The following is a 144,179-nucleotide window of genomic DNA, read 5'->3' on the forward strand; positions in this document are numbered from 1 at the left end:
ATTTCATTAAATCTGCAAACTCAACAGTCATGTTAGTACATGTTGATCCATAAATAATATCATCAACATAGATTTGAACCATTAAGATATCATCATTATGTTTCTTAACAAAGAGTGCCTTATCGACACTACCCATTTTAAAATTATGACTTAGTAAAAACTTAGTCAATTTTTCGTACCATGCCCTGGGAGCTTGTTTTAAACTGTAGAGAGCCTTTTCAAGGCGATACACATGATCAGTGTTCTTAGGGTCTTCAAAATTCATTGGTTGTTCCACATACACTTCTTCATGTAGATTACCATTTAAGAAGGCACTCTTTACATCCATTTGATAAATTTTAAATTTCTTAAAGCATGTAATGGATATAAAAAGTCTGATTGACTCAAGACGAGCTACTGGGGTGAAGGTTTCATCATAATCAATGCCTTCTATTTAAGTGTACCCTTGTACAACCAGTCTAGCCTTGTTTCGAATAATATTACCAAGTTCATCAGACTTATTTTTGAAAATCCACTTAGTTCCTATAATGTGTTTGTCTTTAGGTCTAGGAACTAGATACCAAACATCATTTCTCACAAATTGGTTAAACTCTTCTTGCATCACAACTATCCAATTTTCATCAGAAAGAGCTTCTTTTACATTAGCTAGTTCTATCTGGGATGTGAAGCATACGTAATTACACATGTCTTCTAGTTGTCTATGAGTGCGCACACCAGTGAGAGGGTTTCCAAGAATCTAAGTAGTTGGATGATCTTTAACAGACATCTGTTCAGTATTAGTTTAATTTGATGAAGTATCTGGTTTGTCAATTAAAAGAACTTCATCATTATCTGAACTTGGGGCAGGTGTATTCAAATGATCGTCTATGACCATATTTATAGATTCTTGAATCACACTAATCCTTTTGTTCAGTACGCGATATGCACAATTGTTTAAAGAATATCTTAAAAAGATTCCTTCATCACTTTTTCTGTCAAATTTTTCCAGATTTTCATGGTCACACAAAATATATCACTTACTGCCAAAAACTCGAAAGTATTTGACAATAGACTTCTTATCAAACCAAAGTTCATAAGTAGTTTTATTATTAGATTTACATGTATAAACTCGGTTAATAATATAGCACGCAATATTTACGGCTTCAGCCCAAAGATTTCTAGGGAGCTTCATACTATTCAACATTATATTTCCCATTTCTTGAAGCACTCTATTTTTCCTCTCCACAATTCCATTTTTGTTGTGGTGTTTTGGGAGTAGAGAATTCATGCGATATTTCCTGATCGCTACAGAATTTCTCAAAACTGCTATTCTCAAATTCAAATCCATGATCACTATGGATTTTACTGACTTGAGAACCTTTTTCAGTTTGAATCTGCTTGAGCACTCTTTTTACTTCATCAAGGGTTTCTGATTTATCCCTTAAGAAGGCTACCCATGTGAATTTGGAATAATCATCCACGATCACTAGAATGTATTTCTTACCACCACGACTCTCTGACCTGGTTGGTCCTATAAGATCCATATGAAGACGTTCGGGTGGTCTTGATGTGGCATTGGAGTTCACTTTCTTGTGAGGGCTCCTTATTTATTTGCCAATTTGGCATTCGCCACATATTTTGTCTACTTTCTGTATTTTAGATAAACCTCTTATTAGTTCTCTTTTGCTCAATCTATATAGATTACGGTAGTGTACATGTCCAATGCATTTATGCCATAATTCTATTTCATTGGTATGGACCATGTAACACAATTGATTAGATGAGCTACCATCACATACAATATAGCAGTTTTCAGAAATCCTGTGACCAGTTAATATTATAAGACCCCTTTTGTTTAAGATTTCACAACCTTGATTTGAAAATTTCACACTATGATTGTTATCGCATATTTGAGATATGCTTAATAGGTTGTGTTTTAGTCCCTCAACATATAAAATATTCTTAAATAAGGGAAGATTATAGAGTTGAACCGTACCTTGGCCAATAATCTTGCAGTTGCTACCATCCCCAAATGTGACTAACCCATCAGTCGTATCTTTAAGATCGGTAAATAAAGCCTTGTCGCCTGTCATATGCCTGGAGCATCCACTATCTAGGTACCACTTTGCATGACTTATAGCTTTGAAAGTAGTGTGGGTAACCAAGCAAGTAACCTTAGGAACCCATTTCATAACAGTTTTGGGTTTAGGAGAATAGTTGGTCTTCTTTTGTCTGTTGTTGTAAGAATGACCTACTGAGTTAGATTTTAAAAGCTCCTTAAGCAAATCAACTATTTTTTTGGCTAAAGGATTTTGGTTCTGATTTTTATAGTTAACAAAGTTGCTTTTAGGTTTTTGAAAAGTTTTAGCATTTTTAGAAAAACCTTGAATAGTACTTTTCCCTTTTGAGTTAGAGGTTTCTCCTTTCACAAACTTAGGAGTATTCTTTTGTTTAGAGGGTATATTCTTATCATAGCCCAACCCGGATCTGTCGCCATATTTTCTAGATCTGGATAAGAGTTTTTTAAACTTTGAATCTCCTTGGGCATACCTCCATGTATCCTTTAAACTCAAAAGTGAAGAGTTTTCAAGTTTAACTTTGTCATTTTCAGATTTAAGATTTTCAATCAGGGAGGTTTTGAATTCTAAATTGCATCTAGTCTTTTCAAAACAATCTGAAATATGAGATTTTTCTAAAACAAGAGACTCATAATTTTCTTTAAGCTTTGAAAATTTTTCTTTTTGAAGTTTAAGTTTGACAGCAATTTTACAACTTTCCTTGTATGGGGCATTGTAAGCATCTTGAAGATCATCTTCATTTTCACAATCACTATTCAGATTTTCTTCACTTGTTAAATCATCATTATCTGAAAATGTGAATTTGGCTAGAGTCATAAGAGCTTTAACTTTACTACCCGACTCGGTTTCAGAATCTTCTGATTCAAAAGAGGCTTCAGAATCAGAGGATTCATCCCAAGTAGCCAACATACCCTTCTTTTTAGGTTTGTCCTTTTTAGGACACTTGTTTGCTAAATGCCCATATTCTTGGCAGTTGTAACACTAACTATCTTTTAATGATTTCCAAGATTTAGATTTAGGTTTAGATCTTTTCTTGTCGTTTGCTTTTTGAAAATCAACCTTCTTTTTACTTTTGAAAATTTTGTAAAACTTTTTCACCAAAAGGGCCATATCATCTTTAGAGTTTTCTAAATCAGAATTTTCTTAAAACCTATTTTTAGAAGATTTAAGAGCAATCAATTTTCCTTTTGGAGCTTTAAAAGTTAACTCATAAGTCTGTAAAGAGCCAACTAATTCCTCTACCCTCATATTGTCCATATCACGAAGTTCCTGGATCGCGGTTACCTTAGAATTGAGCCGTTCAGGAAATGAGCGCAGTATCTTTGCACACACTTTACTTTCTGGGATTTTATCGCCAAGACCCCACATAGAGTTCATAATGTCATTTAATCTAGTGTAGAAGTCCATAAATATTTTATTTTCCTCCATATGAATTTCTTGAAATTTGGTTGTGAGGATTTGGACTTTAGATTTCATGACGATTGATGTACCATCGTGTGTCATTTCTAATATATCCCAGGCTTGCTTTACAGAATCACAGGATATAATTCTTTTGAACTCATCCGGTGATAGTGCGCAAGTGATTGCATTTAGTGCTTTTGCATTGCACTACTCTCACTTTTCTGAAGTGTGGTCTAAGAAAAATAAGTTGTTATTCTCATTGTTTTTGAACCATCGATACCAGTCACTTCAAAGGTAGGAGGAGTCCATTCATTCACTGAGGCTAGCCACACACTTTCATCTATGGATTTAAGGAAAATCCTCATCCTGGCTTTCCAATAGGCATAATTGGAGCCATCAAATGGTGGAGGCCTAGTGACTGAAAGGCTATCAAAATTTGACATTTTATATATAGCTTAGATCGTTAGCTCAGGAAATGAATCCAAGAATAAAGAATTAAAAATGAGCTATTAGGCTTTGATACCACTTGGAAAGGCCAAGCTATATGTCCTAGAGAGGGGGTGAATAGGACTATACCAAATTAAACTTTTAACAGCGGAAACTAAAGAATATGATAGCCAATAAAAGAAATGAAGCAAATCACAATATAGGAATGTAAAGCAACCTCAAATTCAAGTCTTGAGAGGCTTATATAAATGTTGTTCTAAGGACAACCTTACACCATAAAAACCAAGGGTTTATGGCAGGATAACCTTACTAGAACGATATTTATCAATATCCCAAACTGAAGAGGAATAATAAAGGGAAATAGTGGAAAATAAAGTCTAAACTATTACAATATTCCTACAATGCTTGAAATGTAAATATTATAACATTCACATCCACACATACATCTCACAATTCTGAATGATAAAATATAGGAAATATTAAACGAACATTCAAACCACAAGACACAAAGAACTATAGTGGTTTGCCTGTATGTACACCAACTGTTAAACAACAGCCACACAGCTACTCCAATCCTAATATCCTCACACAAGGGATATCAGCGTTCACTCTCAAAATAGGTTTCATAGGTTCACCTAAAACCTTCACAATTGTGTCTTTTATATGGGCTTACATAATTCAAAAACCCCACTTTTTGAGTTTTCTAGCTCTCCTTGAATAAGCAACACAATGAGATTTTTCTGGCTTAACCTCAAACAAAACCAAAATAATTGAATTTACAATAAATGTAAAGTACCTGGATTTCTCCTTTTGTTGTAGCTCAAAAGAACCAATTGGAGTAGAAGTTCGAATGTGAAGTTCAATGTCCAATACTCACTTTGATATGGTTCTAAGTTCTAATTAATTTTAAATTAAACCAGTTGGGCTAGCTATATTTGATTTTGATTCCAAGAAGAAGGAATACAACAATTCCTCTTTTCAATTTAGATTGGAATATAGAAACAAAATCAAATTAAATAAGCTAACAAAAGAGAATATTAAATAAGCACAATGTAGCTTAAAAATAAACACAAACTTATCTCAGAGTGATGCCTCGATTTTACTTGAATTGAGTTATCAATCTCTGAAATTCGTCATCTATTTATAGATGCAAAAATCACGCCTACGACTGGTCCTGAGTATCCATGACTGGTCATAGATGAAACGGATTTTTGAACTTTCAAGCGGGGCTGAAACTGACGATTACACGACTGGTCGTAGGGTGTCTACGACTGGTCGTAGGACCTCTACGGCTGGTCGTAGGACTCAAGGATTCGTTGTTGTAGTTTGAGTTAAAGAACTAGGACTAGTCAGATGACTAGTCGATACTGTTCACACGACCGGTCGAACGGAGTCCAGGACTAGTCATAGATGAACAGAAAATTCTGAACAATTGTAACAAACTTAGGACTGGTCCTGAATTTTCTAGAACTGGTCAAACCAGTGCCAGGACTATTCGAACAAGGTCCAGGACTCGTCTTAGAACAGACCAAATATTTATAAAGTGATTCAATATGAATTATGTATTCAAAATGACGTACCCTAAGGTCAATCTAAGGTCTATCATACCTGAGACATGAAGTATGAACATTGAAACTTCATTTAATCAGATGAAGGTTGACCTTTAAACCTTATGAAGCTTGAATCTCTACTTGATGTAGCTTGATCTTGAGATCTTCTATAGCTTGGATTTGTCTTCCTAGAATGTACTTCATTTTTAAACATCATGAACAAGCGCTCTTCTGATTGACGTAGTTTTAAACATTGAAGCTTACAGAAGAGGATCAAGTACATGACCTTGCATTTCTTAAAGTAGATCACCGTACTTGACTTGAAGCATTGATGCAGTTCTTGAACATCCATACAACAACAAACTACACAAGACACATATAGAGGTTTTGGCACCACAAAATTTGACAAGCAAAGGAGCATGAGACCATATCACTTACAATTTAGCACATCAAGGTTAGTCCCACCCACACATGGGCCACCCCACACAGCATGGATAGAATGCATGAATCATGGTGGGCCACACGTAAAAAGGGAGAGAGAGAGAGAGAGAGAGAGGGAACAGTGGAGATGGCAGGGACCCCGCCATTATAGGTCCCTCTTTGATACAAGGCATACATCAAGATGGGTTCCATTATAAGTGGGCCCTCAAATCATCAAATCCAAGCAAAAACATATGAATATAGTCCTAGGAAAGCACGCACCTTTAATCTTCTCCTCCTCCTTTTACCAAAGCATCCTAGAGCTCTAAAGGATGAACTTCAACGGTTGAGATTGGTTTTGGAGGGTGGGGATGGGAGATAGGAAGTGGGCCACACAAAGCTCTTTCATGGAGCTTGCTTGGACGTGGGTTGGTTGGGAGGACATGAGAGAGAGAGGTGAGAGAGAGAGAGAGAGGGATGGGTGAGTGATAGGGTGTGATGGGTTTGTGAGTGATGGATGTGTACTTGTGTAAGAGAGAGTGTAGACTTTTGGGGAGGGTGGTTATACTTAGGGATGGGATGGAGTGATGGGTTGTACTTTGATTGATTGATGTGACGTATCATAGAGATTCTCTCAGAATTGCAACACGTGGTGTTTTTCTTGAACTGAACGCGGGCTCATATCTCCTAGTCCGGGTATCACCTCAGCGCACGAGATGCGACAACGACGCGGTCGCACTAGTACAAGTCTCAGGTCGAGTCGATTTAGATATGCAGCACTTAGCTTAGGATCCTGTGCAAATGTCGGTTACAGGTCGTGGGTCACTGAAATTTAACTAGGAGGACCGCGGAAGCCTATGGAAAGGTACGGGCTAGGAGACGAGTCTTACAGCTCTCCCCATCTAATAGAAATTTCATCCTTGAAATTTAAACCACAACACAACCATTACAGAGCTCACTAAGGGAGGGAAATATTATCTCTATAGATATATTCAGAACCACCATATACAACTAGGCATCGAAGAGATGGGGATAACGCTCCGAATCACAGCCTCGCGCTTCCAAGATGCATCATCAACACTAAGATGACCTCACTGATCCTCGGATCCCGGTCAGAAATGATCAAGACTGAACTACTATGCAGCCTCACAATCTCAATGGTAGGGAGCTATATCAAAAAATCTTTAAGTTATTCGAACTCGGGGGTCTAATCATTCTAAGTTATCAACAATCATAAAGTGTATGGTAGTTATTAGCAGATATGTGATGTTATCTTCAGGTATTCCCAAGTTATACTCTGATACCAACTTCTGTCACACCCCAAACTTGGAAACCGGGCTCACAAGATTCCCGATCGCTGAATCCGGTGCCAACAGCTTCCATAGTACCCCATTCTCGGCACCCACCGTTCATACGCCAGATTCCGATCCTGGGATCATATAAAGAGGATTGTCCAATGTACATTTAACTCATAATAAGCATAACCACAAGTATACCCAAATCATAACGGCAACATCATCATCACATATCCACTAATATAAACGTTTGAATACAATGCTGAAAGGGAAATACATAAATCGAAGTCAAAGCTCCAGAAGACTACTACATGCTCCATGCTCAACGCTGCTGCAACCTAACGCCACCTGCATGCATCTATCATGCATAAGCTTATAGAAAGCTTAGTGAGTGGTGAAAGTGTGTGCGTAAGATAAGTGCCAAGTATGCAATACAATGCCATAAATCATACAATATCGCAATAGGCAGAAATACTGAGAAGATCATGAATCATACGATATTAGAGTAAGCAAAAATATACTGAAAAGTCCATGAGTGCCATCAGTCGTACTAAGGCTATGCGATGCAAGGCATGAATGCTAACGGCCATATCAATGCAGAAATATAACAACCTAAAATGCTAAATGCTGCCAATGCAATGCATTATGTGGTGCGAATGAAATGAAGAAACTGGAGTGAATTCGGGATGATAATACGTAGTATCGTAGGCTATAGGGTCCATCACAAGGGACTTCTATCTAAACCAGTCTCATACCTAAATTTCGATAGTCAGACTCAATGTGGTAAAGTCCTGATCTCAGGTTAGTCACGCACCCCAACTAAAATTTGGGCCGTTGCGAAGGTACACGTAACAAATAGCTACGCACCACCAACCCAAGTGAATAGTGAATAAAAGAATGAGTATGTAACTCCTGCTTAATAAGTACAGATATCAGCACCGTATAACTCTGGGATCATCATCGGGGTCTAGTACACTCCAAGCTGGCTACCGTCCCAACCGGCCACGTAGCCTAGCGAGTGGAAAAGACCTCATTACTCGCCTCCCAATAGTATACCAATGCCTACCCAACTCGTCGATAACAGACCCATTTGGGGGTTGGTCAAACTCAGCTAGCTTATAGCCCCCTCACTCAGGCGGATAAGGCCAAACCTCCTCCCAACCAACCACGACACACTGGGAGACGCGGCCTACTGGTATTCGAAATTTGGGTACTCATGTATCCCTTCTGTCCAGAAATTGGGGTGTCTCCTGGCCTCGGAGGTTTAGGAACTTTCACCCACGGATATTTAAAGTGCCTAGATACTCGAACCAAACATTTTTGGTGTCCCATCTGGCCATCCACGACATTCCTGTGGAGGTCACATCCTTGATGTTACTAGGGTGTACAGTAATCACAATCACACAATGCAAGATGCATGAGTCATGTAGTCCAATAATACATCAATCTTGTGCATACCGTGCACTCATGTGGGATAACTTCCCCTATCAGGGAGTCTCATAAACCATCTATACTATGGCATATGTAAGGGTCAATCACTTCTCACAATAAACATGCAAATGATACGTATGGGCATGTATCATGATGTTATGTTGTCACATACTCATAATCAGTATCAATAACTAGCATCAACAGTTGTCCTCGACAATGTGGATGTTTAACCAACATTGCTCTCAAGGAATGGCCCACATAGAGCCTAACATATAGTGGACTCATGGCCTCACACAAGGACCTAATATACAATACCATGGGCCTCACTCAAGAGCTTAATATACATCACGATGGGCCTCTCACATGGGCCTAATATACATCACAATGAACTCCATCGCCTGGCCCTCAAATGCATCACAATGGGCCTCATCACATTGACCTCATATTCATCACATTAGGCCTTAAACACAGGCTGCATATACATCACATGGGTCTCGAAAATCAGCCTTGGCAATCAAAATCGGCCTCAATAATCAGATTCGACACTCGGAATCGGCCTCGATACTCGGCCTCGACAATCAGAATCGTCTGATATAATTGGCCTCGACAATCGGAATCAGCCTCGATACTCGGCCTTGACAATTAGAATCGGCCTCGACAATCGAAATCGGCCTCGATACTCGCCCTCGACAATCAGAATCGGCCTCGACAAATTAGAATCGACCTCAATACTCGGCCTCGACAATCGGATTCGACCTATACAATAAGCCTCGACAGATTGCAATCGGCCTCAATGCCCGGCCTCGACAATCGGAATCGGCCTCAAAAAATTACAATTGGCCTCAATACTTGGCCTCAACAATTAGAATCGGCCTCGATACTCGGCCTCTACAAATTGCAATTGGCCTCGATACTTGGCCTTGACAATCGGAATCGACCTCGATACTCGGTCTCGACAATCGGAATCGGCCTCGACAAATCAGAATCATCCTCGATACTCAGCCTCGATAATCAGAATCGGCCTCAACAAATTGGAATTGGCCTTTACAATCGGCCTTGTCAAATCAGAATCGGCCTCGACAATTGAAATCGGCCTCGACAAATTAAAATTGGCTTCAATACTTAGCCTCAACAATTGAAATCAGCCTTGATGCTTGGCCTTGACAAATTGGAATTGGCCTCCATACTTGGCCTCGACAATCAGAATCAGCCTATACAATCGGCCTCGAAAAATTGGAATCGGCCACGATACTCGGCCTCGACAGTCAGAATTGACCTATGAAATTGGCCTCAACAATCGGCCAAACAAGGCCTAAGGGAAGGTCCCAATGTGGATATTAAACCATTATTGTCCATCAATGTTGACATTTAACCAACATCGCTCCAAGCAGTGGCCCACATAGGACCAAACGTACAGTGGGGCCATGACCTCACACAAGGGCCTCATATATCTCATCGGGCCTTATCAAGTGGGTCCCAAGTACATCTCATCAGGCCTCATCAAATGGGCCCCCAAATACATCAAATTGGGCCTTATCAAGTGGGCCCCTATTACATCAAATGAGCTACATCAATGGGCCACACTAATATATCAAGGTGGGCCTCAGGGATAGGCGATAAATAATCAAGGTGGGCTATAAAAAAACATCATATTGGGCTCGACAAAGGCCACAAATATATAGCAGGTGTGCCCTGCTCATGGGCCCTTAAATACGCCACATGGGCCCTATAAAATCAAGTGGGCCACATTATATGGGCCTCATATACAACACATCGGGCCCAATGGCTGGGCTACAAATTCATCGAGGTGGGCCTCATTGATGGACCATAAATATATCAAGGTGGGCCTCATGGACAACCACAAATATATAAAGGTGGGCCTCACTCATATGGGCTACACCAAAAATCATTTCAATAGTTATAGGTGTAACCTGTGTATCACTACACACATGGCCCATGAATGATGATTAGCACTGGCCAAACATTGTCTAGGTAAATCAGTACTGTCTAAATATTGTCCATATAAATTCGGACCATCCAAACATTGTCCAACACTGTCCAATACAATCTGGACAGTGTGGATGAAATAAATACATCAAGGTGTGGTCCACCGTCCATATCACTGGACAGTGGAGATGGGACACAAATATCCCAATAGGTGACACCATCCCACACAATGGACAATGTGGATTAATCCCATACATTACATGGTAGGACCCACACATGTGGTCCTCACACGTGTGGATGGATGGATACAACACAGCTTGAGCAGAGACCCACAAAGCTTATTGTGTTAAAGCAGCAACTATAATTGCTAATATGGGGCCCACCGTTTGGACGGTGTTGATGAAGTACACATAGCATGGTGGAGTCCACACGTTTGTGGGTCCCACGACTATAATGCAGCAGATATATATCATATATACACTTATACAATATAATATAATATTATAATATATAACATGTGTGAGGTAGGCCACCGTCCCACCGTCTAGGAATTGGAAGGTGAGGATGTAACACATTCATCATGGTAGGCCCCACATCTAGGTAATAGACCATGTGGATGAAATAGATGGATGACTTATATATAAAATACATACATTAGAGAGGGTCCCACCCAACCACCGTCCAGATGGACGGATTGAATAAAACACATACCTCATCTTGGGGACTCACCCCACACGTGGCACTGAATAGATGGACGACTGAATGTAACCCATACATCACGGTGGTTCTCTCAGTAGTGGACGGTATGGATCTCACACCAGAGAGGTGGGTCCCACATTTGCTCACGTCATCAGCAACTGCTGCTGCAGCAACAGAGTAGATGCACGGCGTGGGTAAAATCCACATCTCAGGTGGGTCTCATCGACCAAATTTATTAGATGGTGTGGATCTCACATCAAGGTGGGCCACATCCCACACGAACTGCCAACACATCAGGGCCCACTGTCCCTATGGATGTATGGTGTGAATACAAAAAATACATTATGGTGGGGATCCACCGTCCCAACCAGGGACGGTGTGGATGATGCAGCACCGTCTAGACTTCTCTGGATGGTGGGAGATTTAACGCATCAAGGTGGGTCCCACCCACACGTGGGTTACCCCACACAGCGTGGATAGAATGCATGAATCATGGTTGGCCACATATAAAAAGGTAGAGAGAGAGAGAGAAAGAGGGAACGGTGGAGATGGGAGGGACCCCTCCAGTATGGGTTCCTCTTTGATACAAGGCATACATCAAAATTGGTCCCATTACAAGTGGGCCCTCAAATCATGAAATCCAAGCAAAAACATATGAATCTAATCCTGGGAAAGCACCCACCTTTGATCTTCTCCTCCTCTTTCTGCCAAAGCATCCTAAAGCTCCAAAGGACGGACTTCAACGGTTAAGATTGGTTTTGGAGGGTGGGGATGAGAGATAGGAAATGGGCCACACAAAGCTCTTTCATGAAGCTTGTTTGGACGTGGGTTTCTTGAGAGGAAATGTGAAGGAGAGGTGTGAGAGAGAGAGAGAGGGATGAGTGAGTGATGGGGTGTGATGGGTGAGTGAGTGATGGATGTATACTTGTGTAAGAGAGAGTGTTGATTTTTGGACAGGGTGGTTGTACTTGGGGATGGGATGGAGTGATGGGTTATACTTTGATTGATTGATGTGATGTGTTGTAGATACTCTCTCGAAATTGCAACACGCGGTGTTTTCCTCGAGCTGAACGCTGGCCCATATTTCCTCACCCGGGTATTGCCTCTGCATGCGAGATGTGGCGTCAGAACCGCGGCAACAGCACGGTCACACTGGTACAAGTCTTGGGTCGAGTCGACTCAGATATGCAGGACTTGACTTAGGCTCACCCGCAATGTCGGTTACGGGTCGTGGGTCGCTAAAATTCAAACGGGTCGACCGTGGAAGCTTACGAAATGGTATAGTCTAGAATACAGGTCTTGTAGGTAATTAGGTCTCTTATGCTCACTTGGACTACGCGCCTATGGGAGGGGCAATGCCATTTAGAGTATATTATACCTCGGTGATATTCTAGAGGGATGAACTATATTGATATGTGGATTTTAGCTGAGGACTGGTGTTCTTGCGTTGCATCTTACATATGGCATTTGACTGCCTTGCATCGTATAGCCTTGATATGGCCGTCAGCATTCGCGCCTTACATCGCATAGCCTTAATATGACTGTCAGCTTTCATGCCTTGCCTCGCGTAGCCTTGATATGGTCATCAGCATTCACGCCTTGCATCACATAGCCTTGATATAGTTGTTACCATTCATGCCTTGCATCGCATAGCCTTGATATAGCCGTCAGCATTCACACCTTGCATTGTATAGTCTTGGCATGATTGATAGTATTCATGGATTTACCAGCATGTTTCCACATTACTTTGATATTGCATTTTGAGCATGCTCATATTGTGCACACACTTACACCACTCTCTAAGCTTTTAATAAGCTTATGCATGATAGATGTGTGCAGGTGACGCCAGGATGCAGCCGTAGCTGAGCAGGAGCGTGCCACCGAGCTTCTAGAGTTTTGTTATTATTATCATTATATTTTCCTTATATGCATTGTACTTAAAGTTTTTTATCATAGTGGATTTTGTGATGGTGTTCTGGTTATTGTTCATGGGTTATGCTTGTGGTTATGCCTATTATGAAACAAAATTACATTAAAAATTCTGCTTGTAGGATCCCAGGATCGGAACCTGGTATATGGGTGCCGGGAGCCAAGAATGGGGTACTACGGAGGCTATCGGCCCCGGATTCGTCGATAGAGAATTTTGTGAGCCCGGTTTCTGAGTGTAGGGCGTGACAGCAATGGGTACTGGAACCCGTGACCTTTGTGTTGAAACTGAGTCCACTATTGAGCCATGAGTAGGGACCCACATGCTAAGTTGTCTGTTTTAGTTATTTTATTTTGTTTATTACATTTTAGTTATTTTATTTATTTTTTGTGCAATAACGGTTTTAAGTATGTTTAACTTTTTTAATTAGATAAAGATTGAGTTAAGTAAAGACTAGGTCTAGCTGCATGCAGCTTTTGGGTTTTAGGATTATGATGCAAACTGTCCAAATTATAGTTCAAAACCCCAAAACATGTAACTCTCTTTAAATGGGGGACACTGTCAGTAGCCCTTAGTGTAACATCCCAGATTTGCATGGCCAGAGTTTATATTTGTGCCCGAGAAAACTGGGTGTTAATAATGTATAAATTGGATGCTTTGGAAATGGCACATTTTTTTTTCATTTAGATCACATCCAGATACATTTATGAAGGTAAGATTGACAAGAATAAAATCGATTGTTTCATTATTTCATCAAAGTAAAAGAATTCAGTAAATAATCAAATGCTTTCTCAATGGGAGCTTATTACATTTATCGAGTTTGTAGTGAAAGTATAAGACTAAATCATGAATCTGTCTTCTTATTCATTCAATATAACCTTCCATAGGGAGATGGCCCTCTGGGTCTTCAATCTGTACATCACCTGCATCATCTGTACGGTTGGAGATGGTCAACGCCCTACTCATAGTGATGGTCATCCTTTAAGATTAACAATAATTCAAGAGATTCATAAAGGAAATGTAAGGGTTCTGATACGTCTCGTACTCCACTATTACGAGGGGTATCAGCATGCGCAAACAACCTACATAAAATGAATGCCTAGCAAAGTGTGTGTAGCTCATCATACATAGTGATCATCATAATGTGGAATATAATTCATAGAAAACCCGGATTGCCCCTCATTCTCACACTACGAAGATTCACTGGCATGTCGTACGCTACCGTAGATTTATGTGAACACCTCAAGGCGGCATAACAAATGAGTCGGATGAATTATGTGACACGATTTGTTTATGGACCGACTATTTACAACATCTAATCTCAGAAATGATGTAACATGCATTGCGAATTACTCACATCGATTTGTGCACCATTACCTAAAACCCATGAAATTACGCATCAACCAAGGGGGTCTCTACCCAGAGCTCATTACGTCCATGATATAATAATTGATTACTAGTTGTGATACCTTCAACACACCACTTGTGTAAAAGATAATGTAAATTGAATCATGGGAGTTTTGAAATGTCAAGACTCATGCCCAAGCCTTAAAGATAGATAACACAAGGCTAATACATAGAGAGGAAAGTAGCAATGGCTAACTCCACAAAGAGGAGAGTGGTAATGGCCAACTCAATAATAATGAGAGTAGTAATGACTAACTCAACAAAGAGGAGAGTGGCAATGGCCAACTCAATAAAGAGAAGAGTGGCAATGGCCAACTTAATAAAGAGAAGAGTAACAAGGGCTAACTCAACAAATTGGTAAAGGTAAGGGTAAGGCTTGTATCCATCGCCCCACATAAATTCATAAAGATCACTTGTAATCATCCTACCATAATCCCAAAGGGTAAATAATTGTAGATGATAAGTTAAACAATTGTAGAGAGAGAATCATAGTAACATGTGGATAGGTAAACAACAAGATAATTCATATCAACTTAAATCAAAGTAAGCTTAAAGGATAAAACTCTCACATAAATTCAAAAAGGTCATGTATAATTAACATCACACCTTAACCATTATTCCCAAGGGATAAAAATTGGTGGTGGTAAATTAAAAATTTGTTGGGATGATTCAAAGTATGTGAGGGAACAGAATAAATCATACCAACTTAAATTAATATAAGCTTAAAGGAAAAACCCTCATCTCTAGTGTTGTTCCTCCCTTGAAGGTGGTTATGGGTTGAAGGATTAGGTCATTAATCTAGTATTTAAGAATTTAGATAGTTAGATTTGATTTATACTGACTGGTCTTCTTAGCTTGAATTCGATATCGAAGCATTGGGAGAGGAAAGAGAAAAGAGTTCTAGGAGTGGAAATGAATCTACCGAGGAAGAACTGGATGTGGGCCTACCTCGAGTCTGGCTTGACTTGGAGACCTCCTGCCTTCTATGGACGTCTTCCTCCCTCTCTCTTTTCTCTTTCTTTCTTTCTCTTTCTCTCTCTTTCTTTTTCTTTTTCTTTTCTTTTCTTTTCCTTTCTTTTCCTTTCCTTCCTTTTCTTTTCTTTTCTTTCTTTCTCTCTCTTTCTCTCTCTTTCTCTTTCTTTTCTTTTCTTTTCTTTTCTTTCTCTTTCTCTATTTTTTCTCTCTTTCTCTTTCTTTTTCTTTTCTTTTCCTTTATTTTCTTTTCTTTTCTTTTCTTTCTTTCTCTCGTTTTCCTCCTTTCCTTCTCTTCTTGCACTACTCTCTTTTCTCTCTCACCGTCGGATGAAATAGGTCCCTTTTATAGGTGTAAGGGCTTCTAGGCCTTTCTTGTGTATCCTTATGCAGACTGGTTTATGCAATAAGAAATGGGACACGGTCGTGTGGATTAGTTACGCGGCGTAGCAGAAATCGGGTTAGGCTTGCATAATGACATGAAATTGAGTGACCTGTGATCCAATCTTTCCGATCTGTCTTCATGGTAGGAGGTAGAATCTTGTTTGGACGGTTGAACAGTTGAGATGGAATGATAGATCACATGGATGGATTCAGTGTGGCCAGTTTTCTCGGTCTATAGATTTAATGGAAGTCGGCTTTCCTTCTTGCACTCGTTGTTACACCCACATCTGTGTGCATGGGCCATCATGGGTCCCATGGTCTTCGCCGAGATCAAGTGTGGATTCGACAGACAATCTAGATCATTCATATTTGTTGGAGTAGCGATCCATCTTGGATTTAACCACAAGTTTCCATTTGCGGTCTGATTAGTTGTGCTCGAAACAGTACATGTGTGCAAGCTTGGATCACATGAGGGGAGTTTAGGGTCTGATCGGTTTTGTCCTACGGTCTTATTGGAAGGTTCAGATCCTTGAATGGGGTTGTGATGATGGGCCACTATCTGCCTAGAAGGACATTGTCCGTTTGGTCACGAGCGGTGTGCGAAATCGGAAGGGTTCGGTTTTTGTTTCTTAGTTGGGCTCGGGGTGAAAAGGAGCTAGGGTTTGGTCAAAATCATCCCATTATCACGATGGACAATTCAGATCATCCGTGCAGATGATGATGGTGATCTAAAGATCATGACAATGGATGGTTGTCTGTCGTGGATGGAAATGAGGGAAATTCTCCCTGTTTTGAATTTTCATCTGGTTAAACCTGGTTTGACCTGATTCTAGGTGCGGTGCATTGCAGGCGTGCATGCACCGGGTGCACCTTCATCCTCAAAGTGGAGTCCACAATGGCGTGTGATCAAATCCGCACCGTCTATCAAACTCTGATAGTCTTTTTGAGACGTTTGACCAAAGATGGGGTAAATCCCAAGCTTAGGTAGGCCATCTTAGGTGAATACTTATTTTAGTCATTGATCTTGCTGATCCAAGGGCCAAAATTTGACATGCATAGTTAATTTATGATAATTAGGCCTAGTATATAATTTTACATAAAACGGATCAGGCAAACCATATGATTTGGAATTCAAGAGTATAGGTTAATGGCATTTTCGTAATTATTATTGATCTAAGAGTTTTGTGAAATCTAATGGTTCTATATGGTTATATGCACCTTTTTAAACAATTCTTACAAAAGAACTTACATTTAAATCATTATGAATAAAGAGTTATTTACCAAATCATTTAAGGGAAGGTACATATGTCAAATCACATGATAGTTGGTCTTGTCTTAAAATCAACAGTCAGATGGCTTGATCTATGAATGGAGACTATTCCCAATGGTCAGATTCACGTTGGAGAATATATGTAAGGTTAGGTTAGCTAGATTGGTATCATACACATGTACATAATAGGTTAAATTCTACAATAACACTCGAGAACTTTCAATACTCGGGTATTAAAAAGTTCGGGATGTTACACATAGCTACCGGATAGTGTATGTGGGACCCACCTTGATTATGTGTTTTATCCACTTTTTTAGGTCATTTTATGACATGAGCAAAAAAATGATGCCAGTCAAAATCTCATGTGGACCACACCATAGGAAACAATGGTGATTAAGCTCCCACTATTAAAATCTATTTAAAGATTACAAAAGTTTTCGATGAAGCTGATATTTGTTCTTTTCCTTTGATCAAGTCCACATGACCTAATGTAACGGCCCAGTTTTCAGGACTCAAGTATACAACTCATTTCCTAAAAACTCTGATGTTAGCAAATAATCAAATGATAGTCAAATAAGATCAAAGTGCAATTAACGGAAATCAAGCGTAGTATAAATAAACTCGATGATAACAATATCCTAGGCCACTTAGTTGGGGCCCATATATAAAACTTAAGTTTCCAAATATACTAAAAATAAACATAAGTAAATTGTCTACTGATTTAATCCAAAGTAAGCAGCTGCCTCCTAGTATGGCTCACCCTCAAATGGCTCCTCCTCCACGATGACGGTAGCAGTCCCGAGATCCGCTACGTAGTCATCCATCCCTGTACATGTATCCTTTGTACTATTGAACATTGATGAATGAGTAGCCAGCTAAGTGTGATTTCCCCTCAAGATTACACACTGCCGCCCTAGACAAGAAATAACATAAAAACATTCAGGCAACCGAAACATAGTAGGATGCAGTCTTATTGTATGCATGGATGCGTAAACGTAGTCATTGACCCGGGGATGCTCATCCATTTGGAAGTTAGGCTCGTCACCCATGCAAAGACTGGTCAATAGTGAAGCACATCACGTGTGTACATCACGTACTGCATATTGACCACCAATCGTACATCACGTATGTTAGCGATAGACACTGGTCCGTGCCATGTATGCATGATTAATCAAACCATTATTAGTCCAATTATAATAAACCAATTTAAATAAACTCAAAGGTCACTATGGGGGCTTGTCACCAGCGTAGGCCGATGACTCGGGCATAGTATCCCATGACCACCATCCCCAGCACATGAGTCTACTACCTCATGTGGCCAATCAGCTTCCCTTATATGAGGACTACCATTGTATGCTGACTAGGAATGAAATATTGGAAACATTTAAAAATAGCGGCTAAGGTGAGATGGTATGTATGATTAAATTGCTAGTAAACAATGGTAATAACAATTGTTGAAAAAGTCATTCCATAGTCGGGTAGATGGTAGATAATGAGCCCCATAATCGAACTGCCACTAACCATAACCTCCATATTGAGGGTCTATACTTATTACAACTAGTCTAGTATGGACTCTCTCTAAATAGACGTTCCCATAGAGAGATTCCAAACAATATGTGACTTATAACCAAAGCAATCATGTGGAGACTCAAGCATGCTTCAATATTCAACGTAAAACTCACATAAGTGAATAATTCAAGAATCATGTGTTTATAACCTATCAATTCCCAAAGCATATATCTCCAAGAAGCAAATCAAGTGGTACCTATACTTGAATAATTTATTCATCAATTCCTAGAGCATGTGCTCAAGTAACTAATCGTGCGTCCTAATGAATCCAAGGCATGCTTTTAAGTCAAGCTCATCAAGTGTTTATGTTCAGCTAATCAAGTACACCAATTAATTCTAGGACATTTAGTTAAGTGAGTAAATCAAACATCCTACTAAGAGTTAAATAATCGATCAGATAGTTTATTTCTAAGACAGGTGATAAGCTGATTAATCGATTATTCTAATCAATTCTAATCAAGTCTAAGGAATGAGTTAAGCTATCCAAGTATTCAAATCAATTTTAAAGCATAAGTTTAAGTAAACTATCCAAGTATCAAACTATCTATAAAACATAAGCTCAAGCAACTAACCGAATGATTTACCATTTCTGGGCTATCATTCATAGTTGCCATAAAGGCTACCCTTAGCCTAACTTGGGGATGAAAAGCCCAAGGGGAGGAGAATCATCACCTGAGTTGTTGTAGTCCTGCCCTTTATAAATGCTATGATATCTAGCTCCTATGATTGTCAAATCATGTAGTACCAAAACATCTTGGAATCTGTGTCTAGTGTAGCGCATCTACATATACAAGACGGTGCATCTCATGAACAAGGACAAAGGTCTTTACTTCAAGAACTTCAAATGCAAGATTACATGTTCATGTTCAAGTACAACATCAAGTGTGAATTCAATCTTTCAAGCTTCAATAGTTGAAGTTTTCAAAGCTTCATCCAAGTCAAGACAAAGTTCCTATACTTTGAATCTCAAGCTCAAGCTTCAATGTTAGTCAAATTCAAGCTTCAGAAGTCTCAAGTTCAAGCTTCATGAACTTTAAAGATCAACTATTAACTGAAGCAGAAGAAGATTCAATGTTCATACATCATATATAAGGTATGAATGACCCTAGATTGACCATAGGGTAAGTCATTTTGATACATAATTTAAATTAGTTCACTTTATAAGTGCATAGACTATTTCTCAACTAGTCATAGACTAAGTTCGACTAGTCCTAGCACTGGTTCAACCAGTCCAAGAATTCCTCAACTAGTCTTAAGTTTGTTACTTATTTTCGAGAATTTTTGTTAAAGCATCGACCAGTCCTGAAGACTGCTCAACCGATCGTATGAACAGTACTCGACCAGTCCTGCAGGCTTGACTCAAAGTCCAGCAACTAAATTAGGTTCCACACGACCAGTCGTGGACAGGACTCGACCGGTCGTGGAGGCCACTTGACCGGTCGAACAGGTCCTTCGACCAGTGGTGGAATGGTCTTATCTTATCGTGCCCAAATTTTTAAAAGTTTGTTGGTCCTTCGACCAGTCGTGCCGACCTCAGGACTAGTCAAGAGTGTGATTTCTGTACTTATAAATAAAGCACGAATTTCAGAGTTTGGTATCCAATTTAAATAAAATCATTACACCACTCTAAGAGATAAGTTAATGATATTCTTAAGCTATTTATTGCTCATTTTATATTCTCTTTAATTAGCTTTCTTTGTATTTGATTTTGTATTCTACATTTCCAATTTTATTTGAAAGAGGGATTGAAGTATTCCCATTTCTTAGAATTAAAATCAAATCAAGCTAGCCCAAGGTGATTTAATTTAAAATCAATTTAGAACTTAGAGCCATTTCACAAGTGAGTGTGAACATTGAACTTCTAAGTTGAACTTCTACTCTGAATTGGTTCTTCCAGGCTGCATCAAAAGGAGAATATCCAGATAAGTATTTTACAGTTTTGCAAATTCATTCTTTTGGTTTCATTGAGATTGTGCTAGAAAAATCTCGTTGTATTGGTTTGTTAGAGGTGATCCAGAAAACTTAGAGTGTGGGGTTTTTGAATTGTGTAAGCCCACTTGAAAGACACAATTGTGAGGGTTTTAAGTGAACCTTAAAAAACCTATTTTCATAGTGAACGCTAATATCCACTATGTGAGGATATTAGGAGTAGAGTAGTTATGTGGCTGCTTTTCTAAACAGTTGGTGTACATACAAGTGAACCACTATAATTTCTGGTCTTGCAGTGATTGATCAAATATTTCATTTTGTGGATGTTGTAATTTTCTTTTATGCATTTGTGGAGAATGTTATAATTTCTTTTATACAAGTGTGGGAATGTTGTAATAGCTTAGTTATTTCCTTTGCTAATTATTTCTTTATTCCTTTGTATTGGTTTGAGATTTTAATACACAGACCGTTCTAGGAATCAGGTTGTCCTACCACATGCCATTGGTTTTTGGTGTAAGGTTGTCCTTAGAACAACATTTGTATCAACCTCTCAATACTTATACACTTGAGGTTGTTTTACATTTCTGCATTGTGGATTGTTTAATTGCTATCTTTATTTATATTTGTTTAAATTATGCATTTAATTTTTAATTTGTCATAGTCCTATTCACCCCCCCTCTAAGACTCCTAGCTCATCCTTTTCAAGTGGTATCAAAGCCTAATAGCTTGCTTTAATTATTTTCTTTAGATTTATTTCCTGAGCTAATTGATCTGAGCTTTTTAAGATGTCAAATTTTGATAACCTTTCAGTCACTAGGCCTCAACCATTTGATGGCTCCAATTATGCCATTGGAAAGCCAGGATAAGAATTTTCTTAAAATCCATGGATGAGAGTGTGTGGCAAGCCATAGTGACCAATTGGACCCCTCCTACCACTGAAGTAACTGGTACCAACGGATCCAAAACTATGAAAGTCACACCTTATTTCTCTTGGACCATTCTTCAGAAAAGTGAGAGTAGTGCCAATGCAAAGGCTCTAAATGCAATTACTTGCGCATTATCACTGGATGAATTCAAAAGAATTATATCCTGTGATACTACAAATCAAGCCTGGGATATTTTAGAAATGACACACAAAGGAACAACAATTGTCAAGAAATCTAAAGTCCAAATCCTCACAACCAAATTTGAGGAAATACGTATGGAAGAAAGTGAAACTTTCATGGACTTTTATTCAAGATTGAATGACATTGTCAACTCTATGTGGGGTCTCGGTGATAGAATCCCAGAAGTAAAGTCTGTGCAAAGATACTACGCTCACTACCTGAACAGTTCAATTCAAAGGTGACTGCGATCCATGAACTTCGTGATACAGATAATATGAGGGTAAAAGAATTAGTTGGCTCATTACAGACCTATGAGTTAAACTTTAAAGCTCCTAAAGCTAAATCCATCGCTCTTAAATCTTTTAAATGTATTTCTCAAGAAAATAGTACTAATTTTAATTTAGAAAATTCTGAAGATGATATGGCCCTTTTAACTAAAAAGTTTTATAAGATTTTCAAAAGTAAAATGAGGGTTAATTTACAAAAACGTAATGAAAAGAAAAGATCTAAATCTAAAACCTGAAAATCTTTAAAAGACAGTCAATGTTACAACTGCCATGAATATGGGCATTTAGCAAACAAGTGTCATAAAAAGGATAAACCGAAAAAGAAAGGTATGTTGGCTACTTGGGATGAATCTTCCGGATCTGAAGCCTCTTTTGAATCAGAAGATTTTGAAACCGAGTCGGGTAATGGTGTTAAAGCCCTTAACACTCTAGCCAAGTTCACTTTTTCAGACCATGATAATTCAACCAGTGAAGAAAATATGAATAGTGATCATGAAAATGAAGAAGATCTTCAAGATGCTTATAATGAGGAAAGTTGTAAAATTGCGGTAAAACTAAAACTTCAGAAAGAAAAGTTTTTAAAACTTAAAGAAAATTTTAATAATCTTGTCTTAGAAAAATCTCACATTTCAGATTGATTTGAAAAAACTAAGTGCGACTTAGATTTCAAAAACTCCCAAGTTGAAAACTTAAAATCTGAAAATGAAAAGCTAAAACCTGAAGCCTCTTCACTTTTGAGTTTAAAAGACACTTGGAGGTATGCCCAAGGTGATCCTAAGTTCGAGAAACTGTTATCTGAATCCAGAAAATGTGGCGATCGATCTGAATTGGGCTACGATAAAAGTATTCCTCCCAAACATAAGAATACTCCACCTATATTTGTGAAAGGGGAGTCTTCAAACTCAAAGGGGAAAAGTCTGAATCAAAATGCTAAGACTTTTCAAACCTTAAAAGCTAAAAGCAACCACATCAACGATAAAAATCAGAATCGTAATCCTTTAACTGAGAAAATTGTTGACTTACTTAAGGAGCTCTTAAAATCTAACTCAATGGGTCGATCTTATATCAACTACAAACATAAGAAGACCAACTATAGTCCTAAACCCAAGACTATTATGAAATGGGTTCCTATCGATGACTTATCGGCTGCCTTGCTTGAGGAATAGTTTCACGAAAATGGAGACGAACCGGAATAACGTCCGATCTTGTTTCTGGATTGAGTGGAAAAGGGATATATGAAGTTCGTTCTGCTCCTCTGTGCATCTCTGTGATGGGTAAATCCCCATGAAAAAGGGGAAACTTTCGTGTAGTTTGTGATTTGATGAAACTATTTAGATTTCTCTCGGATAAATCTTTCTCTTTTTAGATCTCTTCTTGTTCCTCAATCTTCGGAGAATACACTGCTTTCAAAGTTACAAGCCATTTAAAGTGGTACCTAGACAGTGAATGCTCTAGACACATGACTGGCAATAAAGGTCTGTTCACCAATCTTAAAGATATGACTGATGGTTCAGTCACATTCGATGATTGTAGCAACTGCAGAATTGTTGGCCAAGGTACGGTTCAACTCTTTAACCTCCCTCTATTTGAGAATGTTTTATATGTAGAAGGGTTAAAACACAACTTATTAAGCATCTCTCAAATATGCGATAATAATCATAGTGTAAAATTTGCTTACAAAGGGTGCAAAATTCTAAATAAAAATGGTTCTGTAATAATAACTGGTCATAGAGCGTCTGAAAACTGCTACATTATGAGTGATTCAAGCTCATCTAATATATCGTGCTACATGGTCCATACCGATGAAACCGAGTTATGGCATAAACGCCTTGGACATGTTCACTACCATAACTTGTATAGATTGATCAAAAGAGAGTTGGTAAGTGGCTTACCTAAAAGATAGAAAATAAATAAAATATGTGGTGAATAACAGATCGGCAAACAAACCAGGAGTACTCACAAAAAAGTGAACTCCAATGCCAAATCTAAACCGCTCAAACTTCTTCACATGGATCTTATTAGACCAACCAGAATGGAGAATCGAGGTGGCAAGAAGTGCATACTGGTAATTGTTGATGACTTTACCAGATATATGTGGGTAGTCTTCTTAAGGGATAAATCAGAAACTCTAGATGAAGTAAAAAATGGGTACTTAAACATATCTAAATGGAAAAAGGATCTCAAGTCTGTAAGATCCATAGTGAACATGGATCAAAATTTGAGAATAACAGTTTCAAGAAGTTTTGTAGTGATTCAGGGAATATCACATGAATTCTCTAGGCCCAAAACACCACAACAAAATGGTATAGTAGAAAGAAAAAATTGAGTGCTTCAAGAAATGGCTAATATAATGTTAAATAGTATGAAGCTCCCTAAAAATCTTCGAGCCGAAGCCTTAAATACTGCTTGTTATATAATTAACCACGTTTATACTAGAAAATTAAATGGGAAAATGGCCTATGAAATGTGGTCTGATAAGAAGCCTACTGTCAAATACTTTCAAGTTGTTTGCAGCAAGTGCTACATTTTACGTGACCGGGAAAATCTTGGTAATTTTAACACCAAAAGTGATGAAGGGATATTTTTAGGGTATGCTCTAAATAGTCGAGCATATCAAGTTCTTAACAAGAGGACTGGTGTAATTCTAGAGTCTATTAATGTGGTTATTGATGATCACTTAAATACACCTGTCTCAAGTTCAGAAAATGATGAAGTTCTTTTAATTGATAAACCAAATACTTCATCAAGTCAAAATAACTCTAAACTAAGGACTGTTAAAGACCATCTAACTAATTAGATTCTTGGAAACCCTCTCACTGGTGTACGCACTCATAAACAGTTAGAAGATATGTGTAATTACGTGTACTTTACATCTCAGATAGATCCGACTAACTTAAAAGAAGCTCTTACTGACAAAAACTGGATAGTTGTGATACAAGAAGAGCTCAATCAATTTGTTAGAAATAATGTTTAGTACTTAGTACCTAAATCAAAAGATAAACATATTACCAGAACAAAATGTATTTTAAAAAATAAGTCTGATAAACTTGGTAATATTATTAGAAACACGGCTAAGCTAGTTGTACAGGGGAACACTCAAATTGAAGGCATCGATTATGATGAAACCTTTGCTGCAGTAGCTCTTCTTGAATCAATCAGACTATTTATATCCATTGCATACTTTAGAAAGTTTAAAATATAACAAATGGATGTAAAGAGTGCTTTCTTAAATGGCGATTTGCATGAAGAAGTGTATGTTGAACAACCAATGGATTTTAAAGGCCCTAAGAATGCTTATCATGTATACCACCTAAAAAAGGCACTCTACGGTTTGAAATAAGCTCCCAGGGCATGGTACGAAAAGTTGACTAAGTTTTTACTAAGTTATAACTTTATAATGGGAAGTGTTAATAAGACATTGTTTGTAAAGAAACATAATGATCACATTTTAATAGTGTAAATTTATATTGATGATATTATTTATGGATCTACCTGTGCTAACATGACTGTTGAGTTTGCAGATCTTATGAAGTCTAAATTTGAAATGAGCATGGTCAGAGAATTGAATTATTTTCTGAAATAATGGGGAAGACCGCTTTAGTTGAAGTAGGACTATGTCAATATGTCCTAGAGGGGGGGTGAATAGGAATTTTAAAGTTTTTATGGTTTATTCAAAATCCTATTGCACCAATCCTAACAACAAGCTCATATTAGGATTACTCAAAAGTAACTCTACTAGCTTCCAAGCCCGGTAGAGGATCCAATCACAAACTATTTAATAAGTGACCAATAGGTAAATTAGTTTATGATGGATATGACTGTATATGCATGTGAGGTGTGATCTCAGATATTCAGATATTAAAATACTAAAGAAAATCACACAAACCAAAGAATAACAATCTCAAACACAGTCATTTCTATAGTGGTTTGACTACTTGTCTACTCCGCTCCCGGTAACCGCACTCAACCCTTGAGTGTACCAGATTTCACTAAGGAGGTTTCATAGTGGTTCACCTCAAACCTAAGGTTTTAAATTAGGTTCACCTTCAACCTTTACAACCTACACTGAGGCTGACTGTTTATGCTCTCACGAGCAAAGGTCAACACGACGCACCCACTTTTAGGCACACTGGCCAATGATCTTCCATAAGACCCTATCAAAGGTTTTACACATTTTACCTCAAACCCAAGGTTTTAAGTTCACCCCTAACCAGATGTTTATGCTCTCCACAGAGCAAGGGTCCACACAATACACCCACTATGTACACTCTCACCGGAGGCCTCCTAGAGGACTTACAAGGGTGAGAAACACCTTAGACCCAATCTATAGAGGAATGATCAAAGGGTCCTCTGGACTCTAGTTACTTACAGATAAGTACATGAGTCTCATTCAGCTCGTTGATGAAGATCTCCTTTGTTCATGAAGAGTCTTTTGCTTCCTTAATCAGTAACTCAAATGATGTACCAATATACGGTGACGAGTTGGGTCAAGGTTATGATGGAATCCTACTCTCTAAATATTTTCCTATTAGGAAGATAGAGCGATTCCAATCATCTATGCATTCAAGGCATCCCAGCTTAATGATTTACCATTAAGGTAGTAGCTGGAGGATCCTTGAATGCGGAAGTTCATTCCCCAATCCACTCTATTGAATATCAATGATGAGGGTGGATTGGAGGATGAACTCCCTTGAGAGAAAGGGCTTTAGGTATGTAAGCTAAGGTAAAACACTCAAAAGCACTCTCTTCTTTCTCTCTCCCAATAACAAAAGACAAGCTCTCTTTATATAGGCAAAAGGTTCCAATGGATATAAAACGGTCACATTTTTGACAGAGTTCGATATCATCGAGCATATACTCTCGATAGCATCGAGTGGCCGCTCGATGACACAAACTCAAATGTCATACGCTTTTGAAACCAATTGCCAGCTGGTCGAGGGAATTGAGACTCATATCAATGTCATCAGATTTTGAACTCTGATTTCATCGATGCAAGGTTCGACTCCTCGACATTTGAAAAATAAGAGAGACTTACTTTGAAATATTTCAGGTTTATAAGAATGATTAAGGGACCATCGAGATCATCGAAATTTGAATGTCAATGATATCGATAGAGTGTCGATGCATCGATAAATCCAGAGGATTTTCGTTTAAGCTTGGTAGACAGTTTCTGTCCTTATTCGATGCCATTGAAATAGTACTGATATCATTGGTATTTGAATATTGATTCTATCAAGGAACCCCTGATCCTAGATAAACAACCTGAAATATTTTGCTGGAAGACTAGTCGCCCATGACCGAGAGCCCTCCGATATCATCGAGATTTGAACTTCGATGGTATCGAGAAAGGCTTCGATATATCGATGCACATGTGATTTTCTTAAGTAAAAACAGGGGCGCTGAAGATCTATCTGTCGATATTATCAAGTCATTTTCGATAGACTTGAGATTTAAATATCGATGATATCGATGGGTAGATCGATATATCGATAAATCAATCTATAGATATATGTGGTTGCTGGACACTTTTATCCTTATTTCGATGATATCGTTTAAGCATCAAGGACATCGATAGAGCAGGTCGATTCTATTAAGACATGTATCGATAAAATCGACAAAGCAAGAAAAACTTAGCAATTTTCTGTTTTCGAAAAAGTTTTCTCACTTATAAACCCTATAAAGTTCTAACTTGTTTTTAAGGGTTTTATTTACCTGGTGTTTTGGGATATGGGATGTGAGGCTTAGATTTACCTGTGGCGAGCTTACACACATCCGGTTGAGGCAGACACTTTGAATTGATCTTCCTATGTAACTCTGCAGTCTGACTGACTCAACACTCATGCTAATTGACAAATCAAGGCACTTTCAATCTCCCCCTTTGTCAATTACGTGACAAAATACCAAAACACCCTAAAACAGTATCTAGACAAACACATCCTAAATTGTGTGTACATGCATTTTACACAATTTTACAATTTCTAGAGAATCCATGTACACAACCAGTATCTGCTCTCCCTTACTGCAGACTCCCCTTTTCTTAATGCAGCTGCTCCCCTTAGCACTTGCAACACCATTCAAGTAAATATACAATTTTTCGTTTGAGATGTTTGAACTATTCTCCCCCTTTTTGTCAGTCATTGACAAAGATAGCATTATAGCAGATATTGACTGACGTTTTAAAGACATGTAGGAGAACACCCAGATATAGATGTATAAAGATAAAATTAGTTTAAGCACACATCATTCTCAAAAGGTATGGATGCACATCAGAGCAATTAGAGCATTGATACAAACAGATAAAATAATCATGAAAAAAAACACATGCACTCCATATCAGAAACTAGATAAAACAAGGGGATCACATATATCAGAATGGCAGTAAAAATAGAATTATATTCAGCCATATTCATCAGCATCTAAAAAAAATACACTGCCCAAGGTTGGCAGTAGTAGAACAGAAAACCATCAAAAGACTAAGTCTTCCTTACTCAGAGGTTTTTTATACAAAAAGGATTTGAGCTATAGTAGTGCATCACACCTATGCATGAGCAAAGAGCATTAAAAAAGATATTAATGCCTTTAGCGTTTTAGTGAGAATCCAGGTCTGTGATGCTTTGGACATTCTATAGATAATCAACAACCTTTATATTGGTGGCAAGACATTCAGAATTTGTTGTGTACCATGTTACAGGGTTGTCAGCATGGTTTTGATCTCCAGTAGATGGACTTCACACTCATCCAGATGTTTCATCATGTAGGATTGTCTATCAAGCAGATCTTGTATAATGTCTCGATTGATGACAACCTAAATAATTTCGTCAGAGACGGGGCTGTGAACAGAATAGTCTTTATCTAAGCTTAAATTGATTCCACCACGAGGCACATTGGCAATTATATTGCAGATGTCTTCTTGATTAAACCAAATACGCAGGTGTGGGAGATCGTTAGTAGGAGGCAGCCCAAATTGTCGTGAGAGCTTGGTCACAGGACACGGGAATAGAAGAATAGTGATGGATTCATCTGAAGATACCCAAATCAATTGTTGTAGAATAAGAGTGGGTAGGTAGATGTGAATACCAAGATGAACATCATATAGAATATTTAGCATGTATGGAGAAAGCATGTTGCCAGAGACTTCACGGGGATAGACATTTGTGCTGAAAATGCTGTGAAGAATTTTGTATGCAAGATTGAGATATTTAACATGAGGTGTATTCTTTGCATTTCTTGGTATAGTAGCACTATCACACAGCACCCGAGTAACTTCACCCCATACACTAAGACCATTCATATTTCGTTCTGATACAGGTATCATTGTGACCTCTGCCCCAATCAATCGGCTTATCAGTCTAGGGGTGATGTGTTCGGATCGATTTATGACAGCAACTGAAATAATTGGAAGATTATTTTCAACCTTCTAGATTAAACTCAAGAACTGATGCACAAGATTATGCTGAAATCCTCCTCCAAGATTCATGACATTCCCCCCACCAATCAGTTCTAAGAGATTGATGATCCCAGAAGGTGTAATGCTCTTCCTCTGAACTGACCGTTCTGCCACAAGGTTTAAGTTGAAAAGAGAAGATGATTCAGTTGCTTCATTCTTTCCTTTCTTGCTCTTCATTGAAGGTTGTTGTGAAAGAACCAGATTTTTAGACATGTTTGTTTGAAAGAAAAACAGTTCTGAGAGGTGTAATCCCATTTTGAGATCAACTGGTGAGGCTCTTTTTCCGATTGTCCGTCTTTAATTCACCAGTAACCGTCAATATCATCGAACATCGTTTCGATGACATCAGGGTACCCTATTGCTCTTTTCAATGAAGATCAGAGGGAAGCCCAACCGACCCAACAATTCAGCTTTCGTGAGATCGTCGATGGTATCAATTAACGGTTGATGTAATCGAAACATTCACTCAATGTATCGAGGTATCTTACAGGTGGATGTTTTTAATTTTCAGCATTCAAACAATCTTTCATGTATACCTTTAATATTTTTATGACTCAATAGTATAGAGCAAAATGATGTACAATCATTGTACAAATCAGAATTATAAACATTAAGATGTTTATACAAAAAAAGTGAGGAGAGAGTCCTCATATGTATCATTAGAAGCTTATCAAAAGATGCATCATTTCATCAAATATCCAAATCTTTATGCATGATCTGGACTTGTTCTCTCTATGCCCAGTATTTCTAGGCATAGGAATCATCCTTTCTCATTCCTTTAATGACATAGCAGTGGTTATTTGTGTGATAACCCTTCATTACTGATTTTCCTGAGAGGTCCAGGATTTCGCATTTCTCCTTGTAGAATGCAACCACATACTTATCATCACAAATTTGAGAAATGCTTAAGAGATTATGTGCTAATCCTTTTATGTAAAAGGCATTCTCATTTTCGAGCAACTGGATTCCCTTAATGATTCCCTGTCCAATTACCTTAGTGGTGCTTCTGTCTCCATAGGTGACTATCTCATGATTAAGATTTGAATAGTTTGTAAGGAGGGATTTGTCACCTGTGACGTGTCTTGAACACCCACTATCCAGATACCACTTGGTTTCATTGCCTGACATATGGTTTGAATGAGTAACCAAACAATTCTTTTCTTTTAGAACCCATTTTGTGATAGGATTTTTAACAGTGGTAGATATTGTTTTCTTGTTTACCACTTGATTTAGTTTCTCTTCGTTAGTCATTTTAGGTGGTGGTGGGCGTGAATCTCTTTTAATCATATTTCTAGGTTGTTTTAAAACATTTTGCACTTCTCTAGTAGGTTTGAATTTTCCAATATAATTCTGACATAGCTATGTTGAGTCTTCCCAAGAGACAAGCATTCGATCTTATAATGACCCGAATCACCACATAAATGACACACTGGAGTAATTCTTTTATTACTACATGAAGCAGCAGTTCTTCCAGTTGTTAGAGCTGCAGTTCCAGTCTTTTTTTCATATCCTAAGCCATTCTTATCCTTCCCAGATTTTCCCATACCTAATAGTTTTTCTAACTTCTCACCACTTTGGGAAAACTTATAATGTAGCTTAGCAGTTTTTCTAGATTCCTCTAAATCAAATAGAAGTGTCTGATTTTCATTCTGTAGGAGCATATTTTTATCTTTTAATTACTTAACCTATTTGTTTAGTTTTTCAGATTCTGATTTAAGGAAGGTGTTAATTCTTTCAAGTCTATCATTATCTAAGTGATGTTGCTGTAAATCATTGATTAGGTGTGTATTAATTTCAAGAGTTTTATCCAAATCTTTTTGTAGCAATTTCTTTTTATTCTCAGATATTCCAAGTCTTTCAACAACTTTGATGTTATGAATGTATAGTTGATTGTAAGAATTTGTAGTTTATCCTGTTTCTCTTCTTCCTCCTCCTTTTCAGTTTCCTCACTATCTGACGGAGATGATTCAGTGCCTTGTTGTTCTATCTTGTTCTCAGATTCACCGAGGATGATTAGAGTAGTGAGGGCCATAAGGATTTTTAAGGATTTTTGGTCTCCATCGCTCTCTCAGTCACTAGATTTTGAGTTTGACTCTTCTGTATCATCCCATGTGGTAGCCATTACTTTGCCCTTAGTTTTTCTGTTTGGGCATTCGGTAGACAAATGTCCATACTTTTGACAAGTATAACATTGTGGTTCTTTGGTCTTTTTACCAAATTTCCATGTAGAAGGTTTGTTGTCTACCCACTTTCCTCTGGATGGTCGGCCACGATTCTTCTGAAAGAATTTCCTGAATCTTTGTGCCAGCAGAGCCACTTCCTCATCTTCATTTTCTTTTTCACTTCCACTGTCCTCATTTGCTATTTTCTTTGAAGTTTTTACGATAGTATTTTTAGATTTTTGGGTTTGTTTGAAGTGTAGTTCGAAAGTTTGTAGGGAACCTACCAGTTCTTCTACTTTCATTTCATCAATATTCCTACACTCTTCAATGGTTGTTACTTTGGGATTAAACCGTTCCGGTAGTGATCTCAGTATTTTCCTACAGATTTTAGGAACCGAAACGTTTTCTCCCAAACCACCCATGGAGTTGCAAATGATATTAAGCTTAGTGAAAAACTCCATAAAGGTCTCATGTTCTTCCATTCTGAGACTTTCGAACTGTGAAGTTAGGAGTTGCAGTTTAGATTTCTTCACAGTGTTTGTGCCTTCATGGGTTGTTTCCAATAGATCCCATGCTTCTTTGGATGTCCCACACATACTTATTTGATTGAATATATCTTGAGACATGACACAGTAGATGGCGTTCATGGCTTTAGCTTCAGCAGTCTATTTTTCTTTTTCGAATGTCGTCCAATTTCTTTCGGTTTGGGTTTTGTGATGGTTGTGCCACTGTCAAGTACAACTGATTCAGATGGTGACACATATCCACTTTCAACTATATCCCAAACATCATGATCCAAAGATCTCAGAAAGTAGTGCATCCTAGCCTTCCAGTATGCATAATTTGATCCATCAAACACTGGAGGTCTAGTGACCGATGAGCCCTCTCCTTTGGCCATATTCCCAACTTTAGTCAAGATCACTCTCTAGGCAGTGAAGCCCTTAAAGAGAGACCCGCTCTGATACCAATTGAAATAGCAGTGAAGACCGCTTTAATTAAAGTAGGAATATGTCAATATGTCCCAGAGGGAGGGGGGGTGAATAGGACTTTTAAAGTTTTTATGGTTTATTTAAAATCCTATTGCACTAATCCTAACAACAAGCTCATATTAGGATTACTCAAAAGTAACTCTACTAGCTTCCAACCGGTAGAGGATCCAATCACAAACTATTTAATAAGTGACCAATAGGCAAACTAGTTTATGATAGATATGACTGTGTATGTGTGTGAGGTGTGATCTCAGATATTCAGATATGAAATATTAAAGAAAATCACACAAACCAAAGAATAACAATCTCAAACACGGTCATTTTTATAGTGGTTCGACTACTTGTCTACTCCACTCCTGGTAACCGCACTCAACCCTTGAGTGTATAGGATTTCACTAAGGAGGTTTCACAGCGGTTCACCTCAAACTTAAGGTTTTAAATCAGGTTCACCTTCAACCTTTACAACCTACACTGAGGCTGACTGTTTATGCTCTCACGAGCAAGGGTTAATACGACGCACCCACTTTTAGGCACACTAGCCAAGGATCTTCCATAAGACCCTATCAGGGGTTTTACACGATTTTCCTCAAACCCAAGGTTTTAACTAGTTCACCCCTAACCAGATGTTTATGCTCTCCATAGAGCAAGGGTCCACACAACGCACCCACTATGTAGACTCTCACCAGAGGCCTCCTAGAGGACTTACAAGGGTGAGAAACACCTTAGACCCAATCCTATAGAGGAATGATCAAAGGGTCCTCTGGACTCTAGTTACCTACAGATAAGTGGATGAGTCCCATTCAGCTCGTTGATGAAGATCTCCTCTTTTGTTGATGAAGAGTCTTCTGCTTCCTTGATCGGCAACTCAAATGATGTACCAATATATGGCGACGGGTTGGGTTAAGGTTATGATGAAATTCTACTCTCTAAATATTTTCCTATGAGGATGATAGAGCGATTCTAATCATCTATGCATTCAAGGCATCCTAGCTTAATGATTTTCCATTAAGGTAGTGGCTGGAGAATCCTTGAATGCGGAAGTTCATTCCCCAATCCACTCTATTGAATATCAATGATGAGGGTGGATTGAAGGATGAACTCCCTTTAGAGAAAGGGCTTTGGGTATATGATCTAAGGTAAAACACTCAAAAGCACTCTCTTCTTTCTCTCTCCCAGCAACAAAAGACAAGCTCTCTTTATATAGGAAAAAGGTTCCAACGGATATAAAATGGTCACAATTATGACAGAGTTCGATATCATCGAGCAGGTTGATATTATCGAGCTTATACTCTCGATAGCATCGAGTGGCCGCTCGATGATACAAACTCAAATATCATACGCTTTTGAAACCAATTGCCAGCTGGTCGAGGGAATCGAGACTCGTATCGATGTCATCGAATTTCAAACTTCGAATCCATCGATGCAAGGTTCAATTCCTCGACATTTGAAAAATGAGAGAGAGACTTGCTTTGAAATCTTTCAGGTTTACAAGAATGATCGAGGGACCTTTGAGATCATTAGAATTTGAATGTCGATGATATCAATAGAGTGTCGATGCATCGATAAATCCAGAGGATTTTCGTTTAAGCTTGCTGGATAGTTTTCGTCCATGTTCGATGTCATCAAAACAGTACTGATATCATCGATATTTGAATACTGATTCTATCGAGGGACCCCCGATCATAGATAAACATCTTAAAATATTTTTCTGGAAGACTAGGCGCTCATGACCGATAATATCGAGAGCCCTCCGATATCATCGAGATTTGAACTTCGATGGTATCGAGAAAGGCTTCGATATATCGATACACATGTGATTTTCTTGAGTAAAAACAAGGGCGCTAAAGATCTTTCTATCAATATTAACGAGTCACTTTCGATAGACTCAAGATTTAAATATCGATGATATCGATGGGTAGATCGATATGTCGATAAATCATTCCAAAGATATATGTGGTTACTGGACACTTTTGTCCTCATTTCGATGATATTGTTTAAGCATCGAGGACATCGACAGAGCAGGTCGATTCTATTAAGACGTGTATCAATAAAATCGACAAAGCAAGAAAAACTTAGAGATTTTCTATTTTCAAAAAAGTTTTCTCACTTATAAACCCTATAAAGTTCTAACTTGTTTTTAAGGGTGTTATTTACCTGGTGTTTTGGGATATGGGATGTGAGGCTTAGATTTACCTGTGGCGAGCTTACACACATCTAGTTGAGGCAGACGCTTTGAATTGATCTTCCTAAGCGGCTCTGCAGTCTGACTGACTCAACACTCACGTTAATTGATAAATCAAGGCACTTTCATTTTCTAGGGTTGCAAGTTAAACAACAACCTGATGGTTTCTTTATCTCTCAAACCAAATATGCTCTGAACTTAGTTAAAAAGTTCAAATTTGAGAATGGGTAAAATTTTGATACTCCAATGAGTACTACTTTAAAACTCTCAAATGACTCTACAGGTAAGAGAGTGGATCCTAAATTGTATCGCAATATTATAGGTAGTTTGTTGTATTTAACTGTGAGCTGACCTAATATTGCATTTAGCGTAGGAATTTACGCTAGATATCATTCTGATCCTAAAGAGTCACATTTAACTGCTGTTAAGAGGATTGTGCGATATGTTGCAAGTTCATCAAATCTGGGTCTTTGGTATCCACATGATACTAGTGTTCAATTAGCTGGTTACATAAATGCTGATTAGGCTGGTAACATTGATGATTGAAAATCAACCAGTGGTGGTTATTTCTATGTAGGGAATTGTTTAGTTTCTTAGTAAAGTAAGAAATAAAGTTTCGTATCACTCTCAACTGCTGAGGCTGAATACATTGCGGTGGGTAATGCATGTACTCAACTTGTATGGATGAAAAGAATGTTAAGCGATTACGGAATTGCACAAGATTCTATGGTTCTATATTGTGATAATTCCAATGCTATTAATATATCTAAAAATCTAATTCAGCATTCATGAACCATATACATTAACATTCAATATCACTACATTAATGAATTAGTGGAAGAAAAGACAATTTCTTTGGAATATATTCCGACTAAGTCTTAACTTGCTGACATATTCACAAAACCGCTCAATAAAAGCAAGTTTGCTAAATTGAAATTTGATCTTAGTATATGCAATTTGAATTGATAAATTACATATTTCTGTATCATAAGGTATATATTTGTTAGTTTAAATATTTAAATTTTAAAATTTTATAAATGTTGCATATTTTGGGCTATGCACGACCAGTCGAGTGATACTCGACTAGTCGTGGCACGACTGGTCGAGCATGTACTCAACCATTCGTGTAGCGTGGGTTGGTTCTTTATTTGGGGGAAAAAATCCATTTTTTTTCATTTTGGATTTCTTCTCCACCGGGTCCTAGGTGGACCGGTCAAACCCATCTCCTAGTTCTTCAAGGTTAGTGCTTTATTTATGTTTTTCTTGTAGATTCAAGTTCTCAGCACTCCTTTTTCATCATTGGTGTGATTTATTTCTTGATTCATAGTGATTTTTGGGGTTTTCTTCTCAAAAATCTAATCTAGTGAAAACATACTCTACTTCTTTTGCAATCTCTTTGTTCTTTGATTTCTTTGCTGCAAATGAAAGGTAGAGCAAAAAAGAAAAGTACTCGTAGTCCTTCAACTTCTAGGTCGACTCCTATTACAGTGCGCCACCTTCGGTCACCCGAAGATGATCCATCTTATGTGCGGGATATTAGGTTGGGCAATGTTATAGTTGAATGACATGTTCATGTTGAACATCTAGCTCTGTTTGATATCCTTACTCTCCTCCAATCTGTAGGATGGGATAACATTCTACATTGGGGAAGGCCACAATACCGGTCCATTGCGAAGCTATGTATGCTTGTATTACTAATTTCTCTACTGATAATCTGATGTTATTATTGAGACTAGAGAAGGTCCAGTTGAAAATGACCGACATCTGATCTCTGGTCTAATGGACATACCTGTCAATGATGAAGGTATTCCCATTAGCACTCTAGTGGCTAAACCATCTGAATCTGAGGAGTGTATGCTTACTAAGCTTTATGCAATATAGATGCGGAATGGAATACATCTAGAAATACGCTTGCCTCAAAGTATTTGTTACCCAGATACAGAGTGCTTCATAGGATATTCATTTCGAATGTCTATCCTCGTTCTGGTAATAAAACCGAACTCACTACTTTCATGGTTTCGGATTCTTCATTCCATCATCTCTGGTACCTTTGTATGTCTTCCTTCCTTGATTTGTCATTGCATCATTCAGTTCCGTCTCTACCCAAGACACGGTGACATTCCCTTCGCCTATCTTATAACTATGTTAGCTACCCATATTTTAGTGGCTATACCTGTTGGAGAAGCTTCCATTCAACACTTAATCTTCAATAACTCCAATATAAACAAAACGAATCTGAGGTTAGCTGCAGGTCAAGTCAATGTGGGTGTTGGTGGAGCTGATACAGTAAATGAAGAGGAAGGTGATTTACCTCTAGATGACATTAACATGAATGATATTTTTAATGAGTTCAAATCCAATTCGGCAGATGATCCTGATTACCAGCCATCTGACTTTGATGTGCAGTTGTCGTCGCTTGAGGAGAAGGTAGAAAACATGAATGTGTCCCATGATTTGTAGTTCAAATATATGCGTAAATATCTTAAGTACCTTAACAAGGGACTTCATCAACTTAATCCTACCATACTTGCTCCTTCTTTGGGTTCTAATTAGTATTTTCTCATGCAGTTTGTAATAACTTTAATGATACTTGGATTTCTTTTGTTTTCTGGGTTGACCTTGGTTGATCATGCTTAACAATGCTTGCTCATGGATTTCATATCTTTCCTATCTTGATCATTTATTCCTTATTACTCTTCTTATTCTTCCTTGTTTATCTATGTCATGTTCCATTTATTGGTTTCTTCCTTTATCATATTGTGACAAGAAGGGGGATAATTTTTGTCATGCTTGTGATATATGGCATGTAGATTGTGGATAGGTAGGTAACCTTCTTTTTGTAAGGGGGAGTAAGTAAGGGGGAGTTTTGACCTGTTTATAACTAGTGCATGATTCCTTTAATGACCTATTTATAACTGGTGCATGATTCTTTAATGATTCTTTAACCAGGTTGTAACTGGTTTATATTGATAACTGGTGCATGATTCTTTGTGCGTATAATGCTTATGTTATTATGAAGTGTGTTTTGTCACAAAATTGACAAAGGGGGAGATTATAAGTGCTATGGTATCTAGCTCCAATGATTGTCAAATTATGTAGTGCCCAAACCTCTTGGAATTTATGTCTTGTGTAGCGCATCTACATATACAAGATAGTGCATCTCATGAATAAGGACAAAAGTCTTTACTTCAAGAACTTCAAATGCAAGATTACATGTTCATGTTCAAGTACAACATTAAATGTGAATTCAATCTTTTAAGCTTCAATAGTTCAAGTTTTCAAAGCTTCATCCAAGTTAAGACAAAGTTCCTATGCTTTGAATCTCAAGCTCAAGCTTCAATGTTAGTCAAATTCAAGCTTCAGAAGTCTCAAGTTCAAGCTTCATCATATGACAAGATATCAAGCTTCATGAACTTCAAAGTTCAACTATCAACTGAAGCAAAAGAAGATTCAATGTTCATACATCATGTATAAGGTATGAATGACCCTAGATTGACCACAGGGTGGGTTATTTTGAATACATAATTTAAATTGGGTCACTTTATAAGTGCATAGACTGTTTCTCGACTAGTCCTGGACTAAGTTCGACTAGTCCTAGCACTGGTTCAACTAGTCCAAGATTTCCTCTACCAGTCCTAAGTTTGTTACTTATTTTCAGGAATTTTTGGTAAAGCCTTGGCCAGTCCTATAGACTACTCGACCGGTCATATGAACAGTGCTCGACCTGTGCTCGACCAGCCCTGCAGGCTTGACTCAAAGTCCAACAACTAAATTCGGTTCCACACGACCAGTCGTGGACAGGACTTAACCAGTCGTGAAGGCCACTCGACCGGTCGAGCAGGTCCTTCGACCAATTGTACAACAGTCTTATCTTATCGCGCCCAAATTTTTAAAAGTTTGTTGGTCCTTCGACCAGCCGTGCCGACCTCAGGACTTGTCGAGAGTGCGATTTCTACACTTATAAATAGAGCACGAATTTCAGAGTTTGGTATCTGAAAAGGCCAAGCTATATGTCCTAGAGGGGGGGGGGGTGAATAGGACAATGCCAAATAAAAACTTATAACAGCGGAATAATAAAGAATATGATAGCCAAAGTAAATCACAATGCAGTAAATTAAAATAACCTCAAAATTCAGATCTTGAGAGGTTGATACAAACGTTGTTCTAAGGACAACCTTACACCAAAAACAGAGTTTATGGTAGGACAACCTTATTTCTAGAAAGGTCTTTGTATCAAGTCTCAAATCGAAGAGGAATATAAAACGAAATACAAACTGAATTGAAATAACTTGTAATTAAAAATGTATTGTTCTAGGGACAGCCATACACCATAAAAATGGCAGGGCAACCTTGCTGGAACAACTTTTAAATGAAATTAAAATATCAAGCTGATAAAGGAATAGCAGAAAATAAATTCTAAATTATTACAACATTCCCACAAAGCTTGAATTAAATGATTACAGCATTCACCACCATACATACATCCCACACAAGAATAAAGAATTAGAAGAATAAAATAATCAACCACAACACAAGGGTTTATAGTGGTTCGCCTGTGTGTTCACCAACTGTTAAACAACAGCCACACAAAATGCTACTCCACTCCTAATATCCTCACACAGGGGATATTAGCGTTCACTAAAAATAGGTTTTCCCAGGTTCACCCAAAACCCTTACAATTGTGTCTTTGTCCGTGGGTTTACACAATTAAAAAACCCCACTTCTGAGTTTTCCTAGCTTTCCTCAGATAACCAATATAACAAGATTTTTCTGGCAAATCTTGAAAGAAACCAAAATAATAGAAAGGAATTTACAATATGTAAAATACCTGAATATCTCCTTCGTTGTAGCAGCCCGGTAGAACCAAATCAAAGTAGATGATTGAATGTCCAAGTTCAATGTCCAGTACTCGATTACAATGGTTCTAATTCTAATAGATTTTAAATTAAACCAAATAGGGCTTGCCTTAATTGATTTTGATTCCAAAGAAAGGGAATAATAATTCCTCTTTATCAAATCAGATTGGAATAGAAAAAACAAAATCAATTAAAATAAAGCTAAGGAAAGAAGAATATTAAATAAGCACACTTAGCTTAGATGGAGCACAGAATTATCTCTCAGAAGTTCGATGAGGATTGGCTTGGATACTTTAATTAATTCGATGATTTCTTCTGAAATTCGTGCACTATTTATAGGTGAGAAGATCGGGTCTTCGACTGGTCTAGAGTGCTCTTCGACTAGTCGAAGCCATAACAGATATTTAAAAGATTAGGCGGGATAAGCTTTGACCATTCTACGACTGGTCGTAGGTCTCCTATGACTGGTCGTAGGTTTCCTTCGACTGGTCGTAGGTCCTGTAAACCTTCGCTGGACTTCGAGTCAAAGGTTGTACGACTGGTCGAAGATCAGTCGACACTGTTCCTACGACTGGTCGAACAGATTCCTGGACTAGTCGAAAGCTAATAGATTTTATCCGGAATATGTAACAAACTTACGACTGGTCGAGGAATATCTTAGACTGGTCGAAGCAAGTCTAGGACTAGTCGAAGAAGGCCTAGGACTAGTCGAAGAACAGACCAATCACATGTAAAATAAACATTCGGTTTATGTATCCAAAATGACCTACTTTTACGGTCAACCTATGGTCAATCAAACCTCAATCATGAAGTATGGACATTGAAACATTAGGAACAAGTGACCTTGAAGTATGAGCCTTGTAATCTTGATGTAGATCAAACCTTGATGTAGCTCAATCTTGAAAGTGTATTAACTGCTTTGAACTCTTCTTGAAGTCTTGCAGCTTGAGTCTTGTCTTGTGAGCTTTGCTTGTTGTGAGCTTAGCTTGGTCATGGAGTCATGAATGTTCATCCTTGAGAGAGCTTCACTTAAGCAGGTTATATATAACATAACAGTGATTTTGGCACCATAAATTTGACAACAAACAGGGATATAAACTATAGCACTTACAATCTCCCCCTTTGTCAAATTAGTGACAAAACACATAGCCAAACAAAAGTAAAATAACTGGTTAATACATGCAAATCAATATTCAACATTTAACATTCAACTAGTTTCAACATTCAACCAGCTTCATTCAACAAGATCAAACATATACTCCCCCTAACTCCCCCTGGGTAACATAACCACTGCTACTCCCCTCACAATCACATTAAGAACAAACCATTCTCCCCCTTTTTGTCACAATATGACAAAGGAGAACTAAAGAAAGGAAGTCATGAGAGGAAACATGAGGAAGTAAGAGAGTAAGAGGAACTCAAGATAGCATCACATATATCCTGCATTACATCAAGAACAAATATTCAGCATAAAACATAAATAGAATCCAACTCATACCCAAGCAAACAAGTGCTAAGTAATAAAGTTATTACAGACCAAAAAGTCTCATAAAAACTAGTCAGAACTAGAACTTGATGAAGGAGCAGGAATAGAAGGGTCAAGTTGGTGCATGCCTTTGTTCAAGCGCCTAAGATATTTGCGCATGTACTTGAATTGCAAATCATGAGCAATGGACATGTTTTCCAACTTAACATTAATATTCTCAATTTTACCCTCTAATGCACTCAGACGTGCATCAACATCAAATGGTACAAAATCTGGATCATTAGCTGAGTCAGAATCCAGTTCCTCAAAAATGTCATCCATATTAATATCAACACCAGCTTCTTCAGGACCACCACCAACACCACCACCTTGTTCAGGAAGCAGATCCAACTTCATCTTATTGATATTAGTATTGTTGAAGATCAGATGATGGATAGGTGCCTCATCAACGGGCATATCGACTAACATATGAGTAGCCAATACGGTCATTAAATAGGCAAAAGGAATGTCACTATGACCAGGATGGAGTCGAAACTGAATAATGAAATGACAAATTAAGGATGGCAAACAAATCTGAGTACCATTGGAGATAGCATGGATAACACGAACCATAAACGAAGTTAAATCAGATTTATTACCCGATCGAGGATACAGATTAGACACAAAGATTCTGTGAAGAATTCTGTATTTGGATAACAAATACCTTGCGGGGAGCGCATTCCCTTTTTGAGTCCATTGAACATCCATGTTGCACAAGTCTCTAGTTAGCATGCGTTTTTCAGCCATTGAGGGTTTATCAGTTAAGTTATGAATTGGAATACCCTCATCATTCACAGGAATTTCCATAAGGGCTGAAATTAAATGACGATCAACGTCAAAAGGCCCTTCTCTTGTAGAAATTTGAAAAGTTAAATTATCCTGTGAAAATGCACTGATACATGTAAACATGAATTGGGCAATGGACCGGTATGCAGGCCCACCCCAATGCAATAAGTTAACCCAACCTACAGCTTCAAGTATAGGAAGGATATCAAACGGTGCAATATGATTAACATCTACAGGATGTTCAACGATAACATTACGAGATCTAATGTCCCTGACATATGATGGATCATCATCAGGAACAAGAAGATGACGTTTAGAGATAGCGGTCGATCTGGAGGAAGAAGATGGACCACGGGAAGTAGTTTTTCTACCTCTAGAAGCCATTTGCAACAAGGATTTCAAGAAAATAGGAAGTTGCAAAGGATTGAGAAGTGGGTTTTCTTAAAACAGATTTTTCAAAATCCAAACCCCAAATCTCAATGAATTTCAAAATAGAAAGCTTCAAGAGAGAAAAGGAAACAATCTTGACACAAATATGCAAGAAAAAGAGGATTTGGAGCACTAACCTTGAAGGATTTGAAAGATGGGTTCGACGAGTCGAAGTTCGGCTCCAAGGAGAAGAAAGAAGAAATGAGGAAGAAAGAGAAAAAGCCCCAATTTAAGTGAAACCCGTGTTCCACGACTAGTCGTGGGTATCTACGACCGGTCGTAATACGACTGGTCGTGTATACTCACGACTGGTCGTACAAACCCCAAAAATTCAATTTTCTTGCAATTTAAACAAAAATTGGAATTTAATCTAGCAAATATATACAATATTATACAAGAAGGCATAAATTATCAATTTAAAATGCACATGCCAAGATCAAATTTCATCTTTTTGAACCTACTTTTATCGAGAGGTTTTGTGAAAATATCAGCACGTTGATCTTCAGTAGGAATATATTCTAGAGATATAACTTTTTCTTCTACTAATTCCCTTATATAATGAAATCTAATGTCAATGTGCTTAGTACGAGAATGCTGAATAGGATTTTTTGAAATATTTATCGCACTGGAATTATCACAGTGTAATAACATAGAATCCTGTTTAATTCCATAATCACTTAGCATTCGTTGCATCCAAACAAGCTGTGTACATGCATTACCGGCTGCGATATACTCAGCTTCAGCTGTTGAAAGTGATATAGAATTTTGTTTCTTACTAAACCAGGAAACTAGACAATTTCCAATGTAAAAACAACCACCACTGGTTGATTTTCTATCATCTAGATTACCAGCCCAGTCAGCATCCGAGTACCCAGCTAATTGAACATTGGTTTCATGAGGATACCAGAGATCGAGATTTACAGTACTTGCGACATATCTAATAATTCGCTTGACAGCAATCAAGTGAGATTCTTTTGGATCAGATTGATATCTTGCGCAAATACCAACACTTAGAGAAATATCAGGTCTACTAGCAGTTAAATATAACAAACTACCAATCATACTCCGATAAAGTTTTGAGTCAACATTTTTACCATTAGAGTCTTTTGATAGTTTCAGGGTAGTACTCATAGGAGTATCGAAATTCTTGCCATTCTCAAATCCAAATCTCTTGATTAGATTCAAGGCATACTTAGATTGAGAAATGAATATTCCTTCAGGTTGTTGCTTTACTTGCAATCCAAGGAAATAAGTCAATTCCCCAACCATGCTCATTTCAAACTGTGATTTCATCAAATCTGCAAACTCAGTAGTTAGTACAAGTTGATCCATAAATGATATCATCAACATAAATCTGTACCATTAAGATATGATCATTATGTTTTTTAACAAACAGAGTTTTATCAACAGATCCCATTTGAAAATTATGAGTTAAAAGAAATTTCGTTAGTTTCTCATACCATGCCCTAGGTGCTTGTTTTAATCCATAAAGTGCCTTTTTAAGCCGATATACATGATCAGTATTTTTGGAATCTTCAAATCCCATTGGTTGTTCAACATAGACTTCTTCATGTAAATCGCCATTTAGAAAAGCACTTTTCACATCTATCTGATAGATCTTTATCTTTTTAAAACATGCAATGGATATAAATAGTCTGATAGATTCAAGACGTGCTACTGGTGCAAAGGTTTCATCGAAATCAATTCCTTCAATTTGAGTATAACCTTGTACCACTAGTCTAGCCTTGTTTCTAATTATATTTCCACATTCGTCAGACTTATTTTTGAATATCCATTTTGTTCTAATGATGTGTTTATCTTTAGGTCTTGGTACGAGATACCAAACATCATTTCTTATAAATTGGTTGAGTTCATCTTGCATCGTAACAATCCAGTTTTCATCAGCAAGAGCTTCTTTTACGTTTGATGGTTCAATTTGGGATGTAAAACATACATAATTACATATATCCTCAAGTTGTCTACGGGTGTGAACACCGGTGAGAGGGTTTCCAAGAATTTGTGTGGTTGGATGATCTTTAACAGTCCTCAACTCAGAATTAGTTTGATTCGATGAAGTATCAGGTTTATCAATGATTAGTACTTCATCATTATCTGAATTAGAAGTTTGTGTGTTTAAATGATCATCAATGACAACATTAATGGATTCTTGAATCACACCAGTCCTTTTGTTCAGGACCCTATAAGCTCGACTGTTTAAAGAATATCCTAGAAAAATACCTTCATCACTCTTCGTATCAAACTTTCCCAAATTTTCACGATCACGTAAAATATAGCACTTGCTGCCAAAAACTCGAAAGTATTTAACAGTAGGCTTTTTATTGAACCACAATTCATAAGCCGTTTTATTATTATCTTTTCTAATGTAGACTCGGTTAATAATATAGCAAGCTGTGTTGACTGCTTCAACCCAAAGATTTTTAGAGAGCTTCATGCTATTCAACATAACATTAGCCATTTCTTGAAGCACCCTATTCTTCCTTTCTACAATTCCATTTTGTTGTGGAGTTTTGGGAGCAGAGAATTCATGTAATATTCCTTGGTCGTGCAGAACTTCTCAAAATTGCTATTCTCAAATTCGATCCATGATCACTACGAATTTTACGATTTGAGAAGATTTTTAGTTTGAATCCTTTTGAGAACTTTTCTTACTTCTTCAAGGGTTTGATTTGTCCCTTAAGAAGACTACCCAAGTGAATCGGTAAAGTCATCAACTATTACCAAGATATACTTTTTCCCACCACGACTTTCCGTCTCGGTAGGTCCTACCGATCCATGTGGAGAAGTTCGAGTGGTCTAGATGTGGTATTTGAATTCACCTTTTTGCATGAGTTCTTTATTTGTTTGCCTATCTGGCACTCACCACATATTTTATCTAATTTCTGAAGTTTGGGTAAACCTCTTACAAGTTCTCGTTTGCTCAATCGATATAAATTTCGATAATGTACATGTCCAAGACGTTTGTGCCATAAGACAGTCTAGTCAGTATGGACCAAGTAACATGTTTGATTAGATGAGCTGGATACACTAATAATATAGCAATATACAGACGGTCTACGTCCAGTTAATATTACAGAACCCTTATTATTTAATATCTCACAGCTTTGATTAGAAAACCGAACATTATGCTTATTATCACATATTTGTGATATACTAAGCAAGTTGTGCTTTAGGCCTTCAACGTATAAAACATTTTTAAACACCGGAAGATTAAAAAGTTGAACCGTACCTTGGCCTATAATCTTGCAGTTGCTACCATCACCAAATGTGACTGAACCATCAGTCATATCTTTCAGATCGGTGAATAAAGCTTTGTCACCTGTCATATGCCTAGAGCATCCACTGTCTAGGTACCACTTTGAATGACTTGTTGCTTTGAAAGCAGTGTGAGCAACCAAGCAGGTAACTTTAGGAACCCATTTCATAACTGTTTTGGGTTTAGGAACATAGTTGGTCTTCTTTTGTGTATATTTGTAGGAATGACCTATAGAGTTAAATTTTAAGAGCTCCTTGAGTAAATCAACTATCTTTTCAGCTAGAGGATTTCGTTTCTGATTAAAGTTGACATGGCTGCTTCTAGGTTTTTGAAAAGTTTTTGAATTTCTAGAAAAATCTTGATAAGTACTTTTCCCTTTTGAGTTTGAGGACTCTCCTTTAACAAACATAGGAGGAGTGTACTTTTGTTTAGGAGGTAAATTTTTATCATAGCCCAACCCGGATCGATCGCCACATTTTCTAGATCCGGATAAAAGTTTCTCTAACTTTGGATCACCTTGGGCATATTTCCATGTGTCCTTTAGACTCAGAAGAGAAGATACTTCAGTTTTAAGATTCTCAATTTCAGATTTTAAATCAACAATTAGTGAGTTTTTGAATTCCAAATCGCATTTTGATTTTTCAAAACAATCTGAAATTTGTGATTTTTCTAAGACAAGTGTTTCAAAACAATTTTTGAGTTTAGAAAACTTTTCTTTTTGAAGTTTAAGTTTGACAGCAATTTTACAACTTTCCTTATATAGGGCATTGTAAGCATCTTGAAGATCATCTTCATTTTCACACTCACTATTCAGATTTTCTTCACTTATTGAGTCATTATCTGAAAATGTGAATTTGGCTAGAGTCATAAGAGCTTTAACCTCATTGCCTGACTCAGTTTCAGAATCTTCTGATTCAGAAGAACCTTCAGAATCAGATGATTCATCCCATGTAGCCAACATACCCTTCTTCTTGGGTTTGTCCCTTTTAGGACATCTATTTGCTAAGTGCCCATATTCTAGACAGTTGTAACATTGACTATCTTTCAAAGATTTTTGAGATTTGGGTCTAAACTTCTTTTTGTCATTTGATTTTTGGAAATCAACCCTTTTCTTGCTTTTGAAAATCTTGTAAAATTTTTTAGCTAAAAGAGCCATATCATCTTCTGAATCAGAATTTTCTTCTGAATTACATTTAGAAGATTTTAGTGCGATAGATTTTCCTTTAGGAGCTTTAAAGTTTAACTCGTAGGTTTGTAGTAAACCAACTAGTTCTTCTACCCTCATATTATCTGTATCACGAAGTTCCTGGATCACGGTTACTTTAGAATTGAACCGTTCAGGAAGTGAGCGTAATATTTTTGCACACACTTTACTTTCTGGGATTTTATCGCCAAGACCCCACATTGAGTTTACAATGTCATTTAATCTAGTATAAAAGTCCATAAACACTTCATTTTCCTCTATATGAATTTCTTCAAATCTGGTTGTGAGGAGTTGGACTTTAGACTTTTTGACAATTGTAGTACCCTCGTGTGTCATTTCTAATATATCCCAAGCTTGCTTTGCAGTATCACAGGAAATGATTCTTTTGAACTCATCCGGTGATAGTGCGCAAGTAATTGCATTTAGTGCTTTAGCATTTGCACTACTCTCACTTTTCTGAAGTGTGGTCCATTGGTAATATGGTGTGACTTTCATTGATTTTGAACCGTCAACCCCAGTAACTTCCATGATAGGAGGATTCCATTCAGTCACTGTGGCTTGCCACACATTTTCATCCATTGATTTGAGGAAGATCCTCATTCTGGCTTTCCAATAGGCATAGTTGGAGCCATCAAAGGGTGGAGGCCTTGTGACTGAAAGGCTATCAAAATTTGACATCTTAAATAGCTTAAATCGTTAACTCAGGAATTAAATCCAAGAATTAAAAAGGAGCTATTAGGCTCTGATACCACTTGAAAAGGCCAAGCTATATGTCCTAGAGGGGGGATGAATAGGACAATACCAAATAAAAACTTATAACAGCGGAATAATAAAGAATATGATAGCCAAAGTAAATCACAATGTAGTAAATTAAAATAACCTCAAAATTCAGATCTTAAGAGGTTGATACAAACGTTGTTCTAAGGACAACCTTACACCAAAAACAGAGTTTATGGTAGGACAACCTTATTTCTAGAAAGGTCTTTGTATCAAGTCTCAAATCGAAGAGGAATATAAAAAGAAATACAAACTGAATTGAAATAACTTGTAATTAAAAATGTATTGTTCTAACCTTGTTGGAACAACTTTCAAATGAAATTAAAATATCAAGCTGATAAAGGAATAACAGAAAATAAATTCTAAATTATTACAACATTCCCACAAAGCTTGAATTAAATGATTACAGCATTCACCACCATACATACATCCCACACAAGAATAAAGAATTAGAAGAATAAAACAATCAACCACAACACAAGGGTTTATAGTGGTTCGCCTGTGTGTTCACCAACTGTTAAACAACAGCCACACAAAATGCTACTCCACTCCTAATATCCTCACATAGGGGATATTAGCGTTCACTAAAAATAGGTTTTCCCAGGTTCACCCAAAACCCTTACAATTGTGTCTTTGTCCGTGGGTTTACACAATTAAAAAACCCCACTTCTGAGTTTTCCTGGCTTTCCTCAGATAACCAATATAACAAGATTTTTCTGGCAAATCTTGAAAGAAACCAAAATAATAGAAAGGAATTTACAATATGTAAAATACCTGAATATCTCCTTCGTTGTAGCAGCCCGGTAGAACCAAATCAAAGTAGATGATTGAATGTCCAAGTTCAATGTCCAGTACTCGATTACAATGGTTCTAATTCTAATAGATTTTAAATTAAACCAAATAGGGCTTGCCTTAATTGATTTTGATTCCAAAGAAAGGGAATAATAATTCCTCTTTATCAAATCAGATTGGAATAGCAGAAACAAAATCAATTAAAATAAAGCTAAGGAAAGAAGAATATTAAATAAGCACACTTAGCTTAGATGGAGCACAGAATTATCTCTCAGAAGTTCGATGAGGATTGGCTTGGATACTTTAATTAATTCGATGATTTCTTCTGAGATTCATGCACTATTTATAGGTGAGAAGATCGGGTCTTCGACTGGTCTAGAGTGCTCTTCGACTAGTCGAAGTCATAACAGATATTTAAAAGATTAGGCGGGATAAGCTTTGACCATTCTACGACTGGTCGTAGGTTTCCTTCGACTGGTCGTAGGTCCTGTAAACCTTCGCTGGACTTCGAGTCGAAGGTTGTACGACTGGTCGAAGATCAGTCGACACTGTTCCTACGACTGGTCGAACAAATTCCTGGACTAGTCGAAGGCTAACAGATTTTATCCGGAATATGTAACAAACTTACGACTGGTCGAGGAATATCTTAGACTGGTCGAAGCAAGTTTAGTACTAGTCGAAGAAGGCCTAGGACTAGTCGAAGAACAGACCAATCACATGTAAAATAAACATTCAGTTTATGTATCCGAAATGACCTACTTCTAAGGTCAACCTATGGTCAATCAAACCTCAATCATGAAGTATGGACATTGAAACATTAGGAATAAGTGACCTTAAAGTATGAGCCTTGTAATCTTAATGTAGATCAAACCTTGATGTAGCTCAATCTTGAAAGTGTATTAACTGCTTTGAACTCTTCTTGAGGTCTTGCAGCTTGAGTCTTGTCTTGTGAGCTTTGCTTGTTGTGAGCTTAGCTTGGTCATGGAGTCATGAATGTTGATCCTTGAGAGAGCTTCACTTAAGCAGGTTATATATAACATAACAGTGATTTTGGCACCACAAATTTGACAACAAACAAGGATATAAACTATAGCACTTACAGTATCCAATTCAAGCAAAATCAATACACCACTATGAGAGATAAGTTGTGATATTCTTAAGTTATTTAGTGCTCATTTTATATTCTCTTTAAGTAGCTTTCTTTGTATTTGATTTTGTATTTTGCATTCCAATTTTATTTGAAAGAGGGATTAAAGTATTCCCATTTCTTGGAATCAAAATCAAATCAAACTAGCCCAAGGTGATTTAATTTAAAATCAATTTAGAACTTAGAACCATTTCACAAGTGAGTGTGAACATTAAACTTCTGCGTTGAACTTCTACTCTGAATTGGTTCTTCTGAGCTACATCAAAAGGAGAATATCCAGATAAGTATTTTACAATTTTGTAAATTCGGTTTCATTGAGATTGTGCCTGAAAAATCTCATTATTTTGGTTTGTCTGAGGTGATCCAGAAAACTTAGAGTGTGGGGTTTTTGAATTGTGTAAGCCCACTTGAAAGACACAATTGTGAGGGTTTTAGGTGAACCCTGAAAAACCTATTTTCATAGTGAACACTAATATCCACTATGTGAGGATATTAGGAGTGGAATAGTTGTGTGGCTGTTTTTCTAAACAGTTGGTGTGCACATAAGTGAACCACTATAATTTCTGGTCTTGTGGTGATTGATTGAATATTTCATTTTGTGGATGTTGTAATTTCCCTTTATGCATTTGTGGAGAATGTTGTAATTTCTTTTATGCAAGTGTGGGAATGTTGTAATCGCTTAGTTATTTCCTTTGCTATTTATTTCTTTATTCCTCAGTATCGGTTTGAGATTTTAATACACAAATCGTTATAGGAATTAGGTTGTCCTACCATAAGCCATTGGTTTTTGGTGTAAGGTTGTCCTTAGAACAACATCTGTATCAACCTCTCAATACCTGTACACTTAAGGTTGTTTTACATTTATACATTGTAGATTGTTTAATTGCTATCTTTATTTATATTTGTTTAAATTCCACATTTAATTTTTAATTTGGCATAGTCTTATTCCCACCCCCCCCCCCCTAGGAATACTAGCTCAGCCTTTTCACCCTTGATTCAAGTTCCCGCGTGGAGCTAGTGGCCCCAAGTTATGCAAACAGCTTCCTAGAGGACCAGTTTGATTAGACAACAATTCTTAAGGCTTTAAGCATATTGAAAATTTATAGATTTGAAGGGCCCATAAATAAGATCAATTGGGCTCGATCTAGGGTGGCTACGCCCACCAGTTTTTGTCCCATGGATGGCCTAGATTGGGCCTGGAATTTGCTCCAAGCTAAGGTACAAATTGGGCCTGGTTTGGCCCAAACTAAGCTACAACATCAAGGTCTCAAAGGCTCGGGCCCAATGAAATTTGGCTAATCGGCCTAGCCCATTTAGGTGGCCCAAATGTGATTGGGATGGACCAGCGATGTGGCCCATTTTAATAGCCCTTCCACCATCTAGAGACTGGTTAGAAGCCCTACTCGTTGCTTGAGCGCGGCCCGCTACATATATGGGTGGCCCACTGGTTTCAATGTGTGGCTCACTAGTTTTTAGAGTGAGGCCTAGCGTGCGGCTCACTGTACTTCATGGCGAGGCCCACTGTACTTTATGGTGAGTCCCACTACAATTTAGATGTGGTGCAGCCCACCTGACTCTCAGCATGCGGCCCACTCTTTTCAAATGTGGTGCGGCCCACCTGATTTGAATGTGGTGTGGCCCACCTGATTCTCAACGTGCGGCCCACTCTTTTCAGATGTGGTGCAACCCACCTAACTCTCTTCAAATTTTATGGCCCATTTGGATGCCGTTTCAGTCCAAGTTGGAGGCCACGTTAACAGAGCACCTTCAACCCAAATCAACGCCTGATAAAGGCCTGGTTTCATTATAGTTTTAGGCCAGTTGGGACCTGATTTCAACTCCTATCAGGGTCCGTTTATAGGCCATTTTCAGTCCATTTTGGGGCCCAGATAAAGGCCCAATTTCTGCCACATTTCTGGCCTAACTGAGGGCCTTCTTTCAATCATTTCCATGGCTAGGTGAATGCCGAGTTTCAGCCCTTAAGCAATCTAATACCGGCCTAATTTTAATCCGTTTACATGGCCTGATGAAGGCTTGCTTCGGTCTATTTGCACAGCCTAGCTTAAGGCGTTTTCAGCTCACATAATACCCTCCAATCTTAGTCGATGGAAACTCTCATGGCGAAGTGCCCATGAGCAAAAGAAAAGCAAGGAGAGGTAGATCATTACCTGACTAACTCTGACATTAGCTAACTTAGCTTAACTCAGGGATAGTCGTAGTGATAGATACCTACAAATATATGTATTCGAATTAGCAATTAAGGTTGAAAATGGAAGGACTGACCAAGGCAAGCCTCGAGCCCTTACCTGATGGGTTCCTAGTCTCAAAACTCACTGAGGAAACACCTTCTCTCCACTGAGTCGAGCTAGAGACAGGCCGAGTCGAGCTGAGTAGCAGTGACTTACTCACTTGATCTCTCTCTCTCTCTCTCTCTCTCTTTCCTTTCTCTCCCTCTTTTCTCCTTTCTCTCTTTGGTGCGAATCCCGAGAGTAGCAACAGTGCCCTTTTATAGACGTGGGAGAGAGTGCTCCAACGGCTAGGAAGGAAACTGCACTTTCATGGGCCCTCCTTGAAAAATGGTAATGCATGGGGTCCATTTGATCCTGGGGATGGATTCCCACTGCAATGGCCCACTAGAAAAGTATAATTTCAGCTCTGGTGGGGCCCATCTCGTGATCATGGGTCACGCAATTTAACAGGGAAGATGGAGTGGTCATTTCCCTGCGGTACCTTGAGATGATCTGGTCCGTTTGAGCGAGCCAGATGGAGCCTCTGATCAACATGGGGTCCAATTTTTGGACCTCAAATGTGAGTTTCAGTTCATCTCACAAGAAATTCTGATTGTCATCACTTTCTCATGAGATGAGATGTTTTTCTCTCTCATCTCATTCTACCTCACAAGGAAGGGCTAGGATCGCTCCACGTGGCCCAAGGAATGGCCAGAGGTGTGTCAGGGTCCATTTCTTAAAAGGAAAAGTCTGCTTTTGCCTTTCCTTGCCACAGACAGTTGCTCAGCTATATTTAGCAGTGAGAGAGAGCTCTCTCGCAAGGGCGAGTGGATGACTATGATCTCCTAGCCAAATTGACATTGGCTTGCTCGTTAAGCCCCCTAATAGCCCATTATCCAAGGATCCAAACCACACGTGAACTCTTGAACGGCTCTACCCCAAAATCGTCGCTCCTCTACATGGGCTCGAAAGCCTATAGGGTTATGATCAGACGGGCCCCATGAATTCAACGAACAGTTTCGATCATTCGGATAGTGCCCAGGGTCAGCCACTTTAAAGGCCATCATTCGTCCATTTTCAAATAGGGTGTTAGAGGGAGAAAATTTCACTTTTTGGTTTTGGGTCGGTCAAAACCGGTTTGACCGACTCGGTTCATGCAGTGCACATTGTGCACGAGTTCACAAGGTGCACTCGTACACCGTGTGGGGTCCACTGTAATGGTTGTGCTAAATCTACTCTGTCCAATTATCTTGGGGGCCCAACTTAGGTGTCCTAGCCCAGTTGGGGTGGGGCTGAGGCTCAAGTGGGTCGTATTACACGTCCTAATCTCTATTTAACCTAATATATGCTGATGTGATGGCTAGATCGGTTTGATACTTAATTTCAATAGCTAATTATTGATTTAAGGCACAATGGGGGCTTGGTTGGCCATCCACTAGCCTTCGAAGACCGATCATTAGAGTGTCGTTACAATTAGTTGATTTTGAAACTATTCTGACTTAAGGTGTATGATCAAGGTTACTTCTTGACTGATGTAGAGTGCAATTCAGCTCCAAGGGCCTCTGATGGGTGGGATTAACAATGAATGGAAGCCCCATCCTACACACATCGAGTATAAGTTGTTTGGTTAATTGACTTTGGATTTCTATCGATGTAGTTCTAAGTGGTAACACCCATGTACCAAAGGTGCGGGGTGTTATAGTCTACCCTCCTTAAAAAAAAATTTCCCTCAAAATTAATTGTGGTGTGTTGTTGAACAAGTGAGGGTACTTTTCCATGACCTCTGCTTCTTGTTCCCAAGTTGCTTCTTCCTCGCCATGGTGAACTAGAGGACCTTGACCAGTGGTATCATCTTCGTCTGTAAAACTTGCTCCTTGCGGTCCAAGATGCGAATAGGCTCCTTCGTATATGAAGCATCCTCAGTGAGCTCGACCTACTCCCAGCTGACGATATGCAACTCATCTAGCATATACTTCTTCAGCATGGATATGTGGAAGACGTTTGAATGTTGGTCAAAGCAATAGGCAATGCCAAGTGGTATGCTATGGCTCCCACATGATCTAATATCTCGAAGGGCCCAATAAATCGCAGCGCCAACTTTCCCTTCTGCCTAAACTTCATCAAGCCCTTCATAGGTGAGATCTTCAAGAATACATGATTGCCCACTATGAATTCCAATTCACGTCATTGATTATCCGCATAGCTCTTCTGTCTGCTCTGAGTGGTGTGTAATTGCTTCTGAACAATGTCAATGACCTGGGTAGTAGCTTGGACAAGCTCACGTCCTAACAATCTTCTCTCTTCGACCTCTGCCCAACACTAAGGGGCTCAGCAAGGGTGACCATAGAGAACCTCATATGGCACCATGCTTATGCTAGACTGGAAACTATTGTTGTATGCAAATTCTGCCAGAGCCAAGTGATCGTCCCAGTTGCCCTAAAAGTCTAGAACGCATGCCCTTAACATGTCCTCCAAGATCTGATTCGCCCTCTCAATCTACCCGTCTGTCTAAGGGTGGAATGTTGTGCTGAACTTGAGCTCTATGCCTATCTCTTCTTCCAACCTCTTCCAAAAGGTGGAGGTAAACCTGGAGTCTTGGTCCAATATTATCTCCTGCAGAACTCCGTAGGATTGTATGACTTCTTGGATGTATAACTTCGCCAAACTATCGATAGAATCTGTCGTGTGAATTGGGAGGAATCAGACAGCCTTTGTCAACCTATCAACGATGACCTAGATCGAGTCGTGCTTGCTTTGCATCCTAGGAAGGCCGGATATGAAATCCATGGAGATGTTGTCCCACTTCCATTCAGCTAGCAGCAGTGGCTAAAGGAGGCCAGCAGGCTTGTGATGCTCGACCTTAATCTTCTGGCATACCATACACTTCATCACAAATCCTGAGATGTCCCTCTTCATGTTGTTCCACCAGTACTATCTTTTAACGTCATTGTACATCTTAGTACTACCCTGGTGGATAGTTAACTTGGAATGGTAGGCTTCTACCATAACTTCTTTCCTTAAATTGGCATTGTTTGGAATGCATGCTCGCCCTTGATATCGAAGCCCCCATCACCACCAATCCTCCAACGAGCATTTCTTCTCCTCTACACCTTTCCTTCATCTTGACAAGCCACTCATCCTGGTCCTGGAAAGAGATTACTTGTCGAACTAGGGTCGGCTCTGTAGTCAATAGAGCCACATAAGCATCAGGCTTGTCGAGGGTAAGCTAGATGTCAAAGTCCTACACAAACTCCATCATCTCCCACTCTTCGATCATCATAGTGGCTATCATCTCGAGCTTCTTTTTCCAGCTTAGTGCATCAGCCACGGAGTTTGCCTTACTCAGATGGTACGATATGTCGAAGTGGAAGTCGTTGAGAGTCTCTATCCACCGACAATGGTGCATGTTCAAATCCTTCTACCTAAATATGTATTTTAGGCTCTCGTGGTCGCAGAACAACTGAAATTCTTCCCCATAGAGATAATGTCTCCATATTTTTAGGGTGAAGACCACTACTGCCAACTCCAGATTGTGCATCGGATAATTCTCTTCGTGCTCTTCAACTTCCTTGAAGCGTAAGTGATTACTTTATCATTTTACATCAGCATGCATCCTCATCCGAACTTTGACGCATCGCTGTAAACCACAAACATCTCTCCTTCTTGTGGAAGAGTGAGTACTGGCAAGGAAGTCAGTCTCATTTTCAGCTCTTGGAAAGCTGCTTTCGTATTCTCATCCCACGTAAATCGGTTGTTTTTCTTCATCAGTTAGGTGAGCGGTCCCATGATCCTGAAGAAGTCCTTGATAAAGCGTCTATACCCTACCATGCCCAGAGGGCTTTGAACCTTAGTGACTGTAGTGGGCTACTCCCACTTAGATACTGCTTCCACTTTGGCTGGATCAACCATTATTCCTTTCACTTTTATTACATGTCCCAGGAACTTTACTTCATCTTCCCAGAACTCGCATTTACTCAGCTTGGCATACAACTGATTCTCCATCATAGTATTCAACATTGTGCGCAGGTGTTGTTTGTGTTCTTCTCGACTCTTCGAGTAAACCAGGATATCATCGATGAACATGATCACAAACCAGTCTAGGTATGGCATGAACACCCGGTTCATCAAGTCCATGAACATGGCTGGGGCGTCTCGGGCAAGAAGGTGTGAGCGGATGGTGCGCTAGAAATCTTTCTCTACTCTCATTGCCTTGTCTACCAATTCTGAAAAATCCTCAAAAATCCCATGCACACAGTCAAGACTGTATCCTGGGCTTAAGTCCTTTAAAATTCTATAACTTGTACTCATCGTCCTCGAGGGCCTTCGGTACATATCGAGACAGCTCATCAAATCACGCCTCGTACTAGGCAATCATTAGGTTACCCTGCTCTAGCTTCAAGAATTGCGTAATCTTTTCATTTCATCATGATCGTGGAAAGTATTTCTCTACGAACTTCATCCTGAAGCTGGCTTAAGTCCAAGCATACCCAGCTGGCATGCATCTCTGCACACTCTCCCACCAGTTCTCGGCCTCTCCTTCTAACAGGTACGTGGCCAGACCATCTGAGAGTCCGAGCACTCTAGTGGCCTCATCATTTTGGTGATCCTCGCCAACCAGTGTTCTACCTGAACTAGATCAAGTGCTCCCCCAATGGTTGGCGGCCGGAGCCTTTGGAAGCGGTCGAATACATCTGAGCCCCTGATGTCCCTATCATGGGATGTCGCCCTATGGTCTCTATCCCACAGAGTATGCATCATCAGTGCGTGCATGTCCTGCTGCTGTCATGCAATGTATCCTGTTGTTGTTGCAAAGCGACAGTCATCTGCGCAAAGGCCGCTGCCCCTTTAAGGGAGTCTGCAGGTACATTAGCTGATGGCATCCTCTACTCAAAATACTAGGAGGGCAGCCCTGATGGAATGACCTAAGGGGAAGGTGAATCCCCTATGGCTTCGGACTCCATGTCCCAGTTTGCCACTCCAGGCAGGAGGCCTAGCGTATACACAGGACTACGCTCCGGCTGGCATTCCATTGACGGAAGGGGATGTATGTCGACCATACGGTCTGATATGATCACAACATAGGTGGCATGGCATCCTGTGAGGTTAAAATTGCATGTTTCAGGTATCGGAGAAAAGATTCTAGTTAATTATGTAAGTGCTATGTTTTCTAGCTTCTATTATTGTCAAATTTTGTAGTGCCAAAACCTCTTGGAATTTATGTCTTGTGTAGCTCATCTACAAATTCAAGACAGTGCATCTCATGTACAAGATCAAAGGTCTTTATCTCAAGAACTTCAAATGCAAGATCAAGAGATATACAAGTTCAAGTACATAGTTCCCTCCTTCAAACTTCAAAGTTCAAGGTTTCAAAGTTACATCTAAAGGCAAGGCAATAGTCTTCACTTTAGTACTCAAAATACAAGACAAGTACTTCAATTTCAAGCTTCATCTTATGTCAAGATCTCAAGCTTCATAAACTTCAAAGAACGACTATCAACTGAAGCAAAAGAAGATTCAATGTTCATATATTGCATACAAGGTATGAATGACCCTAGATTGGCCATAGGATAGGTCATTTTGAATACGTAATCTAATTGGGTCATTTCATAAATGTATAGTCTATTTTTTTACTATTCTTAGACTATGTTCAACTAGTCCTAGCACTGGCTTGACCAGTCCAAGAAATCCTCGATCAGTCCTAAGTTTGTTACTTATTTTTAGGATTTTTTGTTAAAGCCTCGACCAGTGCTGGAGACTGCTCAACCAATCATGTGAACAGTGCTCAACCAGTCATGCAGGCTCGACTCAAAGTCTAGCAACTAATTTGAGTTTCACACTACCAATCATGGACAATACTCGACCGGTCGTGGAGGCCACTCCACCGGTCGTGCAGGTCCTTCGACCATTCGTGGAACATTTTGATCTTATCATGCCCAACTTTTTAAAATTTTGTTGGTCATTCGACCAGTCGAACCGACCTCAAGACCAGTCGTAGATGCGATTTTTACACTTATAAATAAAGCATGAATTTCAGAGTTTGATATCCAATTCAAGCAAAATCAATACACCACTCTTAGAGATAAGTTAGTGATATTCTTAAGCTATTTAGTGCTCATTTCATATTCTCTTTAATTAGCTTTTTGCATTTGATTTTATATTCTGCATTCAAATTTTATGTAAAGGATGGATTAAAGTATTCTCATTTCTTGGAATCAAAATCAAATCAAGCTAGCCCAAGGTGATTTAATTTAAAGTCAATTTAGAACTTAAAACCATTTCATAAGTGAGTGTGAACATTTAATATCTACATTGAACTTCTACTCCGAATTGATTCTTTCGGGCTGCATCAAAAGGAGAATATCTAGATAAGTATTTTACTGTTTTGAAAATTCATTATTTTGGTTTCATTGAGATTGTACTAGAAAAATCTCTTTCTTTTGGTTCGTCTGAGGTGATTTAGAAAACTCAGAGTGTGAGGTTTTTTGAATTGTCTAAGCCCACTTGAATGACACAAATGTGAAGGTTTTAGGTGAACCTTGAAAAACTTATTTTGATAATGAACGCTAATATCCACTGAGTGAGGATATTAGGAGTGGAGTAGTTGTGTGGCTATTTTTCTAAATAATTGGTGTACACACAAGCGAACCATTATAATTTCTGGTCTTGTGGTAATTGATTAATTATTTCATTTTGTGGATGTTGAAATTTCCTTTTATGTAATTGTGGAGAATGTTGTAATTTCTTTTATGCAAGTGTGGGAGTGTTGTAATAGCTTAGTTATTTCCTTTGCTATTTATTTATTTATTCCTCTGTATCGGTTTCAAATTTTGATACACAGACCATTCTAGGAATCAGGTTGTCCTACCATAAGCCATTGGTTTTTGGTGTAAGCTTATCCTTCGAACAACATCTATATCAACCTCTCAATACTTATACACCTAAGGTTGTTTTACATTTCTGTATTGTGGGATTGTTTAAATACTATCTTTATTTATATTTGTTTAAATTTTGCATTTAATTTTTAATTTGGCATAGTCCTATTCACCCCCTCTAAGACTCTTAGCTCGGCCTTTTCAAGTGGTATTAGAGACTAATAACTTGTTTTAATTATTATTTCTTTTAGATTAATTTCTTGAGTTAACCGATCTGAGTTTTGTAAGATGTCAAATTTTGATAGCCTTTTAGTCACTAGGACTCCACCATTTAATGGCTCCAATTATGCCTATTGGAAAGCCGGGATGAGAATTTTCTTAAAATCCATGGATGAGAGCGTGTGGCAAGCCACGGTGACTAATTAGACCCCTCCTACCACAGAAGTGATTGGTACCGATGGATCTGTAACTGTAAAAGTAACACCTTATTTTTCTTAGACCAATCTTCAGAAAAGTGACAGTAGTGTCAATGCAAAGGCTCTAAATACTATCACTTGTGCACTATCACCAGATGAATTCAAGAGAATTATATCCTGTGATACAGCAAAGCAAGCCTGGGATGTTTTGGAAATGACACACAAGGGAACAACAATTGTCAAGAAATCTAAAGTCCAAATCCTCACAACCAAATTTGAGGAAAAACATATGGAAGAAAGTGAAACTTTCATGGACTTTTATACAAGATTAAATGACATTGTTAACTCTATGTAGGGTCTTGGTGATAGAATCCCAGAAAGTAAAATCTGTGCAAAGATACTACGCTCACTACCTGAACGGTTCAATTCAAAGGTGACTGCGATCCAGGAACTTCGTGATATGGATAATATGAGGGTAGAAGAATTAGTTGGCTCATTACAGACCTATTAGTTAAACTTTAAAGCTCCTAAAGGTAAATCCATCACTCTTAAATCTTTTAAAAGTATTTCTCAAGAAAGTAGTAATTCTGATTTAGAAAATTCTGAAGATGATATGGCCCTTTTATCTAAAAAGTTTTATAAGATTTTCAAAAGTAAAAAGAGGGTTGACTTTCAAAAACCTAATGAAAAGAAAAGATCTAAATCTAAAACCTGAAAATCTTTAAAAGACAGTCAATGTTACAACTGCCGTGAATATGGGCATTTAACAAACAAATGTCCTAAAAAGGACAAACCTAAAAGGAACGAAATGTTGGCTTCTTGGGATGAATCTTCCAACTCTAAAGCCTCTTCTGAGTCAGTAGATTCTGAAATCGAGTCAGGTAATGAAGTCAAAGCCCTTATGACTCTAGCCAAGTTCACTTTTCAGATAATGATGATTCAACTAGTGAAGAAAATCTAAATAGTGATCATGAAAATGAAGAAGATTTTTAAGATGCTTATAATGCCTTATACAAGGAAAGTTGTAAAATTGTTATAAAACTAAAACTTCAGAAAGAAAAGTTTTCAAAACTTAAAGAAAATTTTGATAATCTTGTTTTAGAAAAATCTCACATTTCAGATAGTTTTGAAAAAATAAAGTGCGATTTAAATTTCAAAAAGTCCTTAGTTGAAAACTTAAAATCTGAAAATGAAAAGCTAAAACTTGAAGTCTCTTCACTTTTGACTTTAAAAGACACATGGAAGTATGCCCAAGGTGATCCTAAGTTAGAAAAACTTTTATCCGGATCCAGAAAATATGGCGATCGATCTGGATTGGGCTACAATAAAAGTATTCCTCCCAAACATAAGAATACTCCACCTAAATTTGTGAAAGGGGAGTCTTCAAACTCAAAAGGGAAAAGTCTGAATCAAAACTATTCTAAAAAGGCTAAGACTTTTCAAACCTTAAAACCGAAAAGCAACCATATCAATTATAAAAATCAGAATTATAATCCTTTAGCTAAGAAAATTGTTGATTTACTTAAGGAGCTCTTAAAATCTAACTCAATGGGTCGGTCTTATATCAACTACAAACATAAGAAGACTAACTATACTCCTAAACCCAAGACTGTAAAGAAATGAGTTCCTAAGGTTACTTGCTTGGTTGCCCACACTGCTTTCAAAGCTACAAGCCATTTAAAGTGGTACCAGACAGTGGTTGCTCCAGACATATAACAGGCAACAAGGGTCTGTTCACCGATCTTAAAGATATGACTGATGGTTCAATCACTTTCGGTGATGGTAGCAACTGCAGAATTGTTGGCCAAGGTATGGTTCAACTCTTTAACCTCTCTCTATTTGAGAATGTTTTATATGTAGAAGGGTTAAAACACAATTTATTAAGCATCTCTCAAATATGCGATAATAATCATAGTGTAAAATTTACTAACTTAGGGTGCGAAATTTTAAATAAAAATGGTTCTATAATATTAACTGGTCGCAGAACTTCTGAAAACTGCTACATTATAAGTGATTTAAGCTCATTTAATCTATCGTCCTACGTGGTCCATACCGGTGAGACCGAGTTATGGTATAAACGCCTTGGACATGTACACCACCGCAACTTGTATAAATTGAGCAAAAGAGAGTTGGTAAGAGGCATACCCAAAATACAGAAAATAGATAAGATATGTGGTGAATGTTAGATTGGCAAACAAACCAGGAGTACTCACAAAAAAGTGAACTCCAATGTCACATTTAAATTGCATGAACTTCTCCACATGGATCTTATTGGACCAACAAGAACGGAGAGTTGAGGGGACAAGAAGTATATACTAGTAATTGTTGATGACTTTACTAGATATATATGGGTATTCTTCTTAAGGGACAAATCAAAAACTCTTGATGAAGTAAAGAAGGGTACTTAAATGTATCCAAATGGAAAAAGGATCTCAAGTCTGTAAGATCCGTAGTGATCATGGATCAGAATTTGAGAATAACAGTTTTGAGAAGTTTTGTAGTGATCAGGGAATAACAGATGAATTCTCTGGGCCCAAAACACCACAACAAAATGGTATAGTAGAAAGAAAAAATAAAGTGCTTCAAGAAATGGCAAATGTAATGTTAAATAGTATGAAGCTCCCTAAAAATCTTTAGGCCAAAGCCGAAAATACTACTTGTTATATAATTAACCGCGTTTATACTAAAAAATCAAATGGGAAAACGGCTTATGAAATATGGTTTGATAAGAAGCCTACTGTCAAATACTTTTGAGTTTTTAGTAGCAAGTGCTACATTTTACGTGACCGAGAAAATCTGGGTAATTTTAACACCAAAAGTGATGAAGGGATATTTTTAAGGTATGATCTGAATAGTTGAGTGTATCATATTCTTAACAAGAGGACTAGTGTAATTCAGGAGTCTATTAATGTGGTTATTGACGATCACTTAAATACACCTATCTCAAGTTCAGAAAATGATGAAATTCTTCTAATTGATAAACTAGACTCTTCATCAAGTCAACATAACACTAAACTGAGGACTGTTAAAGGCCATTTAACTAATCAGATTCTTGGAAACCCTCTCACTGGTGTGCACACTCGTAAACAGTTAAAAGATATGTGTAATTATGTGTGCTTTACATCTCAGATAGAACTGGCAAATGTAAAAGAAGCCCTTTCTGATGAAAATTGGATTGTTGCGATGCAAGAAGAGCACAATCAATTTATCAAAAATGATGTTTAGTACTTAGTTCGTAGACCTAAAGATAAACACGTTATCAGAAAAAAATAGATTTTTAAAAATAAGTCTGATGAACTTGGTAATATTATTAGAAATAAGGCTAGGCTAGTTGTACAAGGGTACACTCACTACAAGAAAAATGGCTATTAGGGGCGTTTTTGGCACCGACGGCCACAAAAAATCGCCACTGTGGATGGAATGAGGGGCATTTTTATGGGGGCACCCGTGTACAAAACGGGCCACCGCCGCTTTTAAAAAATTAAAAAAAAAATCCCCCAAATTAAACCCTATCTCGAGTGGCCGTATCCCCAAATATCGAAAACCCTTACACACCTATCCTAAAATCCATCCCGCCTCTTCTTCTCCCACCTCTTTTCTACCAAAACTCATCTCCCATTTTCTCTCCTCCCTGCAATATCCAACCGAAACTCTCTCTCTCTCTCTCTCTCTCTCCCTTGTTTTCTTTATTGTGTTGTTCCTTCTTTGATCTCTCTCCAAAAATTGAAGAAAATTGAAGGAAGAAGAGAAAATCGAAGGTACTCTCTCTCTCTCTCACTTCCCCCTTCGATTATCAAGCAGCGGCAGCCATATCAGCCGTTGTCCATGGCCGCTGACATCTGTAGGTTAGTTGTTTGAAGAAATGCTTCAACCAATAACGTGTACCACTGTTGTACATTTAATCTATCTGTTTCTTTCATACTTTTTGGCCCATCCATGAGTGGACTAACCTGATATATGGGAGGGGAACAATCAACATAGATTCACCTCATTAGGAAGGGATTTTGCAAACTCATCATCTCTTTCCTTGATGTGGGAATTGAGTGGTTGTGAGAAGCTGGTATATTGGAAAGAGAGTGATAGTTCGGAAAGGTCTGAGTCCTCTTGGGAGTGGTTTTTGGTTTTGCAAAATGCAACAAGACTGGTAACAACAAATTAATCCTTTTGATGTCCATCTTTAATCATTTAATTTTTTATATGATTTTTCTTTATTTTAATGAATGCAGTAGTTGGCTTCATTTGTAGTATTGTTATAAAGGTTTAGCCTCACAAGGATATTTACTGTGTTCAGGAACTTATAATGATGTTGTTGCCCTGTTCTTAAATTGTTTCACTTGGACCTGTGTAAAGCATTTCTCTAACCTGTAGGGAAAAACACATGTGATTTCTCAACTACTGTTTTAAACTAATTTTTGGTGTAGCTGATTGGAAATTCAAAAGATTTTATTTTTGGGTTTTTTTAATTTTTTTAATTTTTTTTTTAATTTTTAATTTTCTTTTTTTTAAGTTTGAGTACTGTTTCTGCGATGGGTTTGGCTGAATTCGTATGTTGTTGGATTTTTAGTAACAAAGTCTGATTTAGTTTACTTTGATTCTCTTTTTTCCAATTCGGTTTTGAAATTTTGAATGTTAGAGAAGTGCTACTGTGATTTGTCTGGATGTATTTAAGTGACTATTTTGCTTGTTCTCTACACCATAATGAAGGACCATAGCTGGTCACAGAAAGTTGTGAGGATAGTTGAAGAGCTGATTGGGAGCCTCTCCGCATTTATGTATTTTGTTATATAGGACACGAAGATGGAGCAGGAATTCTAACAGGTTCACTTGCAGGATTGTCCATTTTAGCTTTAGTAGTCTAAAATAACTTGTTATATATATAACTTGTTAGTAAAGAAGCAATTTCATTTGGATTTTTGCTTCTTCTTCTTCTTTTTGGTTTTTGGATTGTTGCAAAAGAAGGCTACAAAATAGAGGTTTATTTTATTTTTTAATTTTTATTTTCAAGTGATTTGATTTGGGTTTTCTCTAAAATAGAGGCCCTTTGTCTATTTTATCAGTTAAATAATTGTTAGGCCATGCTATATCCATGATAGGTCTGCAATTTAACCACTATGCATAAGACTATGCAGTTCATGATTCTCCACCATAGAAACAGTCATGTTTTCCTTGCCAACCTGGAATTTGTAAAACGGACTTGCTATCTGGTGGAACACATGCATACATCAAATGTGTTATGAATCAAGTTTTCTTAACTATTTATTCTTGTCTACACGTGAGGAGCACATTATTAGCCCATAGACCTGAGTTTTGGGCCAACACATCTAAGTTGTGGCTCCACCCAATGAATAGTCAGGATCTCAATCATGTGTGGATCAAGAGTCCCATTGGAAAATTCTGAAATAGATTGGTTATAAGTCCATGAATACATTTCTTTTTCTTCACTATTTGGAGTGCTTCATGTAGCTTTTCCTTGTTTGACTGCAGGTTTGAATCCTTGAGTTGGGAGCTTTGTGTATTAAGAAATGATGTATTTTAATAAGGGAGTTTGATGTATTTTAAGAAGGGAGTTGATATCATCCACACCCACCATTTTTCTATTGTGAGAATTGAAATATTATTGCTTTTGTACTATTTCAATTCCCAAATGGAAAAATTGACTGTATGCTAGTGACAAAGGTGGGTGTAAATTGTGGCTGCTCCCTTTTTGAAATTATTGCTTGGTAGCTTCATCTGTCAAACATACTTCCTTAACATGGGTTGCTGTCAGAAATTCAATATTTGCGTTATGGTTGCAAATCTTGCAATTCATGTGTCCCAAGTTGAAAATTCTGAATAAAATCATAAGTTCATTCACTTCTGTCAGCACCAAGTCCATGAGAGCCAACAGTGGAATCGATGTTATCATTAAGGCCATTGAGAAGCTGCGCCTACGCCACAAGGAGCACATTTCTGCATGTGGGGAGGGCAAAGAGAGAAGCTTAACAAGCGACCATGAAACCGTCGACATCAACACGTTCTCATGGGTGAGGAAAATAGGTTCTCATGAATTTCCAAACGCACACGCACACACAAAGTAGCTTTCTATTATTCTTCCAAAGATGTCACAATCCATGCATTAAAGTCTGTAAATATATATGAATACACTGTCATGTCTTGGAATTCTTGTATATGGTTTGGTTGATTGTTCATTTCTAGCCACAAGGCCATTTTTGTTAGAGTGAGGTGGATATGAACTTATATCATCTTACAGGTTGCAATCGACTATACAGTGGAGAGTTGCAATGAACCTGCCTGGGTTCTTTCCGACTAACCAAAGAAGTCAAACAATTAATACCTAATAGAACACCTACATGAGAAATTTCTAAGCACCATCATCGAAAATTTCCTTGAAAAATTTCCCACCCATTATATAGATGTGAAAAGTCAACATTAGCTCTCAAACAGTTGAGGTTTGTACACTACATCAGTTCTCTTCTATTTGTTTTCTTTTCTGATTTCTTTCCTTGAAAGTTTTTGCTTTGTCCAACTTCTTCATACATAGTTTGATCTGCAGACGGTTGGATTCGCTTCTTTCAAAGTAGGGATTATGTTCCTCTAGTAAACATGTTTGCAAGTGCTAGCTAATGGAACAAAGTGACAAGAGTGAGAGAGGCAATGAAAAACAGAGGAGTTCAGAAACCAGAGCTAGGTAACAACCTCATCGAGCTACATCCAACAATTTAGCTTGAATTAGAATTTTCAAGGACTGTTGTGGATGCATTTCTTTCTTGTGTAGCAGATTTTCTATGTTGTTAGACTCCCCTCTTCTCTTTCTGTACTTTTCTCTCCCAACTTTTCTTCTTCTTTTTTTTTTCATTTTCCTTCTCCACCTGATTTGAAAATAAAAAGGGAATTCATATTTATTACTCTCCTTCCACTGATAGACAGTTCACTTTCTAGGATAAAATGGTAAATTCAATAGAGCTATTACATCTATTTGTTTTTTTTTTTTTTGGCACCATGTAAAAATTGGCAGTGACTCATCCACCTTACATATCAGATTGATTTACAGCTATACACACCATCCAGATTGTGGATCTCATTGTTGATGGAGCATTTCTAAAATCAGACATTTCTAAATCACACTGATCAAGCAATCCTAACCATCCAATTAATGGATATCATATGGATAGATGGTTAAAAATAAAAGTAAATGGTCCAAATTTGGAAGGACAAATCTGATGGTTAATGTTATCTTCTCAGTGAAGATTTTTTATTATGCACTTGTGCTCCATCCATAGATTTGGATGGTCTGGATTGCCATACAAGCATGCCATGTGTATGTCTAAAGTCTCACCACCATTTTATAAATGGTGCAAAACTAACACTTGACTCCCCTTGCTCAAGACCTGACAGATGACTTTTTTTTTCTTTTTTTCTTTTTAAATTTATGGGCAGTGAAAATTGTAATGATGGAGAAATTCCAAGTATCGCATGGTAGCTTATGTTTAAATGAAAAATGAGATAGTGCCCATATCTGATGATCAGGATTCCTCTATTGTGAAAAATGAGATAGTGCCCATATCCGTGAAATGTTCTATTAAGGGTAGGCTGAACCGCAGGATAATTTGTTGCCTTTACCAATGATTGCTAGGTTGAACAAATTCTTTAAGATTCTTGTTCAATGACCTTTATGGATATTGATCCCAAAAACATTTTAGTGCACTATTTCTAGTCTATATCCATTATATTATGAACTTACGTTTTGTGTTTGCTCTAATATAATAAGATGTCAATTTTAGATTTCTTCTCTCCCTCTCTATGCTTGAAAGAATGGGATTTTGGTTCAAATGCGTAAGATGGACATTGAAATCATTGGTCTTCTTTGATTTTTTTTTCTTTACCATTTCTTCTGTAAAGTTCTTCTAAGTTGTTTGAACTGATGCAGGTAAGAATTCTATTTTGTGTTTCATCTGCAGCATATGCGTGATCAGAAGGTACAATTTTTTTAAAAAATATCATCTAATTTCACATTATTTCCATTGCTTTATGAATATACAATTCCAAAAAAATGAGAACCAGAGGTTAACAGTACACAGACTGCTGAAATTGATGTTTTACCAATAGATCACTACTATGATGCCTTAGGAGGGCCTGAATTGGATACTCTCAGGGTACATGGACTTTTGTTTCTTTTGTTTTTTGTTGCTACTGTTGTTGTGCTCCATTTGCTTTGTTCAGCTGACAGGATATCATCTCTATAATTATAAATGTTGTTTCAAAGCAAGTGTGGAGTGCTACTAATTTGGAGAGATCTGACATAAATAAAGTCTTCTATCAGTATGAGAGCATAATCAAGTTCTCAAATCTGCACCTGATTGAGAAAGATCTTAATGGCATTAGTGCTAACATGGAATGCATATGCAAAGTTAGTTATTTATGTGCAAAAAAAAAAAAGGAGAATGTGGTCCCGACCCAATTGAGGAAGTTATGCCCAAAGTGTAGTTAGCATAGTGTCCCAGTGGGAATCAGAAGTTTAACTGGTAATGGTATCATCTCTCCTTGATAGGGGCAATAGTAATGGACTGAAGACAACTGAATCTGCTAAGGCATCTAGAAGATAGTCCATCAATTTATTATTATTATTTTTTTTTCATTTTCTTCAAACACTGAATCTGCTAAGGCATCTAGAAGACAACTGAAAGAGACAATCTACTCAGTGTTGTTTGATATGAATGTTCCTTCTGTTTGTAAAAGAACTGCAGGCATGGCAGCCGAGACCACTTCTCATCACATTGTTGTTGAAGTGTGCAACATTCGCAGGAAGACAAATAAATCTTCTTAAAAAAAGGTGAAAGAGTGTGCTTCTTTCTCCCAAAGCAATTTATAACCTCTTGATAAGAGTGCAGTATCTCATCCATGCTCCGGTCGAGTCCTTTCAAGCGCATCTTATCAAGGTGAATGTGGCCAACAAGGCCTGTATCCGCTTCTAAACTTTTAGGTATTTGTCGATGCCTTTGGTATTTAATGGAGAAGTCAGAAGCAACATCCTTTAAAGTGACTTTTTTCAAATGATTCTGAACTAAATATGTTGCATTCTCCTTGCAATGCATTTTCCCACAGAAGCACTCATTCAAATATAGAATAACTCTCTGATCAATAATATCATTCTTGAAGTTAACTTTGCACAAAAGTATTTCCTTCATCGATTCCCATGAAGAGTTGTTGCTCTAAGAAGAATCAAGAATTGCTTTATATGCAGGATTTGATACTGCAGTAGCAGCTAATACACCAACTGGTTCACCAGCAAGAGAACTTCTAGGACTATTTTCATCCACCTGTCCATACTCAAATTGAATTATAGAATTGCTGCAGAGGTTTCTCATTGTCCCATCATAATAAATAATGACATCTCTAAGTATGGCCATTAGATTTTTAAACAAAGTTCCTGGTTTAGTAAGTCCTCTGGAAGAACGGATCAACACTTCCCTGGATGATATGGAATGGACCAACTCTTCATAGGGGGTCAGACCTTGAAAAAAGGAGCTCTTAACTAACCCAAATGCCTTAGAAGGATAGTCAACACCATTAACAGAATACTTATTTTGGAAGTGGAAACTCATATCCTCAACCAAATGCCTTGAATAAAACTTCCCTCGGTCATAAAGTTGAAGCCCCAAAAAGCCAAGTTGTTGAACAACCTTACTGATAGCTGAATCATTTTTAGAATCTATCAAATTACCCAAAGTAGATAACTTTAGAATACGATTCACGATAGGTAGTTTTATAGTTTTCAGGTAGCTTTCCACTTGCAACTCTACAAGTTCATTGTAATTTGATCTCAAGTGAAGCAGCAAAGGTGATATGTCCTGAATCTTCTTCTTTATATCTTCAGTAACAGCCTTGGGAATGTCAAAATCATTCAAGCCAACACTATATCCTTCTAAAAAGAGAATCTCCATCAGCAATGGCTGCAACATATTAAAGAACTTAACAGCCTCTTCTGTTCCCTTCTTGTCAGAAGTAACAATCTCTGTGAATGATGACTACAGTAAATCTCTATTGAAATCAATCCTCACCATTTCACTTTTACTGATCAAATGCCTCTCCCTAAAGTAGTCAAAAAAGGCAGGTAAAGCACTCTGTACTCTTTGTAAAACAGTCCATAGAGGACCTGTACGGTGAGCCTTAAGCGAAGCAAGTTCTGGTAAAACTGGTGAAACACACATAAGCAATTGTTGCGCAGTCGCTTTGTTCAAGAAAACAGTCCTAAACATGAGACCAGTTGTAAATTCAGACTACCACTATGAGAACTATGGATTTGCTTTTCAACACTAAATAGCTCCAAAACTTCTGTCTTTGCTGCTAGAGACTGGATAAAATATATGAACACAATCCCCATCAAAATCTGCACCTAAGGGAGCACAAATAAGAGGATTGATCTTAATAGTATGGTCGTCATGCACATAGATAGAAAAATGCTTGTAATGAATGTTTATGAGTACTAGGTGGCCTATTAATGAAAACAATGTCTCCGTCCATAATCTGCCTATTTATGATTTGACCAACTTTCAAATCTGATTTAGTTTACTTTGATTCTCTTTTCTCCAATTCGGTTTTGAAAAATTTGAATGTTAGAGAAGTACTACTGTGATTTGTCTGGATGTATTTAAGTGACTATTTTGTGTGTTCTCTACACCATAATCAAGGACCACAGCTGGTCACAGAAAGTTGTGAGGTGCATTGGACACAGAAAGCTGAAGGAGATCTAATAGTCCAATGTTCCTGAGCTTTCACAAAGACCATTTTTCTTGGAGCGTTGAAGAGCTGATTGGGAGCCTCTCTGCATTTATGTATTTTGTTATATAGGACACGAAGATGGAGTAGGAATTCTAACAGGTTCACTTGCAGGATTGTCCATTTTAGCTTTAGTAGTCTAAAATAACTTGTTTTCCATTCCAACCTGGAATTTGTAAAACGGACCTACTATCTGGTGGAACACATGTATACATCAAATGTGCTATGAATCAAGTTTTCTTAACTATCTATTCTTGTCTACACGTGAGGAGCACATGATCAGCACTCTACAGCTCCAAGCAATATAATCTCAATGCTGTGCCACTTATCAAATCAGCTATGCCTCTCAGCCCATTGCAGGGAAACTTCCCAGGGTGGAATTTAGGCTCATTGCAAGAAAAGGGCCTACATCACACATAGTGGACACGTGACCATGGCCAGTGAGGTTGGTGTTGTAGACATTTGCCAGAAGATGTGGCTAGGAAAGGAAGGCATATGATCGGTCCAGAAGGGGACCTTACAGAAATAGTTCATGTGAAAGGCTAGGAAAGGAAGACATTTATAGTTTGTTTTGAAAACTTTAAATAGACCATTAATTGTTTTTTTGATATTGTGCTAATTGTTGTCTTAATGAATGTTAGATTATTGGGTAATTCAAATTCTTGTCATTCAATCATAGGTTTCTGATAGTTATGCAGATAGAAATTTGATAGTTAGATTAATGGAGATTTGATTGTAGGATTGCAATTATAGGAAAGGATTAGTCAGAATCAACAGGAATTTGTGTGAAAGGATTAGTAAAGAATCAGTAGGAATTTCTATTATCGGCACTTTTACCGGCGTTTCTCGAATCTATTAGCAGCACTTCTTACATCTTTTGGCGGCGTTTGTAGTAACTTTTATCAGCGTTTCTAATGAAATTTACATCGTTTCTTATCACTTTTCCCCGCATTTTATCGCTTTTAACCGGCATTTGTATAATTTTTACCGGAGCTTCGTGGAGTTTTTAGCGACAGCCACAGAAGTGCCGATAAAGTACAGTAAGCGCCGATAAAAGTACACTGTTTGCAGCGGCGGTTAAAAATGCCGCTAAAAAGGGATGACCACCGGTAAAAGGTATAGCGATGCCCCTTTTAGTGGCATGTGCCCGACCGCCGGTAATTCTTATACCGTCAGTTTTTTGGACTTTTAGGGGCGGTTTTGGCCGCCGGTAAAGGTCATTTTTCTTGTAGTGACTCATCGATTATGATGAAACCATTACCCCAGTAGCTCGTCTTGAATCAATCAGACTATTTAGAAAGTTTAAAATATACCAAATGGATGTAAAGAGTACTTTCTTAAATGGTGATTTGTATGAAGAAGTATATGTTGTACAACCAACGGGTTTTGAAGACCCTAAGAATGCTGATCATGTATACCGACAAAAAAAGGCCCTTTACGGTTTAAAACAAGCTCCTAGGGCATGGTAAGAAAAGTTGACTAAGTTTCTACTAAGTCATAACTTTATAATGGGAAGTGTTAATAAAACATTGTTTGTAAAGAAATATAATGATCACATTTTAATAGTGCAAATTTATGTTGATAATATTATTTATGGATCTACCTGTGCTAACATGACTGTTGAGTTTGCAGATCTTATGAAATCAAAGTTCGAAATGAGCATGGTTGGGGAATTGAATTATTTCCTAGGGTTGTAAGTAAAACAGCAACCTGATGGTTTCTTTATCTCTCAAACCAAATATGCTCTGAACTTAATTAAAAAGTTCAAATTTGAGAATGGAAAAAATTTCGATACTCCTATGAGTACTACTTAAAACTCTCAAAATACTCTACAGGTAAGAATGTGGATCTTAAGCTATATCGCAGTATGATATGAAGTTTACTTTATTTAAATGCGAGCCAATCTGATATTGCATTTAGCGTAGGAATTTGCACTGGATATCAATCTGACCCTAAAGAATCACATTTAATTATTGTTAAGCGGATTATGCAATATGTCGTTAGTTCAGCAAATCTTGGTCTCTAGTATCCACATGATACTAGTGTGCAATTAGTTGGTAATACAGATGTTGATTGGGCTGGTAACATTGATGATAGAAAATCAACCAGTGGTGGTTGTTTCTATGTAAAGAACTGTTTAGTTTCTTGGCAAACTAAGAAACAAAGTTCCGTATCGTTCTCAACTGTTGAGGCTGAATACATTGTAGTAGGTAATGCATGTACTTAGCAGGTATGAATGAAAAGAATGCTAAGTGATTACGAAATTACACAAGACACTATGGTTTTATACTGTGATAATTCCAATGTAATTAATATATCTAAAAATTTAATCCAGTATTCATAAACCAAGCACATTGACATTAAATATCACTACATTCGTGAATTAGTAAAAGAAAAGACAATTTCTTTGGAATATATTCTGACCGAGACTCAACTTGCTGACATATTTACAAAACCGCTCGACAAAAGCAGGTTTGATAAATTAAAATTTGATCTTGGTATGTGCAATTTGAATTGATTATTGATACATTTATGTATCATAATGTATATATTTGTTATTTTAAATGTTTAAAATTTAAAGTTTATAAAAATTGCATATTTTGGGCTGTGCATGACCAGTCGAGTACATACTCAACCAGTCGTGGCACGACCAGTTGAGCATATACTCGACTAGCCGTGTAGTGTGGGATTAGTGCTTTATTTGGGGGGAAAATCACTTTTTTCTCATTTTGGGTGTCTTCTCCAATGGCTCCTAGGTCGACCGGTCGAACCCATCTCCTATTATCTTCAAGGTTAGTGCATTGTTTTCGTTTTCCTTGTAGAATCAAGTTCTTTGCACTCCCTTTTCATCATTAGTGAGGTTTATTTCTTGATTCATAGTAGTTTTTAGGGTTTTCTTCTAAAAAATCTGATCTAGTGAAAACCCTCTCTACCTCTTTTACAATCTCTTTGTTCCTTGCTATCTTTACTACAAATGGAAGGTAGAACAAAGAAGAAAGCATCTCGTGGTCCTTCTACTTCTCGATCGACTCCTATATCAGTGAACCACCTTCGGTCACCCGAAGATGATCCATCTTATGTGTGGGATATTAGGTTGCGCAATGTTATAGTTGAACGACCTGTTAATGTTAATCATCTAGCTCCGTTTGATATCTTTCCTCTCCTTCAGTCTATAAGATGGGATAATATATTATATTAGGGTGGGCCGGCACACCGCTCCATTGTGCAGGCTATGTATGCTTGCATTACTAATTTTTGTACTGAAAATCTGACATTCACTATCTCAACTAGAGGTCCAATTGATGTCGATCGTCATCTTATCTTTAGTTTAATGGATTTACTTGTCAATGATGAAGGTATTCTCATTAGCACTCTAGTGGCAAAACCATCTGAAACTGGGAAACATATACTTACTGGAGATTTATGCAATATAGATGTCGAATGGAATACTAATGGAAATGTGCTTGCCTCAAAGCATTTATTACCCAGATACAGAGTCCTTCACAGGATATTCATTTCGAATGTTTATCTTCGTTCTGGTAACAAAATCGAACTCACTACGTTCATGGTCCATATTCTTCATTCCATCATTTCTGGTACATCTATGTCTTCCTTCCTTGATTTGTCATTGCATCGTTTAGTTCCATCTTCATCCAGGACACAGTGACATTCCCTTCACGTATCTTATGATTGTGTTTGCCACACATAATTTAGTGGCTATGCCGGTAGGAGAAGCTCCCATTCATCACCTACCATTCAACAACTCCAATATTAATAAGATGAATTTGAAGTTGGCCCAGGCCAAGTCAATGTGGGTGCTGGTGGAGCTGATGCCGCAAATGAAGAAGAAGGTGATTTGCCTCTAGATGACATCAATATGGATGATATTTTTTATGAGATCGAATCTGTTTCAACAGATGATCCTGATTATCAGCCATTTGATTTTGATGTGCGTTTGCACTCACTTGAGGAGAAGGTAGAAAGCATGAATGTGTCCCATGATTTGCAATTCAAATATATGCACAAATATCTTAGGCGCCTTAACAAGGGACTTCATCAACTTGATCCTACCATACCTGCTCCTTCTTCAGGTTTTGATTAGTCTTTGAATATCTGTTTTGTAATAACTTTTATGATACTTGGATTTCTTTTATTTTCTAGGTTGAACATGGTTGATCTTCCTTGAACAATACTTGTTTATGGATTTAATATCTTGTCTATCTTGTTCATTTATTCCTCATTACTCTTCTTATTCTTCCTTATTTATCTACTTCCATTATCATTTAGTGGCTCCTTCCTTTGTCATATTGTGACTAAAAGGGGGAGAATTTTATCATGCCTTATGATATGTGGCATGTGGATTGTGGATTGTGGATAGGTAACCATCCAATTTTTTATAAGGGGGAGTACTGTTGGGGGAGTAATTGTGATTTTTTTTGTCCTGTTTATAACTAGTGCATGATTCTTTGACCAGGTTGTAACTGGTTTATATTGATAACTGATGCATGATTCTTTATTGTGCATATTATGCTTATTTTTAACGAAGTGTGTTTTGTCACTAATTTGACAAAGGGGGAGATTGTAAGTGCCATATTTTCTAGCTCTTATTATTGACAAATTTTGTAGTGCCAAAACCTCTTGGAATATATGTCTTGTGTAGCTCATCTACAAATTCAAGGTGCATCTCATGTATAAGATCAAAGGTCTTTATCTCAAGAACTTCAAATGTAAGATCAAGAGATATACAGGTTCAAGTACATAGTTCACTCCTTCAAACTTCAACGTTCAAGGTTTCAAAGCTACATCTAAACCAACGCAATAGTCTTCGCTTTAGTACTCAAAACTCAAGTTGGAATACAAGACAAGTACTTCAATATCAAGCTTTAAAAGGTCTCAAGTTTAAGCTTCATCTTATGTCAAGATCTCAAGTTTCGTGAACTTCAAAGAACGACTATCAACTGAAGCAAAAGAAGATTAATGTTCATATATTGTTTATAAGGTATGAATGACCCTAGATTGACGATAGGATAGGTCATTTTGAATACATAATTTAATTGGGTCATTTTATAAGTGCATAGTCTGTTTTTTTACTAGTCTTAGACTAAGTTAGACTAGTCCTAGCACTGGCTCGACTAGTCCAAGAAATCCTCGACTAGTCTTAAGTTTGTTACTTATTTTTGGGATTTTTTGTTAAAGCCTCAACCTGTGCTGGAGACTGCTCGACCGGTCGTGTGAACAATGGTCGACCAGTCCTGCAGGCTTGACTCAAAGTCTAGCAACTAATTTGAGTTCCACACGACCAGTCGTGAATAGGACTCGACTGGTCGTGGAGGCCACTTAACCGGTCAAGCAGGTCCTCCGACCAGTCGTGGGACGGTCTGATCTTATCACGCTCAAATTTTCAAAAGTTTGTTGGTTGTTCGACCAGTCGAACTGACCTTAGGACCAGTCGTAGATGTGATTTCTGCACTTATAAATAGAGCACGAATTTCAGAGTTTGATATCCAATTCAAAATCAATACACCACTCTGAGAGATAAGTTAGTGATATTCTTAAGCTATTTAGTGCTCATTTCATATTCTCTTTAATTAGTTTTTTGCATTTGATTTTGTATTCTACATTCCAATTTTATTTGAAAGAGGGATTGAAGTATTCCCATTTCTTGGAATCAAAATCAAATCAAGCTAACCCCAGGTGATTTAATTTAAAATCAATTTAGAACTTAGAACCATTTCATAAATGAGTGTGAACATTGAACATCTACGTTGAACTTCTACTCCAAATTGGTTCTTCCAGGCTGCATCAAAAGGAGAATATCCAGATAAGTATTTTACTATTTTGTAAATTCATTCATTTGGTTTCATTGATATTGTGTCAGAAAAATCTCTTTCTTTTGGTTTGTCTGAGGTGATCCAGAAAACTCAGAGTATGGGGTTTTTTGAATTGTGTAAGCCCACTTGAAAGACACAATTGTGAGGGTTTTAGGTGAACCTTGAAAAACCTATTTTCATAGTGAACGCTAATATCAACTGAGTGAGGATATTAGGAGTGGAGTAGTGTGGCTATTTTTCTAAATAGTTAGTATACACAAGCAAACCACTATAATTTCTGGTCTTGTGGTGATTGATTGATTATTTCATTTTATGGATGTTGTGATTTCCCTTTACGCATTTGTGGAGAATGTTATAATTTCTTTTATACAAGTGTGGGAATGTTGTAATAGCTTAACTATTTCCTTTGCTATTTATTTCTTTATTCTTCTGTATTAGTTTGAGTTTTTGATACACAGACCATTCTAAGAATCAGGTTGTCCTACCATAAGTCATTGGTTTTTGGTGTAAGCTTGTCCTTAGAACAACATCTGTATCAACCTCTCAATACTTGTACACTTGAGGTTGTTTTACATTTCTGCATTGTGGGATTGTATAATTAATATCTTTATTTATATTTGTTTAAATTCTGCATTTAATTTTTAATTTGGCATAGTCCTATTCACCCTCCCCCCCCCCCCCCCCCCCTTTCTAGGACTCTTAACTCGGCCTTTTCAAATTACGAAACAACATAAAGGCTAGAGGTCTTGTAATGTTGCCTGCCACATGGCATATAAGTTTAATTCTTAAGCCAAATTAATACTCCTGGTTGTGATTCCAAGGGGATTAAGGTTTCTGTTTCTAAGTTCAAATGACTAACTAGGCATTTCCCAAGAGATTCTAAGTCCTTTTTTGGGGGACCTACGTGTTCAATTTATACTCTAATTTCTCCCAGCTAGTGGAAATTTCTTTGTAGATTCAATCGTTCATCCTACTATTATCTAAGGGAAAGACTAAGTATTTTATTTCGACATTTACTCATCCTAACTACTTTCTAAGGGGAGACTCCTAAGTTTCGTCTAAAGTTAATCCCTTAAGGTTTTGTATGTTGATCCCATAGACAGGCTATCTCATACTCCACTTTGATACCAACTTGTAACACCCCAGTTTTTGGGACCCGAGTATACAATTCATTTCCTGAAAACCCGGATGTTAGCAAATAATTGAATGATAGTCAAACAAGATCAAAGTGCGATTAACGAAAATCAAGCGTAGTATAAATGAACTCAATGATAACAATATACTAGGCCACTCAGCTAGGGCCCATATACAAAACTTAAGCTCCCAAATGTACTGAAATAAATATAAACAAATAGTCTACTGATTTAATCCAAAGTAAGCAGCCGCCTCCTACTACAGCTCATCCTCAAATGGCTCCTCCTCCATGATAACAGTAGCAGTCTCGAGATCCGCTACATAGTCTTCCATCCATGCACATGTATCCTCTGTATAGTTGAACATTAATGAATAAGTCGCCAGCTCAGTATGATTTCCCCTCAAGATTATACACCGTCACCCTAGACCAGAAATAGCATAAATCATCCAGGCAATCGAAACATAGTAGGATGCAGTCTTATTATATGCATGGATGCGTGAATACAGTCATCGACCCAGGGATGCTCATCCGTTCGGAAGTTGGGCTCGTCACCCATGCAAAGGCTGGCCAATAGCGAAGCGCATCACGTACTGCATATTAACTGCCTATCATACATCACGTACGTTAGCGATAGACGTTGTTCTCTTATGATGTATGCATGATTAGCCAAACCATTATTAGTCTAATTACAATTAGCCAATTTACATCAACTCTAAGGTCACTACGGGGGCTTGTTGCCAACGTAGGCCGACGGCTCGGGCATAGTGTCCTATGACTACCATCCCCGGCCTATGAGTCTACCACCTTAGGGTGTGTATAGAACCCATCATCATGTGGCCAATCAGCTTCCCTTATATGTGGAGTACATTGTATGCCAACTAGGAATGAAATATTGCAAACATTTAAAAATAGTGGTTATGGTGAGACGGTATCTATGATTAAATTGCTAGTAAACAATGGTAATAACAATTGTTGAGAAGGTCATTCCATAGTCGAGTAGATGGTAGATAATGAGCCCCATAATCAAACTACCACTAACCATAACCTCTATATTGAGGGTCTATACTTATCACAACCAGTCTAGTTACACCCTGAGTACGGACTCTCTCTAAATAGAGATTCCCATAGAGAGATTCCAGACAATATGTGACTTACAACCAAAGTAATCATGTGGAGACTCAAGCATGCTTCAATATTTAAAGTAAAACTCACATATATGAATAATTCAAGAATCATGTGTTTATAACCTATCAATTCCTAAAGCATATATCTCTAAGAAGCAAATCAAGTGGTCCCTATACTTGAATAATTTATTAATCAATTCCTAGAGCATGTGCTCAAGTAACTAATCGTGTGTCCTCATGAATCCAAGGCATGCTTTTAGGTCAAGCTCATTAAGTATTTAAGTCCAGCTACTCAAGTACTCCAATTAATTCTAGGACATTTGATTAAGTGAGTAAATCAAACATCCTACTAAGTGTTAAATAATCAATCAGATAGTTTATTTCTAAGATAGGTGATAAGCTGATTAATCAATTAGTCTAATCAATTCTAATCAAGTCTAAGAAATGAGTTAAGCTATCTAAGTATTTAAATCAATTTTAAAGCATAAGTTTAAGTAAACTATCCAAGTATCAAACTATTTATAAAACATAAGCTCAGGCAACTAACCGGATGATTTACGATTTCAGGGCTATCATTCATAGTTACCATAAAGGCTACCCTTAGCCTAGCTTGGGGATGGAAAGCCCAAGGGGAAGAGAATCATCACCTGAGTTGTTGTAGTCCTACCCTTCATCCGAGTTCTCGCGTGTAGCTAGTGGCCCCAAGTTACGCAAACAGCTTCCTAGAGGACCAATTTGCATTAGACAACAATTCTTAAGGCTTTAAGCATATCAAAAATTTATGGGGTTTGAAGGGCCCATAAATAAGATCATTTGGGCCCGATCTAAAGTGGTTAGGCCCACTATATTTTGTCCCACTGATGGCCCAGATTGGGCCTAGAATTTTCTCCAAGCTAAGGTCCAAATTGGGCCTGGTTTAGCCCAAACTAAGCTACAACATTAAGGTCCTAAAGGCCTGGGCACAATGAAATTTACCTGATCCGCCAGGCCCATTTAGGTGGCCCAAATGGGATTGGGTTGGACTAGCGATTTGGCCCATTTTGGCAGCCCTTCCTCCATCCAGAGACTGGTTGGGGCTGGACCCTGTCTGGCCCAACTCGGTAGCCCTACTAGCTGCTTGAGTTCGTCCCGCTGCATATATGGTGTGGCCCACTGGTTTCAACGTGTGGCCCACTGGTTTTCAGAGTGAGGCCCAGTGTGCGGCTCGCTGTACTTCATGGTGAGGCCCACTATACTTTATGGTGAGGCCCACTGAACTTTAGATGTGGCATGGCCCACCTGACTCTCAACGTGCGGCCCACTCTTTCAAATGTGGTGTGGCCCGCCTGATTCTCAGCGTGCGGCCCACTCTTTTCAAATATGGTGCGGCCCACCTGACTCTCTTTAGATTTTACGGCCCATTTGGAAGGTCGTTTCAGTCTAAGTTGGAGGCCAAGCTAATAGAGCACCTTCAGCCCAAATCAAGGCTTGATAAAGGCCTGGTTTCATTACATTTTTTGCACAGTTAGGGGCCTGATTTCAACTCCTATCAGGGTCCATTTATAGGCCATTTCCAGTCCACTTCGGGGCCCAAATAAAGGCCCAATTTCTGCCACATTCTGGCCTAGCTGAGGTCCTTCTTTCAGTCATTTCCACGGTTTGGTGAATGCCAGGTTTCAGCCATTTATGTAGTCTAATATTGGCCTGACTTCAGTCCATTTACACGGCCTGATGAAGGCTAGCTTCGGTCCATTTGCACGGCCCAACTGAAGGCATTTTTAACTCACATATTACCCTCCAATCTTAGCTGACCGAAACTCTCATGGCGACATGCCCATGGGTGAAAGAAAAGCAAGGAGAGGTAGATCATTACCTGACCAGCTCCAACATTAGCTGAGTTGGCTTGACTTAGGTGCAGTCGTAGTGATGAATACCTACAAATATATGTATCTCGAATTAACAACTAAGGTTAGAAATGGAAGGACTAAGGCAAGCCTCGAGCCCTTACCTGATGGATTTCTAGTCTCGGAACTCACTGAGGCAGCACCCTCTCTCCATTGAGTCGAGCTAGAGATGGGCTGAGTCAAGCTGAGTAGCTGTGACTCGCACACTCGATCTCTCTCTTCTCTCTCTCTTTCCTTTCTCTCTCTCTTTTCTCCTTTCTCTCTCTGGTGCAAATCCCGAGAGCCGCAACAGTTCCCTTTTACAGACATGGGAGAGAAAGTTCCAACGATTAGGAAGGAAACTGCACTTTCATGGGCCCTCCTTGAAACATGGCAATGCATGGGGTCCATCTGATCCTGGGGATGGATTCCCAATGCAATGGCCCACCATAAAAGTACAATTCCAGCTATGGTGGGGCCCATCTTGTGATCATGGGTTACACGGTTTAACAGGAAAGATGGAGTAGCTGTTAATGGCAAAACACTCCTTGGGGTACTTTGCCATGATCTGGTCCATTTAAGCGGGCCAAATGGAGCCTCTAATCAATCTGAGTTTCAGTTCATCTCACGAGAAATTTTGATTCTCATCACTTTCTCATGAGATGAGATGTTCTTCTCTCTAATCTCATTCTACCTTATAAGGAAGGGCTAGGATCGCTCCACATGGCCCAAGGAACGGCCAGAGGCATGCCAGCGTCCATTTCTTAAAAGGGAAAGTTTGCTTTTACCTTTCCTTGCCATAGACGATTGCCCAACCATTTTTGGCAGTGAGAGAGAGCTCTCTCATAAGGGCGAGTGGACGGCTACGATCTCCTAGCCAAACTGACATTGGCTTGCTCATCATGCCCCCTGATGGCCCATCATCCAAGGATCTTAGTTGCACATGAACTCTTAAACGGTTCTACCCCAAAATTGTCGTTCCTTTGCATGGGCTTGAAAGCCTATAGGGTTATGATCAGACAGGCCCTAAGAATTCGATGAACGGTTCAGATCATTCAGATTGTGCCCAGAGTGGGCCACTTTGGAGGCCATCGTTCATCTATTTTCAAATAGGGTGTTGGCAGGAGAAAATTTCACTTTTTGGTTTTGGGTCGGTCAAAGCTGGTTTGACCGACTTGGTTCATCTAGTGCACATCATGCATAGTTGAGCCTTCAATATGTCGATCCCAAACATGCTAAGACTGGAGATAAGCATATAATCAACATATGTTACTAAGATAATGAACTTCTCATCACTCAATGTATTGTAATAGACATAATGATCATACTCACTCCTGGTAAACCTCTGACTCCTTACGAAAAAATAAAATTTCTTATACCACTAACCAGGCGACTATTTCATGTCGTACAACCTCTTTAACATGCAAACCTTGTCCTCTACCTCTTGTATTTCGAAACCTTCTAATTACTTCATGTAAATTTTCTCTTCTAATTCCCCATAAAGGAAAGCAGTCTTCACATTCATATGTTTCATCTCGAGATTGTATTGAGCAACCAAGGCCGATATGAATTTATAGATACATTTATCACCACAGGTGTGAAGATCTTAGTGAAGTTGACACATTCTCTTTGAACATATTCATTTGCTACCAACCTTGCCATGTACGTATCATGTTTCTTTTTGAAGATCCACTTACACCTGATCAATTTACGGTTGATAGGAAGTTCCATCAATTCCCACGTCTCATTCTTGTATAACAAATTTATCTCACTATGCATCGCTACTTTTCACTTTTTAGCGTGTAAATAGTCAAAAGCCTCTTGAAAAGTAAATAGATTATCCTTATCCGAATTTAAAAAAATACAACATTCGAGTCATTCATGTATCTTACTAGTTGTAAGACCCCATCCATTCCATACATTTTTTATGCCTATATGCACGATGATTGACACCCTTGGCGAGACCTAAACTAGCCATGCATAGTGCACACCCAACTGAATGGAGCCCCAAGACTTTAAAACCTATTTCATATCGACCGCCCCATCATCATGATCACAGAGGTATCACTCGTGCATTTGTACCACGCTCCGTTAGTAAGATACACCACGAAGAATTGTTGGTTATCATGTGCACATGGTGCCATATATTTCATTCCACACATGTGCATAACACATGCCATGTACACATGCACCATACCATACATGGGTGAGAGAATCTCTACCCATGTGTGCGATGTCACACACCCATACCACCCCTCTCTCATGTGTACCCCAAAGTCAACTCTTCTCCATACCATATCCTATGCATGACCTCACCATGCCATCCCATGCCCCTTTAATACACCATCTAGTCCTAATCATGCACAAATTTCCATAATCTTAGCTTAAGCTAACCATAATCATATTAATTTAACCTAACCACATTTTTATCCATTTCTCTACAAATACTCCTCCATCCCTTAACATTTTCACTATTTTCCTACCATAAGAGCGAGAGAGAGAGGGGTGATCATGGTGGGCCATCGATCCCATCCCTTCCATCCATCTAGTCCATCAAGGTCAGTACACCCTCCCCACTCAGTCTTATTTTGTTTTCATTGTGTTTATGGATGGTGAAGATGATGCTCTAATGTTAGGGATGGTGTGGATGATGAAGATAATATGATTGATGGTGAAGATAATTATAATGATGATAATGACATGATTAATGGTGTGGATGTATAGGAGAAAATATATAAAAATAAATTGTTATAGACTTCATGTGGGACCCATTGATAGTGGGCCCCACTAAAAGTTTTGTATACCATCCAAACAGTCCAAGTGTGGCCGATTGGCCACACACACGCACACCCATACACACACGTGCATAAATCACAATAATATATGTAAGACCCGTATCCTAGTCCGTACCATTCCGTCGATTCCAACGATCCTTCCTGTCGAATTTTGACAACCCACGACCTATGATCGACATTTGCGTACCCTAAGTCGTATCCTATAGATTTGAGTCAACTTAATTTGAGACTTATACCATTGCGACCGCACCGTCGTTGCGGTTCTGACGCTGCAACTCGCATACCGATCCGATACCTTGGCAGTGAGATGTGGGCCGGAGTTTATTTGGAAGAAAATGCCACGCATTTGTAATCCCAAGAGAATCTCTACAACATGTCCCATCACTCAATCAATCAATCCATCAATCAATCACCTCATGTCAAGTACACACACCCATGCTTTCTTTCTCCACAAGTCAAGCAAGCCCAAAAGTCAACCAATCTCTCACCTCACCCATCACTCACCTCACATCCATCACTCACGTCTCTCTTACAACCACCACACCTCTCTCTCTCATTTCTCATCACATTTTCCCAAGCAAGAGAAGAGGCTCACGTCCAAGCTCTTCCATGAGAGAAAAATGAGTGTGTGTGGCCCACTTCCCACCCCAAATCCTTCATCCTAGCCATTCAACTCTCATCACCCTCCATCAAAGTGGAGCACAAGGAGATTGGCTTTCCAACAAACCAAGAAGATCGAACAGTGGGTGCTTATTAGGTTAGATTTTTCATGTTTTGATGAAGGGCCAAGTGAGGCCTACCGATTGATGGTATGGATCTCACTTTGGACCCTAGGTGTGGCCGATGACCCACCTTGATTCTCATAATCATTCCATGATGGGGCCATTCTCCATGGACCCCATCATGATGTTTATTTTCCTTGCATAAGAAGGGGTCATCTAGACCTTCCATTTTGGTGGAGAAGGGATCTCCACCGTTGATTTTGGATTTGGTGGGCCCACGTGTTGTGGGACCCACTTGATGTATGATTGATTGCAAAGGAGGGCCCATAGTGTTGGGGTCCCTCCATCATCACGTGTCTCTCTCTCTCTCTCTCTCTCTCTCTCTCTCTCTCTCTCTTTAATGTGATGAAGTGGCCTGTGGCCCACCCGGATGGACCGCGCCATATGGCATGTATTTTATCCAAGTCACCTATAGGTGGGGCCCACTTTATAAGTGTTATATCCACACCAATCATCATTTGGTGGCCCACCTAGGCAGCCCACTTGAAGAGCACAAACCGTCTAGTGTCCCTAGACGTTGGACGTTCATGGAAAACACAAATATTAGCCTTGGTTCAAGGCATTTGGGGTGAGCCACTTGTGTAGGATCCACATTGATGTATGAGTTCAATCCTCGCCGTCCACCCTATTTAACAACTCATTTTAGGCGTTAAGCCAAAAAATGGAGTTAAACCGAGGTTCTGGCCAGCCATAGCATAGTAAATGGTGGTTTTTACCGTTGAAACCTACCCCGATGGTTTTATACACTGAAATACTTTGAATATTGGGCTTGTTTGGTCTGTCTCAGGCCATGAAATGCAATGGGTGGTGTGGATCTGCTTGATGTGGGCCACACATACGAAAAACTGCAAGAAAATGGTTTTCAAAAAAAAATTATATAAGTAGCAGTAGCGCCTGCTGCTGCTGTCAGAGCTGAGGACGCACGGGCATCCTGCGCTATGGACAAATGAGCAGGACAGGGTCCCACTCGTGGACCCCACTGTGATGTGTGTTGGATATCCACACTGTCCATTTTGTAGGTCCCCTTCAGGCAGTGGGCCACCCCAAAAATCATCCATATACGTGACTCAGGTGGCCCACATCATAGGAAATAGCGGGATTGAACGTCAGCCATTGAAACCCTTTTGGGCATCCAGAAGTTTTGGATCACATATGAAATTTGTTTCTCCTTTCATCCAGGTCAGTGTGACCTTATCAACGAGTTGGATGGCATATGAACATTATGGTGGGCCCCACGTGGGACCCACAATGATGTATGTGATTTATTCACACCGTCTAGGGGATGGTGGAACCCATCAAAATGTATGTGTTTTATTAATGTCGTCCAGCCATTTGGTTGGGCTCCTGGATGGCTATGTGGGCCCCACCTGATTCACCCTCGCCATCCGTCTATGGGCCCCACCATGATGCTTCTGTTGCATCCAATCTATCCAACCATTTTGAAAGCTCATTTTATGGCATGAGCTAAAATGAGACAGATCCAATATCAAGTGGACCACACAACAAAAACCAGTGGGGATTGAGTGTCTGCCATTGAAACGGTGTTGTCACAGAAGTTTTGAATCATTAGGAAATTTGTTTTCCTCTTAATTCAAGGTTGTATGATCTTATTATCAGATTCGGATAGAAAGTGAATGTTATGGTGGGCCTTGAGAATTCAATGGTGGATTTCATTACCACCACTACTAATTGGAGTGCGTTCCAGTTGATCTGTTGATATGATTCATATATATATATATATATATATATATACTATATATACATATGGATGTACTCGTGGCCGTCCGTTGAGGCCCATTTGATATGCATATGGCCCATGTGATTAGGCCCATTTTAATGTATTCTAAGGTCCACCTTTGATATGTTTTGTGGCCATCTGTGAGGCCCACCTTGACGTACTTTGTGGCCCATCCGTCAGGCCCACTTTGATGTATTTTTGTGGCCCAATCGAGGGGCCCACTTTGATATACATGTGACTCATTAGGATGTATCTTTGACCCATAAGCAGGGCCCACCTGTTGCGTATTTTGAGGCCCAGGTGCAGGGCCCACCTGTCATGTATTTAGTGCCCATGGGTTGAGGCTCATTGTGATGTATTTCTGACCCATTTGGCAAAGTCCATTGTGATGTATTTGGAGCCCATGGGTGAAGGCCCATTGTGATGTATTAGGGCTCATGGGTTGAAACTCATTGTGATGTATTTAAAGACCATGGGTTAAGGCCCATTTGAGGAGGCCCACCTTGATGTATTTGTGGCCTGTTGTTGAGGCCCACCTTGATATTTATGAGGCTCATTTGATGTATTGGAGGCCATGGGTCGAGGCCCAATGGGATGTACATGAGGCCCATTGAATGTGATTCCACCATGGTTTGTGTAATGATATTTATGGCGGGCCATGCCTTGGGAGTAATGTTGGTTTGACGTCCACATAGTAAGAATAATGTTGGTTAAATATCTGTATTATAACCCTCACTAGGGCCCATTGATAGGCCCATGCTTGTTATGTGTAGGCCATCAGGGCCCATCTTCGTTGTGAGGATAGTTCATCACCATATAAAATGCTTAGTATAACTTCATGATTCATACTCATACGCATCATATGTATGCCTGATATGAGGAATGTTTGATCATAACATACGCCATTGGGCAGACTATTTACGGGACTCCTTATGAGACAGAGTGCCCACATTATCGCGCCATACGCGCAGGATCACTGCATGACTGGATAGTGTGACTCATGCATCTCGCATATATGTGACTTGATCATTATACACCCTAGCGACATCAGGGTTGTGGCCTCCATAGGTATATCGTGGAGGGCTAAATGAGACACCGAAAATACTTGGTTCTAGTACTGTGGGCACTTAGGATGTCCTTGGGTGAAAGTCCCAGAATCTCCGAGGCCAAAAGGTGCCCTAATGTTGAGACTGAGTGGAACATGAGCATCCGAGTGCCGAATACCAGTAGGACGTATCTCCCACTGTGTCGTGGTCGGTTGGGAGGGGGTGTGGCCTTATCTGCCCGAGTGAGGGGGCTATAAGCAAGGCTGAGTATGACCAGCTCGTAAATGGATCCATTAATCGACAAGCAGGGTAGGTATTGGCAGACTACTGGTCAGGTGGATAGTGAGGTCTATTCCACTCACTGGGCTGTGCAGCTAGGGAGGAGGCAGTTGATGTCGAGTGTAATAGACCTCGGTGATTTTTTCAGAGAGAAACCGTACTAATATGTGGACTTATTGAGCAGGAATTGCATATCCATTCATTCATTCATTCACTATCCACTCGGGCTAGTGGTGCGTAACTATTTATTACGTGTACCAACGCATGGCTGGGATTTCGGTTGGGCGCACGACTAACCTGAGATCAGGAGTTTACCACAATGTGTTTGACTATCTAAATTTAGGTATGGAACTAGTTTAGATAGAAGTCCCTTGTGATGGACCCCATAGCCTGTGATACTTCGTACTATCATCTCGACTTCACATTCCAGCATGGTCATTTCATTCGCACCGCATATCACATTGCATCCACAGTACTTAGCATTTTAGGTTACTATGTTTTTGCACTTATATGGCCTAGATGAGGTTGATGGTATTTGTGGCTCATCAGGATTTTCATATTGCATTGCATCCTCAGCATTTGTTATTGTTTTTTTATGTTTTGCATCGCATAGCCTTAGTACGGCTGATAGCACTCATGGACTTACCAGTATATTTCTGCTTACTCTGATACTATATGATTCATGATCTTATCAGTATTTCCGCTTATTCCAATGATGTATGCTTTATGGGCTTTATGGTATACTTAGCATTTACCTTACACACTTTCACCATCCTCTAAGCTTTCTATAAGCTTATGCACGATAGATGCGTGCAGGTGGCGTTAGGTTGTAGCAGCGTTGAGCTTGGAGCGTGCAGCTATCTTCTGGAGCTTTGATATATGTATTTCCCTTTCAACATTGTATTCAATTGATTATATTAGTGGATATGTGATGATGATGTTGCCTTTGTGAATTGGGTATACTTGTGGTTATGCTCCATTACAAAAAAAAATTCTGAAAATCCTCCTTGTAGGATCCTAGGATCGGAATCTGGCGCGTGCTATGCTGAGAGCCGAGAAGAGGGTACTCCGAAGGCTGTCAGCACCAGATTCGACAATCGAGAATTTTGTGAGCCCGGTTTTCGAGTTTGGGGCGTGACAATATATATATAGGAGGATGTTGCAGCAAGTAGCGTCCCAGCTGCATGAAAATATAGGGAGGGGCTGTGGGACCACAACATCCCCCCTCCCCCGTCCCCATGATGTATGTATTTGATCCACACCATCCATCTGATTTCCCAAATCATTTTAGGCATTGAGTCAAAACATGAAGCCAATCCGAATCTCTGGTAGGCCACACCATTGAAAATAGTAGTGATAAGTGACAATTACTATTAAAAATTATTAAGCCCACCGTAATGTTTCTGTACACCTAATCATATTGAATATTGGGCTCATTGGGCTTACCACGAGCCAGAGAATCCAATAAATGGAGTGGATCATCCTGATGTGGGCCCCACCTATGAAAAACCTCAAGAAAACAAAAAAATAATAATAATAAGCAAAGGGGGTTAGATGCCCTTGCTGTCAGCATCTAGAGGACACTGTAGCAAGCAGCGTGTGGCTACTTATTAAAGGCAGGGATGGTGGGTCCCACCACAGGCCCCATCATGATGTATGTCAACCATCAACACCATGCATTTGATGGGTCCCCTTTAGAAAATGGGATACCCCAAAAATCAGCCGTACACGGAACTTAGGTGGTCCACATCATCTAAAATCCTGTGAAGACTAGTTAAAATGCATAAAAGCACTTGCTGGGGTCCACCTGAAATCTAGATTCATGTGAAACTTGGACTGACCCTTCAACCAAGTGGAACACACATAATGGATGGGCTGGATTCATGAACCACATCTTGGTGTGCCCAACAATTAATTATGAATGTTTTAATGGAGGATAACCCTCTCAACTTGTGTGTGGTATGGCCCGCTTTGATGTAGGTGTTATGCCACTTCATCCACCATGGCCATGCCATGATGTATATTTAAGATCCTCACCGTTTATCTATTTTATAAACCTTTTTGATGGTATGTTACCAAAAATTAGGCTCATCCACTGATTAGACACCCATACGTTTTGAAATAATGCAAATTGAACTCTCATCACTAAAATTTTTTTATGGGTCATCCTAATGATGTATTAGATATTCAACCCATCCAACCTATTACCGGGTCCCTTTAGGCCATTGTCCCAAAGATCAGTCAATCCGACCTGAAATGGACCGCACAATGCAAGGCTGTGAGAATGAATGCCTAACCATTGAATCCAACCTAAGACCATCATGGTGTATCTATTTAATCCATGCGAACCATCTACTTCCTCATATCGTTTTATGATCTGGACTAAAATCAAGCAGACCTAAGTCTTAAGTGGGTCATGCATAGCTCGACCTCATGGGAGGTCCCCATGAGTTTCACCGCATAGAACCCATTGTAAATTCGATTGATGTGTTCACAATGGTATTAGAGTAGTGGTCCCAAAAAATGTTAAGGCCCATTTTGAGTGAATGTCATGTGGGCCCATCAGTGGTAGCCTTGTTTAGGCCAACCATTAGCCCTCTTCGGCAAGAGTTTGTGATCTCCATGTGTTGAATGTATGCTATCTTGAATCATGTGAAATTGTGTTGTGTGTACGGTCGGACCAAAATTGTGTGGGATTAGGTTGCTGTGCTAGATTACCTAATTATATAATGAGTGCATAGCCCTTCACCACTTGGCACTTTGGTTAGAGTGGGGCCCTAAGTAGTAGGATCATATGAATTGTGTTTAAATCCTTAAACATGTTCAATTATAACAAATATATAAACTCTAGTGGTGTGAGTGTGTGATATACCTATTTGGCCCATTAATCATGTGGGTATTTAATGTATGTATGGCCACCTAAGCATAGGTAATGGTGGTGTATATGTAGCCATCTGACCATACAATTGTGAAATACGCATAAGGCCACCTAACTATATAAAATTGGGTGGCATTGGTGGCCACCCAATGATATGACCACGTGCTTATGAGCATAGTCATGGTCACCTAAACCATGAACAATCGGGTTGTACATGAAGATTTTCTTAGTCATAAGAATTATGATATAGGTTGGATTATACAACTTGATAATAGAGTGGTCCTCAACTTGGTATTATGTGACACGAATATGATCCCTAAATTCAACTCATTAGTAAAGCGGAAATAAGGACTGCTAAACTATATGTGATGTGATTAAATGTGGCCCTTGGTCCATTCATCATGTGACACTAAACCTGGATTATTAGTCGTGTGAAGTGTGGGGTAGTTGTTACCTAAGACTTAGCATAATTAGTGTAGCCTCGTATTCATATGTAGGATTATGATTGCTCAATTATATTTGGATATTTTAAAATGTGGGCATTAGATCATGATAGTAATCGTATATATACTAAATTATGTGAAATTGTGGTACTGGCCTCCTGACCATGTGAAAGGTTAATAAAAAGGTTGCCCCATTATGTGAGTTATGATGTAATGAAAGTACGTAACCATCTAACCTTAAGTCCTTTATTATGACAAGTAGAGTGTCATTTGTGTGGCCTCTCAACCATATGGACTTCTAATAACGGAGTGATCATATGACCATGTGGGCATATGAGAATTGTGTGGTTACTCAGACTTGTGAACTATGTTGATGGTGTAACTTTTTGGGTATGTGAACTTAGGATGTGTGTCAAATTGATTGTTGGACCCCATCTTATTAATAGTATTGGGCTTGATTTGTGGACTCCATTAATATGTTTACAATGGCATTAGAGTGGTGGGCTTATTAGCCTTAAAGCCCACCTTGAGTGGACGCCTTGTGGGCCCATTAGCGGTAAACCTATCGGGCTCATAGGTCACTTCCTCTTACTAAGAACGTAAGACTTCATGAGAAGTGCATATTGGACCTATGTTTGGGCTTCTCAGTAAGTGCATGAGACTCCTTGTGATGTATGTATGCTGAATGAGTTATGATTGAGTCCTCGAATGAACCATTTGTGGTAATCAAATGGACCACCCAATAAGCCGAAAGATTAGGATGTAGCGACCCACTAACCGGCCCATTCAAGTGTGGCAATGAACTGGGCCTTAGTCCACTTGAAATGATAGATAGACATGTTGAGGCATTGGATTGAAATCTAATTATGCATGTGGTGATGGAACATGTGAGGTGATTGGGTAATGTGATTCTTGTGGTGATGATGATGTGTGTATGGTTAGATGTGATGACTGTATTGTATGATAATGTTAATTTATGTTTATATGCTGGGATGGTGTTCAATTGGACATAAGAACTAAGTGGACCACTGTATGTATTACCTCGAGTTATAGATGGTGTACCTAATGCCGTATAATGACGTGACACTTATGCACCCACTTCCTATGGAACTGATGAGGTGAACCACTTAACTCTTATCCATGAATGAGTATGTTGGTGATACGAACTAGCTTTCGAATAACTATGGATCTTTATATGTGGATTTGATGCATGTTATGGTATGTGCTAATTCCTTACACATGTTCGATACACAGTCTGTTGTGGTAACATTGTATGAGGTTTTGGCAATGTGATTGGTACCGAGTGATGGGTTGATCTAGTTGTGCTATTGTGTAGTTGGTGCACACTTGTGACATGGAAGTGTGGACACTCGCATAGCCCCATGATCATGAGGGAGAGTGCACATTATACCACTATTTTTCCATGTTGGTACCATGATCATTTTGATTGGTCTGATGATATTTATGCATATTGCATCTGCAGGCATGCATACATGTACATGCATCATGGATAAGGAGTGCATGGTGTGCGTAGTTTGATCATGAGGAGATCATATGCAATTGGTGGAGGATGTTGGTGCGGGATGCACATGGAGTATATGGTAGAGGATGTTGGTGCGGGGTGCACATTATGAAGTATGTATGGATATTATCTGGTCCGAGAGATAGTGGGCTTGGTCCTTGGGTTGAAGTCCCTAAGCGAATATATCGGGCACTGTCCTTAGGTTGAAGTCCCTAAGCAAATTGTCGAGCATGGTCCCTGGGTTGAAGTCCCTAAGCTCACTTGATGTTACATTGTAATTTATGTTTATGACGATGCTGATATTACATGTAATCCTTTCCATGATGAGCGTGGATCGCAGATCGGATGTGGTTGGCAGAGGAGCCTGATTGTTATTACAGTTGCCTCGTATGCAAATGTGGCTTACATGCATAGCATTGCTTGAGTGCAATTATACGGAATAGCGTGCTTATGGATTATCATTGCATTTTGCATAGCATCCTCATGAGATGGATTGAATACCACAACAACATCATGGTTATACTGATGAGACCACCACATCGGCATCATGGTTGGTATTTTTAGTCACCGAAAATATAGGTTTCTTATACTGGGTCCCAGACCCCTGGGTGAAATTCCCTAAACCTCGAGTGGTACCCCTCATCGGCAAGACCGGACGGATGTCATGGTTCACCTAGTGCCAAACACCATAGTAAGCCTAACTCCCGTCAACGCGGTCGGGTGAGAAGAGGTTCGGCCACGCCTAGCTGAAGAGTTGGAGCGAATGTGGTTGGGTTTGACCAGCCCCCGAAATGGGTCTACTACCGGCATGCCGGGTGGGTATTGGCATAACTATAGTGTAAGTGCTATGTTTTTTAGCTCTTATGATTGTCAAATTTTGTAGTGTCAAAACCTCTTGGAATCTGTGTCTTTATAGCTCATCTACATATTCAAGATTATGCATCTCATGTACAAGAACTAAGGTCTTTACCTCAAGAACTTCAAATGCAAGATCAAGAGATATACATACTCAAGTACAACACCATGTGATAGTTCACTCCTTCAAGCTTCAAATATTAAGGTTTCAAAACTACATCTAAAGGCAAGACAGTAGTTTTTACTTTGGTACTCAAAGCTCAAGGTGAAGTACAACTCAAGTACCTCAAGCTCAAGCTTCAATGTATTACAAATTCAAGCTTCAAAATGTCTCAAGTTCAAGCTTCATCATATGTCAAGATCTCAAGCTTCATGAACTTCAGAGAATAACTATCAACTGAAGCAAAAGAAGATTCAATGTTCATACATTGCTTACAAGGTATGAATGACCCTAGATTGACCATAGGATAGGTCATTTTGAATACATAATTTAATTGGGTCATTTTATAAGTGCATAGTCTGTTTTTCGACCATTCTTAGACTAAGTTCAACTAGTCCTAGTACTGGCTTAACCAGTTTAAGAAATCCTCGACCAGTCCGAAGTTGGTTACTAACTTTTGAAATTTTTTATTATTGCCTCGACCAGTCCTGGAGACTGCTTGACCAGTCGAGTGAATAGTTCTCGACTAGTCTTTCAGGCTTGACTTAAAGTCTAATAACTAAATTGAGTCCCACACGACCAGTCGTGGATAGGACTCGACCAGTCGTGGAGGCCACTTGACCGGTTGAGCAGGTCCTTTGACCAATCGTGGAATCACCTGATCTTATCGCGCCTAAATTTTCAAAACTTTATTGGTCCTTCGACCAGTTGAGCTGACCTGTGGACCAGTCGAAGGTGCAATTTCTACACTTATAAATAGAGCATGAATTTCAAAGTTTGATATCCAATTCAAGCAAAATCAATACGCCACTCTAAGAGATAAGTTAGTGATATTCTTAAGTTATTTAGTTCTCATTTTATATTCTCTTTAATTAGCTTTCTTTGCATTTGATTTTGAGTTTCTATATTCCAATCTTATTTGAAAGAGGGATTGAAGTTTTCCCATTTCTTGGAATCAAAATCAAACCAACCTAGCCCAAGGTGATTTAATCTAAAATCAATTTAGAACTTAGAACCATTTTATAAGTGAGTATGAACATTGAACATCTGTGTTGAACTTCTACTCAGAATTGGTTCTTCCAGGTTGCATCAAAGGAGAATATCCAGAAAAGTATTTTACAGTTTGTAAATTCATTCTTTTGGTTTCATTAAGATTGTGCCAGAAAAATATATTTCTTTTGGTTTGTCTGAGGTGATCCAGAAAACTCAGAGTGTGGGGTTTTTGAATTGTGTAAGCCCACTTGAAAGACACAATTGTGAGGGTTTTAGGTGAACCTTGAAAAACCTATTTCATAGTGAATGCTAATATCCACTGTGTGAGGATATTAGGAGTGGAGTAGTTGTGTGGCTGTTTGTCTAAATAGTTGGTGTACACACAAACGAACCACTATAATTTCTAGTCTTGTGGTTATTGATTGTTTATTTCATTTGTGGATGTTGTAATTTCCCTTTACACATTTGTGGAGAATGTTGTAATTTCTTTTATGTAAGTATGGGAGTGTTGTAATAGCTTAGTTATTTAATTTGCTATTTATTTCTTTATTCCTCTATATTAGTTTGAGTTTTTAATTCACAGACTGTTCTAGGAATCAGGTTGTCCTACCATAAGCTATTGATTTTTGGTGTAAGGTTGTCCTTAGAATAACATCTGTATCAACCTCTCAATACTTGTACACTTGAGGTTGTTTTACATTTCTTCATTATGGGATTGTTTAAGTGCTATCTTTATTAATGTGACATTGTCCTATTTGCCTCCCCTCCCCCCGCCCCCCTAGGACTCTTAGCTCGGCCTTTTCAAGTGGTACCAGAGCTTAATAGCTCATTTTAATTATTATTTCTTTTGGATTAATTTCCTGAGCTAATCGATCTGACCTTTGTAAGATGTCAAATTTTGATAACCTTTCAGTCACTAGGCCTCCACCATTTGATGACTCCAATTATGCCTATTGGAAAGCCAGGATGAGAATTTTCTTAAAATCCATGGATGAGAGTGTGCGGCAAGCCACAATGACTAATTGGATCCCTCATACCACTAAAGTAACTGGTACCGATGGATCCAAAATATGAAAGTCACACCTTATTTCTCTTGGACCACTCTTCAAAAAAGTGAGATTAGTGCCAATGCCAAGGCTTTAAATGTAATTACTTGCGCACTATCACTGGATGAATTCAAAAGAATTATATCCTATGATACCGCAAAGCAAGCCTGGGATATTTTAGAAATGACACGAAAGAACAACAATTGTCAAGAAATCTAAAGTCTAAATCCTCACAACCAAATTTGAGGAAATTCGTATGGAAGAAAGTGAAACTTTCATGGACTTCTATATAAGATTAAATGACATTGTCAACTCTATGTGGGGACTCGATGATAAAATCCCAGAAAGTAAAGTTTGTGTAAAGATACTACGCTTACTGCCTGAACGGTTCAATTTAAAGGTGACTGCGATCAAAGAACTTCGTGATATGGATAATATGAGGGTAAAAGAATTAGTTGGCTCATTACAGACCTATGAGTTAAACTTTAAAGCTCCTAATGGTAAATCCATCGCCCTTAAATCTTCTAAAAGTATTTCTCAAGAAAATAGTAGTAATTCTGATTTAGAAATTTTCGAAGATGATATGGCCCTTTTAGCTAAAAAGTTTTATAAGATTTTAAACTTTAAAGCTCCTAATGGTAAATCCATCACCCTTAAATCTTTTAAAAGTATTTGTCAAGAAAATAGTAGTAATTCTGATTTAGAAATTTCTGATGATGATATGGCCCTTTTAGCTAAAAAGTTTTATAAGATTTTCAAAAGTAAAAAGAGGGTTGATTTTCAAAAACCTAATGAAAAGAAAATATCTAAATCTAAAACCTGAAAATCTTTAAAAGACAGTCAATGTTACAACTGCCATGAATATGGACATTTAGCAAACAAATGTCCTAAAAATGACAAACCTAAAAGGAAAGGAATGTTGGCTACTTAGGATGAATCTTCCTGCTCTGAAGCCTCTTCTAAGTCAGAAGATTCTGAAACCGTGTCGGGTAATGAAGTCAAAGCCCTTATAACTCTAGCCAAGTTCACTTTTTTAGATAATGATGATTCAACTAGTGAAGAAAATCTGAATAGTGATCATGAAAATGAAGAAGATCTTCAAGATGCTTATAATGCCCTATACAAGGAAAGTTGTAAAATTATGGTAAAACTAAAATGTCAGAAAGAAAAGTTTTCAAAACTTAAAGAAAATTTTGATAATCTTGTTTTAGAAAAATCTCACACTTCAGATTGTTTTGAAAAAACTAAGTGCAACTTAGATTTCAAAAACTCCTGAGTTGAAAACTTAAAATCTGAAAATGAAAAACTAAAACTTGAAGTCTCTTCACTTTTGAGTTTAAAAGACACTTGGATGTATGCCCAAGGAGATCCTAAGTTAGAAAAACTCTTATCCAGATCTAGAAAATGTGTCAATCGATCTGGATTGGGTTATGACAAAAGTATTCCTCCTAAACATAAGAATACTCCACCCAAATTTGTGAAAGGGGAGTCTTCAAAGTTAAAAGGGAAAAGTCTGAATCAAAACTATTCTAAAAAGGCAAAGACTTTTCAAACCTTAAAACCTAAAGGCAACCATATCACTATGAAAATCAAAATTGTAATCCTTTAGCTAAGAAAATTGTTGATTTACTTAAGGAGCTCTTAAAATCTAACTCAATGGGTCGGTCTTATATTAACTACAAACATAAGAAGACCAACTATACTCCCAAACCCAATACTGTAATGAAATGGGTTCCTAAGGTTACTTGCTTGGTTGCCCACATTGCTTTCAAAGCTACAAGCCATTCAAAGTGGTACCAGACAGTGGTTCCTCCAGACATATGACAGGCGACAAGGGTCTGTTCACCGAACTTTAAGATATGACTAATGGTTTAGTCACTTTCGGTGATGGTAGTAACTGTAGAATTGTTGGCTAAGGTACGGTTCAACTCTTTAACCTCCCTTTATTTGAGAATGTGTTATATGTAGAGGGGTTAAAACATAACTTATTAAGCATCTCTCAAATATGCGATAATAATCATAATGTAAAATTTACTAACCTAGGGTGTAAAATTTTAAATAAAAATGATTCTGTAATCTTAACTGGTCACAGAACTTCTGAAAACTACTACATTAAGTGATTCAAGCTCATCTAATCTATCGTGCTACATGGTCCATACCGATAAGACCGAGTTATGTCATAAATGCCTTAGACATGTTCACTGCTGCAACTTGTATAGATTGAGCAAAAGAGAGTTGGTAAGAGGCTTACCCAAAATACAGAAAATAGATAAGATATGTGGTGAATGCCAAATTAGTAAACAAACCAGGAGTACTCACAAAAAGGTGAACTTTAATGCCACATCTAAACCACTCGAACTTCTCCACATGGATCTTATTGGACCAACCAGAATGAAGAGTCGAGGAGGCAAGAAGTACATTTTGGTAATTATTGATGACTTTACCAGGTTCACTTGGGTAGTCTTCTTAAGGGACAAATTAGAAACTCTCGATGAAGTAAAAAGGGTCCTTAAATGTATTCAAATAGAAAAAGGATCTCAAGTCTGTAAGATCCGTAGTGATCATGGATTAGAATTTAAGAATAGCAATTTTGAGAAGTTTTGTAATGATCAGGGAATATCACATGAATTCTCTGTGCCCAAAACACCACAACAAAATAGTATAGTAAAAAGAAAAAATATAGTGCTTTAAGAAATGACAAATGTAATGTTAAATAGTATGAAGCTCCCTAAAAATCTTTGGGCCGAAGCCGTAAATACTGCTTGTTATATTATTAACCGTGTTTATACTAGAAAATCAAATGGTAAAACAGCTTATGAAATATGGTTTGATCAGAAGCCTACTATCAAATACTTTCGAGTTTTTGGCAGTAAGTGCTGCATTTTATGTGACTGAGAAAATCTGGGTAAGTTTGACACAAAAAGTGATGAAGGGATATTTTTAGGGTATGCTCTAAATAGTTGAGCATATCGAGTTCTTAATAAGAGAACCGGTGTGATCCAAGAGTCCATTAATGTGGTTATTGACGATCACTTGAATACACCTGCCTCAAGTTCAGAAAATGATGAAGTTCTTCTATTTGATAAACAAGATTCTTCATCAAGTCAACATAACACTAAACTGAGGACAGTTAAAGACCATCCAACTAATTAGATTCTTGAAAACCCTCTCACTGGTGTACGAACTCATAAACAACTTGAAGATATGTGTAATTACGTATGCTTTACATCTCAGATAGAACTGGTTAACGTAAAAGAAGCTCTTACTGATGAAAATTGGATTGTAGAGATGCAAGAAGAGCTCAATCAATTTGTCAGAAATGATGTTTGGTAGTTAGTTCCTAGACTGAAAGATAAACACATTATCAGAATAAAATGAATTTTCAAAAATAAATCTGATGAACTTGGTAATATTATTATAAATAAGGCTAGGCTAGTTATACAGGGGTACACTCAAATTGAAGGCATCGATTATGATGAAACCTTTGCCCCAGTAGCTCGTCTTGAATCAATCAGACTATTTATATCTATTGTATGCTTTAGAAAGTTTAAAATATATCAAGTGGATGTAAAAAGTGCTTTCTTAAATGGCGATTTGTATGAAGAAGTGTATGTTGAACAACCAACGGGTTTTGAAGACCCTAAGAATGCTAATCATGTCTACCACCTGAAAAAGTCACTCTACGATTTAAAACAAGCTCCCAGGGCATGGTATGAAAAGTTGACTAAGTTTCTACTAAGTCATAACTTTATAATGGAAAGTGTTGATAAGACATTGTTTGTAAAGAAACATAATGATCACATTTTAACAGTACAAATTTATGTTGATGATATTATATATGGATCTACCTGTGCTAACATGACTGTTGAGTTTGCAGATCTTATGAAATCTAAGTTCGAAATGAGCATGGTTGGAGAATTAAATTATTTCCTAGGGTTGCAAGTAAAACAGCTACCTAATGGTTTCTTTATCTCTCAAACTAAATATGCTTTGAACTTACTTAAAAAGTTTGGATTTGAGAGTGGGAAAAATTTTGATACTCCCATGAGTACTACTTTAAAAATCTCAAAGGACTTTACACGTAAGAGTATGGATACTAAGTTATATCGCAGTATGATAAGTAGCTTGCTTTATTTAACTGCAAGTCGACCTAATATTCATTTAGTGTAGGAATGTTTACTACATATCAATCTAATCCTAAAGAGTCACATTTAATTGCTGTTAAGCGCATTTTGCGATATGCCGCTAGTTCAGCAAATCTTAGTCTCCAGTATCTACATGATACTAGTATGCAACTAGCTGGTTACACGGATGCTGATTGGGCTAGTAACATTGATCACCGAAAATCAACCAGTGGTAATTGTTTTTATGTAGGGAACTATTTAGTTTCTTAGGAAAGTAAGAAATAAAGTTATGTATTGCTCTCAACTGTTGTGGTTGAATACATTGCGGCAGGTAATGCATGTACTGAGCTTGTATGGATGAAAAGAATGTTAAGCGATTACAGAATTACACAAGATAATATGGTTTTATATTGTGATAATTCCAGTGCAATTAATATATCTAAAAATCCAATCCAGCATTCATGAACTACGCATATTGACATTAGATATCACTACATTCGTGAGTTAGTGGAAGAAAAGACAATTTCTTTAGAATATATTCCGACCGAGACACAACTTGCCGACATATTCACAAAACTGCTCGACAAAAGCAGGTTTGCTAAATTGAAATTTGATCTTGGTATGTGCAATTTGAATTGTTAATTGATATATTTCGATATCATAATATATATATTTGTAGTTTCCAATGTTTAAAATTTTAAATTTTATGAAAATTGCACATTTTTGGCTATGCACAACCAGTCGAGTACATAATCGACCAGTCGTGGCACAACTGGTCCAGCATGCACTCGACCAGCCGTGAAGCGTGGATTTGATGCTTTATTTGGGGGGAAAATTACCTTTTCCTCATTTTGGTTGTGTTCTCCAACGGCTCCTAGGTTGACCAGTCGAACCCATCATCTATTTCTTCAAGGTTAGTGCATTATTTTCGTTTTCCTTGTAGAATCAAGTTCTTTGCACTCCCTTATCATCATTTGTGTGGTTTATTTCATGTTTAATAGTTGTTTTTGGGGTTTTCTTCTCAAAAATCTGATCTATTGGAAACCCACTCTACCTCTCTTGTAATTTCTTTTTTTCTTGATATCTTTGGTGAAAATGGAAGGTAGAACCAAGAAGAAAGGATCTTACGGTCCTTCTACTTCTCGGTCTACTCATATAATAGTGCACCACCTTCGGTCGCCCGAAGATGATCCCTCTTATGTGCAGCAATTAGGTTACACAATGTTATAGTAGAACGACCTGTTAATGCTGATCATTTGGCTCCATTTGATATCCTTCCTCTCCTTTAGTCTATACGATGGGATAACATACTACATTGGGGTGGGCCGGCATACTGCTCCATTACGCGGGCTACGTATGCTTGCATTACTAATTTTTCTACTCAAAATATGACATTCGCTATCTCAACCAGAGAAGGTCCAGTTGATGTGGATCGTCATCTTATCTCTAGCTTAATGGATTTACCTGTTAATGATGAAGGTATTCCCATTAGCACTCTAGTGGCAAAACCATTTGAAACTGAGAAACGTATGCTTACTAGAGATTTATGCAATATCAATGCGAAATGAAATACTAATGGAAATGCGTTTGCCTCAAAGTATTTGTTACTCAGATACAGAGTACTTTACAGGATATTCATTTCAAATGTTTATCCTCGTTCTGGTAAAAAAACAGAATGCACTACGTTTATGGTTCGCATTCTTCATTCCATCATTTCTAGTACCTATGTTTGTCTTCCTTCTTTGATTTGTCATTGCATCATTCAGTTTCGTTTCCATCTAGGACACAGTAACATTCCCTTCGCTTATCTTATGACTGTGTTGGCCACCCATAGTTTAGTGGCTATACCTGTAGGAGAAGCTCTCGTTCACCACCTACCATTCAACAACTCCAATATTAATAAGATGAATTTGAAGTTGACCCCAGGCCAAGTCAATGTGGGTGCTGGTGGAGCTGATGCCGCAAATGAAGAAGAAGGTGATTTGCCTCCAAATGACATTAACATGGATGACATTTTTGACAAAATCGAATCCGACTCAGTAGATGATCCTAATTATTAGCCATCTGATTTTGATGCGCAGTTGTGCTCCCTTGAGGAGAAGGTAGAAAACATGATTGTGTCCCATGATTTACAATTCAAATATATGCACAAATATCTTAGGCGCCTTAACAAGGGACTTCATCAACTTGATCCTACCATACCTGCTTCTTTAGGTTTTGATTAGTATTTTATTACGTGGTTTGTAATAACCTTTATGATACTTGAATTTCTTTTGTTTTATGGGGTTGAACATGCTTGAAGAATGCTTGCTTATGGATTAAATATCTTGACTATCTTGTTCATTTATTCCTCATTACTCTTCTTATTCTTCCTTATTTCTGTACTTCTTGTTCCATTTATTGGCTCCTTCCTTTGTCATATTGTGACAAAAAGGGGGAGAATTTTATCATGCATGCTTGTGATATGTGGTTATGTGGATTATGGATTTGGATAGGTAACCATCCATTATTTTTTTTGGAAGGGGGAGTAGTGTTGGGGGAGTGGATGCGAATTGTTTTGACCTTTTTATAACTGGTGTATGATTCTTTAACCAGGTTGTAGCTGGTTTATATTGATAATTGATTCATGATTCTTTATTGTGCATATTATGCTTGTTATTTTAACGAAGTGTGTTTTGTCACAAATTTGACAAAGGGGGAGATTGTAAGTGCTATGTTTTCTAGCTCCTATGATTGTCAAATTTTATAATGCCAAAACTTCTTGGAATCTATGTCTTGTGTAGCTCATCTACATATTCAAGACTACGCATCTCATGTACAAGAACTAAGGTCTTTACCTCAAGAACTTCAAATGCAAGATCAAGAGATATACATACTCAAGTACAACACCATGTGATAGTTCACTCCTTCGAGTTTCAAAGATTAGTTTCAAAGCTACATTTAAAGGTAAGACAATAGTTTTTACTTTGGTACTCAAAGCTCAAGGTGAAGTACAACTCAAGTACCTCAAGCTCAAGCTTCAATGTATTACAAATTCAAGCTTCAAAATGTCTCAAGTTCAAGCTTCATCATATGTCAAGATCTCAAGCTTTGTGAATTCAAAGAACAACTATCAACTGAAGCAAAAGAAGATTCAATGTTCATACATTAATTACAAGGTATGAATGACCTTAGATTGACCATAGGATAGGAAATTTTAAATACATAATTTAATTCGTTCATTTTATAAGTGCATAGTCTGTTTTTCGACTAGTCTTGGACTAAGTTCGACTAGTCCTAGTACTGGCTCGACTAGTCCACGAAATCCTTGACCAGTCCTAAGTTGGTTACTAATTTTTAAGATTTTTTGTTATCACCTCAACCAGTCCTAGAAACTTCTCGACCAGTCGAGTGAACAGTTCTCGACCAATCCTGCAGGCTTGACTCAAAGTCCAGCAACTAAATTGAGTCACACACGACCAATCGTGGACAAGACTTGACCGGTCATGGAGGCCACTCGACTGGTCGAGCAGGTCCTTCGACCAGTCGTGAAACGGTCTGATCTTATCAGGCCCAAATTTTCCAAAGTTTGTTGGTCCTTCGACCAGTCGAGCTGACCTTTGGACTAGTCGAAGGTGCAATTTTTGTACTTATAAATAGAGCACAAATTTTAGAGTTTGATATCCAATTCAAGAAAAATCAATATGCCGCTCTGAGAGATAAGTTAGTGATATTCTTAAGCTATTTAGTACTCATTTTATATTCTCTTTAATTAGCTTTCTTTGCATTTGATTTTGAGTTTCTACATTCTAATCTTATTTGAAAGAGGGATTGAAATTTTTCCATTTCTTGGAATCAAAATCAAATCAAGCTAGCCCAAGGCGATTTAATCTAAAATCAATTTAGAACTTAGAACTATTTTATAAGTGAGTGCGAACATTGAACATCTACGTTGAAATTCTACTCCGAATTGGTTCTTCCAGGCTGCATTAAAGGAGAATATCCAGATAAGTATTTTACAGTTTTGTAAATTCATTCTTTTGGTTTCATTGAGATTGTGCCAGAAAAATCTCTTTCTTTTGGTTTGTCTGAGGTGAACTAGAAAACTCAGAGTGTGGGGTTTTTGAATTATGTAAGCCCACTTGAAAGACACAATTGTGAGGGTTTTAGGTGAACCTTGAAAAACCTATTCCATAGTGAACGCTAATATCCACTGTGTGAGGATATTAGGAGTGGAGTAGTTGTGTGGCTGTTTTTCTAAGCAGAGTATGTACACACAAATGAATCACTATAATTTCTGGTCTTGTGGTGATTGATTGTTTATTTCATTTGTGGATGTTGTAATTTTCCTTTACGCATTTGTGGAGAATGTTGTAATTTCTTTTATGCAAGTGTGGGAATGTTGTAATAGCTTAGTTATTTCCTTTACTATTTATTTCTTTACTCCTCTGTATCAGTTTTAGTTTTTGATACATAGACAGTTTTAGGAATTAGGTTGTCCTATTATAAGCCATTAGTTTTTGGTGTAAGGTTGTCCTTATAACAACATCTGTATCAACCTCTCAATACTTGTACACTTGAGGTTGTTTTACATTTCTGCATTGTGGGATTGTTTAAGTGCTATCTTTATTTATATTTGTTTAAATTCCGCATTTAATTTTTAATTTGGCATAATCCTATTCACCCCCCTAGGACTCTTAGCTCGGCCTTTTCATAAAGGCCCCTCACCGACAGGGCGGGTATACGAGGCCTCTATTCAACAAGTTTCGGACTTGTTCTAGATACTAGGCCCTGGTGATTTTCAATGATGACAACTATATTATGATGTGGACTTTTAGAGAAAGACTTGCATGCCTGCATACACCCAGCATACTTTTGCATATCATCTCTTGCATTACATCATGCCCCCTTGGCTTTATATAGCATTACTTGGTCACTATGCTTCAGCTTGTGTACTTTGATATTTTGATTGTTACTACATGCTTGTACACTACGCACACACGAGTGTACTCACTAAGATTTTTGCCTAAGCTTCCTATTTTCCATTTTTTTCAGGACAGTAACAGCTTGGAGGACATAGCTTTCTTGATGCATTGTATCTATTTTGTGATTTAGCAATATTGACGTTGTGTATCTTTTGGAAAAGCATTGTACTTGTAACCATCAGGATTTATAATGGAGACTATTGCTAGTATTGTGATTTCGGATCATCATGCACAGGTATTATTATTTATAAAAAAAAAATCAGTCAAAAATCTTTCTTGTGTTGCGCCGAACTCGGGACTTGGTGTATGAAAGTCGAGTGTCGGATTCGGGGCATTACGGAAGCTGTCCGTCCCTGGATTTGGGGCGTGACACCAGTAACCTATGATCTCTAAGCGAATTCCTTCTCACAAGTGACTGCTCCATGTACTCTTGTACCTTTATCTTCATCTCAATATTAATATGTGTCTCATATCTGTCTATATGAATGTCCACAACTAACTTTTCCACTTCCCTGTGCTCATCCTTATGGAATAAGGATCCTTCTTCGAATTTAACATCATGAATAGGGATGATTTTCTGTGTGACCTACTCATAAAGCATGTAACCCTTCACACCATTACCATAACCGATAAAGAAATACTTTTTAGCCGTTTGGTCTAGTTATCTCTCTTAACTAACGATACATGAGAATAAGCATCACAACCAAAAACTCGCAACCCCAAGTAGTCTACCTGCTAACCACTCCACACTTCCTCTAGAATTTTACAATTAATAGTCATAGAAGGGGACCGATTCATCAAGTAATAAGTTGTGTTAATGACCTCAATTTATATTTTATTACCCAACCCAACATTACTCATCATGCATCAGGCCCTTTCTAAGGGAGCCCGATTCATCCACTTAGCCATACTACTTTGCTTTGGTGTGTGGCGCATTGTTTTGTGCCTCACGATCCTTTCCTCCTTACAAAATCAATCGAATTCCCCAGAAGTAAATTCTCCACTATTATATGTCCTCAACACTTTCACCTTTCACCCTATTTGTTTTCGCCTTATCGCCTTCCACTGTTTGAAGTTGGTTAAAACCTTGTATTTATCTTTTAGAAAATAAACCTATACCTTTCTGGAATAGTCGTTAATGAACATAATGAATCATAACGATCATCCACCAGAAACTATGGGCGATGGCCTGCATACATTAGAATACGCATAATCTAGAACCCCCTTTCAAATATGTTTCCCAGACTTAAAGATAACCTTGATTGCTTATCATATATACAATGCTTGCATATACTAAAATCAATGCTTTTAAAAGTTGAAATTTAAAAAAAAAAAGTGGTTAGAAAGTACATTCATGCCTTACCCGTTCATATGGCCTAGGTGTGCATGTTACATACGTGCAGACGTGGAATCCACTACAGACATTGCAACTCTACTTGTTAAAGTACTCCTGATCAACCTATAGAGGTTACTATTCCTCTATGCTTTCATGACTACAAGTGCCCCCTTTGAAAGACAAGATCGAACCCGGTGAATTTACACCCTAGTTCCTCGAGTCCACCTAGAGATATCAAACTCTTTCTCAACTTAAGAATGTGTCTTACATCATTCAAGATACACTACATGCCATCAAACATCTTGATGCACATCGATCCAACACCAACCATGTTATAGAAATTATCATTGACCATAAATACTCAGGCACCACGGCACTCACTGTAACTGGTGAACTAACTCTTATAAGGGGTCATGTGATATGAAGCCCTTGTATCCAAAATCCATTCACCATCAAAGTAACTGGATTTTGATGCAGTCAGCCATCACAACAACTCACCTCCTCACTGTATTCCACAGCGTTACTCTCTTTGAAAGGATTCTCTAATTTCTTACTCCTAAATTTAAGATTCTGACAATCCTTCTTCATATGCCTCGATATGCCATAATTCCAGCACTTCAATTTGCCTTTGCCTTTGCCCATGGATTTGAATCTCGATCGTGAAGATCCATTATCCCGCTCAGAATTTCTCCCCATTGTAACCAGTGCATCAATAGAAACACAAACGTCACCTCTTTTCTTTCTCATCGCCTTTAAATGAAGTGCTGAGATAATGGTCTTAATGTTAATGTTTATCCTATAGGTGCACAAAAGAGTCTTTAAATGACTTATATGATTATGCGAGAGAATTCAACATAATGCATACTTGATCTTCATCCTTCATCGTCTCATCCACATTTAGCAATTTACACATGAACCTATTGAAGTTATTGATGTGGGCCTCAATGTCAACCCCCTCAGTCATCTTAAGATTGAATAATTGTAGCTTCAGATACAAATGATTTTCAAGAGATTTCTTCACATAAATGTTCTCTAACTTCACCCATGTATCCATTGTAATCTTCTCTCTCATAACATTGTAGAGGACCTCATCCGTTAGACATAATTAGACTGAAATATTATCCTTTTAATCTAACTTGTTCCATTCTTCATCTTTTATAGTTTCCAGTCGCTTTCTAAGAAGTGCATTTTTCAATCCTTGTTGAACTAGGATACCCTTCATCTTCACCTTAGATAGTTTGAAATTGTTTTTTTCACAATACTTCTTTACATTGAACTCCATGTTAGATGTCATATATACATTGCTTTCATATTCGATTTGCTTCCCAACATTAGCTCTAACACCACTTGTAGGGACTTGCAGAAGCACATAGAGTTAAATTAAGTAAGGTAATTGCAATCATACAAACAAATCCAAGAGACAACAATATGAATTTATGTAGAAAAACCCTTGTGGGAAAAAAACTACTGTACAAAGTAAGAATGCACTATGAAAAACCAAGTTAAAAGAGATGGAATCTTATTGATCAGAGCCTCAAGAGAAATCCACAAGCTTTTCCTCTCTCCAAAATTTTCTCTGACAGTTTAGCACAACTTGCATTAACCCTAACCCTCCTCTTATTTATGAAACAAAAAAAAAATAGAAATAGAAATAATTTGTGCAAAAATGCACAAATTGCGAAACATGATAACCTGTTGAGTCAACCAGTAGAAATCCTTTGACCGGTCGGCTCAACCTGTCAACCAACATTTTTAACTTTTCGAAAACATAAAAAACTGTCTATAGAATTTTGCTAAAAAATTGATTTAATTTGATACCCTTTGATCGGTCGACAATAATGTAATGTCTCAAAAAAATCCATACAAAGACCCAAGTACCACCTCAGGCAAAAATCACTAAGGACCGAATCCTGTAGAAAAGTGGATGAAAATTAATTAAGTACTAAACTAAATAATCAGTGGAATTATCTTGAACCACTATCTATAAGAACTACAAGACCTAAAACCATTAAAATCCCTAACTCAACATTACCTAAGAACCTACGAGCAATCTTAAAACCCAGTTGCTCTCGGGAGCACATTGAAACTCCATATCGGACCTAGTCTGTGCGTCGAATGTTCAATGACTGTGAAACTATAAGGTTATGACCGCCTTATTGGGCTTGACAACCATCATGGGAATTAAGCCCAAATAGTATCCAGAAACGCACAACTTGAGCCTCGAGCAAAGTGTATGAGAAACGTAAATATCTTTAGGAAATAAACCAAAACTTAAGTGAATTGGACCGGTCACTTACAGGTGAAATTAAATACTTCAGACCGTCAATTTCTGACCAAGCTTTATCTGTGGATCAGGAAAAATTCCCTGCACATATCGGGATACTTGTAGCCCTGATCGAGTGACGACGACCGATGAACTGATACAGGTCCTCCACGGTTAATCCACTAATTTGACCGGGCTGATATCATAACCTAGCCTAGATTCACTGTCAGGGAACTTATTCTGCGACTTAGACAGGTAATGGACCTCCAGATGAGCTCCGTTTACCCGAAAACAAACGCCTTTTGGCTACAACCTAAGTATACCATGGCCCTAAGGCCATTGACATCACTTCTAAGCCTATATAAGGCCCTTAAAGCACCTCACCCCTCTCTCATACGAATTTTCTCAAACCCTAGGTGAGAGAAGAGAGAAAAGAGGAGAAAAGTGTGAGGAGAAGAGTAAGAGTCTAGGAGATCGAGGCGGCGTTCCTCTCTTATGACTACACGCACTAGATCCCCTCTACATCTAACTACAAGGGTCATTCCAACTCTGATTTGGGTAAGAAATCCTAACCCTAATTTCGTTTTAGGAATCCAAATAGAGGGATCGACGAAATAGCTAACCTATTTCGTGACTTAGGTAGCCGTTGTGCTGTAGACGGGAACGTAGTGTACGAACTGAGTTCGTAACGAGAAAACTGACGAAAGGTGCAGACTATAAATGTTTAGGTTATGGTTTTCAAGGCTTTCAATGTTAGTAATGATTTATGACGGACTTGATTACTGCCATATGCACTAAGATGCGACGCTTTCCATATACCACACACGTATGAACTATATTGAATATATAATGCATTCCATGTGTTTGTTGAAATGTTTAAATGAAATTGTTAATATGATTTGTGCTTGCCATGACTATTAATCTAGGTTATATGTTTGTTGTATGTAGAACAACTCCTTTATGAAAGGATTTGCCATAATATGTGTTTTAATTACTTTAGGTCATGTATGTAATAATGTGTAGGCTAAGTGTTTGATAAAATGTCTGAATGAGTAATTGTTTGATGAATTGCATTTACTGAGGGTGTTGAGATAGGATTCTCAACTACTTAGCTATATGTATAAATTCCTTCATGTAACTTTGATTTCAACCACGTGATTTACGTAGAAAATGCATATGCATAATAACATGTTCTATGTGTTTGATAGAATGCTCAAATGAGGTTCACGTCTGAATTGTTTGTTAAATGCTATTATGATCATCACATGTGATTATATATTACCTTTGAGTGTAATTGGGACAACGATGTAGTCTAGACAATCGGTAACGGTTTTCGATAGAGTGGCCGAACTAGTCTCGCCACAGTGGATACGTTCAGTGAATCCGAGCCATACGGTGATTGTCGATAGTGGTTAGGCCACGAGGAGTGCTCACGCGCTCCATGTCAATTAATTCAGCGTGCGCTCATAACAATCGAACTTGTCAAATAACCCGATTGGCCTATTGTATGTTTACCATGTATGAACGTTACTGCTTGAATCTAAGGTACCACCTACCGATGTAACAGCCTGTTTTAACCATGGTACCATGATCCGCTAAGACTCATGAGCTAAGCATGGTGGTATATAGGACATAATGGTCGAGCTATCGGCCTACGCTGGGGTGATGAGCCTCCCCATAGTGACCAGTGAGCAACCCAAACTTGTGAGCCAAATATAGTAGTGTATGGGACACTATATTTGAGCTGTCGGCCTACGTTCAGGTGACGAGCCTCCCTAGTGACCTCGAGTATAATCAATTGAACTTACTTGTCCATTGCTTTCGTTAGGGGTGACGCCTTACAACTTACCTATCGTATGTGATTAACTGGGATTGACGACCCTAAATGGATCCCTTTTTGGGTTAATGATATCAAGGGAGGTACCTTAGCTTCCTAAATCTGCTGTATGAATAAGCCTAATTAAGTATTGGCTAACACAACCATGTACCACATTGCATGTGCTTTGGTTAGAAAGTGCACATTTAGGGAGTTTACCATACACGACCGTGAGATGAAGTCGCTGAGGGAGTGCAGGAGAGGGCAAGCATCATTACAGTATAACATTCCTACATTAACAAGAATACTTAGGATATGATTGTTATATTACTTTATCATTACTGCTTAACTAAATTGATAACATGTTAACCTTTGCCTTATAGTACCACTGAGTTGATCACTCACTCCCACTCTGGGACGGTTTTTTAAAACACCAACCAGACTCTGATTTAGATGCAGGTCACGAAGAGACTTTTGCGACAAAACCAGATTTCTTTGACGAGGAGGAGTTCTCCTATGTTCATCTCTCGGGCGGGTCTATATAGAACTAGAGCTACATCGCCGGGATTACATAGATTAGTCGTACATTCACATTTTGTCACTTTGTATATTTTAAAAAAAATTATGTATATATTCAGCCAGTAGCACGTTCATACTCTGGTGGTTATGAAATACGTATATACTTCATATAATTAGTTCAGTCTTTCGCTTGCTTATTTACGTTAACTCTAGAGTATGATATGTTATTTTTGGTGTAATCCCACTCATGTTTAATGCACTAATATGGACAACATTTAAGCATCATTATCTATGTTGAATAAGTGATGCGTTGGAACTTGGGAGTTGAGCTTTGCTCGACCCCCGATTTTTAGGGCATTACAAGTTAGTATTAAACCATGATTTGGATTAAACTAGACCTGGGTTATAGTAACACCATGTACTTTGATGCATTTTGACTTAGGTGGGGGGCGAAAAACGTAGAAATGATTGAAGCATTCCAAGTTTCACCGACGGGCGAAACTAACAGTTGAAATGTACCCTGTAGGCATCAGAGATCACATGAAATGATCTCAATTCCTTTTTAGGCCATCAATCGATGGGTTAAATCATTAGTCAGCAAATTTCAAACTTGAAACACGCTAATAGGCATGAATATGCTCAAGATGGAACCCGAAAACACATCAAATGAGCGTAGGGGCCCAAACCCCATTTTTTGGTGGGACCCAGCGGGTCCCCTGCACCAATTCGGCACCCCGGGGGGAGGCCACCACCCCTAAGCGGTGGCACCACCACCTGTCCAGGGGACCGCAGCGTGGCGCGCCCACCTCCAGCGGGCGGCAGCGGGCCGCCACCCTCTCCCACATGTGTGGGGTCCTGTATTTCATGTGGGGCACTCTATTTTACCCCCTTTGCCTCATTTTCCTCGATTTCACTCCATCTAAGCTCTCTAAACCCCTCTAAAATCTCATTTTTCCTCTCAAATCTCCCTTCCATTCTCATATCTTCTTCTTCTACTACAATACATACCCATCCTCTACCATTTTTCTCAAAACCCATCTCCTACCACCTTCTATCTCCCTTATTTTCTCTCATTTGAGCACACAAATCCACCTTTGTGTCTCACAAAACCCAAAACCCACTAACCCATCTCCTCCTTTAAACTTTCTTCACTTCCATGGCTCTTTTTGAGCTAGTAACTACCATCTTTTCCCTTTCCACACTCCTTTCCCTCATGGGAATGAAGAGGGCATCCACGAATGAAGCCAGGCCTAGCCGTCTTACCCGTTTAAGGAAGCAAACAAGCACCGAGGCTAGCACTAGAGTCGAGCGAGAGAAAAGGATGAAACGGGATCTCGATCCCCAAATTCCACTCGAAATATCTCTACTGCTAGGCATCAGTCTTAGTAAGTATTATGGCCGTAAAGTCATATTTGAAGCGCATGTTGATGAAAGGCTATTTGGGTTGTATCCAATGATGGACCTCCTGTTGGAATCTGGGTGGGGTCCCATATTTGAAGGCAAGTTGCATGCATGTGAAAACACTGTCCGAACCTTCTACTCCCACATACAAGATCCACTACTGGAGCCTCTACAATTTACTATACCTGTGGAAAGGTGGGAAGCCATAGTCGATGTGGGTGTGATGGCCTGAAATATGGAAATTGAAAATGGAGAGGTACATGCTAGTGAATCTCATCTCACTAGTGTGCGAGAAAGAGATCGCCACACGCGGTTTCTTTATGGCCGACTGGTTCACTAAAAGTAAGGCAATTGCCTCCCATCAACCAAATTGACAAATGATTTTCACCTGCTCCACCACATGTTCACCTATAATGTGTATCCTAGGTGGAGCAACCGTACCGAATGCACTCATTTGATGGTAGACTTTTTCTATAGAGCTGGGTAAGGAGACAAGCTGTGCCTGCCTACGTTCGCCCTACTACAGATAATCCAGACTGCACGCTCTGTTAGGGGAGATACTTCACTTCCATTCGGCCAACTTATATGCAAGATTACTCATAATTTCAGTTACATACTTAACATGGATAAGCTTGCGCCGATCCACTTCATTAATGACACTACGCCAACAACATGAGAATTGGCCCGCGACAACGTCAAGCCTGACTCGATGAGAGTGGGGATGAGATAGAAAAGGACAGTGAAGAGGAAGAAAGTGGTGAAGAAGAGGAAGAAAATGAAATAGAGGAAGGAAGTGAGGAAGAAGAGGAGGCCCAAGACTTTGATGGGGGACCTCCTACTGCTACATATGAGCACTGCCATGATCGGGCCGCCCTGAGAGCCCACCTCGATCAGATTGAAGAGAACCAGGTCGCCCTGAGACAAGAGGTCAGGGAGACCCAAGCCGAATTAAAGCAAAAGCTTGAAGAGAATTAAGCCTATGTGAAACAGAAATTCAAGAGGATGTCCCGCACTCTGAAGGCCCTCCTATGTTGTATAAAGGGCAAGGGTACTCCTCCACCTTCGCCAGAGTCAGAGGACTAAACACACGTAGCAGTCGTCTTTTAGTCCACTTTGTTCTTTTGCTTTCCTTTGTAATGGCCTTGGTAAGCTCAATGGTGTGTTTGTTTGCTTAGTGGTTAAAGCTTTTGTTAGATTAGCTCACATGCATCTTCTGTCATGATCCGTGTAAGACTACATCTCATGTATTGTGACAATTTTGGCTAAATGAAATGCATGAAGCTTCTTTTGTTATGGAATGTGTGGAATTTTTGGCAAATTGAGTAACCTTGTTATTCAAGAATCTTACACATGTTGCACCCTATGTTGTATATAAGGAATGCCACCTAAGACCACTCGGAGTACGATACGTCTTGCACTTGGTGAATCGATTGACTGGGCACCTCCCTTAAATGATAGCCAGTCAGACCCTAGCTTGGGCCCGTATTTTAAGACTATGCCGAAATCACAGCCAGCCACTAGCCCCACAAATGGGCCAACACCTTATGCACCACTGGTTCCCGAACAGAACCATGCGTCCTCGTCGACGCCACACATGCCTCAAGCGGCCCCTCCTCCTGATAGGTTGGAGCAGATGATGCTTCTAATGTAGCAACGGCAGCAAGTTTGAACCATGATCACGGGGGCCCTTGCCTAGAACATGAATATGGTCCTGCCTGCACCAACTATGCACCTTGCTGGAAACATAAATGCCAGCGGTTTATTTGTGCACTTTCAACATTTTCGACCTCCCACATTCGTGGGCACTCACAGGCCCGAGGAGGCTAAATACTGGCTCGATCGCATCTCTAAGATGTTTAAGCCGCTGCACTGCACTGAGGCAGAGCAGGTAGAGTTGGTTACATATATGTTCGAGAAGGAGGCTAGTCTATGGTGGGACAGCATCCTACGAACAGTTCCCCTGGATACGTATGGACATAGGACGCGTTTGAGACCCGCTTCCATAGGAAGTACTTTCCCCTCACTTATCATAATGAAAAGGAGGGTGAGTTTTTTTGCCTTCGACAAGGAGGAATGACCGTGTCAGAATATAAGAACAAGTTTACGGAGCTAGCCAAATATGCTCCTTTGATTCTAGCGGATGAGCAGATGAGAATGCGATGATTTTTTGAGGGTCTACGACCCGATATTTGTACGAAGATGTGTCGCACTAGCTTTCCCAACTATGCTAAGCTAGTGAACATGTCTTTACGAGTCGAGCAGGATGGGGACAGACTGTCTCGTACATGTGTGCCCCTGGGCCCAAGGCCTCGACCTGATTTGCCGAACAGACTATTCCTCGGTAAGAGGCCATGTCCAAATTTGCCTCCTAGGCTTACGGCCCCACCGACCCAGCCGAGGTGATCAGATATGTGGTGCACCTACTTTAAGAGGTTGGGCCATACAGACACTTACTACTTTACCAAAATGAGGGACAACGACTTCTCATCACCTCAAAAGATCAACCGCTAGCTTCCTCAAGGTATCTCGGCTTTACGTCTACATTCAGCACCGCTAGCACAACCTTTTTTCAAGCCAAATGTACCTCGAAATAAGCCACCTCAACGACCTATGGCAGCGCAGCTAAATCGTCCTTAATAAGCTCGGGTGCACTCACTTGCAGCTGAAGCATCCAAGACAACAACCGCAACACCATTGGCTTTCGAAGTCATAGCACAGCCAAATCTCCTCAACAAGCTCGGGTGCACTCACTTACAGCTGAAGCATCCGAGACAGCAACTGCTGCACCATTGGCTTGCAAAGTCACAGCACATATCTAAGGTACACCAATCTTCTTATTGGTGGACACCGGGTCCACTATTTCGATAATATCATGTGTAGAAGTCAAGCGACTAGTATTGGAAACTACTCTTATGATTGGGGTGAGAATCCTTACCGCCACAGGAACTTTCTCAGATGCCACTAAGATGTGTATGGATTGCTTGATAAACTTAGGAAGCAGAACGATACTCGTTGACCTGATTATTGCCTCACTATGTCATTACGATGTCATCCTCGGTGTGGATTGGCTCACCGAGATGAAGGCAAAAATCAATTGCGATACCAGATTAGTGACAGCCCATAGACCTGAGGGCACGACCTTTACTTTTCGAGTTCAGGCTTGTTGGTACTACCGCATTAGTTGTTATGCTAACTTGCTAGGAAATGTTGATGGTTCGACACTTGGAAACACGCTGTTAGTCCAAGATTTCATGGACGTATTCAGGACAATACATGGACTACATCCTCAGTGCAAGATCGACTTTACTATCGACCTTGTGCCTAGTGTGACGTCCATTTCTCTACCGATGTATCACATGCCTCCATGTGAAATGGAGTTGAGGAGACAAATTGATGAACTGTTGGATTCAGGTTTTATACGACCTAGTGTATCCCCTTAGGGAGCACCAGTATTATTTGTAAAGAAAAAGGACGGATCGCTGCGATTGTATATTGATTATCGCAGGTTGAACCAAGTGACAGTGAAGAACAAGTATCGTTTGCCCAGGATAGATGATCTATTCGATCAGTTAAAAGGGGCACATTATTTTTCAAAGATCAACTTACAGTCAGGGTATCATCAGTTGTGTGTCAGGGATGAAGACGTGCAGAAAACAGCATTCAGAACCAGCTTTGGGCACTACGAGTTCCTTATGATGTTGTTTGGACTCATAAACGTACTAGCCGTATTCATGAACCTCATGAATAGGAGATTTTGGCCATATCTGTACCAATTCATCATCGTATTTATAGACGACATTCTGATATACTCCAAGAGTCAAAAAGATCACGAGGAGCACCTGCGAGCAGTCTTCGATACTCTCAAGAAGAACCAGTTATTTGCTCAATACAAGAAAAACGACTTCTGAAAAGAGGAAGTCAAGTTCATGGGACATGTGGTGTCCAAGGAAGGAATCGTTGTGGACCTTGCTAAGGTGATTGCAGTTCAGGACTGGGAGCATCTCAGTTCGGTTACTGAAGTGAGGAGTTTCCTTGGCCTGGAAGGTTATTATCATCGATTTATCAGAGACTTTTCCAAGATAGCCAGACTGTAAGACCCGTATCCTAGCCCATACTATTTCATAGGCTTTCGCGGTCCTCCCGGTCGAATTTCGGTGACCTGCGACGCATAGATAGCAGTTACGCATGATCCTGAGTCGTGTCCCGCATATCAGAGTCGGCTCAACTTGAGACTTGTACCATTATGACAGCACCGTCACCACGGTTCCAATGTCGCGACTCGTGGACCGATCTGATACCATGACAGGGAAATGTGGACCGGCGTTCAGTTCGAGGAAAAACACCACGCGTTGCAAATCCCAAGAGAATCTCTACAACATGTCCCATCAATCAATCACTTCATCAATCAATCACATCACATCATGTCAAGTACAAGAGAAACCTATGCTTCCTTTCTCCACAAGTCAAGCAAACCCCAAAGTCAACCAATCTCTCACCTCACCCATCACTCACCTCACATCCATCACTCACATCTCTCTTACAACCACCACACCTCTCTCTCTTTCTCAACACAAATTCCAAGCAACAATTCCAAGAGAGAAGAGAGGTGGACATCCATGCATTTCTTAGGAGAGAAGTGATTTTTGTGGCCCACTTTCCCATCCCATAAACCTTCATCCTAGCCATTCATTTCTCATCTTCCATCGTTAAAGTGAAGCACAAGGAGATCGGCTTTCCAACGGACCAAGAAGATCGAAGGTGGGTGCTTATTAGGCTAGATTTTTCATGTTTTGATGATGGGCCAAGTGAGGCCTACCGATTGATGGTATGGATCTCACTTTGGACCCTAGGTGTGGCCGATGGCCCACCTTGATGCTCATGATCATTCCATGATGGGGTCATTCTCCATGGACCCCATCATGATGTTTATTTTTTCTTATATGAAAAGAGGTCATCTAGGCCATCTATTTTGGGGTGGAGAAGGGATCTCCACCATTGATCTTTGATTTGGTGGACCCACATGTATTGGGACCCACTTGATGTATGATTGAATGCAAGGGAGGGCTCATAGTGGCGGAGCCCTCCATCACACGTGCCTATTTCTCTCTCTCTCTCTCTCTCTCTCTCTCTCTCTCTCTCTCTCTCTTTCCCTTTTTGTGATGATATGGTTGTGTGGCCCACTTGGATGGACCCCACCTTATATATGTGTTGTATCTACACCATCTACCATTTGGTGGCCCACCTAAGCAGGGCCCACCTCAATGCATGTGTTATGCCCAACCATCTAGTGTCCCTGGGATGCTGGATGTGAACTGGGAAAACACAAATATTAGCTTGTTTCCAAGCTTATGGGGTGACCTACTCATATAGGCCCCACCTTGATGTATGTATTCAATCCACGCCGCCCATCCTTTTCCCCAGACCATTTTAGACGTTGAGCCGAAAAATGGGGCCAATCTGACCTTCTGGAGGGCTATAGGATAGAAAATGGTGGTTTTCACCGTTAAAAATTCACATGATGTGTCCACACACCAAAATATATTGAATATTGGACTTGTTGGGCTTGTCTTGAGATATGAGAACCAATAGGCAGGGTGGATTTTGAGGATGCGGGCCTCACGTGTGAAAAACCTTGAGAAAATAGGTTTTTTAAAAAAATAAAACCATGCAGTAGCTGACGCTGCTACTGTCAGAGACGCAGGTAGCGCCAGCGCTGTGCTGGCGGGCGAACGGGCAGGGCCACGGGTCCCCTGCCGTGGGCTCCACTGTGATGTATGTGGAATATCCACACCGTCCATCTTGTTGGCCCTTAGGGCAATGGGCCCCACCCTAAAAATCATCCGTATACACGGCTCAGGTGGCCCACATTAGAGGAAACAGTGAGATTGAACATCTGCCCTTGAAACCCTTTTATGGGCCACAGAAGTTTTGGATCTAGATGAAATTTGTTTTTCCTTTTCATCCAAGTTCGTGTGACCTTACCAACGGGTTGGATTGCAAATAAGCATTATGGTGGGCCCCACGTGGGACCCACAGTGATGTATGTGTCTTATTCACACCGTCCAGGTGGACGGTGGAACCCACCTAAATGTATGTGTTTTACCATGTTGTCCAGCCATTTTGTTGGGCTGCTGGATGGCTAGTGGCCCCCACCATGATGCATGTGCTGCATCCAAACTGTCCACCCATTTTAAAAGCTCATTTTATGATGTGAGCTAAAGAATGAGTCAGGTCTATAGTTCATGTGGACCCCCACCATGATGCATGGGTTGCATCCAAACCATCCACCATTTGGCAAGCTTGTATTATAGGCTCGAGACTAAAAATAAGACAGATCTATAGTTCAAGTGGACCCCACCTTGGTATATGTATGGGGCCCATCTTGATTTATTTGTGGCCGCCCATTGAGGCCCACCTTGGTATATGTATGGGGCCCATTTTGATTTATTTATGGCCGTCCATTGAGGCCCACCTTGGTATATGTATGGGGCCCATTTTGATTTATTTATGGCCGTCCATTGAGGCCCACCTTGGTATGTGTATGAGGCCCATCTTGATTTATTTGTGGTCGTCCATTGAGGCCCATATGATATGCATATGGCCCATGTGGTTAGGCCCATTTTGACGTATTCTAAGGCCCGTCTTGATGTAGTTATGGCCCATCCATTGGGGCCCACCTTTGATATGTATGAGACCCATCTGTGAGGCCCACCTTTGATATGTTTATGGCCCATCTGTGAGGCCCACCTTTGATATGTTTATAGCCCGTTGTTGAGGCCCACTTGTTGTATATGAGGCCCATATGATGTGGCTCATTTGATTTATTTGGAGCCCATGGGTTGAGGCTCATTGTGATGTATTAGGGCCCATGGGTTAAGGCCCATTGTGATGTATTAGGGCCCGTGGGTTGAGGCCCATTTAATGTATTTGAGGCCCATGGGTTGAGGCCTAATGGGATGTATACAAGGTCTATTGCATTGTGTGATCCCACCATGGGTTATGTAATGACATTTATGGCGGGCCATGCCTTGAGAGCAATGTTGGTTTGATGTCCACATTGTAAGAATAATGTTGGTTAAATGTCTGCATTATAACTCTCCTTAGGGCCCATTGATAGGCCCATACTTGTTGTGTGTAGGCCATCAAGGCCCATCTTCATTGTGAGGATAGTTTATCACCATATAAAATGCTTAGTATAACTCCATGATTCATGCCCATACGCATCATATGTATGCCTGATATGAGGAATGTTTGATCATAGCATACATTATTGGGCAGACTATTTACGGGACTCCTTATGAGACGGAGTGCCCACATTATCGCGTCGTATGCGCAGGATTGCTGTATGACTGGATAGTGTGACTCATGCATCTCACATATATTTGACTTAATCATTGTACGCCCTAGCGACATTAGGGTCGTGGCCTCCATAGACACATCGTGGATGGTCAGATGGGATACCAGAAATGCTTGGTTTTAACACTATGGGCACGTAGGATGTCCTTGGGTGAAAATCCTAGAACCTCCTTGATACCAGGAGATGCTCCAACGTCTAGACTGAGTGGAATATGAGCGCTGGTGCCTATACCATGAGGTCGTGTCTCCCACTGTGTCGTGGTCAGTTGGAAGGGGGTGTGGCCTTATCCGCCCGAGTGAGGGGGCTATAAGCTAGGCTGAGTATGACCAGCTCGTAAATGGGTCCGCTATCGACGAGTCGAGCCCGATATTGGCAGACAGATAGTGAGACCTCTTCCACTCACTAGGCTGTGCAGCTAGGGAGGAGGCAGTCGGAGTAGAGTATAATAGACCCCGGTGATTTCCCTAGAGAGCAACTGTACTAAAATATGGACTTATTGAGAAGGAATTGCATATCCATTCATTCATTCATTCATTCACTATCCACTCGGGCTGGTGGTGCGTAACCATTTATTACGTGTACCTTCGCATGGCCAGGATTTTGGTAGGGTGTGTGACTAACCTGAGATCAGGAGTTTACCACATTGAGTTAGACTATCCAAATTTAGGTATGGAACTGGTTTGGATAGAAGTCCCTTGTGGTAAACCCCGTAGCCTGTGATACTACGTATTATCATCCCAACTTCACATTCCAGCATGGCCATTTCATTCGCACCGCATATTACATTGCATCCTCAGTACTTGGCATTTTGGGTTACTATGTTTTTGCATGAGGTTAATGGTATTTGTGGCTCGTCAGGATTTACATATTGCATTACATCCTCAGCATCTGTTATTGTCTTATTATGTTTTGCATCGCATAGCCTTGGTACGACTAATAACACTCATGGACTTACCAGTATATTTTCGCTTATTCTGATATCGTATGATTCATGTCTTGTCAGTATTTTCACTTATTTCGATGATGTATGATTTATGGGCTTTATGGTATACTTGACACTTATCTTGTGCACACACTTTCACTGCCCTCTAAGCTTTTGTAAGCATATGCACGATAGATGTGTGTAGGTGGCGTTAGGTTGCAGCAGCGTTGAGCTTGGAGCCTGCAGCTGTCCTTTGGAGCTTTGATTTCGATATATATGTATATCCCATTCTGCATTGTATTCAAATGATTATATTAGTGGATATGTGATGATGATGTTGCCTTTATGATTTGGGTATACTTGTGGTTATGCTTCTCATGAGACAAATGTACGTTGAAAAATTCTCCTTGTAGGATCCCAGGATCGGAACCTAGCTTATGTACGCTGGGGGCCGAAAATGGGGTACTACAGAGGCTGTCGGCACCGGGTTCGGTGATCGGTATTCTTGTGAATCCGATTTCTGGATTTAGGGCATGACACAGATCGCTATCTCAGCTTACTCAAAAAGATCTTAAGTTTCCCTAGAATGAGAAAGCAGTAGCAGTCTTTCAGGAATTTAAGGACAAGCTGACGTCCGCACCCCATGCTAATATTGCCAAAGCATGGGGTCAGATATACGATATATACCGACACGTCTCGTGTTGGTTTGGGTTGTGTTCTTATGCAAAAGGACAGAGTGATTGCCTATGCGTCGCGACAGTTAAGAAAACATGAAGAAAACTACACTACGCACGACCTAGAATTGGCAGCAGTTATCTGCGCATTAAAAATCTGGAGACATTACCTCTACGGAGGAGCTGGAGATCTTTTGTGACCACAAGAGCCTCAAGTACATATTCACGTAGAGAGACCTGAATATAAGGCAACGACGTTGGATGGAAACCTTGAAGGACTTCAAGTTTGAGGTTTCCTCCATCCTGGCAAGGCCAACCTTGTGGCATTTGCATTGATCCGCAAGAAGACAATAGAATTTGTGGCTCCGCTAATGATAGAATAATGGAACATGGTAGAATTTATGCGAGACTTCGAACAGAAGCTTACAATAGAGGAGTTGTTCGTAAGCATCACACATATTCATGTACAGCCACTTATTGATGACCGAATCATTGTGGCTCAGAGAGAAGATGAATGGTTGATGAAGATGAGAAAATGAGCTAGTGATGACGAAGACTCTGAATGGAGAGTTGGTTCAGATGGGGGTTCACGTTATCGTGGCCGCCTTTGCATCCCGAATCTCCATGACTTGAGGAAAGAAGTTCTTGAAGCCGCTCACAATTCAAGGATGATAATACATCCTGGCAGTACGAAGATGTACCGAGACATGAAGCGTTAGTACTAGTGGGACAACATGAAGGCCCACATAGAAGATTTTGTATCCCATGTCTCACCTGCCAGTAGGTCAAGGTAAGCATCACCGACCTCTTAGTTTACTTTAGCCCGTGCCTATAGCTGAATGGAAATGGGACTTCATATCTATGGATTTCATTTTCGGGTTACCGAGGATAATGAAGGGACATGACTCCATCTGGGTGATTGTGGACCGATTGACGAAATTAGCTCATTTCCTCCCGATTAGAGTTTCAAACTCAGCAGATGATTTAGCCAAGCTATACATCAAGGAGATTGTACGGCTGCACGGAGTTCCTATGGAGATTGTATCGGATCGAGACACACGATTCACGTCTATCTTCTAGACTCGGATCTAGAAAGCAATGGGAGTGTAACTGAAGTTCAGTACCACGTTCCACCCACAGACTGATGGGCAGATGGAACGGGTAAATTAGGTGTTAGAAGATATGTTGCGGGCATGTGTGCTTGATTTCAAAGACAGTTGGGATGACTGTCTTCCCTATGTCGAGTTCGCTTATAATAACAGCTTCCAAGCGAGCATTGGCATGGCTCCTTACGAAGCATTGTATGGGCGCCCATGTCGAGCACCTCATTGTTGGGCGGAAGTTGGCGAGAAGAGTTTAATTGGCTTAGATTTAGTACAGGAGACCTCAGAGAAGATCGACATTATCAGGCGTCGACTTCTTGCAACACAAAACAGACAGAAGAGTTACGCCGATACCACACGGTGATGGCTAGAATTTAAGGTTGGGGACCATGTGTTTCTTAAGGTTTCCCCTATGAAGGGAGTCCTTCGATTTAGCAAAAAAGGGAAGCTTACGCCGAGGTTCATAGGCCCATTCTAGATTCTGGATCGAGTGAGTGTGGTAGCATACCATCTCGCTTGCCACACCACTCGCCGGCATGCACAATGTATTTCACATATCGATGCTGAAGAAATATGTTCCTAATCCTACTCATATTATCAAGTGGGAGTAGATGTAGCTGAGTGAAGATGCTACCTATGTACTATGACCAACACGTATTCTTAATAGAAAGGAACAAGAGCTACGCAGCAAAGTGATCCCACTTGTGAAAGTACTGTGGACACACCACACTGAGGAAGAGGCTCCTTGGAAAACAGAAGCTGAAGTTCGTAAGAACTACCCTCAGATTCTCGAGGAGTACGAAAAGGTACTAATTTCGAGGATAAAATTTTTCTTTAAGAGGGGTAGATTGTAACATCTCAAAACCGTACAAAGACCCGAGTACTACCTTAGGCAGAAATCACTAAGGACCGAATCCTTTAGAAAAGTAGACAAAAATTAATTAAGTACTAAACTAAATAATCAGTGCAATTAGCTTAAACCATTATCTGTACGAACTGCAAGACCCAAAACCATTAAAATCCCTAACTCAACATTACCTAAGAACCTAATAGCAATCTTAAAACCCAGTTGCTCTTGGGAACACATTGAAACTCCGTATTGGACCTGGTCCGTGCGTCGAAAGTTCGATGACCGTGAAACTATAAGATTATGACTGCTTTATTGGGCTTGACAACCATTACGGAAATCGAGCCCAAATAGTATCCAGAAATGCACAACTTGAGCCTCGAGTGAAGTATGTGAGAGACACGAATATCTTTATGAAATAAACCAAAACTTAAGTGAATTGGGCCGGTCGCTTGCATGCTAAATTAAAGACTTCAGACCATCAGTTTTTTACCAAACTTTACCTGTGGATCAGGGAAATTTTCCTGCACATATCGGTATACTTGTGGCCCTGATCGAGTGACGATGACCTTTAAACTGATACAAGTCCTCCACGGTCAATCCACTAATCTGACCGGTCGAAATCATAACCTGACCTAGATCCACTATCAAGGAACTTACTCTACGACTTAGACAGGTAATGGACCTCCAGATGAGCTCCGTTTACCCGAAACAGATGCCTTTTGGCTACAACCTAAGTAAACTATAGCCCTGGGGCCATTGACATCACTTCTGAGCCTATATAAGGCCCTTAAACCACCTCACCCCTCTCTCATATGAATTTGTTCAAACCCTAGGTGAGAGAAGAGAGAATAGGAGAAAAGTGTGAGGAGAACAGTGAGAGTTTGGGAGATCGAGGCGGTGTTCCTCTCTTACGACTACACGCACTAGATCGTCTCTACATCTAGCTACATGGGTCATTCCAACTCCGATTTGGGTAAGAAATCCTAATCCTAATTTCATTTTAGGAATTCAAATAGAGGGATCGACGAAATAGCTAACTTAATTCGTGATTTAGGTAGCCGTTGTGCTGTAGACAGGAACGTAGTGTACGAACTGAGTTCGTAACGAGCAAACCGACGAAAGGTGTGGACTATAAATGTTTAGGTTATAGTTTTCAAGGCTTTCAATGTCAGTAATGATTTATGACTAACTTGATTATTGCCATATGCACTTAGATGCAACGCTTTCCATATACCACACACGTATGAACTATGTTGAATATATAATGCATTCCATGTGTTTGTTGAAATGTTTAAATGAAATTGTTAATATGATTTTTGCTTGTCATGACAATTAATCTAGGTTATATGTTTGTTGTATGTAGAACAACCCCTTATGAAAGGATTTGCCATAATATGTGCTTTAACTACTTTAGGTCATGTATGTAATAATGTGTAGGCTAAGTGTTTGATAAAATGTCTAAATGAGTAATTGTTTGATGAATTGCATTTACCGTGGGTGTTGAGATAGGATTCTCAACTACTTAGCTATATGTATAAATTCCTTCATGTAACTTTGATTTCAACTATGTGATTTACGTAGAAAATGCATATGTATAATAACATGTTCTATGTGTTTGATAGAATGCTCAAATGAGGTTCGCGTTTGAATTGTTTGTTAAATGCTATTATGATTATCACATTTGATTATCTATTGCTTTTGAGTGTGATTGGGACAACGACGCAGTCCAGGCAATCGGTAACAGTTTCCGATAGAGTGGTCGAACTAGTCTCGCCACAATGGATACGTTCGGTGAATCCGAGCTGTACGGTGATTGTCGACAGTGGTTAGGCCACAAGGAGTGCTCATGCGCTCCATGTCGATTAATTCAACGTGTGCTTGTACCAATCGAACTTGTCAAATAACCCGATTAGCCTATTGTATGTTTACCATGTATGGACGCTACTGCTTAAATCTAAGGTACCACCTACCGATGTAACAGCCCGTTTCAACCATGGTACAATGATCCGCTAAGACTCATGAGTTGGGCATGGTTATGTATGGGACACCGTGGTCGAGTTGTTGGCCTACGCTGGGGTGACGAGCCTCCCCATAGTGACCAGTGAGCAACTCAAACTCGTAGAAGAATATGGTGGTGTAAGGGACACTGTATTTGAGTTGTCGGCCTACGTTCAAGTGAGGAACCTCCCGTAGTGACCTCAAGTATAATCAATTGAACTTACCTGTCCATTGCTTTCGTTAAGGGTGACGCCCTACAACTTGCCTATCGTATGTGATTAACTGGGATTGACGGTCTCAGATGGATCTCTGTTTGGATTAATGATATAAAGGGAGGTACCTTAGCTTCCCAAATCTACTGTATGAATAAGCATAATTAAGTATTGGCTAACACGACCATACACCACATTGCATGTGCTTTGACGAGGAAGCGCACATTTAAGGAGTTTGCTATGCGCGACCGTGAGATGAAGTCGTTGAGGTAGTGCAAGAGAGGGCATGCATCATTACAGCATAACATTCCTGCATTAACAAGAGTACTTAGGATATGATTGTTGTATTGCTTTATCATTATTACTTGACTGAATTGATAACATGTTAACCTTTGCCTTATAGTACCACTGAGTTGATCACTCACTTCCACTCTGGGACAGTGTTTTAAAATACCAACCAGGCTTTGATTTAAATGCAGATTATAACGAGGCTTTCGCGACGAAGCTAGATTTCCTTGACGGGGAGGAGTTCTCCTATGTTCAGCTCTCAGGTGGGTCTGTGTAGACCTAGAGCTACGTCGCCGGGATTAGATGGATTAGTCGTACATTCACATTTTCTCATTTTGTATTGTAAGACCCGTATCCTAGTCTGTACTGTTCCGTCGACTGCCGCGATCCTTCCTGTCGAATTTCGACAACCTGCGACGTATAATCGATGTTTGTACGCGACCATAAGTTGAATCCCGTAGATTTGAGTCAGCTTAATCCGAGACTTGTACCATTGCGACCGCACCGTCGCCGTGATTCCAACGCCATGACTCACGCACTGATCTGATACCCTGGCTAAGAGATGTGAGCCGGCGTTTATTTCGAAGAAAACGCCGCGCGTTTGCAATCCCAAGAGAATCTCTACAACATGTCAAATCAATCCCATCAATCACCTCATGTCAAGTACAAGAGCACTCATGCTTTCTTTCTCCACAAGTTAAGAAACCACTAAAGTCAACCAATCCATCACTCACATCCATCACCCATCTCCCATCACTTCTCTCCTTACATCCTCTCTCTCCCTCTCATTTCTCAACACAATCCCAAGCAAAATAGGTGCATATATTTAAGTCTTCCCATGGAGAAAAAATGTGATTTGTGTGGCCAACTTTCCCATCCCTTTAACCTTCATCCTAGCCATTCAAACCTCATCTCCCTCCATCAAAGTGAAGCTCAAGGAGATTGGCTTTCCAACGGACCAAGAGGATCGACGGTGGGTGCTTCTATAGGTTTAGATTCCATTATTTTTAGATGAAGGGCCAAGTGAGGCCTACCGATTGATGGTATGGATCTCACTTTGGACCCTAGGTGTGGCCGATGGCCCACCTTGATGCTCATGATCATTCCATGATGGGGCCATTCTCCATGGACCCCATCATGATGTTTATTTTCTTGCTTAAATAGGGTCATCTAGACCTTTCATTTTGGTGGAGAAAGGATCTCCACCATTGATTTTCAATTTGATGGGCCCACGTGCAATGGGACCCACTTGATGTATGATCGATTTCAAGGGAGGGCCCATAGTGTCGGGGTCCCTCCATCATGCGTGTCCCACTCTCTCTCTCTCTCTCTCTCTCTCTCTCTCTCTCCCCTTTTATGATGAAATGGTTGTGTGACTCGCTTGGATGCACCCCACCATGAGGCATGTGTTGGATCCAAGTCATTTGTAGGTGAGGCCCGCTTTATATGTATTGTATACACACTATCCATCATTTGGTGGCCCACCTGAGCAGGGCCCACTTTATATTTATGTGATTTAAAAAAATGCATGAACTATATATATATATATATATATATATATATATATATATATATATATATATATATATATATATATATATATATATAAAGATTCCTTTTAGATTTTGGGGTGGGTCACTCATTCAGGCCCCACCTTGATATATAAATTCAATCCACGCCGTCCATCCCTTTTCTCAAACTATTGTAGGCGTTGAGCCGAAAAATGGGGCTAATCCAACTTTCCGGTGAGCTATGCTTCAGAAAAACAGTGATTTTCACCGTTTAAATGCACCTACATTTTTCTACATGCCGAAAGATGCCCAATATTAGGCTTGACGGATTTGTTATGGTCTGTAGAGACCAATGGCTAGGGTGGATTTGCTTGATGCGGGCCCCACAAGTGAAAAACCATGAAAAAATAAGGTTTTTTTTTAAAAATAAAATAAAACCAACAGCAGCATTGCTGCTACTGCTGTGTCAGAGGCGCCTGCCCTGCGCCAGCGGCGAGCGGGCAGTAGGCAGGACCCACGGCTCCAGCTGTGGGCCCCACCATGATGTATATTTGTCATCCAACCCGCTCATATGGTGGGCCACTTCCAGCAGTGGGCCCACACCAAAAATCAGCCGTATACACGGCTCAGGTGACCCACATCATAGGAAACAGTTAGATTGAATGGTTACCTTTGAAACCTTTTTCTGAGCCACAGAAGTTTTGGATCGAGATGAAATTTGTTTTCCCTTTTCACCCAGGCAGGTGTGGCCTTATGAATGGATTAGATGGCATATAAGCATTATGGTGGGCCCCACGTGGGACCCACAGTGATGTATGGGTTTCATTCACACCGTCCATCCAGGGGACGGTGTGTGTGTGCACGTGCGTGTGTGTGCGTGTGCGCATGTGTGTGTGCACGTGTGTGTGTGTGTGCGTGTGTGTGTGTGTGTATATATATAATATTATATACAATGTTGTATATATATATATATATTATATAAATTATATATTATATTATATATAGTATACAGGATGGTGGGCCTTCATGTGGACCCCCCACCATGATGCTTGTGTTGCATACAACTGTCCAACCATTTTGAAAGCTCTTTTTACAGGCTTGAGACTAAAAATAAGTCAGATCTATAGTCCAAGTGGACCCCACTTTGGTATAAATATAAGGCCATAGGATTAGGCCCATCTTGATGTATTATGGCCCGTTGTTGGGGCCCACTTGAGTTTAGATATGGGGCCCAATTGGTGTGGCCCATCTGATGTACATAAGGCCCATGTGATTAGGCCCATTCGATGTATTTGTGGCCGTTGTTGAGGCCCACCTTGATATGAATATAAGGTCCATGTTATAAGGCCCATTGTGCTGTATTCAAGGCCCATGGGTTATGGCCCATTGCAATGTGCACAAGGCCTATTGATGCGGCCCACTTGATTTATATAAGGCCCATATGAGGCGGCCCATTTGATGTATCTAAGGCCTATGAGTCGAGGCCCAATAGGATGTATATAGGTCCATTGCAATGTGTGATTCCTTATGGTTTGAATAATGATATTTTATGGCGGGCCATGCCTTGGGAGCAATGTTGGTTTGACGTCCACGTTGTAAGAATAATGTTGGTTAAATGTCCGCATTATAACTCTCCCTAGGGCCCATTAGTAGGCCCATACTTGTTGATGGTTCATCACTTTGTAACATGCTTAGTATATATCCATGATTCATGCCCATACGCATCATATGTATGCTTGATATGAGAAATGTTTGATCATTGCATAAGTCGTTGGGCTGAGACATTTACGAGACTCCTTATGAGATGGAGTGCCCCACGTGAGCGCGTGGTACGCGCAAGATTGCTGCATGACTGACGGTGTGACTCACGCATTTCGCATTGTATGTCATAATTCACTGCATGCTCTAGCGACATCAGGGTCGTGACCTCTACAGACACATCGTGGATGGTCGTATCGGATACTGGCATTGTGGGCACTTAGGATGTCCTTGGCTGAAAATCCCAGAACCTTTTTGGTACCAGGAGATGCTCCAACGTCTAGACCGAGTGGATACACGAGCGCCCGAGTGCCAAATACTAGTAGGTCTCGCCTCCCACTGTGTCGTGGTCGATTGGAAGGGGGTGTGGCCTTATCCACCTGAGTGAGGGGGCTATAAGCTAAGCTGAGTTTGACCAGCTCACAAATGAGTCCGCTATCGACGAGCCGGGTAAGTATTGACAGACTACTGGTCAGGCGGATAGTGTGGTCTTTCCACTTGCTTAACTGTGTAGCTAGGGAGGAGGCAATCAGTGTGAGGTGTATTAGACCCCGGTGATATTCAGAGAGGAACTGTACTGATATGTGTACTTGATGAGTACTGGCACGCTTGTTTTGTATCTCGCATATGACATTTGGATACATAGGCCTTGCATCGCATGGCCTTGGTATGGTCGATAACATTCATGCCTTGCGTTACATAACTTTGGTATAGTTGATAGCATTCGTGGACTTACCACATATTTTCGCATTACTCTGATATTGTACAATTGGCGCTTGCCTTGCGCACACACTTACACCACCCTCTAAGCTTTTGTAAGCTTATGCACGACCGTTGTGTGCAGGTATCATTGGACAGCAGCAGTGTTGAGGCAGGAGCTCGTACCTGATCATTTTGGAGCTTTTTTATCACCTTGTATTTCCCTTTCCGCATTGTACTTAAAAGTTTTTGATATAGTGGATATGTGGTGGTGTTATTTTGTGACTTGGTTATGCTTGTGGTTATGCTCCATTACAAAAAAAAAAAAAAAAACATACTGAAAATCCTCCTTGTAGGATCCCAGGATCGGAATCTGGCATGGGAGTGCCGGGATCCGAGAATGGGGCACTACGGAGGTTGTCGGCGCCGGATTTGACGATCGAAAATTTTGTGAGCTCGTTTTCTAAGTTTGGGGCGTGACATGTATATTTTGAAACAAATTATGTATATATTCAGCCCAGTAGCACGTTCATACTCTGGAAGTTATGAAATACGTATATACTTCATATAATTAGTTTAGTCTTCCGCTTGCTTATTTACGTTAACTCTGGAATATGATATGCTATTTTTGGTGTAATCTCACTCACGTTTAATGCACTAATATAGACAACATTTAAGCATCATTATCTATGTTGCACATGTGATGCATTGGAATTTAGGAGTTGAGCTTTGCTCGACCCCCGATTTTCAGGGCATTACAAATACTATCAACCGATCAAAAGCCCCTGTTTCACCAAAGATTTGAAGCATCCAATCAAGTGACGAGGTCTTTCAATTAAATGTCTAATTGAGTCTTCAATTATTACAAATATTTAATAATTAAAATAAAATAAACCATATTTACAATAAATGCAAACAGCTTATAGTGTCTTGGGTAGAAAGACCCCGTGACTTAATTGAAGGACCAACGAGTTGATTGACCGAACAAGCCGACTAGGTGAATCTTGTCGAGTTGGGACCAGTTTCAAACTGAGTGAGCTGAAAATCTGGTCAAGTTGAGCAGACTCGGCCGAATTTAGGGTTAACTCACCGAGATTTGGAACTGTTCCAAATTGGGTACTCTTGTGTGGATGGAGTACGATCCATAAATGACATCAAAAGTACTATTCTAATTAATTAAAAGCTCTGATTGCACATATTGGATTTGGTTGGCTGACCATGACTCCTTATTTACAAATGTAGTTATTATCATTTACGTATGGACTCCGTATATAAATGTGTCAGTTTTCTCACCAATCAAAACGGCTTTTCCAAATATGGGAACCGAAGATTACCTTACGAATCTCCATTTTCCTCTTTAAATAAACCAATAAAAAAAGAAAAAAGAAAAACAGATGGAATAGGTATGGGCGAGAATTGCTATTTGCAACCATACGTCCACGCGCCAAACACCAGCTCCCGACACGTTGCAACATGGGCCACTTGTACTGAATCCGGGACGTTCATTAGATGTGCACTCGATGAACAAGTTGTATACTTAAATTGAGGGTCACGCCACACATCCAGCTTGGGAGTTTCCTGTTGGATACATCTTCTTTCTAACCGTCCGTTTAAGATGACTGGTGGGCCGGCTAAGGAACACTCAGTTACGGGCCCATCCGGTGAACGAACGGGATCTCATGCATGTGTTCCTAGAGAGCACGTGTGGCACGCTTGTGTTTGGCAGGAGATGGGCAGCGGTCGACAGTATTCCCCTAAAGTAGATATATATGATTAGAAAAGACGAGGAGAGAGGAGAGAGATGTCTCTACAACCACACAAAGTTCATGTTAGGTTGTATCATTTATCATATAATTATTAAAACCAGTCTCTTCTACACATGATACACGTTGACATAAAAGAGAGGGGAAAAAACGAAAAAACAAAACGTAGCATTAGGTGATATTTCGTTCCCATTCTTAGATGGTGGTGATTCGTACATCTAACACGTGGTTAAATATACACGAACGTGGACCGTCTAGATCGTGGGATCACCGTGGATGGAATAGATCCGAAAGGATTACACTGATTAAACGGATCTCATCCATCCAAAAGGTTGAATAGTCAAAACTCAATGGAGGAAACAGATGGTTAAGATAGTTTTCTGGCCTATGATTTGGATCATCCTGATTGCTGTAATCATATGCCACGTGCGTGCACCAACTTGGAAAGTGGTGATCGACTCGAACCTACGTCTAATACCCAAAAAGGAAAGGAAGCAAACAAGAAGGAAACAAGCTGTCAACTCTCCTCGGACGAACGGCTGCGATAAAAGGTATAACCAAAGACTTATCCGACGGCAAAGGTGAATTGTAAGGTAGGGCCCGCTAGATAAGGCAACCGACAATTTCCCAGACGACGGGTCGAATCGTTTGTTGTACGCTAGTGTGGCAGTTCACCATCATTTAAAAAGGGTGATAACTACGTTCACCGTACACATGGAAAAACATAGACTGCAATCTGGACAGTTCAAATAGTGGGGCATAGCTCAAACACCTCCATCTTTGACCTTAACATTCTTATCCGTCCATATAGTAATCAAATGGTTAAGATGGACTAATAAACCTAGTTTCAAGGATGCCATTCATCGACCATGGCCCCATGACTTGGACGGCCAAGATTGTGTACATGCATGCGGAATGGTGGTGGACAATCTGAGAATATGGACGGATTGGCCGAGTAAAGAGGGGATGAATAGAAGACGTCACTCCATCAATCAATCGAATGAAAAATAAATAAAATAAAATAAAAATCTTCCCTTTTAAAGACAGTGGGAAATTCGTGGACCACACAAAAAGGATGGCGGGTGTGGGGCGGACCAGCCGGCCGCCCCAATCATGCGATCCTCGACCAAACGAGATCTTCGCGGATCTCCAATACAATAAAATTCTCAGGCGAGTCGCGCGAAGCGATTGTCCATAACACGAAGCGGAGTTTGGGTAATCCCACACGCATTTCCTCAATGTTCTCACGCGAACACATGCGCCACTATAGTATACCTGCGAAAGCTCTGATTTTCCTCCTTTTAATGGGAAGCATGTCTAGATTGTCTCACTCAAAAATAAGGCCATTTCATGCGTTTAGTGGACCACGACGTGCAAAAGAAATGGATGGCTAAATTTGCTGCAACCGTCTGTACGCCTACCGTATGTTAAAAATGGCAGTTTAGTCCTCGTGTATAGGTTCGTCTGGTCTACACGCGAGTAGACTGGCAAAACCGCCTCCTTTAAAAGAGTAATTAACACATCCGTTTTCTCTCTCGTACTAGGCTTATCTTCAGCTCAGTAGCATCTACAAGACGACTACAGGAGGAAATGATCGGCGTGTGATGACCGGAAGCGGATTGCGTACAGACCCTACCATCACCAACGTTGGTACTGGTTGATGCTCTGTGGGCTCCTCCATGATGTATGCGTTTTATCCAGGCCATCTATTTTTCAGCTAATTTTAGGGAGCGAGCACAAAAATAAGGCAGATCCAAACCTCAGGCTGACCCACCACAGGAAACAGTGGTGATTGAATGTGCAACATTTAAACATCTTAAGGCAAAACTGTAATGTTTATTTGTCATCTAAACTGTTGATTAAATAACAAAGACCAAGATTAAGGGAAAACAAAAATATAAGCTTGATCCAAAACTTTTGTGCCCTTGGTATATTTTCAATGGTGAGCGTCCAACCACTGCTGTTTCCTGTGGCCCGGCTACCTGAGTCTCAGTCTTCAATCTGCCTCATTTTCTGTTCATTTCTAAAAATGAGCTGTAAAAATGTAAAGACAGCTTAGATAAAACATGTGCATCACGGTGGCCCATGGAGCTTTTACAGCACTGATCATGGAAACGGATTAGCTACTGACTCTGCCACCAGCCAATGGCTAGTCGGTCAGTGATCTATGGGCCCTACATGATGTATGTGTTTGATCCATGCTGTCCACTTATTCTTCCACATCATTTTATGGTATTAGCCTAAAAATGAGGTTGATCCAAATCTCAAGTAGACCGCACAATATTGATTGAACGCCCACTATTAAAAACTCATTAGTAGCCATAAAAGTTTTGAATCAAGCTTATATATATATATATATATATATATTCCCTTCTTCCAATTTTGAATGACCTAATGTCAAATAACCATTACAATGGGCCTTAGGAGGTTTTTAATGGTGGACATTCAATCACTACTTTTTTCCCACGGTGTGGTCCACCTGAGATTTAGTTCTATCTCATTTTTTTATGATCAAACCTTAAAATTATCTTTCAAGATGGATGGACGGCATGAATAAAACACGTACACCATGTGGATCCACATAGCGCCGACCACTATTCACCCGGCAGCTAACAGCTTCACTATACCGGTGGGGTCGCTGCCGAATCCGAGTCCGCGATGACGGCCCTTCACACCCCGCAGCCTTCACACCCTGCAGGAGCATCGAAAGGGACGCTGTTTGGCTAGTGGCCCCAATAATACCTAACCAGTTAGTGTCAAAGCTATGTGGGTCCCACCATGATGTATGTCTTTTATCGGCTCCGTCCACCCATTTTGCTAACTCATTTTATGACATGAGACAAAAAATGATGCATATACAAAGCTTAAGTGGACCACACCATAGAAAAGAGTGGAGACACTCACATCTACAGTTGAAACCTTACTAGGGCTCTAATCTCTTCAGAAAGTCACACAGACTTAGAAGAAAGGAAAACATAAACATCAGCATGATCTGAAACTTCTGTGGTGCCAAAGAAATTTTCAATGGTAAGAGATCAATAGCAACTGTGGTTCAATTAAGCTTAGAATCTGCCTCATTTTTTCGTTCACGCCCTAAAATGGGCTAGAAAAATGGATGGACGCCATGGAACACAAACATAGACCCAACATAGCTTTGACACTAGCTAGCTGGGGTTTGTTGGGGTCACCGGCCAAACCGCGTCCCATAGAAAGGACCCATACGAAATAAACAAGGGTTATAAAAATCCTGACCAATGGTAAAGATGATCATCTTTAAAGTAGAAAGTTGTTGCATTTGAGAATCCTTGATCTGCATTGAATATCACCAGCCCAACGGTACTGCCAGTATTGGATCAGATTCCATTGGCAGATTATCAACTCAACCTGATGACAATATATGATGCCAAGCAAGTGCATCGCATAGGCATGTGTGCGGGCCTGCGTTTGGACGAACGTGGCTCCTAAATGCCTGTGTAAGTAGCATAAGTCTACAAATGGATGCCCGTTCTTTTACTGGATGTGGGATCCATTCTTTCTTAATTATGGAATGCAAATTTTTAGTACTGCATTGCTGCCGGTAGAAAAATTGGGGTTGGAAGTAATCTGCAGATGCAGATAAGAGGGAGGGGGTTATTAACAAATATCTGATAGCAACAAGTCTTTTTGATGGACAAAAATGCCTCTACTCCTTGTTCTTCTTCTTTTTCTTACTTATTTTTATGAAAAATAAATAAAAAATGAATCATAAAAAACCTTCCTCATCTTCTTCTTCTTCTTCTTTAGACAACAACAAATCTTTTTCACAGACAAAAATGCCCTTATTTTTCATTGTTTCTTCTTGCTGTTTTTTCTTCCTTGTTTTTATAGAAAAAAGAAAAAGAAAAATGAATTAGAAAAAAACGTTTAATATCTTATTCTTTTTTTTTTTTTCCTTTTTTTTTTTCTTCTTTTTCTTTTTTATGAAGAAAACAAAAATCAGAAAAAATACACCTTTAATGTCTTTTTCTTCTTCTTTAGAAAATAAAAAAAGATGAAAATAAAAATATCAAACAAATAAAACAACTTACTTATTTATTTATTTAGTTATTTTATGTTATCATTTTTCTTCGTTCTTTTGTGAAGTGAGACACGCAAAATGAGACCGTCCTTACAAGGGCAACTGCGAACCGAGACCCAGTCCTTACAAGGGCAATTACAAATTACGAACAAAGACCTGTGAACTGCGATTACAAACTACGACCAGAGACCTGTGAACTAGACCCTATCATTACAAGGGCAACTGCAAACTGCAAACTGAGACCCACGAACTGAGACCTCTATGTATTGTTAGGGTCTAAGTTCTTTGCTGAGTGTTAGGGTCTCGGTTCTTAGTTGAATGATAGGATTTCAATTCTCTATTGGTATTAGGGTCTCAATTCTTTGTAGATGTTAGGGTCTTAGGTCTCACGTGGTGGTATCCAAACCACAAGTCTATGTTTGAGAAATATTGAGCTTCTTTCCATAGATATCCCACTTGGGATAAGATAACTGATCTGCGTGCGCCCAAACCTTAAAATCTAGCCCAAACTAGATCACCATTTAAAGCCTAGTTCAAAACCCATTTTAGGCCCAAATCAAAGCCCACTTATTCTTTAGACCCTAATAACCCAAGGATGAAAAGCCTAAAAGGGTACTTATGTCTCATTGGAGCTCTTAGTGAAATTTGGGTCCCATCCACATATCATGCGGCGGATCATGAGATTCAAGATATGATAATGTGGAAGAGAACGAATTCTAACTCCCCACCTCGATTGTATCGGTTGGGTTGTAATGACCACTCTATCCCTTATTTTCATAAAAAAATTACATTCCTTATTATCCTTTCAACCAATGACAAGATGCCATGTGGCACACCCATCCCCTTAGCCAATCACAACCCTCCTAGCCTTCTTTAGCCACAAAACTTCACAAAAATATCTAAAATGACATCCTCCACACCTATAAATATCCCTTTCTTCTTCACTTACTAATCAAATACAAGGGCTGACAACTCCAAGTGCAGTGCTACGATGTAGTAATAACTCGATAAGGTCAAGGTCGATCCATAGGGAATTTGGTGAAAATATACTAAGAATTTAATCTAAGGAAAATAGTTGATATGGGCTTTTAATCCAGCAAAATAAAAGAGTTGTGAAAATAATTTTAAAAAGAACTAAGGATCCGAGAATTCCCAATTAATAGACTTTGAATTTAATTCATCTTCTCAAGTTGATAACTCAACTATAAATGAATTTCAATACGTTTTAATCAGAAGTTAACACACAAATATCAATAAATAAATAAATAAAACATCCAATATAGATTAGAGTTATGATAGGCTTGATCTCTCATAAAGATCTAGGTAATCATATCGTATGGAATTGAAAGCATCTAATATACCCAAAGGCGACATTAGATCAAACAAATTTACGGATTAATTCCTTCCCCAATCTAGGAATTCAATCACATTCAAACACAATTCAAAATGAAAACTTAAAGTTTCGTTGTAAAATGAATTAAAATATTAAATATCCATTAAAAGGTGTATCCCTTAACATTAGCAAAGAAATTAGACAAGCATGACTAACATCTTAAACAAAACATAAAGAAAAACTAGAAAAATAAACTAGAATTGAATGATTGAGAAGGAAGGATAATTTTAAAGAAATTCCACAACTCCTACGACTCTCTTCTCTACCCTAATTTGTACTTAGGAAGGCTTAGAACACCCTTTAAAATAGACAAAACTCACACCAACTTCAAATCTACGTACTTTTGTTATGCTTCAATCAAACCGAATATCACTTCGGTTGCACCAAATTAGTCTCTTGATTGCAGCTGAATTTTTTCAAATTTCTTCTGAAGTCTATCTCCCTTAGGTCACACCAAACTCTTCTTAAGTGGCATTAAAACCAGCTTTGGTCGGACCTAAGTGTCGAGCCAAATTATCTTTGAAAATCATAGTTTTTTGCTGGATTATTTTATGCACATTCGGTTGGACCGAATCAACCTCAGGTGGGACCGAATAATTTGTTATTTTTGTTATTGAATTGTGAAAAGACCGAGCTATACGTCCTAGAGGGGGGTGAATAGGACTATGCCAAATTAAAAAATAAATACGAAATTTAAAGAATGATAGCACAAATGAATAATAAAGAAGCACAAGTAAATAGAAATCTTAAATGTACTAGTATTGAGAGGTTGATACAAACTTAGTTCTAAGGACAACCTAATACCAAAAACCAAAGGCTTATGACAGGACAACCTTACTAGAACGTTTTTAAGTATCAAAAATTCAAACCAATAATGTAAGGCTCGTATCCCACACTGTACCATTTCGTAAGCTTCCGCGGTCCTTCCGGTCGAATTCCGGCGACCCGTGATCTGTTGTCGGCATTTACGCGCAATTTTGAGTCGTGTCCCGTATATCAGAGTCGGCGCGACTCGAGACTTGTACCCTAGCGACCGCGCCGTCGCCGCGGTTCCAATGCCGCGTCTCGAGCGCCTAGGCGATACCCATGCCAGGAGATGTGGGCCCGTGTTCAGTTCAAGGAAAAACACCGCGCATTTGTAAACCCAAGAGAGAATTCAAATCATATCCCATCAATCCCATCAATGTCAAGTACATGTCAAGTACAATACCTCAATCAACCCATCACCCAACACATCACTCACCTCATCATAACCCATACCTCTCTTACACAACAACCCCAAAAGTCAACATTTTCATCCCATCTTCTCTCTCTCTCTCTCTCTCTCTCTCTCTCTCTCTCTTATTTCTCCCTTCTCTTCCAAGCAACTAAAGGAGAACCCAACGTATGGACTTCCAAGCCTTCCAAGAGAGAGCTAGGTGTGCCCCACTCTCGACCCCCTCAATCCTCACCATCCAACCCTTAGATCATCATCTCCACCATTGAAGGAGTTTCTTAGGAGCCTTGGAGTACTAAGGAGGAAGAAGAAGGAAAGGTGGGTGAATCTTTATTGTTTGTGGGTGATTTATGATAAGATTTTGATGATTTGAGGGCCCACTTGTAGGTGGGACCCATTATGGTGTATATGTTGTAATCATGAGGGACCCATAGTGGCGAGGTCCCTCCATCATCGCTTCTCTCTCTCTCTCTCTTAGATTTTGTGGTCCACCTGATGAATGAGTTGTATCCACGCTGTCATGGTGGGCCTCACTTTGTTGTATATAATTCATTAGTATCGTCCATTTGGACGGTGCCGATTGGAAACCCCATGATATATGTAAACGTCCTAGCCGTCCATTGAATGGACGTGGACCCTACTACAACAGTGTGTGGGGCCTACCACGATGGATGTACATCCAAACCGTCCATACAGGTGGGGCCTACCATCAGGCTGTCCGTCCATAGAGAGGCGCTGGATGTTGACAGCGCTGATAGCCTCACCCTCCCGCACACTCACATATACATATAATATTATATTCTGATATATGTTGTTATATAAATATAATATTTTATATTAAAAGATATGGTGGGCAGCCACTCCCATGTGGGACCCAGGTGAATCGGGACCGTGGATCTGGACGGGCCACCTGATGTGTTCATTTTGTCCAACCATCCATTCAACTGGACACTGTCATATGTGGGCCCCACCATATGATGTATACATCAAAACCGTCCAAACGTGGGGCCTACCATCATGCTGACAGCACCCAGCGTCTCACTCCCTCTCTCACACGTGTATGTATATGTATATATATATATATTTATAATATAATATTATATATTAATAAAATATCATGATGGGTCTGGCGTGCCATGTACGGCCCCACCACTATGCGTGTGCTGTATCCAACCATTCATCTGTGTGTGGACGTGGGGCCCACCTTGGTGACGTGCACTCAGCACGTGGACCTCCATGATGGATGTGTCCATCCAACCGTCCATCCACCTTGCTGGGACGGGCAGGAGCTTTGAGTGCCACCATGACGTATGGTTTACATCCACACTGTCCAGAGGTCTGGACGGTGGGGACCACCTTGACATATGTATTCTATCCACACCGTCCAGATAGTGCTGGACGGTGTTGGACCCATTTGGTTAGGTGCCACGTGGTGCCACCTTATATGCATGTAATGAAATCCAGACCGTCCGTGCAGGGGACAGGACGGTGGAACCACCAAATGCATGTAATTTGTATACCTCACACGTGTGGATTGGCTAGTATGCCTCACACGTGTAGATTGGCTGGTATCCCTCACACCATGGAAACATGTGGGATTCCTGTATGGTGCATGTGTTTTATACACTCTGTACATATGTTTGGACAAGGGGCCACCCCACACGTGTGGAACATGTGGTGGATGGGACCCACCTTGATGTATGTGTTCCTTATCCACACCGTCCGTGCATGGACGGTGCTAGTGCTGGGCACTGATAATAATAATAATAAATATTATAATAATATATTTTACTACTTATGATGGTGGGCCCCATGTGGGACCCACCTAGATTGGAAGTGGATTGGCTGGTCTACCACACACTAGCTATATAGCAGGTGAGGTTGACGTCAGCAAGTCTATGAGGGGCCCACATATGAGGAATGTGTTGTATCCTCAACGTCCATCAGTTTGGGGATGTGGACCCCACTTTGATGTATTTATCCTATATCCACTCTATTCATCTGTCTAGGGTAGTGTGAGGCCATGTTGATGTATGTATTGCACGTCCATGCCACCCATTTGCCGGGCCACAATATAATGTATGTGTTTTATCTATACCGTCTGTAGGGCGGTGGGCCCTACCGTGGTGTATGTATTTTATCGGCACCATCCAGTTGGGACGGGACCCACCTGAAGTATGTTTTGTATGCATGCCATCCATGGGCTGCGGTTCACTATGGTATATATGTTTTATCCTTGTCATCCATTAGCTTTCGGGCCCATGGTATATGACCTATTGCGATGCTTTGAGACCCATGTGATGAGGCCCACCCGATGTGTATTTGGCCCATGTGATGGGGCCCACCTATTGTGTATTTGAAGCCCATGGGTTCTGGCCCATTGTGATGTATTTGAGGCCCATGGGCAAGGCCTGATGTGATGTATTCCCGGCCCATTTGGTAAGGCCTGATGCGATGTATTTCTGACCCATATGTCGTGGTCCATTGTGATGTATTTTTTGCTCAAGTGAGGTAGCCCATTGTGATGTATTTGAGGGTCATGTGCAAGGCCCACTTGTTATGTATTTGTGGCTCATTTGGTAAGGCCCATTGTGAAATATTTCTAGCCCATATGATGAGGCTCAACTTGATGTATACAAGGCCCATTGTGATATGTATTAGGCACAGATACGTGGCCTATTTAATGCATATGAGACCCATGTGCAGGGCCCACCTATTATGTATGTAGCCCTTGTATGAGGCTCATTGCAATGTATGCTTGGTCTTTGTGTGAGGCCGTGGGCCCATTATATGTTTGGCTCTACATGGGCCACTGCTTAGGGAGCAATGTTGGTTAAATACCCGCATTGATTGGCAATGATGGTTGAATGTCCATATTGTGACCTTCCATTAGGCCTTGTTAGGCTCATTCTTACCGATTCCGATCATCGTGAATGATTGCCGATTCCGATTGACGTGACCGATTTGTCAATTCTGATTATCGATTGATTCTGATTGTTATGACCGATTGTCGATTTTGATTGAGGTGACCGATTTGCCGATTCTGATTATCGATCGATCCCGATTGTCGTGGCCGATTGCCGATTCCGATTGACGTGACCAATTTGCCGATTCTGATTATTGATTCATCCCGATTGTTATGGCCGATTGCCAATTCTGATTGACATGACCGATTTTTCGATTCTGATTATCGATCGATCCTGATTGTCGTGGCCGAGTATAGAGGCCAATTTCGATTTGTCGAGGCCGATTGTATAGGCCGATTTCGAATTGTTGAGGCCGATTTCGATTGTCGAGGCCGATTTCGATTGTTAAGGCCGATTGTCGAGACTTATATAATGTATATGCGACCCATAGTTGAGACCATTGTGATGTATTCGTGGCCTATGGGCAAGGCCCATTGTGATATGTAATAGGCCCATGATGCATGGCCCATTTGATGTATTCGAGGCCCAGATACGTGGCCCATTTGATGCATATGAGACCTATGTGTCTGGCCCACATGTCATGTATTTGAGGCCCATGGGCAGGGCCCACTCGTTGTGTATATGTGGCCCTTGAGTAAGGCCCCTTGTGTTGTATATTAGGCCTTTGTGTGAGGCCGTGGGCTCATTATATGTTTGGCTCTTTGTGGGTCATTCCTTGGGGGCAATGTTGGTTAAATGTCCACATTGTCGAGGCCGATTGTTGATGCCGGTTATTGATACTGATTATGAGTATGTGACTGCATAGCATCATGATACATGCCCATACGCATCATCTGCATATTTGTTATGAGATATGGTTGATCATTGCATATGTTATTGGGCAGATATGAGACTCCCTAATAGGCGGAGGTTGTTTCACACGAATGCACGGTATGCGCAGGATTGATACATGACTGGATTGTATGACTCAAGCATCTTGCATTGTGTGCCTTAGCAACATCAGGGTCGTTGCCTCCATAGGCATATCGTGGATGGCCAGACGGGGCACCGAAAATCTGATCTACATGAGGTGTTATAGATATCCTTAGGTGAAAGTCGCAAAACCTTCTTGGTACCAGAGGTTGCTCCAACGTCTAGACCGAGTGGATGTATGAGTGCATGAGGGTCGTATACCGTTAGGCTGCGTCTTCCACTTGTGTCGTGTCGGTTGGAAGGGGGTACGGCCTTACCTGCCCGAGAGGAGGGGGCAATGCTAGGCTGAGTCTGACCAGCTCGAGGAATGGGTCCGCTATCGACGAGCCGAGCCTGATATTGGCAGGCGGATAGTGAGGTCTCTTCCACTCACCTTGTTGCGCGCGATGGGGCGGCAATCTGGTTTGGAGTGTAATAGATCCCGGTGATTCCCCAGAGAGGAACCGTACTGATATGTGGACTTATTGAGTAGGATTGCATATTCATTCATTCATTTACTATCCACTTAGGCTGGTGGTGCGCAACTAATTATTGTGTACTTTCACGTGGCCAGGATTTCGGTTGGGCGCGCAACTAACCAGATATCAGGAGTCTACCACATTGAGTCTGACTATCCAAATTTAGGTATGATACTGGTTTGGATAGAAGTCCTTTGTGATAGACCTCATAGCTTGTGATACTACTACTATCATCCCGACTTCACTCCAGCTTCGTCATTTCATTCGCACCACATATTGCATTGCATCATCAGCATCTGATATTTAGCTTACTGTCCCCGCATTGCATAGTTGATCTACATTGCTTCATCAGTTTATGATATTGTTTTTATTATATTTTTACATCGCATAGCCTGGATAAGGTTAATGGTGTTTATGGGCCCATCAGCATGTTTTCCCATTACTCTGATATCGTATGATTTGTGATCTTGTCAGTATTTCTGATATTGTATGATTTATGGGCTTATCAATATTTTCGCTTACTCTGATTCCTCTGTTATTGCTTACTTGGCACTTCCCTTGTGCACACACTTTCACCACCCACTAAACTTTCTACAAGCTTATGCACGATATATGCGTGCAGGTGGCGTTAGGTTGCAGTAGCATTGAGCTTGGAGCATGCAGCGGACCTCTAGAGCTTTGATTTTCGATATATGTATTTCCCTTCCAGCATTGTATTCAATAATTATATTAGTGGATATGTGATGATGATGTTGCCATTGTGATTTGGGTAAACTTTTGGTTATGCTTCTTACGAGATAAATGTACGTTGGAAAATCCTCCTTATAAGATCCCAGGATCGAAATCTAACGTATGTATGCTGGGAGCCGAGAATGGGGTACTACGGAGGCTATCGGCACCAGATTCGGCAATCGAAAATTTTGTGAGCCCGGTTTCCGAGTTTCGGGCATGACAAATAAAGAGGCAAAGGAAATGGCAAATAAAATAAACTAAGTTATTATACCATTCCCACAAGTGTATAAAATAAATTACACCATTTACCACAAGTGCTGAAAATAAATTACAACATTCACACACATAAGCACATTCAATCATCCACCATAACACCAGAAATTATAGTGGTTCGCTCATGTGTACACGAATAGTTAGAAAACAGCCACACAACTACTCCACTCCTAATATCCACACCATCGGGATATTAGCATTTACTCTGAAAAAAGTTTTCAAAGGTTCACCTTAAAATCTTCACAATTGTGTCTTTGATTGGGCTTACAAAATTCTAAAAATCCCACACTCTGAGATTTCCTAGATTCACCTCAGACAAACTAAAAGAGATTTTTCTGGCATAACCTCAAAAACCAAAAAAGATATACATAATGTAAATGTACTTATCTAGAAATTCTCCTTTGAAGAAGCTCGATAGAACCGATCTGATGAAGACGAAGATGTTAAATGTCCAATTTTACAGATGACAAGGTTCTAGTTCTAAATAATTTATAATTAAATCAACCTGGGCTAGCTTGATTTGATTTTGATCTCAAGAAAGGGGAAAACACAAATCCCTTCTTAAAGTAAGATTGGAATAGAGATCTCAAAATCAAATAACGAAAGCTAATTAAAGAGAATATTAAATAAGCACAAAATAACTTAAAAATATCACAAACTTATCTCTCAGAGTGGTGTCTTGATTTCACTTTTATGAATGAATAAACTTTGAAATCCATGCTCTATTTATAGGTGAAAATACTATTCACTCAACTGGTCTAAGGGTCGGTTTGATTGGTCGAAGGGCTAACAAAACTTTAAATTTTCTGGCGCGATAAGATAAGGTCGTTACTTAATTGGTCAAGTGGCTTACTTGACCAGTCAAGTGGCCTGCTCGACTGGTCAAGCCCTGCACTCGACTGGTCTAGTGAGACCCAAAAATGTTACTGGACTTTGAGTCGAGCTTGCACGATCAGTCGAGTACTGTTCACTCGACTGGTCGAGCAGTCTCTAGGACTGGACAAGAGTCTAATAAAAAATTTTAAAAATTCACAACAAAACCTTGGATTGGTCGAAAAAACTCTTAGACTGGTCGAGCCAGTACTTGGACTAGTCGAATAAGGTCTAAGACTAGTTGAGAAAATGACTTATAGACATATGAAATGACCCATAAAGAATATATAATGAATATGACACAACCTAAGGTCAATCTAGGCTCATCCAAACCTGTTTGTGAGCAGGAACTCTTGAAACATCATTCGCTTCAAATTCTTGAATACATATGATACTTAAAGCTTGAGTTCGATCTCTTGAACTTGAGCTTGAGTTACGCTTGAGTTCTTGAATCTTTAGCAGTTGAACTTTAAACTTGAACTTGAGTTCTTGAATTTGATCTTGAAAACATGAACTTCAACATGCTTCACTTCAACTTGAAGATATAAGCTAGTTCGATGAAGATCCATAGAACTTAAAAATGTACGAACCTGATTACTTCAACTCAAAGCATGATGCAAGTACTAAATGGTTTGGCACAACAAAATTTGACAATACAACAGGTGCTAGGTTTACACAATAGCATTTATAATCTCCCCATTTATCAAATTTGTGACAAAACCAAATAAAGAGAATCATGCATAATAAAGAATCATGCACCATACATGCACAATAAAGAATCATGCACCATTTGAGTAATAAATGATCAACAAACATATCTCCACATCTCCCCACATTCCATTACTCCCCCTCAATTCAGGAGAGGTGATCTACATAACCTAAAAAAATTTCATATACATACTCCACATTCCACATTCATATTCCACAATCACACAACTCAACAAATTCAGTCGTGGCTCGATCGGTCGAGTATGTACTCGACCAGTCGACCCGCTTGGGTTTTGGAGTTTTTATTGTCTAAAAAGCATTCTTTTTTCATATACATACTCCACATTCCACAATCACACAACTCAACAAATTCTCTCCCTTTTTGTCATAAAAAGACAAAGGAAAGAAAGATAAATATAAGAGAAGTAAATGAAATGAGATAAGAAATAATATCACCATAATAATCAAAATAACAATGAAATGCACAATATCATGTCTACATAAAAAGTAAAATCATGTCCAGAAATATCTCAACACACATGTACCCAACCCAAATCTAAGAG

General features: G+C 39.4%; 1 protein-coding gene across 1 annotated transcript; it reads left to right on the top strand.

Annotated features, from left to right (window-relative positions):
- Positions 1–29,884: 29,884 nt before the first annotated feature.
- On the top strand, positions 29,885–67,153 carry LOC131228811 (glutamine synthetase leaf isozyme, chloroplastic-like). The gene is made up of 6 exons (XM_058224670.1): positions 29,885–29,975; positions 37,043–37,180; positions 37,247–37,305; positions 63,889–63,956; positions 65,048–65,207; positions 67,112–67,153. The coding sequence occupies exons 1-6, from the start codon at positions 29,885–29,887 to the stop codon at positions 67,151–67,153; spliced, it is 558 nt and encodes a 185-aa protein (XP_058080653.1).
- The last annotated feature ends 77,026 nt before the right edge of the window (positions 67,154–144,179 follow it).

The sequence above is a fragment of the Magnolia sinica genome, chromosome 16 (genome assembly GCF_029962835.1).
Source record: "Magnolia sinica isolate HGM2019 chromosome 16, MsV1, whole genome shotgun sequence".
Classification (NCBI taxonomy): domain Eukaryota; kingdom Viridiplantae; phylum Streptophyta; class Magnoliopsida; order Magnoliales; family Magnoliaceae; genus Magnolia; species Magnolia sinica.

Bases quoted from the DNA above. Each gene is read 5' to 3' on its own strand.
- LOC131228811 (XM_058224670.1), top strand. From the start codon at position 29,885: ATGACATCAGGGTACCCTATTGCTCTTTTCAATGAAGATCAGAGGGAA. The intron at 37,306-63,888 runs GTAGAAAACATG...ACCATAATGAAG, and splicing joins TGTCGTCGCTTGAGGAGAAG to GACCATAGCTGGTCACAGAA. The intron at 65,208-67,111 runs GTGAGGAAAATA...GAACTGATGCAG, and splicing joins ACATCAACACGTTCTCATGG to GTAAGAATTCTATTTTGTGT.